The sequence below is a fragment of the Balearica regulorum genome, chromosome 26 (genome assembly GCF_011004875.1).
Source record: "Balearica regulorum gibbericeps isolate bBalReg1 chromosome 26, bBalReg1.pri, whole genome shotgun sequence".
Lineage (NCBI taxonomy): Eukaryota > Metazoa > Chordata > Aves > Gruiformes > Gruidae > Balearica > Balearica regulorum.
In genome coordinates this window covers 2,492,566-2,607,423 of record NC_046209.1, presented here as the reverse complement: position 1 = coordinate 2,607,423, position 114,858 = coordinate 2,492,566, and the positions used below count along the sequence as shown (strand labels likewise).

Below are 114,858 nucleotides of genomic sequence, written 5' to 3'. Positions count from 1 at the left end.
GGAGTGATAGAGCGGCTCTGGTGGGCACCTGGCCCTCAGCCAGGGTCAACCCACCACACCGTGTTAGGGTGTGGGTGATGGGTGCCCTGTGTTGGGTGACGGGTGAGCTGTGGGTGTGGGGCGGGGTGCGGGGGCAGCTGGTGTCCCCGTGGGCCAGGCACGGAGCGGGGCACCCAGCCAGCCGGCGCTGCGGGGACAAGGGACCCATTGAGGCGGCTGCGTGCACCACGGCTGCTTTCGGCTGCTCCGGGCCCTGCAGCGGGCGACTCGAGTCTGGCACCGCGCTGCATGTGCAGCCGGCATGGCCCCCTCGCCCCCCACCCTCCCAGCGCCTTTGTCTCCCCACAGTCTCCTCTAAAATCGGGGCGCAGAGCTGGACGCAGCGGGGATGGTGCCATCCCGGATCAGGGATGGAGCCCGAGGATTAAATACCGCAGCCTCGTGCTCAAAAATGCCACCTCTGATTCCTTGCTTGAAATTGGTTGCAAATGATGCCCGGGAAGCTGGAGGCTGAGAAGAGCCCACCGGACCCCGCGGACAAAGCTCGGTGCTGGGTGCCCCCAGACCCGGCTGCCTTCCGCGGTGCAGGCAGGGAGGGCAGGGGTTGCCGGGCCCAGCCAAGAGGCGCGTTGGGGACAAAAAGCTGCCCAGCTGCTGGAGCCAGCTCCGAGCTTGCTGGGGGCAAAAAAAGGGCGACCGAGGAGGGAAGCGGCTGTGGGGACCTGCACCCCCAGCCTTCCCGTGGGACCTGGTTTGGCCTCTGTCCCTGTGCAGGGTCACAGCTGTGCCAGGGGTTGGGGCAAGGCAGAGGGTCCCCACACGGATCCTGCAGCCCCAGGAGCTCTCCGGCAGCACGATGTTTGCTAAGACATGTCAGGGCTGCGGTGCTGGGCAATTCAAGCTCCGGCAGAGCCTAAAAAGACAAAATTGGGGTTGTTTTTTCTGTGGCGAAGCAGAGCTCTGACAGAAACCTCCCAGGGCAGGGCAGGAAGGAGCTGGGATGGATTTCCCTGGCTCCACGCTGTGCCGGGGCGTTCAGCAGCTCAGCAGCCCCCGAGCAAACCCCGGTGCAGCTCCGCGATGCTGGGTCGGCCTCGGCCCCCAGCAGCTGTGCCAGCACTCTTGCAGAGCTGGGTTTTCCAGCAACAACCAAGCAAGTGGGTGTGAAGAGGCGCGTGCACGCACCCGGGAGGTGCCCGGTCCCCAGATTTCAGGGGCCGCATGTGCTAGAGAGTCCTAGAGTCAGAGTGGAGGTGAGAACCACCATTTTGTGTCTGCACATTGTCCTCCGCAGTGAGGGAAACCCCTCCGGGGCTTTAACTCCAGCCCAGCTGGGTTTGGGCTTTCCCAGGACGTCTGGCCGTGTCACTGCTCACCCACCGGGTTAATCCCTCGCCTGTGCGGGGCAGCAGCCCCGGGGGTGACCGACCGCTCTTGTCCCCGGATCCCGCCGCAGCCTGGCTCCCGGCCGGCGCTGGGTGCTGCCGCACGGTGACTCACCGGCACACGGGCAAGCCCATGCAGCCAGCAGCAGCCCGCGAGCATGGAGCCAGGGCACGGCTCCGGTTCAGAGGTGCCTTCCTTTGGGCTGCCCTGTGTGGATGCACAGAGCCTGGAGGAGGTTGATGGGAAGCTTCCCTCCTCCTCCTCCTCCTCCTCCTCCTCCTCCTCCTCCTCCTCCTCCCGGCGCCCTGCCCAGCCTGGCAGCGATCCCCTGCGGGAGCAGGATCCCAGGGCTGCGGGGCCCTTAATCCTGGGAGTGCGGATCTGCCGAAGGCAGTGGAAAAGGGAAAGCTTGGTGGGGTTGCTGCAGTCGGAGGGGACGGGGACCGGGGAGACAGCTGGGACACAGCTGGGACACGGGGTTCGCTTGCAGCCAGGGCGGCGCATGGGGAAGGGCAGCAGGAGGGGACGGGCTCGGTGATACCCTGGCGCATGCAGGGGACGCGGCGTTTGCCATGGGGAGGGGAGAGCTGGGAGAGGGCTGCATCCTGTCAGCCCCAGTGCTGGGGACCCCCAGCCCATACTGGTTCCCAACGGGGAAACTCCTGGCCGGCCCTGCAACCCTCTGCGCCCCCCGGGCCAAAAAGTGCCGAGGCAGCCGCAGCACCCATGGGGATAGACAGTGGGTGCCCTACAGCCCCAGCAGCGGGGACGCCAGGGACAGGCACCGCAGCCCCCGTGGGGTGTGTGGCCAGTGCAGCAAGGGCAATGCAGCTCTGCAGGGCGCTGTGCACCCGGCCGCGCTGGAGATGTGATCACTTTGGGCTTGTTCCGGTGCAAACACCCCTGTTAAGTTCGGTGGGGTTTGGGTCTGGCCCAGGGGGCTGAGCAGAGCCGGCGGTTTGGCCAGCATGGGCCGTGCCTGGTGCGGCAGCAGGCTGACAGTCCCTGGCTGTTTGCATCTTGTTCCCCAGCGCATTTGGGGTTCTGGCTCCAGCAGTGGCAGCCACCTCTCAGCGGGGAGAAAAGCTCCAAAACTGAGCTCAGACCAGTTTCCAGGACCAGACTGGGGACATTCATGACCAAAAGGGGCTTTATCCCACCTGGACCTTTGCCGACACCAGCGCGGCCACGGCACCTCTCGCCCGTCCCAGCGCCCAGCATTAACGCTGCTCCTGTATCCCGAGAGGGAACTGTTGCATCATTTCGTTGTTGTGGCAACTGCAGCCGAAGCATCCCTGGAGAGATTTGGCCCAGGGAGCTGCTGGGACAGATGGAAAGGACAGATGCTGCTCTGTCATGTGGAAGGGAACTCCTCGGCGCGACGCAGGATTGACCCTGGGAAATTAAAATGGGGCTTGGAAAATTGCACGTGGGCCATTTTGCAAGGAGGGGAAGGGAAGCTCCGAGCAGCCGGGCTTGCGTTCGTGTCGTGAAACTTCCTGCCTTATTGCACGGGTCCGTCCAAAGGCTAATGGGGGACCGAGACGTGGAATTCCAGCTGGGGTTAAACAGCTTAACTGCTCCGTGAAATGAGCTGTGCAACAGGAGCCATTTGCAGAGCCCGAGTTTTATTGGTCCTACCATGAAACAGTGAACAGAGCTTGGCCGCACTCCAGGCTTCAGGGGGAGAGAAGGAAAAACCACGTACCACAAAGGGCACTAGTAACCCCGTCCCAGGGGAGCTCGAATTAGAAATAAACAGAAAGTTGTGGGCACTCAGGATGAGGGGAGGCTTTTGCAGGGCTGGGCCATCAGAGCGTGGAACCGGCATCACAGCGGGGAGCTGATCCCATCCCCTGGGGCTCTGGACCACCAGCGTCCTGCCCCACCGTTACGGGGGCAAATGCGCAGGGCTCCGGTTGGAATATTTAATCTGATGGGAAGAGACCTGCCCGCATTAACCCGCCTTGTGATCTAACTCGTTATTGTCAACTGAATTGGGTCAATACTTGAGATGAGGCACTGCTGAAAAGGCAAGTTTCTGGAGGAGCCAACGTGCACCTCAAGCCCCCGCGCACACCCCAGCTCCCACCCTGCGGGCAAGCACTTGCCCCGCCAGCGCCGTGCCGGCCGCGAGGCTGGATGCACCCACGAGCACGGCAGCTGCCGCTGCGGGGAGCCGATCCCGCAGCCCCGAGGGGAATAACGCCAGCGTGAGAAGGAGCTCAGGAGGTGCCTTTGCACGTGGCTTGTGCAGGGTGCGCTCGGAGCATCGCTTGTGCAAGATGCCCTCGGTGCATCAATGCCCTCCCCGCATCCCCCCGTGCCCGCAGGGGCCAGGACTCCCGTTCTGCTCGCTGCCTGCCCCCGGGAGGGACCCCGGCCGGGGCCCAGACTGCTGCGTGGGAGCAGAGGTGGGAAGCGGGAGCGGTGGGGAAGGAGGTGCTGCTGGCGGGCTGCCGTCAGCCTCCGCAGGGCCGGGCGCCCGCCACATGCTGTACCTGGCTCCTGCCACCGAAACCTCCCTTCTTCAGCGCCCCAGAACCGCGTCCGCCTGCGGGGAGCTGCGCAGAGCTTCCCCATTCCTCCTGCAGTCAAACCTGGTTTACCTGGTGGTGACCAAAAAAAAAAAAAAAAAATTCAGCTCTGAATCGTGCCAGGACGGAGCCGGGAGCTGCAGCCCGCAGGGATGCAGCAGGGGCAGCAAACCAAGGGAGGAGACAGACACCTCTCCCCCCGCCAACCCCCGCACCAGCAAAATCCAACAGCGGCTGAATTTGAAGCCGGTCTTGTGACTCCGGAGCGGGCGACGCTGCGGGTCACTGCCTGATGCCCATGATAAATCATTGACCTGCGGAGCCCCGGCAGCACCCGACGGGTCCCGCCGCAACACAGAACCGAGCTGCGGGCAAGCATGGGGATGAGCAGGCAAAGAAAACCCAAAAAAAGCAAAATTTCAGAGCTGTCGAAGGGTGCAGAGCGACTCCCACCTCTCAGGGGCCAGTTCAGCTCACTGAACTGGCAGAAAACAACCCCTTGCCTTTGCTCGCTTCCCTCTCTTTACCCGGATTGAAAAACTCAGGGAAATCAGTGAAAAAAAAAAAAAAAGATCTCCTGCTTAGGGCAGGCGTTTCAGAAATGACCTGCCGTCCGCTACCTGCCAGCAGACATCGGCGCTGGCGCTGAAGCACCGTACGGCAGCCGGATGGCCGGGCACGGGCTGGGTCAGCCGGGACACCCTCGTAGCTTCGATCACCCTTTATTAGCAGCCCAGGAGCCTGCCTGGGCCACACAAGGCCTTTGACTACGAACTGATTAAAGACCAACCTAACGAACTCAAAGAGAATTCTTTAAACGGAGCCTGCTGTGCCTCGGAGAACTCCTGCCATGTCTATTTATTTAAATTTAATGGAATTTTTGTGGTAAGCTAATTAAATATGAATTGATTATTTAAGAGGCAGTCAGAACAGTTTAAGCACTGCTGACTTGATGATTTTAGTGTTTTCTTTAGAAAAGCGTTCCTAGTTATGTAGCTTTCCGCACCTACGGACATTTAAGCGGGAAAAAAGGGATACAAAGAGAAGAGCGGCCGAGTTTGGACCTGGCCTCAGAGGCGTTTCTGGGTGAGGGACCAAGGTGCTGTGGGGACAGGAGCAGGGCATGTCCCAGCCCGAGGCCTCCGTCGCAGGGCCGTGCACCCGCCTCCGGCAAGCGGCTGCTCGTCTCAGCTGAAGGCAGTGACCTGTCAAGAAATACAGGTGCTAAATAATGCACAAAATACCTCGCCAGGAAATATCTCGCTCTGGTACGCGGTGGCTCGGGGACGTGTTTCAGGCACGGTGCATCCCCCGCCCTCCCACGCCGGGCTGTCGGGGCGATGGGAGCGGGAGCACGACAGCCGCAGGCTGGGACCCCAGCCACGACGCCGGTTTTCAGCCCAAATATCGGACATCCCTGCGCATTGCCGAGGCGGGGGGTGGGGGAGCAGGATCCCGAAGGATTTTGCAGATGACTGCCGAACGCGGTGGCCTCGCCTGGCCCCGGAGCCGCGGCCCAGCGCAGGAGGGGAGCAGATGTGATCGCACCGAAGCAGGGACACCGCGGGCTGGTGCCGAGCCCCACTCTGTGGCAGGTGGCCCCCCAACCTCCCCAGCATGTTTGTGGCTGACCCACATCCTCTCTGTCAGGATAAAAGGAAGATGAGATTAATCTGCTGGGGGATAACAGCCAGAAGAGCCAGATGGCAAAAGCATCCTGACACGAGCCGTGTTTACCTGTCTTTGGCTGAGAAAGTGAGAAACCAAGCGGGGGTGTTGCCGGCCCCGCGCCTGCACGGCAGGGCAGCAGCTCCCAGCACAACTTCCCCCACCACTTTGCTGGGAAAAGGCTGCTCCCGGCTGCAGGTCGGGCTGTGCTGCGGTGCCCGGGCTCGCTGCTGCCCGACGGGGCTGCGGGCACCTCCCGGGGACGCTCCTGGCCCGCAGGGACGCTCGGCCCCAGCGGAGACGGGTTCACTGCCGCTCTTCCAGCCCTCAAAATGGAAACCAGCCCCCGGTGCGGCGTGGCTGCGCCCCGGCCCCATCCGGCAGTGGGATGTGAGTGGAGGCGGGTGGCGAGGGTGTGGGTGCTGCAGCGGCACTGGGTGCTCTTCCCTCGGGGCGGCTCGCTGCCGAGCTGGGAGCCCCGATGCACTGGGTGTTGCAGCCTGGTCGTGTGCTGGTGTCCCACGGGCTGAAAACCACTTAAAAATCACCTGCTGCGTAGAAACCGGCTGCTTTTGAGGGTGACAGAGGTGCAAGCGGCTGCAGGGCTCCGAACCGATTGGAGGGTGCAGGTGTTTCACCGGCAAGAGCTCTGGGCGCACCGACACCGCCCGGCTGGAAACGCTCCTTCCCCAGAGCAAGGACCAGCTCAAGCCGTCACGATGTGGCGGTGGCAGGTTCCTCGGTCCTGCTCCGACCTTCGGCGTGGACCCCGCCTTTCGGGGACGAGTGTTCTCAGAGGGGTTCTCTCGCGTGCACCCCAGAGGGCCCCGCGGGGCTCTGCGGGCAGGCACACGCCTGCGAGGCGTCTCCGCGGAGGGCGGCCGAGCCATCGGTGGGTGCTGGGGTGCGCCGTCCCTTTGCCAAGGTGCGAGCGTGGGGTGAGGTGACCCCCCGCGTCACCGGCGGGTGGGATCCCCGCATCATCTGCCGCGGCTGCGCCTGCACGTGTTTCTAGCCCTGCCGGGCTTGCAAGCCGTAGCTAATTTGGGGGAGCTGCATGCGGCACTGGCAGCGCTTCCTCCCGTCTGAATTTTCTCATCCCCGCAAGCGGAGCAGCCCCGGGAGCAGGAGGCCCCTCGGTCTCAGCCGCCGTGGGGCCGGTTATTCCGGGCTCTGCCAGCAGCAGGAGGGAGCCAGCACCCACAGCCCAGGGCAGGGTGGCAGAGCACCCAGATGTCCTTGCACCCCAGGGCACTGGCATGTCACAGGCAATTAGCACCCAAAGGCCTGATTTTATCACTGGGCACCTATAGACATGCAAAATGGTATGGCTCTGCTCCTGGCTACTGCTGGGCACCTACAGAGATGCAAAGTGATGTCAGTCAGCTCCCAGCCATCACATGGAGATGCAGGAATGTGACTCAGCTCCCGGCCACCCCCGGGCAGGGACGGGATGGACGGTGGACACCAGCCCCCACCCAGGGCGCTTCCCCGGCTCCCTCCGTGCCCATCGGCGGGTGCAGAGCACTGGGGGTGCTGGGGCGCGCTTAGTCCTGCTACCAGGTTACACTGCGTTGTGAGGTGGTTAGCCGCTGGCGCAGCAGCTCCCTACCCCCCGTCGCTCCTCTCTGCGCCCAGGGCAGCAGGTGACGCCATCCACCCGTCCCGGCCGGAGGATGCGCCGGTGCACGCACAGGGGTGACGCCTTGGCACGAGGCCGCGGTTCGGCTTTGCCAGGGGCTCCCAATCCCCCATCCCCGTAAAGCTCCTACTCGGAAACACGCACGGAGCTGCTCACCCCAGCCCGGCACGCTCGTCCACGCGCAGCGGGGAGCCCCTGGCTGTGTCACCCCCCCAACACGCACGCGTCGCGCTGCGACCTTGGGGCACCACGCGCAGTTCACGCTTGCGTGCAGACTTTGCGCCACGTGGCACGCGGGCTCGTTCCATCGCTTTAGCGAACCGTGCACGCGCGTCGCGGCTGGAGTCACGCGCTTCACTTGTGAGAGAGGAGCAACAACGCTACTGACGTACAACAGGGAGGTAACGCGGTTGGGTGGCGTAACGATGCGATGGCAGGGTACGCTGGATTATTTACTGCACAGAGGACGGGGCAGAGCAAACTGTCGGGGAGACCCTCCCGTGGAGTCAGGAGGTTCAGAGAGGACCCCCCTGACTCTTAAACCCTTCTCAGAGAGGGGTCTGGGTGCAGCTGGATCCAGTCCTAGTCCCAGACTTGATCAGCAGTTCACGTCTAAAGGATTACATATGCGCAATCAATCCTTTCTATCGCCGCGCTAGGATTTCGGAGTGTAGCGTGCCGTTAGTCACTTCCCAAGGATCTGTCGGGGCCAGGAGTCCCTCAGCCTGGAGGAGTAACCCTGAGAGGTCCCTGCTCAAGGGGAGACCCTGGTGTGCAGCCCGCTGCCGGGCAGGAGAGCTCCCGGGGCCCTGAGCTGGCCGCTAGCGACAGTGAGACCATCCACTTAGCGTCATATTTACACACCAGCGAGGTCGCCGTTCCTGGCAGCCCTCGGCTACCGCGGGGCCATCTGTCTGTCCCCCAAAGCCCAGCGTAAGCTGGATGCGGCCGTCACGACCCCGCTGGTGGTCATGGCTTTGGGTGTGGGGGGGGGGGAGCAGCCCCCACACCACGTTTTGCTGCCGCACGCACCGTTCCAGCTTTGCACGATCGCCTCAACGCCGCGCGCCGGCCCCGCGCCTCCACACGGGGTGCTCCCGCCTCGCACGTCCCGGCCCCCCCCCCCCCCGCCCGCCGCGAGCGCTGCCCGCCAGCTCCGCGCCCTTGCACGCGCGTGGCACCGCCGCCTCGTGCCGCCGCCCGGGTGCGACGCGCCGGCCCGGCCCCGCCCGCCTCGCGCCCTCCCGCGCTCGGCCCCGGCCCCGCGCACCGCCCCGCACGCGCTCCCGCGCTCTCTCTCCCCCCCCCCCCCCCCCGCCCCCAACTCCCGCCCCCCGCCGGCGCGCGGCGCGGACGCGCGCGGAGGCGGTGGCGAGCGCGCGCGCGCGCGGGGAGGGGGGGCGCGCGCGGGGAGGGCAGCTGAGGACAGGGGGAGGGAGCGCGAGGCCGCGCCCGCCTCCGCCCCCCGCGTCTGGCGCGTCGGTCGGGCCCGGCCCGGCCCGGCGCCTCATTGTGCTTCGCCTCACGCCGGCCCAAGATGGCGGCGGCGCCGGAGAGCCCCGCGAGCCGCTAACGACAATAGAGGGAGGCGAGGGGAGCGGGCGCCCCCGCCGGCACCGGCCTCCCCTCCCCGCCTCTCCCGCCACCCCCCCCTCCCTCCCCTTTACCCCCCTCCCCCCCCCCCCCCCCCCCCGCCGCCGCTGCACCTCGCACACGCCCCCGGCCGGGCCCGGCCGCCACACCCCACCCCGGCCGGCCCCTCTAGCATGGTGCGGGGCCGCCGCCGCCTCCTTCTCCGGCTGCCGACATGGGCGAGAGGCTGGAGCTCCGGCTGAAGTCGCCCGTGGGAGCCGAGCCCGCCGTCTACCCCTGGCCGCTGCCCGTCTACGTGAGTATGGCCCCGGCCCGGCACCTGCCCCGCGCCCTGTCAGCGCCGGCCGCTCCCCGGGCCCGGCCACCCGCCGCGGCCCCGCTCAGCCCCGCGGGCCCCCGGCCCCAGCCCGCCTCCCCCGGTCCCTTCCCTTCCTCAGCCCGCCGTGGCTCCCCGCCGAGCGCTTTCTGTCACTTGTTAATCAATCTGTTAATGTGTGTCCTTCCTGGGAGCGGGAGTCATTTGCCTTATTTATCCGGTAGCGCTTCCCATGCGGGAGCACCCCCCGGAGCCGCGGGCGTGAGGGTGAGGGGCTGCCGGGCTCCCCAGCCCCGGGGTGCTGCCGCTCTCCTGGAAGTCAAATCCCCAATTTCTTTTTATAATTGGTTGACTAAACTTAAGGGCGGGGAGGAGGAGGACTGGTTAATGAAAAGTTTTCGTGTTTTCCTGAGCTCGGCTCGTGTAACTGGTTAATAACCGGAGCTGCTTCGAGCGGGGTGAAATCGAGAGGGCTTTCTGGCTGATAAATATCGTCTAAATTATCGATTGCTTCGGGGGACCCCCCCCCAAAAAAAAGAAAAACCAAACCCAAACCAGTCGAAGGGGTGGAAATAGATAGAGGAGAAGCGTTAATTGCGGGCAGGGGAGAAGGGCTTCGCCTTGGGTAGTGTTAGTGGGGTTGGTGCTGTTGCCTGCGTTTCCCTCAAACGAGTGCCCTTGTAGCTTCTCTTTTATTTAGTCTGAACAGAATTCAAGTCAGGTTTGTCAGTTGATGGCAGCCGTAATCCGCATGCTTTCAAATAAAATGTCACTTGTCCCTGTTTAGTTACGTGAGTGGCGGTTTTTCTTCTAACTTGCCTGACTTTTTCCTGCCTCTCCTGAGCCCCGAGTGAGAGATGGGTGACCTTGATAACAATGTCCGTGTTCGAATTGGGGAAAATCTCATGAGAGGCGAAAGGCTTGAGGATTTCTGTGTGTGTGTGTCTCGGGTTTGTACCAATCCTTAAACAATTTTTCACCCTGTTTGTAGCGCCTTTAAGAGCAGTTTATAAAGGGAGAAAAAAAATCTATATATTTTACTTGGCCTGAGTACTGCTGATTATTCCTTGCGTTTCAGGCTTTGCTCTTCTATGTGTGCTGTTTTGGGGGAGAACACGCTGGGACTCACCGGCTGGGGTGGCTGATATTTTCGATATTGTTGCTCGTTTGGCAATCCTACCACGCTTGTGCGTGAATGATTAGAAGTATATCGCTTGTGGCAGGGGAGATGACTGTGTATTTCTATCTGCTGCCTGCCTTTTGGTGCTGCTGCTCTATCTGTGGTTTCCAAAACATCCTCCATGTATGCTGGCGTGCTATTTTCATCTGCTGCTCCCAGAGCTGGAGCCTCCAGCACACACTGGTTAATGCAGCCTTTCCTGTTTGGGCAGCTCTGTCATTCGTGTGTGTGTTCGCGGGCGCGCGCGCTTTGCTTAAATTGTCAGAAACTGAAAGTATAACGATGACCAGTTCAGTTTTCTTCATGTCGCCAAATATTAACTTGCGTCTCCAAGTGGGTTGCGCGAAGTATACGTTAAAGATTACATAGTTTAGGGATTAATCTGGAAGGAAGGAATGGTTTTATGTATATTCACGAAACTTCCTACGGGCTTAAAGAAAAAAGCAAACCCCAACACTCCCCCCCCCCCCCCCCCCCCGCAATGTATTTTAACAATGTGTTTTAATGTTGTTTGCAGCATAAGAAATAAGGATTTAGTTAATTTAGGAAAACTGGAGCAGCCGGTTCTGAAAGATGGCAGAGTACATAGATTTTTCTTTCCCGGTTAATCACGAATGCAACGGGCAGGGGAGCTTATCCACATGTGCTATCTGTGTGTGTTAGGAAATACCGCAAAACCCGAACATCCTGCCATTAAACCGGCCTCTATGCGTTGCAAATTTTTCCACAGTAATACAGAAGTGGATGGTTCATCTGGAGCCGGTCAATATTCTGTCCTGCAGTTTTGGTGAAAAGATCACACCGCATATTACAGAAGCGTGCGCTTGCGTGCGTGGGCACGCATGCATACACACACGCTCACCGCTTGCAGCAGCAGATGAACTCTGGAGCTTCAGAAATAAATCCTCCTCTCTGTACATGGCAGTGTTTGGCCTGCTAACATTGTACTCTGCTGAACTGTAGACTTTCTTTCCCTCGTTGGCTCAGCCTTGAGTTGGCAGCAGGGTATATGTACCGTTGTGGTTTTAGAGCTCAGCTCTGTTTGACGTAAGCAGAACATTTCTCAGTTTCACCACTCTTTTTGCTGCTTGGTTCCTAGGAAGCAAGGTGGGATACCTGGCGGGGGGGGGGAGATACACTTCAAGTAGTTTTATTTAGCAGCATTGTTGCTGCTTCCTGTTGTATGCCGTGAGATGTATTTTCCAAAGAGAGCTGGAGAGAAAGGGGAGGGGAAGCTCGCAGTCCTTGCTAATTATTTTTGGTGAGAGTGCCAAGAATGGCAGGGAATCATCTTTCCCAACATCAGAGGCAGAGTGGTATTGTAGACCTGCTGCTTGATGAGCACCGCTGCGTGACGTAACCCCGCGTTGAGTAACTTGGCTATTTTTATGCTCTTACTACATCTTAAATTAGCTGCGTTGGTATTGCTGCGTAGAAGGCTAAGGGTCTGATCTCTCGTATTAATGGGTGCCCGGATTAATAATGTGTCTGTTTATTGCAGAACTGCTGCTTATTTCATGTATAATGGGAAAAGTGGGGTCTCTTCAGATTGCTGAGTTTGCATAATAGCTCAGCTGACAAACTGATGCTTGTTGGGATGCTAAAAGAGCCTGGGAGGGTGATGTGAAACATGTATTTCCCTACAAGTCTAATTAGGGCTGTGGGAGGAGAGAGCATTGGTGTTGCAGATATAGCCTCCCACTGGCTTACATACAAAACTGAAAGTATGACTCTTTCCCCCGCCTTCTGCTTTTCTCAAAGGAAAGGCCACGGTTTCCTAATGAATACATGGTGAGCAGTTCTGTCCGTAGCACACTGTGATGAGTAAGTTGAATAGTGCATGGTGAGTAATCTCTCCTCATGACTCACAAAATATTTTCTGATGTTGACCTCTGTTTTTATGAGTGCCCTGCTTAATCAGAGCCGAAGTAAGTTTATTCTTTTGTGTGCCGTGTAACTCCTTGACTCCCACATACCTGCCCCATTTTTTCCTTGTGTTAAGTTGTCAGAGACCGGTGAGAACTGCGTTAAAAAATTTTAATTTTGATATCGGGTGAGATAAAGGAAGTACGTTACGCGCTCAGATGGCTGAGTGAGCAGAGTTAATGGATCTAGGTGGTTTTAAATAGGCTGATGCCGATACGGGATGGCATTTGTAGTCGTACTTCAAGTACTGATATGCACGACTTGGTACTTACTACTTAGATCTGATGGATACAAGGGGTGAAGTCCCCTTGTAGTTCTAAGACTTGCAGGCGTTTAGGTTTATTCCAGAGAATTGTCCTTCAACTGGCATTCTCTTGTCACTGACTTTTACTGTAGTTAAATCTGAATATTTATTAGGTTTGAACATGGAGATTTTTCATACCATAAGTTCATAATCAGTGAGGTATCTGAGGTTGTACTTTGAACTCCTCTTGACAACAGTTCCTGCTTAAGGAGTCCCAGCCTACTCTGTGTGTGTGTGTAAAAATTGGTGTGTGGGGTGGGTTTTGTTGTGGAACTGATCCAGATTTCAAACAAACAAACAATCTGATCTGGCACTGTTCTGCTGATACATCTCTGGCACCAGTGAGGGATTGCTTGCATACCGAACTGAGCAACAGGAGGCTTCAGAGCTGCTGAAGCTGACTATTGTCACCAAATCGATGTTTGCCGAGCTGCACCCCATTGCGATGAGTTTATGAATGTGGAAAAGCCTGTTTTCTGGTAGCACGTGCATCAATAAGAGGACACCGTGGTTCATTTATCTGCTCTCCTTTAGGCTTGCACTGAACGGGTTCGCAGTGTGATCAAAGTACGTGTCGTGCTGACAAAGGGGGGGCCGGGGAGGCCCAGCCAGGTGATGAGGGGAGGGTGGGACTGGTGTTGACTTTGAGTGGCTTACACTGTCGTGGCACTGCATCCTTCACCCGGATGGCTGCAAATGACTCGCTGCCTGTCATGTTAAATAGTGTGCAAGTCCTTTCAAGTTTCAGAATTAGACATCTGCCTGTCTTGCCTTGCTCTTTTCGCCTGGTAGGCCTTCCCGTTGTTCGCCTGCTGAATAGCATTCCCCCAAAAGATAATGGCAAACCTCTGTGTGTGTCATGTTTTTGTGTGTCGTGTTTTCCCCCTTCCCTGTTTGACTTGTAAGGACTAGGCAGTCGTGTTTGTGATAGTGCCCGGGAACTCCTCCTGCAGCCCAGGCCGCTGACGGGCAAGCCACTGTGGATCCCAGTAGGGTTACGCTCTGGGTATCTTCTACCAATTTTGCTCCCATTTTCCATCCTGGAAATCTCAGGGCCTCAACTCTGTCCCAGGAGGGGACAGTCCTGGCTGTGCCATTGTGCAGATCTTACCAGGGTGAGGTACCTCTGCTGTGAGCTGCTGAAGCTTAAGCCTCCAAATTAGCAACTGTAATGATAAGTCTGGCTTGAATAATTCATTGATTTGTCTGCATTCCTCCTCTTTGCTGCTGACTTTCCACACAGCTGTAATGGCAAAAAATTCCCATTGGCTAATTGAGTGTTGTGAGAGCACCACCCTGCAGCTGTTGGAGAGGTGAACGTGTGTCTGTTACTGAGGAGTAATGAGATACCAGCTTGATGATACTGGACTTTGTGCAGGTGGAAGGGTGCAGAGGGTGTGTGTGGGGTGGGATGTTCCCCTCCCACCCCCTCTCCACTGGTGGGTGATACAGCTGATACCATTCTGTCACCAACGGAATGTGCTCGGGGGCAGGCAGTGATAATGAAAATCACGGCCCAGCAGGGAGCGTCACCTTTGAAATTAAAGATCAACGGTAGAGATGAATAACAAACCTTGTTTAAGAATGTAATGCTTTTTTTTTTTTTTTTTTTCCTGTCTGTCACTCAACTTTACCGGAATAGTTTTTCTGATGATTAGCTTTGAGTTCTGAGACAGCAAAGTAGGTATATGGGACCAGTTACTGAAGTTGAGTGCCATTGTGTAGTACGGTAAGATCAGTTTAGGAAGCTCCCAAATTGGTCCCTTTGGTGTTGCACCTAACCTGATGCTGAGGGGTGGTCCCGTGGCTCCTTTCCCCCAGCCGCTTGCTCTTGCTGTTTCCCCTGCGCAGCTCCAGCCCTTCCTTACTACACGCTCCGTTACACTCTGGCAGGACGAGCTGATGGAAAACAGTTTCACGTTTTGCACGTGCATGCGGTTTTTCCCGTGGATCAGTTTGTGCTGGAGGGAGAAGGTGGGGTGCCGGGGGGGGGGGGGGGCAGGGTGAGGCTGTCCCTTCGCCGCTGTCTGCAGTTCCTAAGCGTGGAGGCAGCCCCTCCGGTGTGCTGCTGTGAAGCTGTGTGTGGGGTGGCTCTGTGAACTGGATCGCTGAAAATATCTGGGCTGGAAAAAAATGTTCCAGTGTTTTCATAGCTGGCGCCCCCCCTCCGCCCTGATCTGTAATCTGACTCATGCTGCCTTCCTAGGGCAGCGGTGCCGGCGGTACAAAGGAGGGGGTGGCAAGTGGGGGAAACTGTTGAGCTGGTTTTGCCAGGCAAAACCTCCTCACACCCTGAGTAATCACCCAGAAATTCGGCGGTGGTGGCAGAGGTTAGGGGATTTTCTCTGATTTAATAGATGCTGTCAATGCAGCTTGTTGGGAAATGTTTGTGAGGATGACTAATTACTTATAGAAACTTCTCTAGTGAAGAAAAGGTTTGAAAACTTTAGCAGACTTCCGATTTCTCAACACCCCTCTGCCCTCCCCAGTTCTCAAGAAAACGTGGAGTGGGGAGAGTGCATAGTGTAAAGCTGGGAAATAATTGACTCGGTCATTTCAAAAGTACTTGGGTTTCCCTGCTGCCCAGCAAATAAACAGAAGCAAATGACAGAGTTGGCACAGTTGCATCATTTTTCTGTACTTTTCAGCTCCCGCAAATGCCAAAGGGAACCCAGCAATATGCTCTTGGGAGGTGAGGTGGCCTCACAAGGCGAGGAAGACTGTAACCGTACAGCGTTTAATTGCGCAGCACGTGGTTATTACAGAATAGCAGTTTTCTTCTGGGCTTTACCCTTTGAAGTACAACTTGCCATGAGTGACAATTGGTACTTGTTCAGTTTTCAGACTGGCTTTTGTTCAAAGCCCTGACCTGTTGGACACAATATACATCATGAGTTCAGTTAACGTACGCTTTTTTCCATAGTATTTCTGTATGAAAAGTAAAAGTTGTTCTTTTGTAGTGGATCTTAAGACCACAGTACTCTTTATTTTTCATATAACTGAATTATCTGAAAGGTAAGTGTTGAAAGACAGAGTAGCTGTTCAAGATTGCTTTTTTTTCTATCAGCAGATGAGTAAGGATTAATGTTCCTGTCCTGGCTGGAGTTCCAGCTCAGGCAATTCAAATTTATCTACCTAAAATTCACCCATCAGTTACAGTTGGACACAGTATTGAAAGCTTTTAGTGTGCCAAGGGAAATCCATGCCACCACATGCAACTCCAGCTCTTGTCCTTCATGGCAGCCTTAATATATATGGAGATGATTATCCTTTCAAGTCTCAGATATGTGACTGAATTGTGTTTCTCCTGGGAATTTAGGCAAAATATCTTACCTCTTGGTATGCAAGATTTATGGGAAATTTAATCACCCTTCTCCCCAGACATCCATATGTCTAGTTTTGTACTCTTCCTTCTTTCTTTTTCCCCTTTCATACTGCTTTGCTTTTTTTCTTCCTGCTTTGAGTTAACCTTTGACTATCTGATTAAAGCTTTTTACCCTGATGATCAAGACAAGGACCAGAGGTGGGCTGTTGTTTGTTTGGGTTTTTTTTCCCCCCTCCTTACAGTGTATTTATCACAGATTGATAATCATAGTGTCAAAACATATTTAAAATATTTTTGCTTAATTTATTTTCTCCTTCCTAACAGAAGGATCCACACAACCATGAGAAGTACAGATTAGGAATCCGTGAATGTAATATATTTACTTTTGTAGTAATTAATAAAGACAAAAGTAACTGTGAGGAGGAACAAGAAATAAAACTGAACATACAATGGTATTTGCCACATGCTGCTGCTATAGATATCAAATTGAGTAGGTACTATTTTTAGAGCATAGGAAGAGGGTAAATATATTTTACAGCAGGAAATGATGGCTTCATAGATATGAACAGATCTATGAATAACGAAAAAGTTCCTGTTCTGAGTATTTTGGTTTGTTTCATTTCATGAGTGAATGAGAGTTTCCTAAAAATCTACACTGAAAGAACTTTTTAGTGTTAAATGAAAAAATCTAAAGGATAACTGAAGACAGCGAAATGAAGCACTGGAAACTTTAAAAAACCCAAAATACTACAGAAAGTTCTGAATAAGTTTTTTTTTTTAGTAAAAATTAATGAATTTTAATACTGTTTCTGTGATTGGGAAACTTTCTGATATTTTCTGTGTAGTGTGAAGGGCAATTTCTTGAGGTTTTGGCATTAGTCATTTGCTTCTTGGAGCTCGGCAACATTATTAGTGTTTGACAGTATATACTTCTGAAATTCCAAAAAGTTGGAACTTTTAAGACTGCTTTTTCCTTCCTCAGCTGGATTTCCGATGGGTCGCAGGTGATTCCCTCTTGTTTGCATATCCGTTGGCAACAAAGCCTTTGGTACCAAGAGGTCAGGTGCTGGCGTGGGGCGGCCTCTGAGGATGGGGATTGGAGTCTGCCTTGATCTCACTTTGGCTTCCTCCCTCCTCATTAGAAGAAATGGCAATTTGCAACGTGGGAAGAATACATTGTAATATTGTAGGGTCATTCACCTTTCTTTAAAATGGAAGCTTTTAAAAATGGTTGGCACTGAGAAGTTCACATTCAAAATCTGTATTGGGTGTAGCTTGTGTCACTGCTCTGCAGCGCAAGTTGAAGCTTACAAGGGGGAAAGCCATAACCATTCATATTTTTCTTTTGTATCTCACAAACCATCTGTCTTTAGGAGCTCAGTGGGCTTCAGAAAGAGTGCAAGGTTTTATTGCTAATTTCTGTTATGTAGAATATTTATGTGTGTTAAGCAGAGCAGAATTCCTGAGCTGTCCAAGATTGAGTATCTTTACAGAATGTAAAATGCTTGTTTAAGGCGGCATTGTCCTACCAGCAGCCTGCAGGATGCTTCCCGTTGGCCTGCCAGTTTTCCACGCAGGAGGCGGGAATCGGCTGTTCAGACAGCAAATGCTGTGCAATGAGCTTCCTCCCAGCACCCACCGAGGATGGGGGAGGACTGTGGGCCTGAGAAAAAAGGTGGTAGCTGCTTTTGAAACTGGTGTGTCTGCAAGTAGAAACAACGCTTGCCATCTCTGTCCACTTGCTGTGGTGTCTAAGCTGCCCTCACCCTTATAACAGTGTTCGTACACTGGGGTGGTGAACTGGTCTGCTTGAAAGGTAACTAAGCCAAAACACCATACAGTTTTAGCTTAGGCCTTCCCTGACTTTGCTCTGTGCGTGCACAGACACTGCTGGCCCAAAGAGTTGGCTGTGTTGGTTTAAACTGTTTGCGGAACGATGGTGGGGCCGCCTCTCTTGTTGACTCGCGTGAAATCCCAGCAGTCCGCTCTGTCCCAGAATAAGCAAACACATAGTGCTTCTTCAGCTGCTGGGATAGCTACAGCATCCGCGTGCTCCCTCCAGCTGTCGTATTGTGGGAAGTTTATAATTGCCTAACACTTACATGTAAAAGCAGTAGGATATACCAGTGCAAGGTACTGTTTTACCAAAATAGTTGCATTCCCCTATATATTCTGATGTAAACATTTTGGATTTTTTTTTTTAACTAGTCTGTCTTTTTGCATAATAGAACTACTTCTTACTTATGTCTGGGCTATGTCTGATTTACACAGACTAAAGGCGGTAGGTCATCCTGCTGTAACTGTCCCATGTGGATGTTGCCTTAGACACTCCTGCGGAATGATTGCATGTTAATATATTTATACAGCCCCTCCTACACACTATCATGGGAACCATTCCCTCTTGCATTTGTGCAGTGTCCGTAGCAACAGTTGGAATTGCTACGTTGAAAGGCAAACCAGTTTTATTGTGGTTTAGGTAGCTGCGATGAAAGTGTGAGTCCCTGTTGCATCCAGATCCACAATTGACTTGTCTACAAATTCTGGATCACCTGTGCTCATGCTATATGAGGATCACCTGGAGCAGTTTGAATCTTCTTATATAATGCCTATTTCCTTTGTTAACTCGGTAGTTTTAGTATATTCTGGATCTTGGACCAAACTTGTTTCTTGAAAAGTCCTTAAGTGGCCATTAGGGAAGCCATAATGCCCTCCGTGTTTTCCATTTAGTTTGTGTGACAGTAAACTTACTAACTCCTGAAACTACATCAAACTTGTCCGCTCTCTTGCTGTGTGGGAGACGCGTTTCAAAAATGCAGTCTTGGTAGCTCTTGCTTCCCTCACTGCTTCTCTGAACTTGGGAGGAAAAGAACGGACACAAGCTGTTCACTGCAGGAGATCTCTTTTTATATGTACTGATATATACGTGTACTTGTGAATGTCCTTATACTTTCTCGATGTAAGGGAACAACAGCAACTGGATGCTCCGAAGACGGTCCTTGTCTCACTTGGTAAGAAGACACGAGCTTTGGCTGTCACTGTGGAAACTAAATGACACAATCTTGGTTTGGGATAAAGTCTGATAATATTAAATGAAGTCTAGCTATGCAATATGAAATATTGCAAGGGGCAGACTTTCCCTTTTCATTACTCAAAGTGTAATTGGCATTTGAGCACAAGGTGAAGACCTTACAATGCGAAGTGATTGAAGACACTAGCTGACAGGACTGCGGAGCTTGATCTTTCCTGTTGTTTGGCTGGCCCGCAGGCCAGCTCTTCGCCACTGTAGCAGCTGGAAGGACTTTGGTTTTGGCTTTTTCTAGGCTCTTGTCAACCACTGTTTGCAGGTGTACTGAATATGGACATGCTCTGGACATAGAAGCTGTACTGGTGAATATTTCTAGACAGGGTGTAAGTGGAGTTAAACCCCAGGAGGAGGAGGAACGCAAACTTCTGACAGGCTGAAGGCAGTGGTTTTGAGAGAGCATCCGTGTGCCATGCAGAGTGCTGGATGCTTTCCTGGTTCCTGTGGGGAAGCTGCAGCTGCAGTAGCACACATTGCCTTTCTTGGTGTCTAGAGAAATGCTTATCATCCTCCACAGATGGAGGAAACCTAGGGGACATTAAAGAGGCGCTTGTCCCACTAGTCTTCTGCAAGATTGATTGGCTTTTCCTAATCCATCTTTTTGATCTCTGCTAACCATCTTGTCTCCAGCTGTAACATCCTCTTGTTTGGATTTATGGACCACTGCCTGGGGAGAGAGCTGCCACTACAGGCAACCAAGCTGTTCTTTGAAACCAGAGGCTAGTGAGATTGACCTCTTTTGTTTTGCAAGTTAAATAGATCGTTCGCAGATCAGAATTTGGCAGATTGACTTCTGGTAAAACATGAGTCAATGTTTAGTACTTGGGGAGCCAGTATTACATGGTTGAGGTGTTGGAAGTTGAATGGCATCTAAGGACAATCATTAAAAAGTACGAGTGTTGCCATTGATTTATTTGTAACTGGGTTGTTTCAGGTTCAGTTTTCTCTGAATTGTTTGGATTCATCCGGTGGACAGTGAAAAGCTTGTAGGAGATCTCTTCCTCCTGCTTTGCAAATACTTGACCACAGGTTGTTTGCACATTTCTGAAGAGCTGCTTTGGTCACCTAGCCTGTTTTTGGGGGAGGAAGTGTGATCTAGTGAGTCAAACACCAAACTAGCTCTGCAAAGGTAAGAATTGCTTTTGTGGTGGGATAGTTTAGTCATGGGCAAAGCTATGTGCAAAAATGTTCCTATCTATGAAGAGAAGATAAGGGGTCTTAAAGTGGTGCTTTGAGAGCTACTGATCGAAGGCACATGAGCTATATTTCCTTTTTTTTTTTCCCCTCCAAGATGTCACCCAGATTTTCAAACCATTTGTTCTCTTCTGCGGTTTGCAGATTTGGGCTTTTTGCTACCTTTACTGTGTAGCATGGCGCAGCCTGATCAGATCTCACAAGGATCTCACTTTGCATGTGGGGAAATGAAATTTAGAAAAATAGTGTTCACCCCCCAAGCCCCAACTTACGCTTATCCCCAAGGCTAAGCATAATTTCATAAGAAGGACCGAAATAGATGATGATATGAATTTGGAACATCACTAGGGTGTTGTTCCTTGCTTCAGGCAATGATGGCGGCCCAATTTAATTGAATGTGTTCTTTGTGTTTGAGGGAAAAAACACAAAATGTTTAAATCTGTTGCTCTAGGTTGGAGACTCACTTTAGAGTACGAATTGTTGCACTGCGAGATAACTAGTCCTGTACAAATACAGCTGAGAGTCTAGGATACAGTACTGGATTACAGAATTATATCAAAACAATGCCATTAAGATATCCTAAGGGATGTTAACCTGAAAAAATAATGTAACCAAAACAGTCACACCGGTGGCAGTGTGTGTAGTGCTTTATATTCGGTGTGAATTACAAGTCTTCATAACAGCTAACTTGTGGCAAAAATGTAACAAATTGTAATTTTCACTTTACCTTGCTCTTGTAGAATGTTCTGCAAAAACTTCTGAGTCAACCGTTTTTATTAGAAATTTGGTGTTTCGTTGAACAAAGTTATGTATAGGTAGCTGAAATGTGTCTGGTACCGTTCCTATGATGCATAGTATGATTGGGACTCTGTTAGTTTTCTCTTGTAGGCGTTAGTGTAATAGCTGTGATTACCACTGAGAACTTACGAGTTCTGGTCATATTGATGATTTTTAAAAAAATTTGGGTTAACAAGCAAAGAGTGTGTGATCGTAGAAAATAATTGCACAGAAATACATATTTGGAAAGAGCTTTCGGACGCTGTATTATTTGGCGTTTTAAACCACGTATAGAGCTTCTCATATCTGCAAGATACAAAATGTCTTGTACAAAGAGGACTGGCTGACTTGAGCATTGAAGCACGCAGAAACATTCATTATCCTTTTTTTTTTTTTTTTTTTTCTCCTTTCTTTCCCCCCGCCCCGTGGTCAGAGAGCTGAGCCTAAACTGTAGGCAAAGGTCCTAACTGAGAACAGCCAGGATGGGAAATTTTGGAGAAGAGGTGAAGGGAAAGATCGAATTCTTAAAAATTGCTCTATGGCCTAATCTCCGTGTCCTAAAGGGCAAAGCCGCTACTGCGGCTGGCTGATTTCTGTCGGAGGACTCTGCTTGGCACGGTGTGTAAGCAGGAGTCGTGCATGCTGGTAGGGCTTCTGGGCACTACTGTACTAAAAGTAATAGCAGTGGGTGTGTTTCTGGCTCCAAACTCTTAACTCCTGTGATCAGAGTTGTAGTAACATGTGGATGGAGAAATCTGTTGTAAGAATCTGAACTGTGAAGCTGTTCGGTTGTGCTGGTTGAAACTGTTCTTCACTGTTTTCCATAGAAAATTGAATTCTCTTATAAGTGATTTTTGAAAAAGTGTCTGCTTTCTTTCTGTTATTTTTCAATGAAATGTCTTGGCAAAAGCTATTGAATTCTCTTTGGGAGCTCACGTTTCAGTTTTAAATCGTATGCTTAAGTTGAAAATAAGAACTTTTTATTACAAAGTTCAGCTGGAGAGAATAAACCGCAATAACTAACTTTTAATGGGTGTTTAGGTTTTTTTTTTTAATAAACTTGTTATGAATAGCTTTGGGCATTCTCAATTACTATAGATTGCAACTTTTTACTTTAAATACTTAGTGCACAGACCACATTAAAGAGGTAAGGTCTTGTCTCATGAAATAGCTTCCATTTATGTCGCTCAGAAGATTCCGAGGGCCCCTCAAACTACATAAATATAAGATCATTGCAGAAGTACAGCCAGGCCAACAAACAGCACGTAGTATGCTTCACATCAGTGTGTAGGGGAGGAGGGAGGGAGAACAGCTTGAGGCAGAGTCGGAGGATGAATGGAACTCCTCTTTGTGACAGAGAGCACCATGGCATCATCTCGTGACTGCAGACAGAACAGATAGGCTTCTTGAGATTTGTCCAAAAGGCTTCTGCACAGTGTATTTTGTGATTGATAGCCAGTCTGCTTGTAGGAGGCTCTTTACCAGCATATTTTACTGTGAGTACAGATGCAGATGCAATGTAAAACTGTGCACTCACAGGTGACTGCCAAAGTATAACAGGACGTGCTTGTATAATGTGCCTATAGTAGAGGTGTAGCTGGCATGCTGATGTTGGTCATGGGTCACTTTTTTATACTGAAAAAAGTATAAAAATAAAGAATAGGTGTCTGAATTCAAGAAGCTTCAGGCCATCTTTGGATGTCCTGAGTTGAGTGTTGGCTGAGTCAGGTGTAAATTTGTCAGCCTGCTGTGATTGCAGCAGAGCCGTCAGGAATTGCTGTCGGTCCGTCCCAACCTGCAGGTTTCAGTGCTCATCCCCTGGGTCTGCAAAAGGATCCGGGTTAAAGCTGCCGCACCAAGCTCAGTTGTGCGTTTGGCCAAAACCAGTGCATCTGCTTGAGAGGGTGATGGGCAGAGGCTGATGCTGGTTGCAGTGGAGTCTGTGGTTTTGGTGAGGTTTCTATTTGGCTTGCCTTTTGAGTTGTTGAAGACTCTCTATCAGTGCCATAAACAGTTGCATGAATACAGATGTGATGACTGGTGCTGTTTAATGTCTATTCTTATTAAGTCTTACAACTGTAATGTTGAAATGGGACTAAAAGCATTCTCTAAAGAAAGGGAAACTGATCTGTATTTCCTTTAGATCTGTCCCCCCCTTCCCTCCTCCGTTTTCCATGGCCGCCTGCACTTTGAAGAGATGATAGGAGATTGTCTCTGATTTTGTTTGCAAGACTTGCATGAGATCTTGGGAGCTTGTCTACTTGGACAGAGTATGTTAGTTCTAGAGTAGAGTAAACTTGGTAAGTGTTTCAACGTGAGAAGTTTAGCAGCAGTAAATGTGGAACTGGTTTCAACTTCATTATTCCCAGACAATGACACAAACTAAACTCAAAAGGGCCCCTTCTGGCTGGAGTTTCCACATCAGGTTGTGTTAGTAAAACCACTTGCTTAAATTGGATGATCTGTAGTTGTAGATGTGCATTGTGATTTTTTTTTTTTTTTTAAATTTATTTTTCACTTTTTAACCCAAATCAAAGGAATCTGTTAAGCAGTTTTGGTCATTTATAGGGGCGTTTTCATGAAGACCTATAGGACAAGGGGTTTCTCTGTGTGTTCTGTAAGCACTGAAACTGTCCAAAACCATCAGTGAAGAATAGAACTTCTTCAGAGAAAACGGTTATGCCAGAATAAGCATGAATTCACTTTTCCGGTATAATGTGCTTATGTTGATAAAGCATATTCTTACTATAGAGGGACACAGTTTACTGGAAGAGCTAGATCAGCCCAGGGGGTTTCTGCTGTGATAATTCTGTGTGTAGCGAAAGGTGAAAATTTATAGGGGATGTTTATGGATGAGCTGACTGTCTTGGGTTATTCTTATACTTTGCAGATAAGAAATGAAAAGAAAGAAAAGTCCTCCTCCTGTACACTTTTTCTTCTTTTATATGAGCATCGAGAATCAGGATCAGATCTTAGTTTGGTTGTTTCCCTGTTTTCTAGGCCAAGATTTATCAGTAGAGTCACTTACCTGACATCTCTGAACTTAGATTGGGTGTGCCTGTTTATTGGTGCTGTTGTTTTTTGTTGGGTTTGGGCTGTCCCAATGCCGTAGGCTGGAGGAAGCACAACCCCAGATCTGTTCTGCGTGGCTTACAATGTTCAGGGTGTTTGTATAGCATTGGCATATTGTTATGAGACATGACCAAGGTAATGCTCTGCTTCTAGCCCACTGTGTATTCAATCCCAAATGTTCTGACTACTACTATGTTGGCTGTTTCTCCTTTTTGATATTGCAACTGGGATTTTTTGTTTTTCTTTGATTAGTCTCTCTGTGATTCCTAGATATAGGATTAACTGTTTGCATTCTGAACATAAGAGCATTTCCTAATCCAATAGGATTAGGATTGGATTCCTTCGTTCCTTTACTGTAACAGACTTAAGAAATGTTTGCCTTTCTTCCTATCCCTCTCAGTCATGAGACTTTTATCCAGGTATCTAAAGGGCTGTGTGCAAGTTTCTAGGAATGAAAACTTCTACAAGACTGGCTGATCCTAAGTATATAAACTGGTTATACAAGGGGAAATCTGTTTCTTTGTGCAAATATGAAAGCTGTGATACTGATGGAAAAAGCTTCTATTTAATTTATGTCCTTCCATGCCTTGAAGAAATAAAATTAAACCCAGCTGTTTTCTGTCATCTGTCCATTAGTGTTTCTCTTCTTCCATTCCCTCCCTTCCCCTGCCCCCAATCCTCTGCTTTCTGTGGCCTGTCCCTACCCTTTGGTATAGAATTTCCCCCCTGCTAAGTCTATAGAAAGGACACTTCTGCAGCAGAAGACAAGGGAAAGTATTTGAGAGTGAGTGAGCCTTTACACTTCCAACTCTGGAAGGTCCTTAGATACTAGACTCCTAATTAAAAGGTCAAAGCCACTTCAAGAAACAAATGTCTAAATATAACCTCGTGTGCAGATGGACTCTGGTAACTAAGGCTTCACAAGATGGTTACAATGATATATATAGGAACTCCTCTAACTTCCCTAAAATAGAACTTTTTGTAGCGTGGTGCATATACATGCAGCTCCAAGGGCTTTATTAGCATGAATTTGGAATGGCTTGCTAAACTCGCTTGTGCTTCTGGTGCTGCTGAGTAAACTCCCGAATTAAAGTCAACAACCATCTGTGCCTCATAGTCTAGTGTATACTTGCAAAGCACAAGTTCTAATGTGTTTTGTGCATGTGTGGTTATGGTTTTAGTTCATGAAAAGGCCTGCATATTCAGGCCTTTGGTTTTTTTGTGTGTTCTGTGAGATTTTTCTTTTTCTACGCTGCTATCCGCTCCTACAGTTTAGTTGATACTTTATTTTAGAAAGTCATTCACTGTGCTAGAATCTTACTGCCCATACGGAGATGTGAGCGTGTACCAGATGCTAGGTCAATGAAATCAGCTGTTCATTGTGGAACTTGCAGTCAATTACCTACTGCATACCAATAATCCCCAAGGGTATCAGCTACACAATTCCTGATTTCAGGAAATGACAAAGTAGTAAGTAGAATGACAGTTTCTTCATGTAAATCTTCTGCTAGTCCATAAAACTTGAAAAATGTATTTCCTTAGGTGTGGGTTTTGTTGGTTTTTTGTTGGGTTTGTTTTTTTTTTTTTTAGAGGGCTCATTTTGATGGTTTTAATGGCCTGGGTGGCAATCAAAGACTCCTTTCCTAGTATGGTTGCCATCTATATTCTTAAAAAGATTGTGATTCCTGTAATTTTCTGAAAAACAGCACACCTGATGTCTCTTTGAAAGCATTTCTTCTTTTCTTTTTATTTCAGGACAAACACCATGATGCTGCTCATGAAATTATTGAGACAATTCGGTAAGTGTTCAATGCAGACAATGCTAGAAACCCTTTCCTGTGTCTTACTGCACCTCACTGGATGTCTTGAGACAAAATCTAAAGGAAGGCAGCAGTTATAATTAGCAGCTCCAAACTATTTTCTAAGCGGAATTGATATTGTTGCAATACAAATCTCCCTGTCAAACAGACTTTATTTCAACTTACCATATTCTGTTGTCTTTTGAACAGAATTAAAAATGAATAGTGATATTAAACTTCTGGTGCTTATGGCAATCTTTAGAAAAGCAAGGTTAAGTGTGTTAAGTTCTGGTCTTGCATATCCTCTTCCCCACCCTCTGCCTTTCCCCTTGTTGCTGTGATGTTGCAGCATTGCTAGCATTTGCATTATTTGGGAATGATGTCCCTACTAGCATTCCTCTTAATTCTGCTGGTAGAATTGGACCAATGTGGGGAAAATAGGAGGATAAAGGTGAAAGACAAATGCAAGGAGTAGGAAGTCTGAGCATTTCCCAATACAGACGGTGGTTATGACATGGTTTGGTGTTATTTCAGCAGGATTAGGGGGTGACTTGCTGTAGAACAACTTTTATTAAATGCTAACAGAAACTCCCCAAACACCCGAGGGATATTAATGTGTTATCTGCATTAGATTGTTTAAAAGCTGTTCTTGTTAACTGTTTTAGATCCTTACCATACAGGCTTCCCTTGTCTGAGGGCTGTATCTGCAGCCAGTTTTAATGGTTGGATGGTGCAGATACAGGTGAGGTACAGAGAAGGATGTTTTCTCTGCATAGCCACCTGAGCTGAAATGTGGTCAGTCACACATGACCTAGGAAAAGGTAGTGAGCTTTGTTTGCTCCCAGCAAAACCTAAATGCTTGCATGTGTATGTGTTGATAATATCACTTATATGCGTGAAATCATAGCATTTTCCCATGGCCTGTGGTGGGAGAGAATGTGTAATGAGGGGCTAAAGCTGAGAATTTTTCTTCTAAACAAATTTCTGTTTTGAACTACAAACCTTGATACAAGATGCACTGCCACTGCTATTTCCAGTTCACTTGTCCTGCTGTTGATGAGGTTCTGTGCCTTGGGAACTTGTGGCATCATTTGTCAGTATGACTATTGAGAAGACCCTTTCTGAAGGGATTTAAACAGACGTGGTGCTGAAAGTGATTGTGAGAGTTATCAGTGCTAGTGCTTTCTATGCTACACTAGCTGAAGGCAAGGGGAAAACTGTGTTAGAAAGCAGTTGGGCCAAAGTAATGTTTCACAACTGTGTTCTAAGCATGATTGCAGTGGATACAGTATTAGAAGGCTTTCATGCTGCCTTGTGCAAACTAACCGCAATGTGGTTATGAAAGTGGTGGGTAAAAGGATGCAAAGAAGCATTTATTTCTTCAGACCGGTGGTAAACAGCTGTTGACTGTCCGTTTCCCTAATCTAAGAGAAAACAAATGGCAGAGTTCTAACGTTTTTAGGGAGAAGGGAGATATTAGTCAGCCGTATATGTAGAAGTTCTGGTTTTTACGTGCCTATATATTTATTTGATAAGGGTGAATCGGCCAGAAGGAACCAGAACTATTGAATCTCCAGTAATTTTTTCTCCTACCACTTTAAAAGTCAAGCATGCATCAAGGTACACGAAGAAAAAACTCTGCCATTCCTGTTGGAATTCATCCTGTGACGTGCTCTGAGGTTTTCTGGTGATGATAGTGCTTTCCCATTTTGATGCTTTTGGAGGAAAGAGCGTGCAAAGCTTATGTGGCTTTCAAGATGTCTTTGAAAGGAATTAATCTTCCTGTGTTCCAAAAGTGAAGATCTACCGTGAGATGCCATTGTGGGTGCGCGCTTTCCATTTCTAACGACAACAACACACGGGGCTTTGTTAACTGAGCGTGTAAAAGGGATCTTTTATCAAAATAACTTTTGAAAGTCTGTTTTGGGTTGCGTTGTGTAAGAGTGGTTTAGAGCACTAGACAGAGGAGACTATCCTGGCAATGAATGGTTGATGCCATTGTTTTGGGGTGCTGAAGGAAATGTCTTCACATTCAGCTTTGTCAAAGCTTGTTACAGCATCAGAATTCTTTGGAAATATGGCACTTCTGCATCACAATTTATGTTACATTAGCATCAGCCATGGCTTTGAGTATTTTTAGATGCATTGAATACATTTATCACCTTGTTTTGAAGTTGTGCCATTTCAAGAGTGTTATACTACTGCTAATGTCTATGGGCACCTTGCTGTTTATTCAATACAAACGCGAACTATTGCAGCTTTCCAATTAGCATCTTGTGATGTCTGCCTTGCTTCTAATAATATTGTGATCTTTCAGGTCTGCTGCAGTATTCTGTCTTAATATACAGCAATGCCAGTCTAGAATTGAGACAGATGGCCTTATTATACTTAATTGGAGACATTTTTATTTATTATTTCTTCTCTTGTTCCAGGTGGGTCTGTGAAGAAATCCCAGATCTCAAGCTTGCTATGGAAAACTATGTTTTAATTGACTATGATACAAAAAGGTGAGAAGAATAATTTTTTTCCCACCAGGAGGACAGGCCAGCACAGTTTATAGTGAATCAGTTTGTAACTGGTTATTCTTAGACACTATGAACTGAAGTTTTCTTTTAGAACTGGCTTCAGACTCGGCAGAGTTATTTTGGTAGGAAATGTGTAACAGAAATATTGGCAAAGGCTGTTGGATTAAGGACATAATTGGAAACTCCATGCAGCAAAAAGTTGAGCTCTGGTGTACGTTGGAATTACTCACTCCGAAACAATGATCGGTATCTGTGCTGTTGGACTGCGTCCAGTGTTAGGAATCTGAATGGCACTGAGGTTTCTACTTTTGTAGTAACTAAGAATTCCTGTTTAGAAAGTGGCATGCCAGAGCTGTATGTCAGCGCTGTGTCCTCTGCCTGCCGTGACTGTGGGAGGTTAACCTTCCCCATCCCTCCGCTGGTTAGGATTCAGTGCAGGTGGAATGCTGTTTGCGTGGGGGGCTAAATTAAAAGGCAAGCTACTCATACTGCTCTTCTGGGCAGGTTAAAAGTAATTTTAAGATGCCTGTAGTTACATGCGAATACCTGTTACACAAACAGCTTAAAGCAAATGTACAGTAAGTATGTGGCATTCACCTTGAGGTTGGGAGAGGCTGATTCTGACCTGCGGTATATCTGTGGAGAGGTCTGAGGTTCTGTGTATTGACTTGGCTGTACTGAGACTGGAAAAAGAGATGACCCTCAAGCTGCAGTTTACAAAAACCTCCTTAGTTGCTTTCGTGGGAAAGACTGAATTTGTTCAAGTCCACAGCATGACTAAACTTTCAGAATGAGGTTTGCAGATGAAACTGCATTGCTTTAATCCCTGACTATTGTACTGAGCACCAGATACTGGTATGATGATCTGCTTAAGGTATTGCTTCCTCCTCTCACTTTCATTTTGTTTCATTGCAAGACTTGTTAGTCCCTCTCTTCCTCCTGAAAAAATCAGAAGGAGAAATCAGGGTTGAGCATCCCTTGTCATCGAATCCATTAATTTGGGTTTGTGGATCACTGCAGTCACTCTGAGTTCTGTAACTTTTGTAGTTCTGGCATCCTCGCTGGCCATGTTTAATTGGGCAGCATCAGTGTGGTCGGAAGCAATACCGAATAAAAGAGAAACCCATCTGTCCCCAAAAGTCACGCCCCACTTACCTGTCTGCAGCTTTTCAAGGGAGTCATAGACCTGTAATTTTGGTAATGGTTTTAGTCTTTTTATTTCCTTTGAAAAAAATTTATCAGAAAAATTACTCGCAGCAGATAGACTGACACATGGAGGTGAGTGAAAAGCAGCAGGCTATGGAAACACACGCACTGTGCAGACAAAAACCCATTTCAGCCTCTTTGTCTTAACGTGGAATTAAACATGGGCAGTTGAAAGCTTGAAGTGGAAGTCAGCAGTCCTCCTCAGAGAGCTGTCCTAGCCAACGTAGTGGTAATCAGGATCACAAGAGACTGAAGAGCCATTTTCTTCTGATGTCCCCTGCTCCCTTCCTGATTTGTGGATGGCCATGATTTACTTATCTTACTCCTGTAACTCCTTGGATTGTGTTTTTTTGCTGCTGCTTTGTGGGTCTGATTACATAACAGATGATGTTCCTAGTAATATCTTTTCTTCCCTGACCTGAGATGAATTTATTTAATCCTCTCAGCTTCTGTCATTAAGGCATCTGCCTGAAATGACTGTAATCCTGACCAACCCATGAAGCAATCAGTATGCTTTTCTGATGGGTGAAATTTTACGTTGTGTCCTGGGTCTGTCTGCATTTTCAGTCTCAGTGTTAATTTCTAGAAAAGTATCTACTTATCTCAGGACTGATTATTGTGGAGAGATGATGGGACAAAGATGAAAAATTTACAAATGTCTTAAATTCCTGTGCAGCTGAGAATGTGGAAAAGTAGTAATGGACTATGAGAATACAAAACTTTCTAAGAAGTCACTTTGAGTTCAGTCCTTTTTCTGTTAATTAAAGAAACTAGTATTATTTGTCATGTACTCCTTGTCTACTGGAGCATTGTTTTAAGGGAAATTGGCTACAAATTCTACAGCTATCTACCTAATTACACGTTCTGCAAGAAACAAACCCTAAATAGCCACCTACTTAGAGTGCGTATTACAAAACCGCACAAGGTTGTACCTTCAAATCATTCTGTTTTAAAGTGACCCTGTGTTCTTTCTCCCCACGTAGCTTTGAAAGCATGCAGAGGCTTTGTGACAAGTACAACCGAGCCATTGATAGCATTCATCAGTTGGTATGTATTTACCTTTGTTATGTGCCATGATGTTTATCTAGCTGGTTTGAAATTGCATATTGTGAATAATATCCAGAAAGCGGTGACTGACTTAGCGCTGTATTGTATGTGTTAGTCTAGTTGCATCACCAGTATTCAGCACTTCCATTCTTTTGGGGAGTTGATAAGTCTGATATTAAACCTTATTTTCTTGATCACACCTGGGCAGTCAAGGAGTTAGTATTGGAGGGACATTCTAAAAAAAAAAAAAAAATCCCCCCCCCGCAGATTTGTAAGCTATATTACTTTTTAGTGTGCACTTTGAGCATCATTGTTTTGGCACTTTGAAATAGCTGAGTTACCTTTAGGGGGAAGAAAAGATTTCTTTGCATTTAGCTTGTAGATGTTTCACAGGGATTTATCATATAGATTTACTTTTGCGTGGGGAAATCTATGGCTTATGAGTACTTAATTAATCCATATGATCTCTCCTGTGTATTGTGGAAGTGATCCACGGCTTAGGAATTTCCTTGCTTACCACTCAGTTCAACTGCTCTGTTCTGGGGCATTGCTCTGGCAAAACTAGAATTTAATCTCTTTTCAGACCAATTTAACAAGCTTTTTGGTTTTCTTACCCCTATAAAAGGTTGAATTGGAGGAAGCAAAACATGAACAATGAATGAACGTTACTATTCTGTTTAATTTTGAAAGTATAGGTGGATTTTTTTTCTCTGCAGTGCTTGTGGGAATTATTTGAAGTGTGCAGTATTGTGGCAACAAGCCTATTTTTGCCAGGCTTTGCTTCACTTTGTGGGCCTACAACTCCATAAAACTTGTACTTGTTTGGATTCGGGTGTCTTCATGTGTATGCTGGTTAATAGAGAAGGATTTGAAGCTATTCAGCACTTGCAATTGCTGTCTGAAATGGCAAGCCTGATTGGTTTCATTTTCTTCTTGCCATCTGAATCTCAAACAGAGGAATTTTTAGGAGAGATCCTGGAGTTATCCTTTTTTGTTTGTTTGTTTTTCCTTATCAAAGGGAGAGGTAAACATTTTTAAAATGTAACTTTTATGTTTAGGACAGGGTTTTTTCTGAAGAAGAAAGGAAGCTTGATTTCCATCTCTTTCCTGCCACTCCCTGTTTGAGTACATACGATCCCTCCCATCCTACAGTTCCCGAAAGAAAATAAAACTGCTGTTATGTTGACAGTACGGTCAACATCAGTTGAGTGCTGATCAGTAAATAAAAAATGAGTAAACGAGCTCTTACGCCTACTCCAACTATACTTGGTATAAAGCTTTACATTGCCTAGTGATTTTTACAACTCTTTAATTTCCCCTTTACCACCTATTTCCAGCATAGTTAAAATTACCTATTAGTTGAGGTGAGACAAAGTATAGAGCAATCGGTGTTGTGTAATTTCTTTAGTATCATTTTTATCTTTACAGAGCCCTGCAGACCAGCTTGTGAGAGAGGGGATGGGAGGGAATTTCTCCTTTCTACATTATGCCAATGCAGCCTTGTTCTGGCGACGTTTACTTGTCCTAGCGTTGGGTTCATATCTTCTTCCTGCTCTTTACCTTTAGTGGAAAGGAACCACCCAACCGATGAAACTGAACACTCGTCCCTCCAACGGGCTCCTCCGGCACATCCTGCAGCAAGTGTATAACCACTCAGTGACTGATCCAGAGAAACTTAACAACTATGAGCCCTTTTCCCCAGAGGTTTACGGAGAAACTTCCTTTGACTTAGTGGCCCAAATGATAGATGAAATTAAAATGACAGAGGACGACTTGTTTGTTGACTTGGGCAGTGGTAAGTGACCAATAACTTAAGTGGATTTTCTTTTTCTCTTTTTGCTTGCTGTTTTTTCCTTTCTTTAAAAAAAAAATAGTGAAATTCATATTTGGAAAGTAAGCCAGGACTAAGGATTGTGTTACAGGGTAAGTACCTTTTCTGGATAATCCCCAATGATGCTCCTGCTTTTTATGACAAGATTAAATAGACCAAACAGACATCCCAGATGTTCTTCCCTGTGGTGTTAGCGAAATGTCGGCCTACAAATGCAATAACCCCTTGTTACAGAAAACTCTTGGTTTCTGTTGCTATGGGTGGATATACTTGTAAAGAAGAAACAGTATTAAAAATGATGCTTGAAAGATAACAATAGCAGTTCCATTTCTAAGGATTCATCTGTTTTCAGTGGATTCAGTTTACGCCCTTCATATCTGAAAATGTGATTTCTTGACCCTTCTCATGCTAGTGTGAAACACTCGGTGTGGAATCTGAGAATTAAGCAGGGTTTTTTTCCTCTGACATGCTTTTCAGTGTGTCAAGAAAGACTTTATAGTTAGCTTTAACAGCTGCCTTGAGACCCCACAAAATCTAGCTTACAACCTACAACTGCATCTCATGAACAGGTTAGAGTTTTAAAAGGAAATAGATGTTTATAGTTGGTAAAGAAACCAATTATGACCCAAACACATGTGGAAGAGATGTACTGAGTAAGAAGATGATCTTCTTTTTGTTGCTAAAATCTGGTTCAGAGATGGGTTGTAAAGTTTTAAATGAAGCGTGGTTTTGGTTTTGTTGCTGGTATGATACAAGACTTCTGTGGAAAAATATTTTAAAGTACATTCAGTTGTTAAAAAGCAAACCTAATTTAAATACATCAAGACTGCCATTTTCCCCCAAAACTTAATACATCTCCAGTCTGGGATCTTCAGTGTTTTGTTTTGTTTTTATTTTTAACCCCCTGCCTCCTCCCTCAGTGGGACTTATGTCTGAAATTTCCTGTTTCAATGACTTATGTTCAGAGGAGACATTTAGAAAGGCATCAGATCTGACAAACTATTTTCCATCTGGTAGAAAAAAATGGCCATAGATGCTCGCAATTGTTTGTTCAGGAAGGTTAGAGAAGATTGTATCTGAAGTCCTGCAGTGCTGCCGATTATGTAACGTGCTCAAATGTTAGATGCTTTTACCTGCTGTCATCAGAAATAAAATCAGGTATTTATTGCTAACCTCCCCACTTTAATCTTGGAGATTGACGAACAGGATAAAAATTCACAGTCTAAGAAGCCTGTCTGAAAGGAATGTTTTAAATTCAGAAGCCTTTGACTTTTAACATTTGGAACACTGAAACAATTAAAACCAGAACATAGTTGTTCAGTTTGTACTGAAGGAGTGAACTTTTGTAAATTGTAATCAATGCAGTATTGAGTTCAGTGGAAATGAAAACACTGTCAGAGCATATTATTTCTACCAGTAAATTTAATGTTGGGCCAGTAACTACACGCATACAGCCGTGGCTGAGCAGCAGGGCAAAACCCCCACCAGGATGCTGTGGCTGTTCTTGGTAGCTTTGTGTGCGATGCCAGGAATGCGTGGCTCGTGGCAGGAGTTTATGGAGGTATGCACCGTCATTAGGCAAACTGAAATCACAATACAGTTAAGTTCTTGCAAAGAGAAAAGCCAAAGAAAGATAAGATTAATAGCTACTTATGCCGCATCATGTGATATCTGACAATGCAGCGTGTTCTTCATCATCCCTTTCGTCTTTGTCCTCCTTGCTCTTCATAAATAAGAAACAGTGAAACAATTCTCCCTCAAATCATTGGTTGTCCATGTTCTCCGCCCTGCAGAAATTTGTACATCCATATTTGCATGTGTATGAAATATGCATGTGTATGCAAAATGGAAATTGGCAAAAAACCCCCCCAACCCAACCAAAAAACCCCAACAACAAAATCCCCTGTCAGCACTGCAGTTCTCATTGTGCCAGCCAACATTATAGTGGTAATGGTTTAAATGCAGGAGTTCCACCCCTTCAATTACCAGTGCTGCTTCCTGCCGGCAGCCAATGAAATGGAAAACAGCAATATGTTTTCTGTGCAAATGGGCTATCCTCTTAGATTCGCTCGTGTTTCCCATGTGGTCCTCTGCAGAATGATTAAGTGCGCTGGTGAGACAAGAATGCGTTTTGTCACAGACAGAAAGTCATGCATCAATGTACTACTGATGAATATCGGATGTTTTAAGGAAATTGTAAGTGACTGTCGTAACAAATGTGGAATGACGTTGCTCCAGTGTGTGCAAAATGTGGGTCACACATACAGAGAGAAATCTAACAAATATATTTTCTTTTGTCCTTTTAACACAAGCTGAGGTGGGAGAGAGGGAATGCATTCAGGCAAGGTGTAGAAATGGCAGCTAATTACTGCTGGTAGCATCTGATGCAAGTAGAATTTGGAGTGATGGGAAGTTCATGCATTTTTAAGTCATACTTAGTCTTGCCAGTGTAGTGGGTGCCTCTGAAATTTTGAGTGTTGAGCCCTATGATATTTTCTAAAGTAGCTCATATATGAATGAGCTTTACATGTTTTCAGACTTAATCTAGCAATATTTATACTGGTTTTCACCATGAAATGCAGTACAATGACAAACGTTTTAGCCAATCTTTAAATTAATGGCATAGGTATGTGACCAACAGGTATTTGTTTTGGGATGTGGTAGGGTTTGTCTAACTGTTTAATTAATTAAATAGTGAATTACAATGTAAACCCTGTAGATTTGATGCAATGCATATAAAATTTGTGGACAAAAGTCAAATGGAGTCATTCTGAAACCTGTGTGAATTTGTAAAAATGTGCCTGTAATATTTCATAAAAGTAGCCATTAATAGTTATCAATACAAACACTGCTGTAAGTGTTGTAGTCTTAGGCTTTATCGTAAAAGGTGCTCAATGTAGCGAAAAATATAAACCTGAAAACTATACACTATAAATGCTTTTCTGTAAGAAAAGTGAAATTGCACTGCTTACTTTCTAGTTAGGATGTAAACTCTTTTTACTGAAAATTTCCAGTTGAGAGATAGGTGGAGTTCATATGGGAACAGTGAGACACAACTGGGAGTTGAAATTGTACCCTGAGGCCTCGTCCCACAGATTACCTATGTTTTTCCTCTTGCCTTTTGCTCTAAAAGATCTTGTCTCCCCTTGCAGTGGTTTTCTACTGAAACTTGTTCTCAGGTTTGTTTTTCCATTCCTGCAGGTGTGGGTCAGGTGGTGCTTCAAGTGGCTGCAGCCACAAACTGCAAACATCACTATGGTGTGGAGAAAGCTGATATTCCAGCCAAATATGCTGAGGTGAGTTTTCTTGAAGCGAGTTGTGTGTGAACACCTTATTTGAAGGCTGAGCGGTTCAGGGTTACTGTTAAGTGCTGTGCAGGAAGAAAAGCAAGAGTTGCAGTCCTAGTTGCTTTTGCTTCTCAGGTCAGTATGACCTGGAGCATGGCATGCTTGGGGAAAGAAGTGTGTATGGAGTTGTTAGCTAGTGGTGCTTGTGGAGTGCACAGGAGAGCATTAGCATGTTTCTGAAGTGATTTCAGGACCAGGAGATGTAAAGCTGTTTTAAAGGCAATGGTGTAAGACCTATTCAAAAGGAAGCGTAGCATAAGCTTCACCTAAATACCTGTACCATCCTGGATCTGAAATGGCTCTCATACAGGGCTTCCAGAGACCATACCATTAAGCAAATCTGGGAATGAATTGACCAAACAAAAGGGTTCCTAAAGGTTTTAAAGGCTGTGTTTCTGCTTATGGTAGTAATGCCTCTTTTTGGTGTCCTGAAGCTCAAGTTCTGCTTAGTTATTAAACTGTTGCAGTCTAATTGAGAAGGCCTGTGTTGGGTATCTGGTTAATAACTGCTTAGTAGGCATTTAGATGAAGTCTTATAATAAGAAAACCGTGATGTTTAGGCAGGCAGGTTTTTTCACACTTCTAATTCTGTGCCACTGGGAACACACAAAGATAATCAGTTCCAAGGCAAACCTGGAAGGCAAATGAGCTACAAGCAAATAATGAAGGTTAGTCATGCCTTACCATAAGAAGTTTACTTTCTTCAGTAGACTGAACAGAAACTTATTCCTCCATATTGTTAAAACAAGCTGACTCAGCCTGTACAAGCTAGAAAATTATACCTTATGAAGGGAGTGGGGGAAGAAAATACCCTTGATCCTCCTTTTTAGTGGTGTGGGCAAAAATGCATAAACATAGTGGTGAAGAGGATCAGACAAGGATCTAAAAATCCATTTGGTTTCCCCTGCTATGACCCAGTGGAAATTTCCAACTGGAGTGCTCTTTGCAGTCCCTCTGCGTGAGCGTTCTGGTTTCATTAGGGAGTCACTTGCAAGGCCTGGACTCCCATCTGTGATGATTAGTAAGCTTAAAGATCAGTGTTGAAGAGAGAAAGTTAAATTCTCACTTTCATTAATATCCCTTCATGTCATTGTGCAAACACAAGGCTTTAGCGAAAATGGTTAGCAAACAAAAAACCTACCCACAAATTGAATATTAGGAGTATTTAACTCATGGGGTACCTTCAGTTTCAGAAGTACACCAGTATTTCATAAGGTTACTGGATGAACAAAATGTACTGCGTTATTTTTCTGGTTACAGACAATGTCCTGTCAGATTTAACAGCTGAACAGCTGCTGCAGTGTCAGAATGTGTGAAGCTGCCTCTGTGCAGCTAATCTGCCTGGTGCTGTGTGTAATGGACTGGTTTTCCTCCTCATCTCTGACAAACATTTGTGGAAGGGATTGGATTAAGTTTCTAGTTAAGATTGGCTGTGGCAACGCATCTCTGGTTACTATGATAATTAATGCAGATGACTGTGAAACGCTTCAGCTGAAGAGGAAGAATGTTATGAATTTGTCTTAGTGAAGTTGTCTTAAAAAAAATAATAACCATGCAGCACATGAAAATACTGAAGATTTTTGTGAGTTGTCCTACTGCACTTTAGAGTGCTTGTGAATTGTAAAGAATTTTAAGACGCATCTGTCGACGCACGCTGTTTTACTGACCTGCTGATGGAGGGCTTCACCATTTCCAGGCTGTCAGTGAAGTCAGAATTCCCACTATGTTTCTCTCCCTTATCTCCTTTCTCTGCTACCTCCAAATTTGGGCCCCCCCCATATGTGGAGTCAAATCCTAAAGATCAGGAGTGGGTTTTTTCCAGTCTTCCAAGACATTTGAGTTTCATTTCCAAATACATCGTATAGGTGTAGCTGGACCTCCACTGCCACGCTAAAGTACTGATCTGTGCTGCGTGTTGTCATTTTATATAGATGGGGACAAGATTTTGCAACTGTGGAGATGCGTATTTGTAAGGCACCAAGCTATCTTGATGTATGGGGGTTTTTGGTTCCTTTCTCTCATATTTTGGCAGTGGAAAACCAGTGCCAGCTATCTGGTTGGGTAGTAGCAGTCTTCCATCCTCTGCAGCCCTAGTCTGTTTAGATGTAGTTTGAAGCCGCCTTCTTGGTTGCTCTGTCAAGTGCGACATTCCTTCCGTTTGCTGTTACAGTTGCTTTGCATGCCACTTTCTGCTTTCTCATTCACCCTAGCAGACCTGTCTTCATCCTGTTTGTTCCTTTGCTATCTGGGCTTAGACTGGGGCTGCATTCGGTGCCTCCTCCTTGCTGTGGGATTGTGTGCTACAACACGGTAGCTACTTAAGGTTGCACCATTTTTAGTGCTGAGCAGTGTCAACTCAGATTTCCTTGCTTATAACATGTAACTTCGATGGAAGAGGATCCCAGCTTTTTTGCCCTGGTAGAGCAAAGGCTTTCTTGAGGAAACAAAACTACAGTAGTTGTCTGCCTGCCTATCCTTTGAGTGTTAATGGCAAAAACCCCCAAACCAAACAAAAAAAAAAAGCCTTGGGGGTCAATGAACACTGTCAGAGCTGCTTCTCCTTTTACTGCAATGTAACTGTTAACATGAGTTGTCTTAACTGGTGGTTTTGTTTTTCTTCCCTCTTCTAGACGATGGACAGAGAGTTCAGAAAGTGGATGAAATGGTATGGGAAAAAACATGCAGAATACACAGTGAGTGAAATTCAGGTGAAAAACTTTGTGATCCTTGCTGATGTACAGAATTTGCAAAGTCCTCTTCAGCCTTTCGCCAGCCATGCGACAGCATGAGTCATACCTGCTACCTGGCTTTTTACTTGATCCTGAGGATGGTGTTTTCCAAGACATCCTCCCATGGCCCTCTCTTTGCCTTGCTTGACATGTGGTATGGTGTTGTTGGGAGCACTTTCAGGTCTTTTCAGAAGCTCTTGGAAGCTTTATTCTTCTAAAACATTGTCGTTTTAACTGGGGCTGCCATGTGTCTTCTGTTTGTATTGAAACTTCTTTTGCCTTTTTTTTTTTTTTTCTTTTCCCCTTCTCTCTCCATGGTGTGGGGTTTTTTTTCTGGGTAAACTCTTGAAAATGACAGCTCCTCCTTGGGTTTCTGAAATCTCTTGCTAGAAACAAAAGCTGAAGGTTTGGTTCTGCAGGCAGGTAAAGGTGGGGTCACCTGGGACAGGTGGTTGAGGGGATGGGATGGCAGGGGCTTGAATGTTGGGAAGCATGGGGTTGAAGTTCTGGATGAATGCCGGCACTGCGAGATTAGAGCAGAAAACTCCAGGACCAATAGATGGTTTGTAGCTGAAGGTAAGGGGGGGTTGTGGGCTCAGGAGGGATGGTGGGTGGTTAGTTCTGATTTGGAAAGGATTGGAATTAGATGCTCTGAGGGTGGAGTTAGAGCAGGAGGAGTAAATGGGTCATCACAGGGCATGTATCTACTCAGGGCTAGGGACACATGATGAAGTAGCTTTCCCCTTCCTCGGAATGTTGGATTGTGGATGTGTTTACCGCTCTGTAATGACAGTGTGAGGCATGTGCAGAGTCCTACACTCTCTTGTGTCATTCCTTCCCTTTTCCTTTTCTCCCCCTTCATAATTGTCATTAAGAAAATCTGCTCCCTTGTTAACCGCTTTCCAGTGAGGAAATGTATGTAATCATAGTACAAGAGGAAGCGACTGGGAGTTTTGAAAATACTTGTATTTCTGCTTCTCTGACCACTGGAGAATGGATCAGGGTTGTTCCCTAATTGCCCAGAGAAGTTGGGTCAGTCTTTCCTGCTCATGAGTTGCAGCTAGCAATGCGTACTGCAGTTGAAGTGCAAGCGTTTGGGGAACTACTACTTCATTTTCCTTTTGTACAGAGCCACTACTGCTGTATTACTGGAATGGTTTGAAACACGTGGCTTTCAGCGTTCCAGCAGTGTGGGATCAAATGGCAGGTCGTAGATGGCCAGCCTTTATTTCCCAATTTTCTGTGTCTACTGGGATCCCTGGTGCTCTTTAGAGGGCTTATCTTTTAAGGAAGGATGCTACAGCTCTCCCTTTGGGAAGCAGGCTGGAGACGGTGACAGTGCCACCTGCCTCTGTGCACTTTCGTCCTGAAATGCCTTTCCTGTATAGCACGATTTTCTTCAGAGGGATGCTGGGCCTGCTGTGGGACTAGTTTGTTGCAGGATTGATATCAGGCTGCTAACTCTTTCCTGCTGTGGAAACACTGTGAATGCTTTACTTTTCATGAAGTGGCCATATGGCATTTTTCCATTGTGTCACCCAGCTGGCATTACATGAAAGGAACTGTTACTGAAGATACTCTGCTTATGAGCTGTGTAATTTAAAGAATAGGGTAGGAACTTGGACTAAAATATTGAAAGCATATTGATTGCCGTAGGCAGCGAGCATTTCCATATTGTGCATTCCAAGTGACAGAGTCTGGTACTATATTGAAAAAAAAGCTACTTATTTTTTGCTAGGTTCTTTGGCTTTTATAACTCTTCAGAAAAGTGTTTAAAATTTCTTTCTTGAGTCTGCTGTCTGCATTTCTGGGAAGAGCTGAGCACTTAGAGCACTTCTTGTCTTAAGGAAAGTTGGTTTCCTATCACCTTGTCATAGTGATGCTTGAAAATAGATTTTGGTCTTTTACATGTAGACATACAGGGCAGATTTTATTTAGTTTTTATTGCTTCATCAAACATCCTAGGCTTACATTTGCTTTTTCTTGCCAAGCAGTATGTTTTCTTTAGTAACTCCTTAGCATCTTCAATAGGTGACTATCGTTAAGCAGAGAGCAAACTTGTCTCATAATGCAGCTAGAAGACACTGGAAGGCACAGGATTAAAAGCCTGCTATCTTTTATCTTTCTGGAAAACAACTTTGTCCCTGCAAAATGCTTAGTGATGTCCCAGAATTCCAAATGCTGGAGATAAAATAAGCACAAATTGAAACGGTCTGTCATCAGCAGAGCTTAACTTGTGAATTCCACTCTAATGTTTTAGGCAGTCATATGAAAAATAAATATTTTGAGAAGAAGAAAGTGTTGGAGGAGGGAAGCTTGGCAGAATTTCAGTGGGAAGAATTCTCAGATCCCACCTGCAGTTTTGTCGGAGTAATGTGGACAGTGGTTTTGACTTCATGCACGTAACAGCTGCCTTGCTGTAAAAGTAAAAACTGTGGTACATAAGGCAGCAATAAATCCTGGAGTTGGGCCTGCAGAGTTGCTGCTTTTTTTTTTTTAACAGCCAAGAGCCTAGTACAAGTATAGGTTTCCAATACAAATGAGTTTTTGATTTCTCACTGAAAAGGGATCTGCTGCTTAAGTCTTGTCTTCTAGCTAGCACTGTTTTGGTGAGGCAACTTACCAGATCTGCAACCATCAGATTCACTTCCTCGCCTTTCCCACTGGAGTATTCTTACTGCTGCTGGAACTTCTGAGCTTGGACATGTGAATTCTGATGAGCAAGGTCCAGTGACAATATTTAAAATAAACCCTGATTGTCCAGGTATGTTTCCATTCTATTTTGTCCACAATTGTAGAAAAAAGTCTCTTTTGAGAAATGGTTCCATACTAAATACACAGTCACATATATGCAGATCTTTTCAGTAAAGAAATCAAAACATTGTTGCATAGTCACTTTGAGATGATAATTGCACATTAAACTTCTCCAGTAGCTAGTGGCGAAGTGTCCTGACACTGCCAGTAATGGGTCATTGCTGCAGCTTTAGAGTGGGAAGATCCATTTGGAGCATGAGAAGAGTGGCAGAAAGGTTACTCCTCTTATGATGGCTTCTAAGTCTCCCGATCTCCAGCTATGGTAGGTAATCATATCTCGTAATCCTGTTAAATGAACTGAGTTTCATTTTAAATGACAGACTGTTCAATCTCATGATTCTAATTGGGGAAAAAAAAAAAAAGCCCGGGGGAGTAACACTTTCTGCTAAGAATCTTCCTCAGTTTTTACATTCAATTGATACGTTTCAACTTGCAATATTTACATCCCTGTGCTATTGTTTAGCTTCAGTTGCTCCTCAACGTCCTTGATTTCTTAATTCCTGATCGGTTAGGGATAATCATGTTCTTTGCTAGTCTCCTCTGTTGTATTCGGAGGGAATGCGTCGTACTTTTTTCATCAGCTGCTTGAGCTTTTTGGACTAGAATGTCCCACTTCCAACACATCTCACTTTGTTTCAGCTCCTTTTATCTTCTCACTTCTCTTCCCATGGAACTCGGAAGTCTCCAAGCTTAGCCATACCCCATTCTTTTTGAGAAAACTGTTGTCTGAAGGAAACGGGAGACTTCTAAGGTCATTAGGCCTAGATAATTAGAGAGTCTTTCTTGGGGAATTTCTGCACATGTGCAGTCATCAAATTAAAAAGCAGTATTGCTATTAAGAGGCAGATGGGATTGCATGGTTTCTAACTGTAAATATCCCCGTGTGGCCTCAAAATCGGAGCCATCTCCAGGTATCTAGGGCACAATGCTGAGATTGCCATGTAGCAGAAAGTGCTTAAGTGTTCTTCCCAGGGTACCCTTGAAGAAAGTTTTCAGTGTGTCCTCAGTGCCTGCTACCTGTTGTACTCTTCTGCTAGGGGAAGGTATTCTTCCGGTCAGAGCTTAGAGTAGGTCTCTGCAAGCAAAGTTGGCGGTAGCTGCAGTTGCACATTGGACTTGTGCTGAAGACAAGGATTTGTTTTGGTTTTGTTTACTCAGGGTTGTTATAACAGAATACCTTCCCCTGTTCCATAAAAGCTTGTTTTAGAAGTAGGTGGAAATTGTGTACAAATCTTCAAAGTGCAGGAAAACACAGGTCAGCGTTGTTAAAGGCTGAGTGGACATCTCTGACACGGGTGCTGTCTGCTCAGAGGAAACCCCAGTAGCTTCTAATTGCTGAAGATGCTCTGTGGTTCAGCCCCGCAGATTAGAGGTGATTTTTGTTGTGCATAAATCAGTGGAAGCCTGGCATCAGTAAGCTTGCAGGCTTGTCTCTGCATTTGGGGTGCCCTGTCTGGCTTATTTTCCTGGAAATCTCTGTTCTGAGCAAAAGCAGAGCAATTTGTGTCGGAGTTCTGTTGTCTCTTGTCTGATACCAGCTGCTGGTTTGTGGGGATAACTGACATCACCTGTACTTAAAAACTTCCATTGCTTAACAGTACACTGCAGCTGAGGAAAGGGCAAGATATCTGTTTGTCCCAGATATTTTTGAATGCCCTATTTCAGCGGGAAACTTGATGTTTTGGTATTTGAAAAGCCCTCCAAACGTCCCCAGTGGCTTTGAAATGATGCCACATTTTGGAGGTTTGGATTCATGCCTCCAGTTATTTTTGAAAAGAACAGGAACCTAAAAATAACCATGTGTACTTTTCCAGGCAGAAACGACTGGTTTTTGCGAGCCAAGTGTTTGCATGGAGGCTGCTGGAATGAGGCATTCTCTGTGTGAATTTATGGCTTTGTGTAGCCGGTCAGACAGAGCGTTACCAGAGAGACTCCCAGCCCAGCGCTGGGGCGAGAATGGAGCCCTCCTCCGCAGCACAGGGGCTTGACCTTCATAAACTGTTGCTCTGCTACGTGATGAATGCAAACCCGCTGGAGTGTACCTCTTGTTGCTTCCCCCGGGCGCTGACCTGCTGGGTTTTCTTTGAGTTACAGGCAGAGTTACAGGAATCAGATGCCGTTGAGCGTATTTCTGCAGTCTCCGTAGAGCAAATTTATCTGTTTGAAAAACCTGAATAAAAACCTGTTTTTGCTTCTAAACTTAGAAGCAATGCAGGCTGGCAGCTCTCTGAAGCGGATTTCACTGAGCTAATTATCCTTTTAGATAAAGCACGTCTCCTGCATTGTCTAATCAGATGAAAATATCTGCATTACAGATGGTCCATCTTCCATTCATTATTCACTAAGGAGATTAAGTTTCGCAGAGAGAGGAGGAACACGATGGGGGTGGGGACAGTGGTGGGAATAGATTGAGTGCATCCCCAAAGCTGCCATTGCCGCTGTGCCCGGGCATGCCACCTTCTCGCTACGTGACTGTAATGGACCTTGTTCTTCTACTGGTTTAGCTACTGCAGCCCTTGGCCAGGAGTTGGCTAGCTGGAGTTTCCTTACTGGTTCTTGTTTTGCTCTCAAAATTATTGTAAACCCCAGAATTGACTGGGATTTTGGGTGGATTTTGTTGGATTCCCTGTGTCACTTGATGGCGAAGGCCCTATTAGCCTTATTTTAGGCCATCATTTCTTGATCATTGCTCCCCAAGTACAGTAGGTGAAGAAACTGGTCGTTAAGAGTAGTCAATCGGGTAGCTCTTGTGCTCTGTTCTGAAACCACTCATCCAGGAATCACTGTCTTGCTTCCAGAGGGGAAAAAATAACCCAATTTTCTCCCAACCACTGTTGACCATCTGGGTATTTCCGTACTCCAGTATTTTTCCTGGTGAGATTTTCCCTCAGCTATTGGCTAAGTATGAGCTAGGGTACCATTACAATACAAAAATAGACAGGTTTAAACAGGGCTGCGGTTCATTTGAATTGTAACGTGGCTGTATCTTGCAAAAGTAGACGGGGGGGGGGAAAGCATTCAGCCTCCATTGTGCTGTTATATCGGGTTAAGCCATGGAGATCTTGGTTATAACTGCACTCTTCCTGACCACATAGGCATGGCAAATGTATAGTGTAACTGGATCCAAATAAATTATAACGGCCACTTGGGTTAGATTTCAAGACCTTTATATGAAGCTTAGTATTCCAAAACGCTTTCATGCTACACTGGTTCTTTGTTCTCTTGCTAGACTATGGCTTTATAATCATGCTTCCTTATTTCTCAGATGTTTTTTCTTTCTCCTCTTAGTGTATGAAAACCTCATGTAGACATTAGAAACTGATTGTGTGGCATGGGGGACTGCAATATAGAAGCTGACTTGCAAAAATTGTTCTAAAATAAATATAGTTGCCTTGCATGTGGGTTTTCTTCTGCTGTGTCTTGGTTACTCAACGATGAAACTACAAGAACAGAAAAGACTTTGAGACAAAATTATCTCTTAAAAATAACGTAGAGATGGTCTCCATTCACAAACAGAGCATATAGAGCCCCAGGAAAAAAAATGTTTCAGTGTATCAGGTGAGAAAAACTCAATACTCTTTAAAACTGTTCTGATGTTGCATTGAGTTTCTGCTTTAGAGTTTGAAAATATCTAGTAGTATGTTGTTAGGTTGGATCGCTCAGAGTTCAGTCTCCAGCATACGCTTTGTTTTTACTATTGTGGGGATATCAAAACATACATCCCCTCCCAGCAGGTGTGAGAGAACAGGTAGCAATTCTGGTTTGAAATCTTATTTCAGCCTAGCTGTTTGACGGAACAGATAATTCTAACTTCAGTTACTCTAACCTGCTGATTTCAGCATGTTTAGTTTATGATACTTAAGGCTCTTTGCAAAGTTCTTGATCTTTTGCCCAAGAACCCTTGATGCTCCCCCCTCAGCCACAGTGTGTAGCAGCAGGGATTTGGACTTCTTTATTGGTGTTTTGGGTTTTTTTTTTCTTTTTTTTTTCTCTTTTCTTCCTAAGAAGCACACCCATTCCTGTTGGCAATTGTGACTTTGTCCTTCACAGTGGCTCAGGCGGGTTTATGTCCGTTTGCCATCCCTTCTGTGGCTCTGGGTGGTGTGAGGCTGCCCTGTTGGGAAGAGAAGGCTATGGTGGAAGGCACCAGGCTCCGGTGCTTCACCGAGACAGACATCCTGGCTTAGTGAGCGAGGTTTGGAAGTAGCTTGAGTGTGTCTGCATTGCAGTGCAGGCACTTCTGTTTGAGTTGTCACTAAACGAGAATAAGTGCTGGCATGTGAAATGCTCTTTTATTTCCATACAAAGGAATATATGCAGAAAAAGGATGCTAAGCAGTCACTGTCATTGCTTTGATGTTCCTGAGGTTCTGATATAAGCCATCATCCTACTTGCCCTTCAAAGTGTGTCATCATCATCATTAATTATATAGTTGCATATTATTTTTTCTCTCTTCCTCCCCCAACCCTCCTTCTGCCTTACTGGTGGCACAGCAAAACAGCATGGCCCATAGGTTTCTCTCTCATTTCAAAAGCATGACTGAGAAAATGTTAATCTGTGGAAAAGCTATGGAGTTGTGGGTGTTAGCCTGGGACTGGATGTGGTTTCATCAGAAAAGTACTACATAAGCCACTCAAGTCATAACTATACTATTTTCAAATAAGGCCTCTATGTTCCGTGATTTCCAACTTCAAAGTGTTATAAGCATTCAAGATCTATATTTAGTACCACTGAAAAATCAGATGCTTGTCTGTCGCTACAAGAGCCTGAATTACGAGCCAGTGTTTCCAGCCAGTGCTGTGCTGAATTTCTTTGCCCTGGTTCCCCTCTGCTGAGAGGGGCTGACTGAACCATGGGGGTCAGTGGGGACTTGAGGAGGCATTTGCTGATCGTTTCTGGTTTGGGTGCTGTACGGCATTACTGGCTTCTCCATGGAGCACAGCCTTCATAGGCATCGGTCACACTTGGGGAGCCTTCCCCATTCATCCAGTGGTGGGAGCAGAGAGAGGGGCACCTCCGGGAGCAGGGCATGGGCAGAGCCAGCTGGTGACCTCTGGGTGCTTCATCTCCTGGGTATTCCTCAAGACTTCGTGGGTGGTGCAGTACATTTGGCCTTCTCAGAAGGAAAAGGGATATGGAGCAGAAAGGAACAATGTTAACTCCTGTGTGTGTGTTTTTGTGTTCTTTGTCTTTTTTTAAGCTGGAAAGAGGTGACTTCCTCTCAGAAGAATGGAGAGAGAGAATTGCAAACACAAGGTACAGTACAGCAATTGAATGTTGCTTTATGAACTGAATATTTGGGAGTTTGTATAATGGAAATTGGGAGGCTGGCCAGCTATAGAATTTCCATAGCAAATACCAAAAGCCTGCCTGCCAACTTATACTGGCCTCTTTTCTGACAAGAAGAATGGGTTTAAGTGCATGTCCCATGATATTACATACAAGGGTGTATCCAAGATAAATTCTGGTTATACAGAGGTATAAACCTCTGTTCTGCATATCCTTGTAGTTTGTGTCAGTGATTCTGGCAAAACACTAGTTATTTTGGCTATTGGTGTACTCAGCTAGGCTCGCTTTGCATTTAAAAAAAGCAAAAGATCCAAGTGAGTCTGTTCCAACTTAAATTGGGAATTCATTTAAGCTGTTTGTCTTGAAGATTTATTTCTGTGAAGATCTGTACAGAGGGTTAGATTCCTTTTTGATGGTAGCAAAGAGGGAGTAAATTTGTTAAAAGCAATAAAATATTCTGTATTTTTAAAGGCTTTGCATTCTTTCAGCCTTATGGAGAGAAAAAAAGTCTGTATTTTGTATGACCTTCTGGGCCACCCTGTTATGTGGGGGAGTGGAAGGCAGTTGTCAGAGGGCTCTCTGAAAGTCTTCAGTGTTGTGGCAATTTATGGATTCCTTCCAAGTCACTGTTTTAAGAGTACTCCATCAAGAAAGCATGTGCCAGGTTGCTGACTTTTGCATTATTATGTACCTCAGTTAAACTTCTGGAGGTGCCTTGTAATTTGTGGACAGACTTGTCCACAGCATAGCGGGGTTTTGCTTTGTTGCTTGCTATTCCAAATGCATGCTCCTCTGTTGTTTGTGCAACTTTCCTTGGAACAAATTTATTTTTTTTTTTTAAACTGAAGTACCTCTAACTGCATGCAGAAATGCTGGTAGATATTTATTTTGTATGGTATGCAGCTAATTGTATGCTGACTGATCCACAGCCACTTTGCTCTGATACAGAAATTCAAAAAGAAGCAGCTTTTTGCTCACAACCGTTAGTTGTTTGTTCTGAGCGTGCCAACTGTTCAGCGTCTGCTCTCTCTAATGAGACTGCAGATTGGCTGATGATTTCACCTTGGAGCCATCCGGTCTTAGCGAGTAAGTTGAAGTGTCACCCTTCCCGTGAGCTCCCAGGCTCTGGAGGGAGGGGTGGGTTTGTACCAGAACAGGGTTCTACGTGCTCGAGTGCTGACATGTCAGCGAGCTGTGCAGCACGCAGTATTCCCGTTAATAGCTGTACTTGTGGCTCTGCAATACGTGCTGAGAAGGCTGAAGTCAAGGTGGACTGGGGGCTTCTGTGCTTCGGTCACGTGCGTGCAAAATATTGTGCCAAAATGAACACTAAAAAAAATATATATCTGGCGAGCTATGTCTTTTTCCTTTCCTTTCCTGGATGTTTTCTAGTCCCATTAATATGCTTGGCTCTTTTGCAAGGCCTCTTTTTTGGCACATGGGGAGGAGGAGGAAGAAACCCCTGCTAGCCTTACTTGCCAGACAGGGTTTCCCAAATTTCTAAGAGCAAGGCATAGCAAGAATAACTTTTTTTTCCTCCTTGGTGTATAAACATTTTTTTTTCATCCATGAGTTTTAATAGCTTTGGCTGCTGCTCTTAAACTCAGTGTCCTTGTTGAACACGTTTAATGTGCGGAGGCACTAGGAGGGGAGTTTTCAAACAGATCTCTTGCAAAGAAATCAGTTCTCCATGTCAATACAACATGCCAGGCTGGCCTTCACAGTTTGTGTGTGCAGGGTGCTCGATGGCTCCTGGGAGATGTTGAGGACTCTTGTTACGAGCTGGTAGGAAACAGGCACCAGGGACAGTTAGACCAGGCCCAGGCTCTTAAAAATAAAGGGCTATTTCTTTTTTAATCTGTGTTCTGTTTCTTTCCCAAATATTTTTGTCATTTGTGTGATTCTACCTGTGTGCAGGTTTCTTTCTTTCCATCTGACTGTTGTTTTTTCAGCAATAAACCCCCCTCATTTGGTTTCCTAACCCAGAAAGAAAGATGCAAACCCTCCGTTGTGGGTTAGGGTGAAGTGCTGGGTTCTGGACAGGGAAAACGTGCTGAGAGATGTCAACTGCCTTTTTGTGTTACAGGGAAATTTAGAGCTAGAAGAGAAAATATATTTTGGTATTTTGCTACAATATTTTTAAATGCTCGTGAAGAAGTAATGGGACGTGAAATGTGTGTGCCGGAGTATTGTTTTTCATGTGTGGATTAACTACTGTGTGTTGGTAGTTGCTGTGTTGGTGTTTGATCTCACCATGGCAGGGGGGTGAAAACATTTTGCGCATTGTTTTTATGTTGAAACTTCAGGCGTAAAACTCAGCTGTATGCTGAGAGCAACTGCCAGAGCAGGACACCTTTTAAAATTATTTAAATGTAATTCTGTGGGCAGTGTCTGTGAATGCTAAAGTAAGGTAATGTTTTGTGTCACTATGCAAGAAGAAGGCGTTTTGTTAGATGGAAGTAGCTGTATAGTCAGGGGCAAGCGGTGTTTTTCAGTTTCACAAGTGGCTGGAAAGGCTGTTAAGTGACTGTGAGTTGTGGGGGTAGTTGTGTTTACTTGGGTGCCATTTGCCTGTCCCTCTTGATTAACTAGTCCATTATCTTGCAGTGTTATTTTTGTGAATAACTTTGCCTTTGGTCCTGAGGTGGATCACCAACTGAAGGAGCGATTTGCGAACATGAAGGAAGGTAACAAATCGAACTTAAAACCTTTTTCCATTGGTTTCCTGCTTACTGAGGGAGCTGGTGGTGTTAAGGGCTTAGCAACAGCCGTCAGAAGCCAGGTTGGTGGGTTTGGTTCTGTGCCTTCCAGGCAAGCGCCTGCACCGCAGTGGTTATTTCCTGGGCTTTTTACTTCCCTTCTTAACATCTACTCTGACCTACCTGATTACTTGGAGGTAGGTCTGTGTGTGAACACTCTCTGTGGGGTAGGAGGAACTACTAATTTCTTACCTGGTATGGGAGCTGACAAAACATGCAACGGCCAAGACTGGAAAGCTTCCTGGCTGCATAGGCATGGCTTTGTATATCCAGTTTCTGTAACCACATGCTGAATTCAGTTACTGGATTCTCCTATGTAAAGTTGGAACGTTTAGTACTGGATATTGACTAATAAGTATTAAAATGGGGATGCTGTCACTGGACATCTTGTGTGCTTCTTGAGAAGTCGCATTGCAGACGCTAGTGACTGGGGATGTCCTGTGCCCGCTGTGGCCCTTGCATTGCCCGAGATGTCTTTGTCTTTCCTCTTAACCACTTGGATAAGTGACGATTTTATTTGGTTATGGTAGAAATTACAAAAATAAGTATTTCTGAAAAGAAAAATGTGTGGAATGAACAAAGAAGCTGTGGCTTCCCATTGTACAGCTTTGTGCTGAATAATGTGACTTTTGGGCTCTGATGCAAACCGTAAAACCGCCAAATTTAAACTGTCGTCTTTAATTTTAGTGGTTGATTTTTTTTTTTTTAATCTTGTGTTTAGTGGTGGCTTGAGAGAAGTGGCAAGGTAGGAATGAAGAAACCAGAGTTCCTTTCCCAGAAGGTGCTCAGGCTCTGTGCCTGGGGCTAAATGACCACAAATAGCTGTGGAGATTAGTGTCTTTGTAAATAAAAGGGTTTTGGGGGCTTGTGTATAAAAGATACTAACTAGGAATGATGAGATAGTGGTGTTCCTAATTTAAAATTCTATAGATTGCCACTGAAAATTAATGTGCTCTTTTTTAAAGTGTTTTAAGATCTATCATTTTAAAGTGATCCTTGAGGTGTCACCTCATAGCTAGTGGGATGAATATATTGGCTTTCTTGGATGCTGTCAGAATAAACTTTGTAAAGTAATTTTTTGTTTTGGTAATGATATACAAGTGATAGTGTTCGTTAGGGCTGCTCTTTAGGGTTCTGTACTGGGTTATATTTAATAAGTAGTCATTTCTAGAAGAAACAGTGGTAGCTGATTTTGCTTTTTTTTTTTTTCTTTCTTTTTTCCAGGTGGGAGAATTGTGTCCTCAAAACCTTTTGCACCTCTAAATTTTAGAATTAACAGTCGAAACTTGAGTGGTATGATTGCCCTTTTCATTGCTTATTACAATTATGATGTATGCATTATCTAAACAAGTCTGTAGTGGAGTTTTGTTGCTCTTCAAAGAGTTGTGTAAATAACTAGAAAAATGCTGTTATATTATTCTAGCATACATGCCAAACTGACATGTATTTAAAATCAAACAAAGCAAAAAACTCCACCCAGCACTGGAACAAGCAGACACTCTTTTCATGGGGTTCATCCTGCTGTGTTTAGATGTCTATAATGTCAGTGTTTCCCTGACTGGGCATCTTTGAGTTGAAGAGAAGTCAGGTGTTTCAAGGACGTGATTAATTTCTTCAACTACAAGGAGCTGCAGTGACTAACTTGTGTGCAGGTTCCTTATATCATAGCTGTCTAAATTTGGACAGGTAAATCCTACCAGTCATGATTTGTAAGGCTTAGAAGCTGAAATATTCAACTTTGCCTAGTCTTCTGGACTGTAAATTGATCAGACAGACCCATCCCATAAATGTCCAGTTGCTGTGTCTGTTTTCTTGCCAACAAAATTTTGTGGTTTTCTTCTCTTGTGAACATCATAGACTTGTATTTGCCAGTGTTGTTCTTTGCAAGTGTGGGAACTGCAGTTTAATGAGGTTTTGAGATTGCTAATTGTTGAATTTTTTCAAGCAAAAGAATGATCCAAGCTGGGTTTTACATGTATTTATGGTGTCCAGTGCAAAACACTCCCTAAATTTAAAAACCACCTTACTCCCCTCTCCTCATGCTAACATGGCAAGTAACGTACTGAGTTACAAATCTCAAGCTGTGTTTTCTATTTTTGACCTGATACTCATGGTAAACTGCTTTTCAAGAACAGTAATTTGAAGACTGTCATTAAGGCATTTCACTGAAATAGTACCATTGCAAGTTATTTTTACTAAGCTTGAATTGTTGTCAATGTCCTGCGCATCGGACACCCAAACGTGCTGTTTTCCTTCCTGTTTGATATTCTTTTCTGTGGCCTCTGATTATTTGGAACCTTATTAACCGTTGGGTCCTGGTTCGCCAATCCTTTCTAGACATGTACGTGAAAATAAAAGGGGAAAAAAAAAAAGCAGAATGGTACTCCTGGAAATTCTCAAACCTCCAGACAGCTGAGATCAGTCTGTCAGTTTGCTAATAAGACAAAGAGCACCTAAGTAAAGCCTACTTACAGCACGCTAGAACTAGATGAAATACAAGAAGGCGCTTCTGAGGTTTCAATTAGGAGACTTCCCTATGTAAATAATTTTTTTTTGGCCTCTCAAGCCTTTTCTTTCCTGGCTTCTGACCATTTCGTTATCTCTGTTTGCTAGGTTTGGGAGACTGCAGTTATTGAAAAAGTGATGGGGAGGCAAAGGGCCCCCCCTACATTTTTCCCCTCATGAAAGCCCTGATTCTGACTATCAGTTGAGCCAGTTCTTTATCCTGTTTCAGCCTTCACACCAGCATGGATTCAGTGGGAATAGTTTTCTGCAATGCCGAAGTTTTCTATATCAACTGTTATTTAATGCTTAAGGCAAATATTCATGTTAAAGTTACATAGAGATAGCTAATTAAGATTTGGGTGAATGAGATTGCTTAGCATAAGAATAGATAATAGCTTCCACTAATAGGAAACTCTTCCAGGGATTCAGATAAGAGGTCCTGAAAGAAAATTACCTTTGTACGCTACAGACAGTGAGGGAAAACTGTGGAAGTCCCATTCTATGACCATACTGTATTTGGGAAATACCAGTATCAAATGATCATGCATGGGACGTGCTAGGCCTGGGGCTTGTTCTGGTCTTAATGGCCCATTCTAAGCAACACTTCCAGGGAAATGTCATCCACTTAGAGCTCATGGCATCAAATGTGGCCAGTCTCCTTTATGCTGCTGCCCTACAAGGTTTTTCATAATCCTTTTATTCTGCAGGTTTTGATTTTTTTTTGGGGGGGTGCCTGAGTATGATTTGAGTCACGTGGCATGCCTGTCTATCTAATGTTTTGATCTCAAGTATGAACAGTTAAATAATTTAAAAAAATAGAGTGGAAAAGATAAAGCTTTTAGAAGGAGGTGACTTTTTCTCAATACCATTTTTGTCCTTAGTAGTGCCGTCTGAAAAAAGAAATGGAAATGTGGAAAGAGTTGAGACAAATTAAGACAAGTATTAAAATGTGGTTAAAATGGTGGTTGAAGTTGCTGAATCCTAAACCTTGCTTTTTGACTCTTCTGGGTAATTTTTTATTTAATTAGAACTGTGCCATAATTTCATCTGCAGTCATCCCACTCAGTGTTCAGTGGTTATGGAAATGCTCAGACACATCCCATACCTATTAATTCTAGGGAACAAAACAAATATAGGCAAGAAAGCAAATACAACACATGTTTGTCCCCAGTCCAGATATAGTGCAGTTACAGTTTACCCGGGTTGGATCTAATGACGTTCTGTTACTGGTTCTGTCTAATTAAATCCTGCCTGTTACTGCAGATGTGTTGTCACTGGGTTCCTCATAAAAGTTGTCTGAGACACAGGAAAGTCCCGTTTGTTAAAAACTTGCACTAGCATGTTATTTTACTTTAGAATGGCTGACTATCTCTGAAGAAATGAAAGGTAGATCTTTCACATTTTTTAAGTTTTCTGTAGGGTGCATGTAGCAAGAGAACAAGAAATTGCTTTTTAACCTCACTGCAGTGCTTTCTTCTAGGATGTTGCTATCGGAATACAAAATTTATCATCTTGTTTTGAATGTGCCTTTACTGTTGCGTGGCCAGTTTCAGCCGGGTAGAACTGAGTGGCAAGCTGAGTGAGCTTTGGTTCCCTAACTTGACTTTCTTCCTTTAGATATTGGCACTATAATGAGAGTTGTGGAGCTATCACCACTGAAAGGGTCTGTGTCATGGACCGGGAAACCAGTTTCTTACTACCTGCATACTATTGACCGAACCATAGTGAGTATAAATACAGTAAATCGCTGGTCGCTTTACCTTCGGAACTTCAGTTCCTTGGTCTTGGGAATTGTTTTCTTGTTTGTTTGCATGTTACAGACCCGTAGCACAGCTAATCAGAATGGGTGCGCTTCCCCCGTTACCTGCTGGGTCTAGCTGAATGTGCGGATCGTACTGCATGGCTTAGCCACTGGCTGCTTCAGGGCAGCATCTCACACAAACTGTAATTATGGACAGCACTGTGGCAGTCTGTTAATTCGTTGAAGGTGCCTAGATTTACAAGTATAATTCCTTCTCATACTCCAGGATATGCAACTGTGCAGAATGATGGTCTTGTGCTATAGCTTCCACACTGACTAAAGACTCTGTGGGTCTTTAATTCTTCAGTTTGCTTTGTGGGGTACACACCATTTCATTCGATCCTATTCAAGCAGTAAATCTCCATTTTAGTTGAACTTTCAGTTGCTGTAGAACCAGCCAAAGCTCCATAACAATGCTGATGTATTCACTGTTGGTTTTTTTTCTTCCAGCTAAAGAAAACAGAAACAACCCTGTAGAAATGTAAACTTTTGTGGAGAAATAGTTTATTCCCACACTGAGTTTTTTGCAATATGATAGTAAGACTATTTTTCTAAGACTGCTGTAGTCTAATAATGCTTTTGTTAAAGAATATGCTAGAGTGCAGATAAATATTTTAGTGGAGTACAAGACTGAAGTAGCTTCATTGAAAATAACCTTCTGCTGAGTAGAGATATATGGCACAAAGCTTTAAAACAAGGATAGGCAGTGGTGAAGGTGATAAAACCTTGTTGAGGCTTGGATTAGGTCCTGCTACACAACGTGTCTGTGTAGCTAAAAAGAATGAATGTAAATGGCTTCTTGATGTAGCTTATCAGAAGAAAACCAGTCAGAATTTCTGCAGTTCCACGTTTGTCTTAAGCTAGTATTTTGTTCTGATGTATTCATCTACTGTGACTTTGAAAATGACTATCTTATCTTTCTATTTTCAGCTTGAAAACTATTTTTCTAGTCTCAAAAATCCAAAACTCAGGGTAAGTTTCAGTCATTTTCTGTAGAAAATCCAAAATAATGGAGCAGCCACTATAAGGAATTTAGTCACTTGTTAAAGATGTACAAAACTGATAGAAAATCAAATGTTCTTAATAAGCAGGGCACATGGGTGTGGAGCTAATTGAAGTGAAGCATGATATGCCATCAAGCACTAATACAATCATGTTCAAGAGCTTTGTAATAAGAGAATTAATGGGGCAGCCACAAGGTGTTTTTCCCTTTCATTGGATGTCTGTAAAGGGCTATTCGTTCAGTAAAGAACTGCAGCTAAAGGAGGAGATGATAGTTTGAATCTGTCCCGGTGTTCAGCTGCAGGAAAATGAAGCTGAAGAGCGCTCTGAGATGTTACTTTTGGGACATGCTATTTGAGACATGAAATGTGTTGTCAGTTGCTGCAGTCTGTGCTATCACATGTGGAATTAAAATGCCAGAGGATTTCTGAGACTGTGCTGGGCTGTATTAATCTGAAACAACTGATGGGACTGGTATTCCCAGTAAGAGAATTAAGTGAGGCTACTTAATTTAAAACTTGAGGTGAATGTTAGTCTTCAGAGTGACTTGCTTAGTAAGTGTTGAAAACAGACTAATGGTAGCTTTTGAGGTTGGGTTCTTTCGGACTGCTGAATTCAAGCTTGGGAGAAAAAAGACTTCTCAGAGTCAAAAGAAAAAAAAGCAGGGTGGTATCCAAGTATTTCTCTGCTTTTAATGATAAGACTATTTAAATCTGCCATTTATAGGATCTAGTTGATAACTTGCTTAAATTGAAGAGGTGTTGGAATTGCCAGAATTCTTGTGCAAATTAAACCTCACCTGGCAGGTACAAGAAAGGCTTTGAGTGAGGACTTTGAAATTTCCTGTCCTACCTGCCTAGTAGAAAACCAAGCTTAAAAATTGCTTTTTTGTTTTTTAGTCTCCTCTACAGACTTGGCTAAAGTTGAATTAGATGATGATTAATGGCTTTGCCATTTCAAGTCATGTAAGATTTTGAGTGATGTAGCACACATTAAATGTTGAGGGTATAGGTAAAGCTATTGCAATATTTAATAATTATTTTTTTATTTAAAAAAAAAAAGCCCAAACCTGTAACACCAGTGTGTGATCTAGGGGGTGAGATTGGGAGGGGCAGAATAAGGGAAGAACTTGAAACTTAATCTCCTTTGCCCCGTGGCTGCGTGTTTGAAACCCATTATAGTAGGTAATGCAGTAAAAAAGGGTGGCTTGTACTTTATCTTCCTTTTCCCACTGAGTGTTGCCTGAGGCAGGGTAAGTTTTTTCCCTAGCTGCTGACAAAAGGGGTTTTTTATTTTTAATTAGGCGTTGTATGATAAGAGCACTTACACCTAGTGCTTGTGGAAGACTAAGCTGGGAAACACAGTGGTCTGTATTAAAAAATGATAAATATATGAGTAAATTAAGTCTTTTAAAACATTTGTCCAGGAGGAACAAGAGGCAGCTAGACGTCGTCAACAAAGAGAAAATAAGAGCAACACAACTACTCCAACGAAGGTTCAAGAAAACAAGGTGAACATCCTGCATTTTCGTAGAGTAAATGTGTTTTCTCTTCAGCTGTGCAGAAACTCCTACTCTGTGTCAGGCAAAGCCTGATGCTGTGGGAGGGGTGACTGTGTGTGTTTCTGAAAACGTAAACTGGTATAGCTGTTACTGTGGGCAAAAATATGATGGAGTGACTTAAAAACTGCACTTGAGAATTGCATTGCTAATTCTGGAAAAAAAGATACTGCGAGATGAATAGAATAGTTGGTTGTCCACCCTCGCTTACCTTCAGCACCAGCTTGCAGAGCTTTCCCTGACTCATAATCCATTGAATGGAGTTCAAAGTGTGCCGAGTCTCTTTTGCGAAGACTCATTTCCTTTCTCATTCCATTGCATAATACTGCTAGAAGTGCAGTGCACAAAAATATACAGTATTGAATGTACTTTGACTTTTTAATGAAATTCATTTGAAGAATATAGTCAATACAGGGTGAATAATCAGCTTTTCTTAGACAGCAGTCGCATATTTCCTTTTCTGTAATGAGCAAGTCCAGAAGAGAATAAGCACAACTCCTTAGGTGTTGGGGACAGCTCTTATCCCAAGTCTACTTCACTGGCAAGTTATTTAACTACAATGCATCAGTTTCCTTCCATAAAATTATTAATGTCTGCTAAAAGGGATGCTGCATATGTAGGTAGAAATGACTGAAGAGCTTTTGGCTTTTAAAAATCTCTTAGGATTCTGGTGCTGAAGAAGAAAAGGCTGCGGCAAATTCTGTTAAAAAGCCATCTCCCTCCAAAGCACGGAAGAAGAAGCTAAGTAAAAAAGGAAGGAAAATGGCAGGCAGGAAACGAGGACGCCCCAAGAAAATGAACACTGCAAATACAGAGCGCAAGACCAAGAAGAACCAAACTGCACTAGAACTTCTGCATGCTCAAACTGTTTCACAGACATCTTCATCCTCTCCTCAGGGTGAGTTCAAGGCTGGCAGTGGAAGAAGCTTCCCCCTGCCACATGAGCCTAGATAAGTATCTGGGGCTCTGAATGCACGCTTCGAGGTCATTCTTCCTTTATTGCTAGGCTTAGTTCAGTTTTGTGTCATAACTTCTCCCTTGCTGCCAAAGCAAAGCTCCCCTTGAGATGGTGGTTGAATCTGTAGGTGCTTGGCCAGAAGCTGGGGCCGAGCTGTGGCTGATAGCTTGTTGCTGCTGTTTGAAGGATAAATTGTAGATGTCCTTCCAAACGATGTGTTGCAGTGTGTTGATCTAGCTAAATTACTAGATCTCACATTGTAAATGACGTGCTTTCCAATGGTAAAGCTACTGTACTTTCCAGAATCACTAACTTTCATAATCTGAAAGGTGATCTTTGTTTCTCTCTTTAGATGCGTACAAGTCACCTCATAGTCCATATTACCAACTACCTCCTAAAGTGCAACGGCATTCATCTAACCAGCTACTGGTGACACCTACCCCACCTGCACTACAGAAGCTGCTAGGTAAGGCTGTAACGTTGTCTCTGGGTTTGGCCTGGGAACCTCTGCTTTGAGGTTTCTGAACAAATGGTAAATCAAAGGGCTACTAATAAACAGCTGCTGTGGAAAGCTGGATATTGAACGGGAGAGGGGGATAGCTTTTTCGCCATCTTCCCCCGCCTGCCCCACTTCTATGGCATCGCCACGAGGTCTCTTCTCTTGCTGCTGAAGTTGTCGTCTTGGTCTGCATTTGTTTTTTGACATTGTTTCAGCTCTCGTTTGGCACAAAAGGAAATAAGCTTGGGTTTAGCAGGAATCCAGAAGAACTTTAAATAGAAATGGCTAGTCAGAAATAACTTTTTAAATGAAACCATTCTCTTATTCTGAAATGATAGAGTCTCGGGAAATACCACTCCATTTTCTCTTCAAAACTTAGAGCAAAGTAAACGAGATGCTGCCTGAGTTTTTGAGGCCGCAAAGGTGGTGTGGTTGGAGAATATGCTCCATGTGCAAGAGGTGATGAAGGAAAAACTTGGAGGTTGTTTTTTTTGGGTCTTCTGGTTCCTTCCCCCATCCCTATTTCTGGCCTTTGGCATTGGGCATGAGCCAGTTTAGGATCATCTGGGAATCTGATGTAACGTTCCTGTCTATGTAGAACCAAGGGCATCTGTGATGTCCTTATCTCCCGCTCTCTTGCTGTGGTGTCTTACAGTTGTGACTGATTTCTTACTGTAGAGAAAAAAAAGAGAAAAAGAGTGAGTCAGAGGCATGTTTCATGTCGGAGGTGTGGTGGGTGGAATGACACTTGTCTGGAGTAAACCTTGCTGCAAAAGTCCGTATACCTTCTATTATGTGTTTTGGCTGCCTGTGGTTGCAGCAGACTGGACTTAATCATGTGGTTGGCTTTATGAGGAAAGGGCTCCAGCCAGCGGTGAGGGCTGGGGAGGAGGAAGGTTCCTTGCGTAATGGGAGACTGGAGATGGAAAGACAATGAGAAGCAAGTGCTCCTTGGAGGGTAGAGTAAATGTGGGTGTAGAGCTTGTCATCTGCACGGAGGTAGGAGGAGCACAGCAAGCCATGTCTTGTGAGCTGGGAGAATGAGTGCTCTGAGCTTAGGGCTGACTTTGGCTGTTACAGCTAATCTCTTCTATTATTTCTACTTACAGTGCATGAAAAGCTGTTCAACTCCTCTTTCATCAGGCAAATGCACCATTAGCACCCGTCATTCTTCTCTGTGTTTTTGAAGGCGTTGTCATGACTTCCATTGGGATACCTAATTTAACTAGCTGATGGATCCAAGAGTTCAGCTTGCATCAGAAGATGCATTTTGAACGTGCTCTAAATTGATCTTTAATGGTTTGGTCTGACTTAGTCCAAATACAAAGCAAGAGAAGAGCAAAGAGGGAAGAGGTGTCAGGGGAGCAAATAGGGGTAAACAGGAGCATTGCACTTTGCAATTTCTCTCACTTGCAATATATCATTTCCTTATTTATTTTGCAGACTCTTTTAAGATCCAGTACATGCAGTTCATGGCATACATGAAAACTCCACAGTATAAAGCAAGTCTGCAACAGTTACTGGAGCAGGAAAAGGTAGGTCTTGTTTTTAACATTTCTAAACACAATTGCCAGGCTACCAGACACCTTAGATGTAGGGGAAAAAATGCTGACGATGAGAATTGTGTACACTTACCACCAGTGCTGCACCAGGTGAATTATAAAGACTCTATCAGAGTAATTCGGCTGAATGACTGTACCTGGGGATTTTATTGCTAACTTGGTCAGTCTTTGTGTGCTTAAATTTCCCATCCACAAACTGGAAGAGATGCACCTCCTCTCTTCCCTCTGGTGCCCCTCCACCTGGTAAGCCTTACCTCAGTATTTCTGGTTTTTCCTCTATATTGACATGAAGCTGTGTGTACCAGGGCAGGAAGCTGATGTCTTGAAGCCTGTCCTTTTCTCCCATTTGGGATTGGCAGCTACTTTTCTTCTCTAAATGTCTCATGGGTCACAGGAGCAAGAGGTGGTGGTCAGCCTCTCCAGCAGTAGGTACTGCCCAAAAACATTCCTGCCCTCCACTTAGAGGGGGCTCCCCGCACAGATGCGAGCTGCTAGTCTAACTGCTTTTAGATAACTAAATTGTGCTTAATCTAGCTAAAGATTGTAGCAATTTTGAATGAGGACTCTTGAAAAACACACAGATGCTAATTCCGTGGAGCTGAATTTTCTGGTTTTTGATATTCTATACTTCCTCCCACTGTAGGAAAGCCTAAAGAAATTGAGTACTCTAGCATCAGGATGGCTCACTAAACTTGTACCAAATTGAAGTACGGGATTAAAAAACCTAACTGTCATCACTGACTTAAGAGACCTAATGAAGCATCCTTAGTCTTGATAATCTGATGTGTTAAGGTTACACTGGTGGGCAAAGTGTGAATTTACCAAATCGTGGGTTGAAATACATAGAAAGGTGAAGAAGATCCTGCAGCTGTGGTGTGGCATTTTTCTCTGCTATGGACCCATCTCCCCAGCAGAGGGAGAACATTTACCGGCCAAACACCTTTTCTTTTTGTATTGCTTTACCTCAATTATGAATAATTTAATGGCTTTATAAGTTAGTCTTGATGAGAGAGACTGTGCTTGCTACTTCTGTGGAGGGAGCTTTTCCTATAGGACTCAACAATAATCTTTAACTTCTGGCCAGTTCCAGCTTTTGGTAGCCCCCATGGAAGCTTTTTCCCTTTGCTCTGTGGCCTTAGTGTCAGCATAAAGCCGTAGTATTGTTTCATGGGGTTTTCCATAATGGGAACTCTTTTTTCCAGATGAGAGAGGCTAACTTGTGCCACCCTGCTTGTTACTGAGAATCAGTTGATGCTGATGTGGTGTTCACACAAACCTTTTTTCTACGGTTGTTTCCATTTGTTTTCACAGTCAAACAGCACTTTGAATTTTCAACTTTTTCCTGAAGCAGCATATTTTTCTGCTTGTTCTGTACTTGTCAGGAAAGTCAGCATAAAGTTACCGTATCTCCTTGCACAGAAAATAGCATGAAAAATGATAGTGTGCAAGTATTATGCTGTGCACTGAAAGTATAAATTGAGAGTGTGGAATAGTAATCACTTTGTGTTGTTGTCTGACAGCTGTTTCGTACTTTAAGACATTAAAATGAGGAATTTGGTATGAAAATAGTTTTTTAATGAAGTGTTATGCTGAGAGCAGTAACACAAAAGCAGCAGCAGAACTTTGCTGGATGAGGTGCTATTGTATAGTCTATTTAATAACTCCTTTTTACATGAAGGTTTTTCAAGTACAAGAAAAATGTTTCTGGAATAAGATTTTAAAATAAACAAGATGCTGGGAGCTGCTAGTTCACCAGATTACCCTTAGATGGAGCTGTCAGCTCCTCCACAGCTTGTAAAGGCTGAATGAAATGACTGATGTTGAAAGCATAAATGATATTTTCAACATCACCTATGGCAGTCCTTTTAGCATTGCAGTGACTCAACTGTTTTCTCAAGCTGTTGGCGTGAGAGCCCACAAGAGCCGTGTGCCAGGTCCTGTGTTTTCTCACACACGAGGAACTTGTGAGTGCTGCTGCTTCACTTCACAAATGGATTTCTTGGAAGATCAAGGTGCTTTTCGCCCTTGTCTCCACTTTTTCTGGGGTGGTGGGTCAGTTTCTGCACAATTCCTGTTTGACCTCAGCAGCAAAAGTTGCAGAAAAGCATCATCTCCAGAGCGCACTCTTCTTGCTGTGCTCGTCTTTCAGTTGGGAACTGAATAAATGGGATTCTTTGGCCAGTCCTATCCTTGCCCTTTGCTCACATAGTGCACGACCACAAAATGAGTAAGCGCTATCTAGTTAAGGAGTGTTATGGGCAGGAAACGTTCTGCGAGCGGAAGGGTCGGGTGGCCCACCGAAGTAATTTTGGCAATAGAAATACAAGTGGTTTGGCTTATCTATGACTTTCTTCCTACCTCCCCCACAGTGTATTTTCATTTACTGTGTGTCTTCCATAAGTGTTGTGTAGGAAAACTCTGAATTGAGACTCTGGAGATTTAGATTCTGCTCCCAGTTTAGTAACAAATTTAATACAGATAATCTTTTCCAGTTCCATTTCTGCTCTGTAGGATGTGATTATTATTACTTCTTTACAATGCACTAGTGGAAAAAAAACCTAATTTTTAAGACTGTCCTGGTTATATTTTAGCATATAGCAGAAAAAATCCCTACTTAAAAGCTCTTTTCAGCTTACTTGTCTTCGTCAAGTGTTGAACCCTAACAAATACAGACTCCCAGAAGTCTGAGACAGAGCTGGAGTAGTTCATACATCTCCCCTCCGAGCTCACGTTCCCTCCCACCTTGCTATACAAACTAGTTGTAAACATCTCGCTAAGATGGACTGTGCTGCAGTTAGTGCTAAAAGTGTGTTTTCTCACTCTTCCCTCTTCCAGGAAAAGAATGCTCAGTTACTGGGCACAGCACAGCAGTTATTCACCCACTGCCAGGCACAGAAAGAGGAAATCAAACGGCTTTTTCAGCAGAAACTTGATGAGGTAGCCCTGATCTGGTGGAAGCGGATGCTTGTTAGTTGTCTGCATGCAAACATTTTTGATAAAAATAAGCAAGACCAGAGTAGTCTCAGGTCTTCAGCCTCTGTTTTGCAGTAGATCATGCTAAATAATGTGGAATCTGTATTGCTCTTTGGTTATGTTTTATCTTCTTTGTTGAGATTGTTGCATGCCACTCTGTGTCCAAGGGAAGGGGGTGACAGACCACGGACACTGGTATTTTAGTAAAGGGCACATCCCCTGCTGGTCGAACAAACTCTGTGTTGCCAATGCAAGTTCAGAAGTGTAGAGGGAAATGTGGCGGCTCTCTACAAAAATAGTTTTCTTCTGGCTGACAAGAAATTAAATGCCAGTTTTAAAGTTGAAATGCTGGAAGAGCAGCTCCACGTGAGGTATTTCTGACCTTCCTCGCTATCCCCTAGCAATGACAAAGCGTCTTGGAGAATGCTGGGGGACTTCCTGTGAGCTGCCTAAGTTCTGCGGATCTCCTCAGTGTCACTTTTGAGCGTGACAGTCGTCTGCAATTGGGGTGTCAAGACCTTATTGAGTGATCTCTTTTGTTCTTGCTCTTCATCTTGTAGTTGGGAGTTAAAGCTCTAACGTACAATGACCTGATTCAGGCTCAGAAGGAAATCTCTGCTCACAATCAGCAACTGAAAGAACAGACGAAACAGCTGGAGAAGGATAACAGTGAACTCAGGAACCAGAGCTTACAGCTGGTGTGTACAACGCTTGTGTCTCAGTAGCGGGGTGATGCTCCCATTTATGTAAGGAGGACAGGTCATGAGCCGAGGGCTGCCCCTGTCTTTAAGGCATCTTAACAAATGAAAAATCATTGAGCTGCTATAGCTGCTCTGTAACAGAGAAGAATGATGGGGGAAAGGGTGCAGGTGATCCTTTTCTTGGTGACCTGTATGTACCTCTAACCAAATGCCGAGGTAACAGTTGGGTCTGGCCTCAGCTGCATCCTGTAAACAGCTTTGCACCTATACGTGCACTTGTCACTGAATCTGGACCTGCCACGTTATGTGGGGACCACAGGACCATTTTGGCTTAAGCTGAGAGGAGTTTTCAATGGGCTGAGAAGCTTCTTGCATCTATCTGGCTGGAAGGTGCATGGCTTTCAGCTTGCACCTCGGGTGAAGTGGTGAAAGTTCTCTTTTCATCTGTTTATCCCATGTCTTTGCAGCTTAAGGCACGGTGTGAAGAACTGAAGCTGGATTGGTCAACACTGTCACTGGAGAACTTGCTGAAAGAGAAGCAGGCGTTGAAGAATCAGATTTCTGAGAAACAAAAGCACTGTTTGGAATTGCAGGTAGAGGGCAAGAAACAAATCTGGAGTTGCCAACTTGGGGTACCTCTTGGGCAATTGGCCTAAGGGTATTTGACTACATATGGTGTTAAAGGATAAGCTAGGTGGCTGCTTTTCTTTTTCTTTCTTTTTCTTTTTTCTTCTTTTTTTTTCCTTACTTTTTCCGCCCCCTCCAGAGATTAGTCTTTCTCGTAGAGGGTTTTAATAAACCTAAAGAATAAGGATGTGGGTAACTCGTAAAGGAAGTAGATGCTATGACCTACTTCCTTGGTAATGCTGTGGAAAAAGGAATCATGGTTTACCATTAAATGTAATTAGAAAGCATGATCTGATGAAAAGAAAGGTCCTGCTTGTTTGCATGTGTGCTCTGACATCTCAATTCAGGAATCAGTTCCCACAGAATGTCACTTGCAATAGTGAAAAGAAATTAAACTCCTGTGACTGAAGAACTTTGCTCTCCTTGTGAGATCAGCTCTAAAGCTAATCCAGCCTTCTGCTGGATGCCTTGACACACAGTGACTGTTTCCTTCGATGACTAGCAGTATTGAGTTACTCCGTACTCTATATAAGTTGGAGATACACTATTGCTTTTAAGATCTGAAAAGTGCTTTCTAAGAGTCTGAGCCATTCGCCTTACCTGTGCCTTTTGGTCTCAAGCTCAGAGCAGCATGTTGAAATTTGTTTCTCAAATTTTGGGTCAATTGTTCTGCATTGTTCCCAGAAATGGGGCCGCTTTTCCTGAGAAGCCTATCGAGGCAAAACTCCATCATGTGATAGAATTGTTAAGTGTGGTCTTTAATCATTGTCCTCCTCTTCCATTTAAAGATCAGCATTGTGGAACTTGAGAAAAGTCAAAGACAGCAGGAGCTCATGCAGCTGAAATCGTACACGCCGTCTGATGAGTCACTGTCAGTACAGCTACGCAATAAAAACCATTTGAGCCGTGATCCTGAGGCTGATCACGGCAGGTTCCAACTGGAGCTTGAATGCTCTAAGTTTCCTATGCCCCACATCAATGGCATGAGCCCTGAACTGTCCATGAACGGCCATGCTACTCCCTATGAAATCCATAACGCCTTTAGCAGGCCCTCTTCCAAGCAGAACACCCCGCAGTACACGACCTCTCACCTGGACCAAGAAATAGTTCCGTGTACCCCAAACCACAGCAGCAGACAGAAGGCAGACAAGACGACAAGCTTGTCCTTACCTGATTATACCAGGTTTTCCCCAGCTAAAATAGCACTAAGGAGACACTTGAATCAAGACCATGCAGTCAATGGAAAAGCAACAACTAATGAGATACAGAGGTGAGAGTGATCATTTCCTAGTCTGGGAAAGGAGGGGTAATACTATTGCTTGTTTTAATAACGGTGGTTTATTTGGATTGTGGAAAAATATTTTTAAAAGTGGAATTTTATACACTTTAAAAAGTTTTGTTTCAAGAAAACCAGCAGTGGCAGCTGATTGGGTAAATAAGCTGGTACAGTGCCTTGAGTTTGGAACAGGAATTCCTTGCTAAAGAAAAGTCATTAGCTTTTGTATTCTAACGATTGTACCTCTATGTTCCAGAGCTGACCATGTCAAAGAGAATGGCCTTACATATCCAAGCCCCGGTATTTCAAATGGCATAAAGCTGAGTCCTCAGGAAACTCGGCCCTCTTCCCCAGCGGCCTTACCAATTGCAGGCGAGAAGGTAAGAGATCTGCTCGTGCTGGTAGAACAAAGAAAAAGTTTGCCAAACTAGGAAATGCAGGCATGCTCCTTTCTGTGGTCAGCTTGGCATGGAAAACAACACGAAATACAGCTGGTGTGATACAATAAAAAAGAGCTGGCTAGGGGAAGAGAATACTGTGCTCGTGAAAGACATGCTTACCTCTTACGGTTTGTATATGAACTGCACCAGCAAGGCAGCAGGACTTCTTTTTGGTCTGGTGCGTGTCTACTTGAACTTGAAAAGTAGACTCTCATAGCTAAAAATAACAAAAAATTGTCCATATAACTGGCCCAGCCATGAATCATACTGGTGCTTATTTCAGAGCAAGCAGGTGCCCTCCAATAGGAGGTTACCATGGAAATACTTCTGGCTACTACATCTTCTGTGTGCAAAGGGCCTCAAGATACGAATTCTGGCAGATGAGTGCTTTTCAGAGGGCTCTAACAAAGACACTAGGAAATGAGCTTGTCTAAGGCATCCTTTTCCTTACGCTTGGGGCCACAGTACCTTTGATTTTCATATTTCTATGCTGTTGGATATGGTTTCCCAGTAGAGTGGTGTTGGTAGCAAAGCTGCTCCATACATGCCCTGTCTTTGTTATGTAGTCATCACTCTTTATTGTGTAATTAAAAAAAAAAAAAAAGAGGGAGAGTGATGGTGACCACGAAATATAAATGAGCAGGCTACTATTAGTTTAAAAAGTCTTTTCAGTACTAGCATGCAGTTAGGAACATTATTTTCTCTTTTGCCTTTACAGGTTTTGAGAGAGAGAACTTCTGTGAGTAATGGAGAAACTATCACCAGCCTACCTATCAGTATTCCTCTCAGCACAGTGCAGCCCAATAAACTCCCTGTTAGTATCCCTCTGGCCAGCGTAGTCCTACCTAGCCGTGTTGAGAAGGTGGTGAGTAAGGGATTGTCAACACTTTCCGTCCCTAACTAAATTCACACTGGGCAGTAATGGGTGCTGTGCACCAGAATCCTTTGTGGGCTGCTAATATCGAATGTCTGATGCTTCGGGGGAGGCTGCTGTTGGGATGCATCCTCTTGGCTCTTAGTTGTTCTGTAGATGTTTCCTCTCCAGTGTCTGTGGGGTGGTGGCATTTCAGCCAGGAAGAAAAGTAAAATATATGCCTCGAGATCCTAGTCTTAAATGCCTGGCTGGGTGGAAAAGGCACCGAGTCTGAGAGTTTGTGGCAGTAAAAGCAGAGAATCACACATGTCAGTTTGTTCTTACCCTGTGCCTTCTTACATGGCCTTGGGAGATAAATTCTTCTGCCTCAGTTTGGTCATCTCAAAATCATCTATCTTTATCATATACATGTGTAGGATGAACTTGAATAGTGCCTTGAGGCTGTAGTCCCTAATGTGCGAGAGAGCAACTAGAGGAGTTCCGGGGCCATGTCCTTTTGAAACCCTGATAAGTCTGTGCTACTCTCAGTGGCAGAGGAGTTTAGAAAAGCCTGGTCCGGTTCCTCACAAAAGTTTGTCACAGAAGTGTAACGGTAGAGAACTGAGAAGCATTTGCTGCTTTTACATGAGAGCTGTGAATTTAGAATCCATCCACAAATGGCTGCCCTACAATCCCATATTTCATAGTTGTTTCATAGTATTGAATCCCATTATCTTTTTCTACCTGTAGACTTCTAGTTGTAGCAGAACTACAGTCTGTCCAGCTCTGAGCAGTTGTATGTCCTCGGGATGCTCTGGATGGCATCTCTCACCTCAGCACGTTGTTTATTCAGGCTACCATTACAGGGTTGTTTTGCTTGCTTTAGGAAATCACCACTTGCTGATCATACCCTCGGATAGTGTACCGGAGAACAAAGCCTAATGCATTTCATGTTCAGTTTGGGGTTGTTTGGGGGAACTTCAAGTGCACAGGCTTGGGGATGTGATACAACCATTTGTTGCCTTTCTGGCTGCCTGTGAAACAGCGGACTAAGGCATTCATTCTCTGATTGCAGTGCTGTCCTGAGTTTAAACTTTCTGGGACAATGAGCCTGTTCTCCCTCTATCTGTATGGTATCTGTTGTGTGCTGGATACTATGGCAGTATAATTAATCACGGTATTTTTGTCCCATAATGTGCTGATCTATGTTTTTCTCAAAACAAGCAAAATCTAGGACATTTAGGAAGTAGAGCCACTTTTCTTGGTAGATCTACTAATGCATGTGAATTTTGTTGAAACTTTAGAGTATACTTCCTGTACTAAAATGCCTGTTTCTCTCCCCCCAGAGAAGCACACCTAGCCCAGTTCATCAGAGTAGAGACTCATCGACACTTGAAAAGCAGATTGGTGCTAGTTCTCATAATGGCATAAGCAATGCTGCTGGAAACAAGCCACTGGCTTTGGCTACCTCAGGTAACAGCCTCATCTACGCGAAGGTGCCCTGTCTTGTCATGACAGCACCCCCAAGTGCACGCGTCGGAGTTTTCCGAGCACTTCTTGTCAGGTCATTCATGCAGTAGAGTGTTGGATAAATGTGTGTTTTGTAACGAGGCCAAAGAATCGTGGATGATGATGTTTTGAGACAGTGTGTGCCTACAGCTTGGATGCATTCTGGCATAAAGTATTGGTTTGATGTGCTTTACCTGAACTGCAGCACCTTGCAGTGTAAATAAATAATTGTTTTTGTAATCCACATAGAAGAATTTAAGAGATTCCTACCTTTACAATGTGTCAAACTAGCAAAGTGTTGCATAACTGTGCAATGAGCTGATGATCTGGCTTTAAAGTTTTATTTTACAGGGTGATGGAGGTTTTTTAATAGCAAAATTAATTTCTTGATGCAGGTCACAATGGTGCCTCATGAACAGTTGTAAAGGCACAAGTACCTGGGTAGGAAGAAATGTCAAATGGGAGAGGGTAGGGACACCTTGAAGTGCAGACATCGCTTCCAAACTCACTCATCTGTTGAAAATTGTGGCCTTTAGCTGTTCAGGATATGGGAATGTTGTGGACCAGGAAAAGTAGGTTCTAGCCTACAGGAACTGTTCTATGGCTGTTCCCTCATCAGGGAGTGCATTTGTTCTTAATGTTTACCACCTCGAGGGGCTTGTGTTGTTTCTAGCATCTGTTTTGCAAAGAAGGGCTTGGCTGCAGTTTTCTTTAAACCAATGAAGTATTTAAAAAATCTTGTTGTAAAACAATACCATGTTCCCTTTCATTTAGACAGCCCAGAGACAAGGCCTTACTAGAGCACTAAACCCGTTTCTGGTACGCCATGACAAATACCTAATTCCCTTTCCAAGCTTCCTCCCATGTGGCATTCTTCTGCCACAGTTTCTTTGAAGGTCCCCTGTCACTCCCTAAGCCACAGCTTTTTGTTTAATTTTGAGAAGGAGGTGGGCTGCATGGATGACAAAGTCCCTTCTTTTTTGGGGGGAAGGAAATGGACTGAATTTGGCCATCTATTTCCTTGAACCCTGATTTCAAAAGGCATGGTAGCTCAAAAGAAACTTACACTTGAATTCCATTTAAAAACTGGGTAGAGCAGAGGATATCTCTGTATAACGCATGAATTTTCCTGAACTGGCAAAAGAGTAGCAAAAATCATTAACCCCTAACTGAAACTGTCAGCACTCAGAGCCACGTTCTCCACTGCACCGTGCAGTTTCCCGTGTAATACACGGCAGGTAGAGCTGAAACCACTCCCAGTCATCCCAGAAATCTAGCACTGTGCACTATCACTCAGCAGAAGCAATGATGTATACTTTCCCTTTCAACAGGTTTTTCTTACTCTTCTGGCTCCGTGGCAGTCAATGGAAATCTTACAAACAGCCCAGCCCATCTTAACCATAGTGTTGATCAGGCAGCTCTGGACGACTCTGGGAGTCTGTTTAACTCAGTAGGGTCTCGGAGTTCCACTCCACAACATCCTTTGCTAATGATGCAGTCAAGGAACTCTGGGCAAAACTCCCCTGCTCACCAGCACTCAACAAGCCCCAGGTTAAATGGCACCTCCCAGAGCCTGGTAGGGGTATTGCAATATGCAGATGCTCAGAAGATGTTTGCCGAAGGAACAAAGGGGGATCTTCAGTCTGATGCAGCGTTTTCAGATCCTGAGAACGAGGCCAAGAGAAGAATCATCTTTACAATCTCTCCTAATACAGGACATGTAAAACAATCCCCTTCCAACAAGCACAGTCCTCTGCCCACGAGCGCTCGGCTGGACTGTGGCCAAGCACACGTGCAGGATGGGAAGAAGCGAGGCCGGCGGAAGAGATCCTCTACTGGGAATCTCAGCGGGAACTCCGGGGTCTCCCCTAAACGCAAATCCTTACCTACTGTGTCTGGACTCTTTACGCAACCATCAGGTTCACCGCTCAATATCAACTCCATGGTAAGGGCAAAAATGAAGAGCTCTAGCAAGAGCGAAGGGCCTGGGAAAGCTCTTTGAATTAGAAATGAGATTCAACTGTTAGAATTAGAAATAAGATTCTTTAGCTGTTTAATTCTTTAACTCTCAGGCTGTTAGAGTGCTAGCAGCTAGAATTGGTATGAAGACCCTTTCTGAAAATGGCCCCTCTGAGAGGCAGAGAATTGCTGAAAAGTTGGTGAACTGTTTCTGTATAGGAAGAACATATTCAAAGAGTTCTTTGCTGTCAGAGCATTAAAAATTTAAAAATAATCTCTTGCCTTATGACAAAGACCTTGTTTCTGCAGAGAAGTTGATTTTTAGGCTGTAGGTTAAATATTTTGAAAATAGTTTAAACTAAGATTGACTAAATAGCGTAAGAGTGCCAGAAGCATATGGCATTCTTGCATAATTAAGCCAGCTATACAAGTTGTGTTCATGTGATCCTGCAATGGTAGTTTGGAGGGGAAAAAAAAAAGTGATGATCCTATGTCTTAATTTCTGTATTTAAACATTAAATTGAAGAGCAAAACCTAGATATTTTTCAAATTATATTAAAGCTTTCATCTCGGGCTCTAATGCAGGATGGTGGAGTATAACAACGGCAGTTCTAAAGAAGCAGCCGTTGGCATTCCTAAAGCTGGGCAAGTTAAGCCTGCTTTTAATATCCTTAACAAGATGCCTTGTTTCTAAAGGGATACTCTCATCTGTAACTGCTTTCTTTCCTTCTTGCCCAGGTCAATAACATTAACCAGCCTTTAGAAATAACAGCCATTTCCTCTCCTGAAAACTCCCTGAAGAACTCTCCTGTTCCTTACCAGGACAATGACCAGCCCCCGGTACTGAAAAAGGAAAAGCCCCTCATTCAGACCAACGGCGTTCATTACTCTCCTCTAACATCAGATGAAGAGCAGGGATCTGAAGACGAGCACAACAGCAGCAGGTGAATACACAGACATGGGTTTCAGGATGAGATTTCTCTGAGAGCTGATAATGGTGCTCTAACTGAGAGATGTGTTAAGCTTTCTTTGTTCCCTTTGCTTGGAGATGGTTCCATTATACGGAGCCTCTTTACGTGGCTGAAATTGTGAATAGGGAAGGTATTTAGGCAGTGGTACTTGAATGTGGGAACCTACTGTTGCTGTGTTTGCAAGGCTGACAGTGTCTGGCCTCTGAAAGAATTAGTGTAGAAATGATTTTATTTTTTTTTTTTTTTACTACGTTGCTTTGTAGAAGTACTGAGACTGCCTGTGTAATCTTAACTAAGAATCTGTCTTCTGCTCTCTCCCAGTTTCAACTTGATTCAAAATTCTTCACTTCTTGCCCCAAACTGTTGATGTGTTGCTCTGAAAATTGAGTGCTTGCCACCCTTTGCCTGCCTGTAGGGTGCAATTTTTTTTTCTTGTTTAAGGTGCTGGAAAAGTAACCACTATAGAAATGTGAGCGAGAGCCTACTTCTTGTTGTGAAAGAAAAGCAACAATGAAGTCCTCTGAAAGTGCACTAATCTTGGCAAAGAGCAATAATTCTGTAACAGCTTCTACTTAAAGTTTGTGGTAGATTTTTTTTTTTATGCTTTTAAGTTCAGTAACATACAGCTGTCTAGCTGACTTGGCTTTGTATACTCCAGTCAACTGTTAAAACGTGAGCATGAGGAAGATAGGTTATGAGGGTAAATGTGCAACAAGAGATCTGCAACGAGTGCTATAGCCTTTTTATTTTCCCACTAGAATCGAGAGGAAAATTGCAACAATATCATTGGAAAGCAAATCTCCACAGAAGACTGTTGAAAATGGTAAGTGCAAGGAATGTTAATTATTTATTGTAATGGTTGGACTTGGGAACGGGTGTCTGCCACTGACTGAAGTTGTTAGTACGCAGCAGGCTTTTCTGTGCTCCTGAGCAAAGGGCAGTTCTGCCAGGGCTTTTCATAATCATAATAAAGACAGGTGGCTGATAATTACAGATTTGGGGTCAGTTCTTTCTGTAGTCACAGGTCACCAAAGATCTGACGAGGTTTTTTGTTGACTCAGAGTCTGGGGAGGGATCTGTGGTACAAAGAGTAGATCAACACGCTCAGGCTTTCAGAGCATTAAACTAAATTTGAAGGACTTTTAGGTGACTTCACAAATATTTCTGCCTTTGGATCAAAACCAGAATTGCAGACAGATAAAACATGAGTGTTGAAAGATAAAACTCGGTTCTTAATGAGCAGATTCAGCAAATGCTGTTTTTTGACACTTAGAAATTTTCTTCCAAACCAGGTGGCAGCTTATCTGGGAGGAAGCAAGCACAAAGCAACGAGAACATGAATAGCAGTAAATGGAAATCTACTTTTTCACCAATATCTGACATCAACCTGACCAAAACTACAGATAGTCCTTTGCAGTCATCTCTGAGCCAGAATTCGCTGTTTGCCTTCAGGCCGTCCTCCGAGGATAGCCTTGCCATTGACGCCAAGATCACAGCACACACGAGGAAAAGCATTGCCATGCCCTCCTCTGGGGCAGATGGGCTCAGCCCTGGTACAAATTCCACTAACGGATTCGCCTACAATGGTGGACTGTCAACTGACATTGGTTTACACAGCTTTATTGATGGTGCTTCTCTTCCGCATAAGGCTTCAGACATGACGACTTCCAACTGCTCCCTGGGTTTCCAGTCGCAGCGAAGCAAAGATGTGGGGGTATCGGAAACGAATCCTTTTTTGAACAAGAGGCAACTCGAAGGCCTCAGCGGTACGAAAGGAGAAGACTTAAATCGGTCAGGGGTCAAAGGCAAAGAGATCAGCGAAATAAGCATTCGTACTGGGGGTTCTTCAGAAAAAAACTCTTTGCAGCATAATGGAAAGGTTGGCAAAGGAAGGGACCGAGATGTGGAGTTTAAAAACGGCCACAACCTTTTCATTTCTGCTGCTGTTTCATCTGGTGGCCTTCTGAATGGTAAAAGCCTTTCTACTGCTGTTTCTTCAGCAGGCAACCCAGCATCTTCTGTTCAGACGCACCATCCTTTCCTAAACACTTTGACCACTGGATCGCAGTTTCCCCTCGGCCCCATGGCCTTGCAAGCAAACCTCAACTCGGTGACAAATTCCTCAGTATTGCAGTCCTTATTTAATTCAATGCCAGCTGCTGCCAGTCTGGTCCACGTGTCATCAGCTGCAACCAGACTGACTAATTCTCACACTATGGGGAACTTCTCTCCTGGGGTTACAGGTGGAACAGTTGGAGGTAGGCAGAACTCTTTCTCTGGTATAAGACAGGGCCTAAAGGAAAGTCTGACACTGCCTCTCCAGGGGTGAAACCCTTTCATTTCTGCAGGATGTGAAGCAAATCTGTCCCACATAACCAGTCTCCTCTCTCTCTTGGAAATGCTAGGATGAGTTCAGTTCCCCACAGTGAAATCTCATGAGCTTTGTCTACTAGATGAGCTTGTTCTGTCACCTTAATGAAAGAATACACCCAGACTTTGTGATTTCATAATGTATGCTTGTTCAGATGTTGCTGTGTTGGAACCAACTTAGGTCCGCCTGCAGGTAAAAGATTTAACTTGTCCTGGTACCGAGTTAAGGATCTCTAACTTGTCAACTTGAGTAAAGGTTGAGATTAGGCCTTGAATGGATTTAGCATGATCCGGGAAGAGCAAAACATGAGTGCCTCTTCAGAGGAGATGGTGTTGGGAATTGCGTAGCATTCTGGCTCTTGAATGGACACGAAGAGTGTTTCTTTGCCAGGAAGGGCAATGCCATATGCACCTTGCACTTCTGGGATTCTGCACAGGCTTGGCTTCTGTGGCCCAAACCGGAGACAAGCTGGCAGGATTAGAAGATAGTCTGAACCTGCCGTCACTAAGTATCCAAGGCAGTTTTTCTTACCTGTCCATAATCATTCAGGCACCATGTCGGGAAATCCTAACTCTCACATCTCTCAGCACATAGATTTGCTGGAAATACAATCTCCCCTCTGCTGCCCTGTAAGTGGGAAAGCAGGAGGGTGGGGAGGGAAGAGCAGCAGTTTGAGTCTTCAGATAAACAACTCTAGAGACCACGTAATCTCATCAAAAGTCTACCTGTGTGGTATAGAACTGACAGTTCTTGGGTCTGACCATTTTTCCTCGTGGCATTTAGAGGTTGGCAGTAGGAAAGGTAAGTGAAATCTTTTGTACCTCCTGGCCTGCACCATTATCTCTCATTGCTTGCTGCCTTCTCATGCTGCATATTTTTGTATGGGGCTGTGACTATTATAATTTTGCTTTTTTCTTTTTTTTTTTTTGGTTTTGTTTCTCTTGTCACTTGAGACTGTACAAAGCCCATCTGTTGAAGCTGAGTTTTTCTCTCCTGTTTGCAGGTATTTTTAACCATGCGGTGCCTTCTGCCTCCTCTCCTCATCAATTTGGAGCCAGTTTCAGCAGCAGTGCTGTCTCTAGCAGCACAGTGCTAAGCTTAAACCCTCTGCAGGCTGTTGCCAGCACCTCATCCTCATCCTTCCCACCCCCCTCCTCTAATTTAGTAACATCTAGTGAGACTAGATCTGCTCAGCACCTCAACAGAGCACCAGTGCAATCTGTTTTCCATTCCCCTCCGCCCCCTCCTAACGTTTCGTTGCCCCCACCTCCTCCATTACTTGCTTCTAACTCCGAGCCTGCGCTTCTGCAGAACCTGCCATCCATCCCACCTGGCGAAGCTTTTTTGCCATCCTCTTCTGCTGCTTCTGTCCAATCTGTTAATGCTTCTTTGTCTATTAAGCTAGCTTCTCTCCAGCACAAAACCTCCCGCCCCTCCTTTACAGTCCATCACCCGCCTCTGCCCCGTTTGGCGCTGGCACAGTCCGCGCCCATGATCACGCAGTCCAACGCAGCTGGCACGTCCGCTATGTGGGTTACACTTGGCATGCAGTCTCCTTATGCTTCGCACCTTTCTGGGGTTAAGCCACGATAAAGAGCTTGCTTAGCTAACAGTTCTTATTTTGTAAGGTAAGGCTAGAGAAAAAAAAAGAGGGGTTTTGTACAAGATGCTGAATGATGCTTCTTCCTTTGCAGAGATAGGTTGGGGATGGGCTCTGTCAAACAGAGAAACCTCTAAAATGCGGGAAGCAAATAATCTGATGGCAAAGGATGGAGAGTCTTAATGCTCTCTGTTCTGGGAGTCAGGATTTCTCGACAAGGCGTGCTCACAATGGTAACTCTGGTCTGTCTCGTCAGACATTAGGATTATGTTCAGGTTGGGATCACTTCATGGAAATGTTTATTTCAGTAACCAGGAGGAAACGTCTATTTTTAAGTATGGTTTTACAGAGTTATTGGAAGTGGTGGTTGCCGTCTTTTATTCCCCCCTCCCCTTTTCTTGCCCTCCGACACAGACTGTTGCATCTCCACCAGTCCATGTTCACATAGCGTTAGGATGCGTAATGGTGCCGCTTTGTGACTGTATGTGGCAATGTGGTCTTGGTTTTACTGTCAGTCAACAACAGCTGCTCTAAATAATCACAAAGTTAAAAATCTCTAGGTTACAAGCTGCAGCTCTGTCTTGGAGAGCAAATGCCCTGGTCTTGCATTGCAGTTAATGTGCCCCCTGCATCACTGGAAAACACAACCACAGGTAGCAAAGAAAGGTTGTGATTTATCTGTGCGCTGCGGCTTTATTGGACTTGCCTGCTAGGGCTAACAGTAACAGACTCCATCAGATGCTGTATTTATGCTCACTTGGCAATTGCTGGCTTACTGGGTAGACTGTGAATGGGAACAGAGGATATCTGCAGGGTTAACTCTGGTCCGTGCTTCGTAAAGGCTGGGGCCACGGAGGAGAGGAGGGTTTCCGGAGACTGTATGCATTTTTTACTAAAGCAGGTATTTAAATGTCTTTAGAGCGACTCCAGAATAAAGTGTACCACCACAGAGTTGGGTACTGTTGTTAATGAAAATACTCTGTGGCATCCTGATGTAACGACTTGTGCTTGCAAAGTGAAATCGGTATGTTAGGCCCCAGAGCTTGCTCCGTGCTTTTCTTGTAGGTCTTTAATGTTGTTGCTGTTCACTGATACCAAAGCTACATACAATATATGGTTGAATACTCTTTGCCGCTTATAAAACATATGACTCAATTACAATATACCTGAGAGATTCTTTTGACTGTGCATTGTGTATAGCGTCTTCATCAAATTGCTCCACAGACACGAACAAATCCTCGTTAGGCTTTTGTGAGGCACGTAAGTATTACCTCCGTCCTTCTGTACAAGAAAGCGAGGCTGAGGAAGAATTTTGAGTAACGTGGTCCCACCAACAGCCTGGTGTGGTTACGAAACGGGCTTGAAAACCCTGAATAGAAACAAGATGGGGTGGGAGAAGGGGCGAGGAGGGTTAGGTTCGGGGGTTTCTGTATGTGAGTGACTTGAGTGAGAACAGTGCGAAAGCCTTCTGCTGAAGCAGTTGCCTTACCTGGGTCTGAGGTCGTATTGGGCCAGACTCGGTAGCATCGGATGCGATGGTCCCTGTTACAGAAAGGTTCTGAGCAAAATAGGCGAGGCGCAGTTGGGACGTATGGAGAAAGGTAGCTGGATGGCAAAGCTGGACTGTGGAGCAAAGGAGCAGAAATAATGCTGCCGGGAGACGGTGTATGACAGACGTACCGTAGTTGTGGTTACGCTCCGTGTGACTCTTGAACATAGGTTAAATCTCTGAGCAGTTTCATTGACTTTGGTGTGAATACGTGTGCTCAGAGTCCTTGATGAACCAAGGTTGAAATATGGAATCGGGGGCTGAAATAATCTGCTTTGCTTCTCATAATTTTTCTCCCCCAGGGTAATAAAAAATTCAAAGCAGATTAGTGTGTGCTAGAAAAAGGTGAAGTACTGAGTGGGAGAATACGTTTTTCCCCCTCACTCAAGGTCAGTCACAGGAGGACAGAGTTCGATATGGTTGCACTGTCAGAAAGCTTTGAAAACTGAAAAAAAACCCCTCTTGGAGGCATCCATCTTTTCTGTCTAATTGCGGTCGCATCAAGAGTTGCTGCTCCTTTGCTGGCTAACGAGGTCTTGGAGCAATGAAGCATTGATTGACGCATCTAACGCAGCAGATTTTTTGTCTTTTATTTAGATGAGTCTCTTCCTCTCCTCCTGTTGTGCAGGTAACTAGGATTTCTACCTCAACCCAATGTGACCTATGCAAGGACAACGTGGACCAACTTCACTCGGCTTCCACTGAAAGGTGCTCACCTGGCCTGTGCAGGGGTTTCTACTCTCTTACTACTGGACAAAATAAAACCATAAAAAGACCTAAACAACAGAGAAAAGAATATTTACTGTGAATCTGAGTAAAAAAAGAAAAAAAGAAAAAAAAAGGCAAAAGAAATGCTTAAAGCTCCAGTTTGTATTGTTGATAGTTTAGATAAAGTATTTATCTTTTTTTTAAGTGAAAACAATTTTGACTTATTTTATTCCACCTAGAATCATAAATACAACTTATTATTAAATTCTCTGAATAATAAAGGACTGGCACACCAGCAGAGATGTAAAGAGCCTCCTCTCGGTGCTATTTCATCCGTCAGAACTGTGCCTCTCGTTTGAATCCTTGGTGCTGAATTTGGAGGGTTGACCAATGCCAAACCCAGTTCTCAGAAAGGTCTGCAGTTTATTTATTCAACTTACTCTGTTCATATACCAAAACCCACTCGGTTTGCAGCAGTGTGAGCTACAGAGAAAGGCAGTCTTCTATCCAACGTTTTGTTTTCATTTAAACTGAGCCAGGCGCTCTGTTAACTGGGTGGTTTTTAATCGTGTTCGTTAGGAACGAACTCATCGCTCCCCTCTGGAGTGGCAGCTAGAGCACCTGGGGCGGCCCCGGCGAGCTCAGCCAACGCAGGCACAGTTTGAGCAGAAGAAATTCAAGTCCTGCCCCATTCGAACTGCTTCACCGGGCCGTTTGCAGTCGCTGGTGGCACTCGAGTCACTGTGAATTTTTGGTAGCTAGTCTGGTAACTTGTTTTGGGATGTCGTTGGCATATGAACAGGGTGCGTAATCACTGGTATTGGTCAGGCCCTTCTTCCCGGCGTTGGGAAGACTGAACGTAGTGCTTCTGTACTGGTGCAGGTAGCAGATTTTCTCAGCTCGTTGTTTTTGTTCCAAGTACAATGTATTTTGTTAGTAGGGTTTGATACTTGATTCGGAAATGGCTTAGCCGTGTACATTAATTGACGAAGTGCATTTTGCTTTTGTATTTCTTTGCTTTAAGTAGGTCTAAATGGTAGTTCACAAAAACACCACAATCTAGCTTACCGTGCTGCCACGCTATCAAACTGGTGCAGTTAATCGTATTGTGACTTGGTGTTCTGTGTACAGAAAGTGCCGCTCCGAGCAGCGGCTGTATTTTATAGAGATGTGATGAAAAATTATAAATTTCATATACTTTATTTCATTTATTTTTAGATTGTACAATGCACAGTAAACTTGTAAAAAGTTATTTATTCGAGTGCACAAAGTGAGGAGAAGGATGATCCATTAAGTAGAAATCACGCTGGTCTGTAGCTCAGACTGGACCAAGCACCAATAAATGAAACTACAGTAAAAAGAAGGGGAATTGCAACAGCAAAATGACTAGAAGAAAAACACATTTAGGCTTTGGGAAACATCTGCCTGCTAGCCCCGGTGCTAGCATTGACTGCTCTGCGTCGGAGGCACTCACTGTCCTGAAATCCCTTACGGATCGCTGGTGCTCCCTAATGAGTCTCCCACCTCCAGCAATGGGGCATTCACCTCAGACTCGAGCCCTGCCTTCCCAGGGACCTGACGGAGCATCCCGCAGTCACAAAAAGCCGGGCTGAACGCGTTGGCTGCTCAACTCCTGCCTCCGTGTTCGAAGGAGGCGAGGTACCTCTGCCCTCGGTGCTCTCTCCTGCCGCCTGCCTCGGGGAGGAAGGGTTGCGAGCGCCGTGCTGGCCGTGCTCAAGAGCAGCGGGGGTGAGGTTGCCGTAGGCCCTTTTCTCCGTACCTCATCCCCGGCAATCTTAGTAGAGATTAAGGACAAAGTGCAGTTATTTTGTTAATCCCTAAAGCGTGTCTTCCACAGGCAGCCTTTGTGCGCAGAAACCGTTGATCTAACTTTGCCTTCTTATTCGCTGGAAAGGGAAGGGATTGATAGCCCTGGAAATTAGGGGTGTTTTAGAACTGTTTTCTGCTTTGCGTGTGGGAGAGGACTTGACAGCGGTGCGCCCTGCTGAGTTATTAACAGCAAGATGAAAACCTGGAAAAGGGCAGAAATGCTCAGAGGGTGGTAGCTGAGAAACATCCAGTAGCTTCTAGTAGAAGCCGTACACAGTGTATGTCCTGGAATCCAGGAAGACAATGTAACCCAGATGTTCTGCAGCTGGGAGCTGGGCAGCTCCGAGCTTCTTCCAGATCCTGGGGTAACTGGAAGTTGCAGAGCTGCCTTAGCATCCTTCCCAGCGAACGGCAGAGTGCTCAGGTCTCTGAAGGCTTTAAATTGGTAGGCTGTGCCTGAGCAGTTGCTGGAGGGGCAGCAGCCTTAATTACATCTCCCCCCCAATCACTTAAATTCCCAATGAGAGATGAGGAAATACAAGTAGAAGCTTTTAATCACTCTGCTTTTATCGGATCCCTTTCTGAAAGGGATACAGTGCTGCTTGGGCCTCGTGCCCCCCGTCATCTCAACCCGCAGAAGACATCCAGCTCGCTTGTTCTGTACGGGGAGGTTGGCTTGTGCTCATGCCCGAGGCGTCACGGGATGCTAGCAGAGATGCCTGTTTGGAGAAGGAACCGACTCGTGGAGCTCTGTTGAACCTGCTGTGCCTTCCAACACCTGCTTGGGGCCCGTGTCACCCAGCTGGCTCCCAGCACCCCTCGGGTGAAGACCCTTGTTGCGGGAATGACTTGCTTTGCCCTGAGGTTCACAGAATTTCAGGAATTGGCGTCTGGGGAGCAAGACAGAACTGTCAGACGTAGCTTAGTGGCGGACTTGGCAGCTTTAGGTTTACAATTGGACTCGATGGTCTTAAAGGTGTTTTCCAACCTGAATGATTCCATGATTCTGTGGCCCTTTGGAGCAAAGGCCCCGGGCAAGGAGTTTGTCATCTGCTCTGCAGTGGGTGTTGTAGAAAAGCAAACCCCCCTCTGTCCCTCAGTGTCACCTGCGGTAGCGGGTGCTTTGGTGATCGGTAGTCACCCGGCGTCTGTTGCAGGACTTGCTCACAAGCAGCCATCGGAGATCGGCAGCACAAGCCCGCTCGCTGTAGCTGAGCACACACGCGCTGTCGAGACATTTTCACTTACCCGGCATTTTGGACTCTGACTCTCCAGCTGTCATCTGGGAAGGCCAAAGGAAACCGGACGCTGACCCAGGAATAACTGCGTAGTTGGGACGTACTGGAAAGGGACTCAGTCTGTCAGCCAGCCTGCTGAGCATCTGCTTCAGCCTCCTGGGGTCTGCTGGGACCGGGCTTTCATCTGCCTCTGCGTCACCTCAGTGCTGTCATTCCCTGCCACCCGGTGTTTCCATCTTGGCAGCCCACGCTGCAGGACTCTGGAGCTGCTCTGGCCTTGCCGGAGTCGTCCACCCACGCCGGGTACCGTTGGCACCTTCACCTTGCGATGCATGGCGTAATTGCGATGTGTTTCACTTGTGCAGCAGCTTTAATCTAAATCTTCGTAGTAATCCTGAGATGCCCTTCCAGGAAGGTGCCTGGTAAGGTGACGCTCGTAGGGAGCAGTGTGAGGTGCGAAGCCGGGCGAGTGCGGGTTTTGGACTGATGTTTTAATATCGTGTTAGCTGGGAGATGATGATGATGCCTAGAGATTTGTTTTGTTCTCTTCCCCACTCCCTGATAATCTTGGGCAAATTCAACTTGTTTCTTCTGTGACTGCAAAATGGGGAGAGCGTTTTACCTTGCTGTAGGGTTGCTGAAGGAATAGCTTTGGGACGTTAAGATCTGAATCCGTATGGCCACAAGAACAAGACCCTCGTGACCCTACCGTAGGAGTGCTGTGCCAGAGGTCTGAAACCTGTTTTCAATAATTGCAGATACTTTTGAGTAATCGAAGCCAAACAGCCAGTTCCAGAAAGGAATTCCTTCTGTGTTACCACATCCTGCCGGGTCCCATCGTTTCGTGGCTGTCACACATGTTCCTTCTCCTCCACGCCGCTGCTGCCAGCGAGGGACTCGTCAGGAAGCTAAAATCCATCTCGTAGCACATACGTTGCCAAAAAAAATTAAACTTCCGGAGCATTGTGCTGAGCAAAACCTGTGCCCCACTGCTAAATGTCAGCCTTGGGGAAGAAGCCTTGCACGCTTTTCCTTTTTTGGCCATTTTCTACCTCTGGCTCGTGCTTGCCGGGTTCAGTCCGCTGAGACCCACCGTGCTGGGAAGCTGGGAGCGCTCCAAAAGCGCTAAACCTAAACTCGCAATTTGCTGCAGATTAGTCATTCAGCAACAATTTTTCTATTAGCCAGGGGTGTGCGGGGCACCCAGCGGTCAGATTTTTCTCTGCTTTTCATGAAGCTGAAGGAGAAAGTGGGAAAACATCGCTGGAGGACACAGAGGCTGGTGTGCAGGATGGCGGGGAAGTCGGGCTGTGCCTGCGTCGCCTCTTGGTTCGGTGCAAATGAGGCCGTTTCCTTCGGGAAGGTGCGGATCGGTCTGGACAGCCATCGTCACGGGGCAGCATCTTCGTTCTCTCAGTTCAGGGTGCGGATGCAGTGGGAGAGGCGAAGGGGAAGCTGCTTTTTGGGGAAGCTGCCGACAACAGGGAGCGCAGCGCATCCTCGATGTATGTGACATTGAGACGCAGCACCGTCTCCAACTAGTTTCTCCTAATAGGAACTTGTGTCTCCTTGGTTAGGCAAACACAGAAATATTTTCTTGTTCTCCCATCTCATTTCCTTCCTTCCTCGTGGCGATAGCTGTGTTATATTTTAGCACATGATTTGTGCTCGCTGCGCTGTTGGCCGGGGTTTGGCTCAGCCCAGGTTATGAAGCCTGAATTCCCCAGTGGCGGGGCTCGCTGGTGGGATGGGCACGTGGGAGTGAAGGGTCTGAATCTGTCGCTGAAGGCAGGAAGGGATCTGCTACTCACTGGTTTTGGGACTCAAGAGCTTTCAAATCCCCAAGACTTGACGCTCCTCAGCCTGAAACACACCCGGCTGCTGGCCACGCTTAGTTACTTAATCTCAAGTCGGAGCGTTGAGTAGCTTTTTTCTTTCTTGAGTCAAACTTCTTAATACGCAAGTAACTTCTTCCTTTGGAATCTGCTGAGCAGATGGGTTTCAGGCTCGGTAAGCTCTTCCGTTGCATCTGAACAACGTTTCAAAACGGAGCACTGCTTCAGTACTGCTTGGCCATCGTTGCTGGCCGGGGCTGACCGCGTGGCTGCGTGTAGGTGCTTGCTGTCACCCTGCTGGGGACAGGAGTTCCTGTCTGAGAGGCTGCGGTGGCTCTTCTCTCTACAGACGTGTCCGGGAGAGTCGTTTTGCCTCAGAAAATAGATGGGAGGGGTGTGAGTGGGAAGGAGATGGGTGTAGGGCGGATCTGCCTCGCCCACTGTTACTGCAGCGCAGATTCAGACCGAATGCAGAGGGGCTACAATAGCATGTCTGGGTCGGGTGCTCCGCGCCACGCTGGATTTACTCCCCGTGGTGCTCGGGTTCTGTCTCATCGCAGCCTGCCCTGCAGAGGAGGCTGCATCTTCCCGTCCTGTACTGCTGGGCTTCCCCTTCCAGGAGAAGGTCTTTCATTCTGGAGAAACGAGGCCACAGACTGGCAGCTTGGGGTTGTCTCCAGGGACCCGTGTGGTGTGATTCTTGCTAGGATTGTGTATTTAGAAAGCAGCATCTGCTCCCCCCACCCATTATTTTTCCACTTGAAAGAGAGTCCAAGCAGAGGAGAGGCTGAGCGATTGCACGGCAGGGGAGAGCATCAGCGGATGCAGAGCTGATCTCTGCAGCGGGGTAGACTCGCCTCTTGTTCAGGTGATTGTTTTTGGTGGGACACAGAGGCACTGTCAGCAGTTGGAGGGCCAGCATGCGCTTTCATCCCCTCCGAGTTTATTCAGAGAGCCCACCTCTTTGTGACTTCCGTGGCCACGGCAGCGGCCCTCGCACGAGGACCCGTGGGACCCGTGCCCTCGTGATGCTCCTGCAGCGGGGACTCACTGGCACAAGGTGATCCCCGACAGCGGTGTCGCTGGAGGCAGCGGGATGGCTCTGCGGAACAAAGCACGTGTCCAGGCCCAGCCCTGCAGATGGGAGAGGGTTGCAGGATGGAGCCTTTCCATCGCAAAAAGCTGCCGCATCAGCCCCGCTCGAGGTTTTGCCGCATTGCTGGAAGAGGAGACTTCCAGCCCTGGGAGCATCTTTTCAAGTTGCTGATCGGAGACTCCCCTCCCGGCTCGGACTTCCCCGTGACCCCTCCTTCCCCGGCCGGCTGTGGAGTTGGTGCTAATCACCTCCGAGCATGAGTAACAAACACTTGCCAGAGCCGGTCCCTCGCTGGAGCCGGCTGGTGCTGAAGAGCTGTTCGTTAGGACTCGGTGATTTTGTCCTAGTGCTGACGTAAGGCAGCCGTGGCTGATCGAGCCCTGTGTACGACCCCTTTGCTTTCCCTCTTGAAATTGGTCATTTTAATACAGGGTATGGAAACCTGAAGGTGATGGATATTTTTTTTTTTTTTTTCTTGGAGGGAGTTATCCCAACTCATGCAGGTGGCTGGCTTGAAAAATTCTGCTTTTGTTGTTTTGCCTGAGCCAAAAGCATAAAGAGGTTTAAGCATTGGGAGCTCCAAACGATGATTTCTTCAGTTAAGGAATGGATGTTGTACAGTGGACTGCAAACCAACAATAATGTGTTTTAAAAAAATCAGTTTGGGGAGAAGAAACTAGACAGTGTTTTTGTGAACTATCTTTGCAGCACTGAGGAAAAATCACAAGAATTGGATTTTGTTTGGAAGCACAGCTGTGTAGTCAGTGTACAAGTATTTGAAGTTTTATGGCTGTTAAAGATTTTTTTTTTTCCCCCTCCAACATTTCCATAGCTTGCATATCAGGTTTTCACTAAAAGATGGATTACCAGTTTTAAAAATGTTGTTGTGCCATATTTTATTTATCCTTATGCATTAGAAATAAATAAATATCTATTTAGACTGAATATTGCAATAAAAGATGCTATTATTGTGAACTTCAGGGTTTAAACTTGAGACAAAAAAATGGGAAATACTGCTCCAGTGCATCTGCTGTTTGCGACCCTCTTTCTGAAGAGGTTATTTAAGGTTTTATAGGTTAAAAACAAAATCCCATCTTAAAATTCACAGTTGTGCGATGCTAACCCTGAAGTTCTCAAGTTTGTGATCCTTTGGGTTTTATTTTGAGGTTGCTTTTCTGGTGCAGTCACATCATTCTTTAGAGAGGTCGAGTTTCTGGAGTTACTGAGGAAAAGGTGGAATGGGTTGATCCATCCTGCTTGGCTTTTTTAACCTATTAATCTTTTAAGCGATCGATTTCAAATTAAAAACCAACTTTTTAGGTCTCTGTTCTACTTAAACTTTTTAGGAGTGAGAGCCTGCCCTCGCTGAGTGCGACTTTGATGGGGAAAGCAGTAGATTATGAGGTTGCTGTTGCTCAGGAATTGATTAGTAAACTTTTAACTACTAATAAAAATCCATTTTTCAATGGATTTTTTGAAAAACCCATTTTCTTAGAACAGTGATATGGGATGTTTCCTAGTGAATAGGAATTAGTTTATATAATTTAGCCTATTAAACTGAATTATTTAAAATTCAAACTTCCCCTAATTTATCTTTTTTTGTTGGATTTTTTTTTTTATACTGGTAAGTTGTCCTGTCATTCCTTTCATTCTTCCATAGAAGTAGCGTGAATTCTTCTGGTGTGTATATATGTATGTATAATATATATATTTCCACCCTGCCTTTCTAATTCTCCACAATGTAAGAGTTAGTTTTTTCTCCCCTCCCTCCACTTAATTTCTTGTGTCTTTACCTTGATTTGTAATTGAAACAATGCTTTGAAGTTTTGTCTTTATATTAAAGTGTATGTATTTTAATACACCGTACTGTTGTGGAGTTTCACTGCTTCAGCAGGACAGGCGTCCCCCGAGGACACGAGATGTTCTGGACCACGTCCTGAATTAGGCGGCGTGCTTAGCTCTGGCAAAGCTGAGCCTAAGCTCTCGGGGTTTAGCAGGGGAGTGACTCGACGACCCCACCCTAGTGATGTTTCCTATTTACCCTTTTGGCCAGTTATTTCACCACTGGAATGAAACTCAAGTCAGCCAGGCAACGTATTTGAATTTCAGAAGTGACGGCCGTAACGCTTTCTAAGCTAATTCGCTGTAGGATTCCTAAACTGCGATGAAAGCCCGGCTTCACCCGATGCTTGCACCTAGGTAGGTTTGTGGGTGTTGGGCTGCAGCAGCAGCCTGACCCAGCTCATCTTCCTCAAGACGTTTGTCACTCGAGCTACGGCCAAGCACTCTGTTAGCAGAAGGCCTCTAAAAAGCACATGGCAGAGAGGTGCCTTCCCCCAGCGCCCCGCTGCTCCGTCTCGGGGGACTGAAGGCACCCTCTCTTCGGTGCGTCTGCCACCGCTCCTCCATCGGTGAGCCCTGCTGTGTCACCTCCTCTCGTGCGGTGCTGCTGGTGGCCTACAGCCACCTGCTCCCTCCTGGGCTGGGCCCTGAGCTCGCTACGGCCACCCCTCCCCAGCCACCGTTTGTGGTTCTTAGACAGCTCTGACTGCCACAAAGATAAAAACAAGCTTTTATTAGAAATGTTCCCTGTACAACAGATAAATGGCTTCAGTTATGCCTTCAGGGAGCCTGTACACAGCGCTCACTGGAACAGGCCACTGAAACACAAAAAAGCAGAGTGACCAGAGTACGAAAAATGAACAATTGTCTGTAAATCACCAGCGGTTGATGCAGATCTCAGTGTGTAGAAGTACCATCTGCCCTTACTTCTGAAACCTAACCCAGTGTCCTAGCACTAGTCTATGAGTTGATCTAAGTTACTGGGCCTGCGCCCATGTAACCCTTCACAGCATTTGTCTTTTACATTCAGTTACGAAATGTCCTTGTTACCTCTTAAATAAGTGTTGGGATTATCTCCCGCTCACCCAACCGTTCCCCATAACATCAGAACAAAATGCCCGTTTTATGTACAGTGGGGTGGTGGGTGCTGGCTCTACCTTCTGAAAGGCGCGTAAGGAGGACGCTAGCGATGGTCCTGGAAGGCAGAGGGTTGAGAACCGTTGGCTGCTGAAGGTGGCTGGCAGAAACCGGGAGCCTCGCTGTAGCATTAGAATTTTGTTTGCTAGAAATGACTGAATGTTGGCGGAATTCCCAGGGGCTTGCGTATATATGGGCTGACTTTGCATATTGAAGAATTCACGGATGCTGAACCTTGGGGAACTGAGTTTGGATGCGGCCGTTCTGCCTCTGAAACCAGCCGGCGGGAGCTGGTAAGCTGATGCTAGAGCCAGAGCGCTGCGTGACCTGCAGCGGGGGAACCCACAACCGCTCAGCTCAGCCCGTGCTGCAGCAGAAGCAGTAGCGGCAGCGCAGCTTGGGTTATCCTGCTGCTGCGCCTGGAGCGCATCCGTCCTCTATTGAGTGACCTGACAGACGAGTCTTTTTCACACTAAGTAAAGCTGCTGCATGTCAGGAACGTGTCCCTGCACTGATGTAAAGCAGAGTAGGCTTGTGAGGATTAAAATGCACTTTAAAGTCATCTGAGGACACTAAGTTCCTAAAGCGCAAGCTCTCGTGTGTTCCTGCTTTTAATCCCTCGCTGCTGCTTCCACTAGAGTTGCCATCTGTCTTCAGAACTGCCCTATTTTCTGCTCCCACCCTGCCATGCCCTCAGCTTATTATGCAGGACAGCTGCCCTGCTGCTTATTTTGGTAATTTCTGGAGCAAGCACCTGAACTGTTGAAGGGAAACGGAGTATCTGGGGAGGGAAAGGAAAAATCTTGGCTTTGAGGTTAAAAATAAAGTATCAGTGACATCTGCCACTATTGGTACCCAGCAACATGAGGTAAAGAGGGAAGGCCACGCCACTAAAGCTTGTGATATGGGCTCTTGTTTCGGAATGTGCTCCCAGCCAAAGAGGAAGAGACCCAAAACTTCCCTTCAGGCCCAGAGCACACGCTGCTCTAACCCCTCTCGCTCGCCCTGTGCGGGGTAGCTGCGGCGCAGCCTTCCTGCCAACCGGGTGGAACAAAGCCCAGAGCTGCGGCCACCTAAAGCTCAGGCCAAGCCCTTGTGCTGCATTTACCTGTCCCAGCCCCTCCTGTCATCAACAGCCTGACAGCGTTACCTGGGATCTTCCTAGGAGCTTTTCCTGGAGCTTCTCCTGGGCTAGTTCCAGGGGAGCTGCTCCAGCCAGCTGTGGCCCTGCGAGCGCTGGGAAACTGGGTCACCCCGAGCCCTGGGTGCAGGTAGGGGGAGTGGCTTTCATCCCTCATCCCTGCACAGTTTTCCTTCCTTCAGCCAGAGCAGGAGGTGCAGAACAAGGAGAGACGATGTTCCTTAATGCTTATCTTATCTCTCTGCTACAGGTGCCCCAGGAAGGCAGCCCTTGTTCCCTGGCAGCTTGCTGTGACCTTGGCACAGTGTTCTGGTCTTGCCCTTTGGGTGCTCACAAAGGGGAGAAAAGCTGCAGCAAAGGCTCAGGGAAGGAAGGTTAATGCCCAGCTCTCACATGCTCCCCAGGCTTAACTTCTGCATGCCCCAAAGCTCCAACATTCAGCCAAAGTGGAGCAGTTCCGGTCTTTACCAACCTCCCCATGTGGCTTCCCCCTCTGTACCGCTTAGCCTGGCTCACAGCACTGCAGAGGGAGGCAGGATCAGGACCCAGCCCTGTCTGCGCTCCCCTGTTCTCTAACACGTTAGTGAGAGTGCTCGGATGGCTGTGGTGTGGGCTGCATCGAGCCTCGAGAGATCAGCACCACCTGCCTGCAGAAAGGAAAAGGCAGCACAGCCGCTGCTGCCTTCACCCAGGGGAGGGGACACCCCCTCCCCGTCAGCTGGAGCTGAGCTCTCTTTCCCCCTCCTCCTCACTCAACTGCCCAGCCATCAGCCTCTGCTAGCAGGTCTCGGACACAGAACTGGCTTTGCAATGAAGAGAGGGCACGACGGGGTTAACCCTGCGAGCACAGAAATGAAATCCGTTGGCGCATCCTCTTACAGCACTTCATGGCTCCCTTGGAGACCGCAGGAACATCCTGAGCCAGATAAGCTGATTAGCTCCCTGCAGGAGGGGGAGGAAGAGGAGGGCTAGAGCTGGCTCAGGGCCTGTCCCAAAAGCTCCAGGCCAGAGGGCTGCAGCCTGTGCTGGAGGGGCGCAGGTGCTGGGAGCTCTGTTCAGTCCCTGCCTCCTCCACTCTTGCTAGGAGCCAGCAGGGTTTCACTCCCGGTGCCGCACCAGCGCGGTGTCAGGTCAAGGGCATGGTCTGCAGGGAGCAGTTAAGACTGGCTGCCCCCACAGCTGGGGCAAGTGGGAATGTGCAATGAATTCCCTTTAAAAAAAATCCTACAAAATAATTTGGCTAATAAATTAAAAAGTCACTTGGTCACCGCTGTGGGGAACTGCTGCTGTTCTTCCTGGGGGGTGCTTGGGGGTGACCTGGGGCCAGAAGCCAGTTCAGCCAGGTGAGGGGATCATTGCTTGTGTGTTCCCAGCTGGAAGCGGGCTTCCTCGGAGATCCCGTACTGCTCCAGGGGGTCCTGCAGAACAGCACACAGAAGGCACCAGTGAGACGCTGACAAGGACGGGGCCAGCAGGACTGTCCCTCAACCAGTCTGCGGTCTGGGGCTGGGCACCCAGTCCAGTCGTGTGCTGGATTTACCCCTGTCCAGCCCCTGGCTGCTGTTTCTGGTGCAGAAAGTCAAGGAGCCCTCAGGGAGGGCACAGAGGGCAGCCAAGGTTCATGGGCTGTACTCGGTCCCCTCCAGCGCAGGAGTGTGTGAGGAGCTGCAGGCACCTCCATCACCTCGAGCACGGATGCTCTGAGGCACCCGGCAGAGCTATGAGCAGCGTCTTGACCCGCATACACCCTGATCTCGCCAGCGCTGCTGCAAACTCTGCCAGAGGAGGAGTTCAGGCTGGCCCAGGCCAGACCTGTCTGGCTACAAACGTGGGGCCGCTCTGCTGCTGGAAGAGCATGTGTGTCAAAGCTGAGCACGGCAGACAAAGACTCAGGTCTAGCTGTTGAGACCACGGCTTGAGGAACTGGCATACCGCGGGAGCTCTTCCGTAGACACGGCAGCAAATAGCTGCGTGCAGGACAGTTGGCAGCAACACCTGGATCGCTGGCCCCAGCTCCAGTCCAAACCCTTGGGTCGCCGCCCAACAAGCTGCCTTCAAGGGACTCACCTTCCCTGTCATTTTCTGGATCTCATTCCGGTAGAAAATCAAGCTCCTCCTCATGAACTCGTAGCTGTAAGACAGGAACAGACCATGCAGCAGGCTGAGCAGAAAAGGATGTGGAGAAGTTTCCGATGCTATTTAGAGCTGAAGGGAAGCTCGCTCGGGAGGAGACAACCACTTTCCTCCCGGGGTTCACCACAACCTGATCCCAGAACACAAACAGCACAGAGCACACGACGCAGACCTCGCACTAGCGGCTCAGCCTACCTGGCTCGCTTGAGTGCCTCAATCCACTCCTGACACTGCTCTTTGCTGTCACATTCGAAGCAGTATTTCCTCTCCGGCTCCTCAACGAAACCTGCCAGGGATAAGGAAAGGGCTTAAGGCAGGTCCTGGCACCACTGTTTCCCTCCCCAGCAAGAGCCAGACTTTGCCAGGCCACAGTCAGCGCCTCTGTTCAGCTAAGATCTAGAACCAGCTAGTAATGCAGGTCTGTGGCCCCTCTCCCTCAGCCTGGATGGCTCCTGGCTGCCTGCAGTGTTTGTCAGCTTACAGCAGCCAAAGACTTCGGAGATGAAAGAGCAACTTCTCAAACCGAGAGCAACAGCTCAGAACCACCAGACCACTGTGGCCAGATTCAGGACTGAAACTCCCTGAGCCTCCTTGCAAGCGGTCACCAGAGATTTAGTAATCAAAGTGGAAAATGGCCCTGAGGAAGTGATGGTGATACATGCAGGTGTTAAATTGCACTCAGAGAAGGCACTGACCTGTCTTTGCTCGAGGCTTTTGGGAATTTGGTACGGTGCACAGTAGAAACCAAGTCCCCATGCAACTCCAGTTCTTTACCAAGACAGAATCAGGACATCTAATTAATTACACTGTCCCCAGAGCTCTGCTCTTCAGTACACAGTCCATAGAGATCTAGGCTGCTGCTGGGAAATAACTGGGTCAGACCACATCAAACACAACCTGACACCAACTGCCATCAGTTTTAACGCTTTTCTCAGGAATCCTCAATCCACCAGAGCTCCCAACAGTCCTAAACCCCCAGAAATTCGGAATGTGGTGCTTGCTTAGACAGATCAGAATGCTCAGGCTCGAGGGTCCTTTGGAGACGGCGAGATCACCACCTCTCCCAGTGAAAGGAGGAGACAAGGCTCTGCACAGAGAAGCAGCTGCGCCCGACAACCAGGCCAAAAGATACGGGGATGGCCTTGGAGAAACATCCTGTTATTTTTGCCACATACCTCTCACACAATGATTAGTTGTTGGATGAAAGGCTGCTTACAAAGGACGACACAGTGCGAGCCAGCTGGAGCCGTGGCTATCAACACAAGGACAAACAGTGTGGCGGGAGGACTGGTGCTAGATTAGCCCGACAGATGGTTTATCTGAGGCTTGCTTTTTTTTTTTTTTTTCTGGATAAAATGCAATAGCACAGAAGCAGCAATCTGTCAATATCAACCCCTCCCAGAGAGGGATTTCCACAAGTACTAAGCCATGGTCTGTCTCCTCTTCCTCCTTCTTTCCTCATATGTGCTGTGCAAATCGCACAGATTTCAGCCAGCAACGAAACACCGCTGTCCTGGGGACGGGCGCAGCAATGCCAGAGTAACAACCCGCAGCTGAGGAGGAGGAGGAAGGCTGAGCAGCACTAACCCTACTGTTACCAGAGAAACAGAGGGAAAAGCAGGAACTAAGCAGCAAAACGTTTCCTTTTACATAGTGCTATTTGCCCAAAGGGAACGCGTATGCGGAACTCACTGATGGAGAAGACGTTCTCCTCCTCTTTGGTGATCCTGCAGTGCTCCAGCAGCAGAGCTCCAATGGGCTGGAAAAGACCCGGAGAAAGGGTTTAACCTGCATCGTCCGCCAGTGCCAAAGCGGCCTGAACCCCCAGTTTGCCCAGTGCCTTTAAGCAATTTCATAACCTGGTGCTACTTTTAAAGTAATTCAGTCTAATTGCATAAAAGTTCCACGTTCTTTTAATTGATCTTTTTGTGTCCGCAGACATGCTTCGTTGTGCTAGTCTTCCCTGTAACACTCTGATACGTTAATTAGGTGTAAACATTTCTACTCGCTCGGATTCCACCGGGGCTTTAGCATTCGTTTCGGCGGTGCAAAGACAGCGAAGAAGTTCACTTCCTCGCTCAGTAACTCAGAGATGAAATATTTAACACAACACACAGAACAACTCGCGCTGTACTTCTAAGGGCAGCCCTGAAGTATTGCAAGAGGTTGAGAACAGCGTGTTGAGGAAGTAGAACAGCTTGGGATAAACAGATAAACAGCAGGTACTATTTGCCAGCCAGTGCACGCTGAACAAGGACACGGGAACCAAAGGGTGATACCAGCCATAAACAAACACAACCCACGGGCAAATTCTTTTGTCCAAGTAAAGAAAAAGTGAGAGGCAAGTAAGGCAACAGGGAAGATACTGAAACACCTGGTTCACTCTGTATTTCTGGCACAACGGTTCTACGCTAGCACCCTCCGCCCACCTGCTGAACTATTTTTGGTCCATTCAAGAACATTCTCTCCCCTGAATCAGAACGCACACAGGTGCTTACAAATAACCGCCAGAGAAGATGACAGCAGGGAAGGAGACTGCGAAGGAGACGGGCCGTGTCCTCAGAGCCTTGTCCCGCACCAGCGCGGGAGCCACAGCTGCGTCTTTACACACAGAGACGTGCCAGAGCGACTGCTCGGCGTCTCGGCCCTACCCAGGGAACTGCGACTGCAGCTCTAGCGAAGCGGCGATCAGCAACTGCGCTTCGGCAGAAAGCAGGAAAGAGCAGTTCTGAAAGCAGGAGCTCAGCCACGATCCGGGTAAAATATTTATGATGGACTGAGGCTAAAAATGCCACTAAAAGCTTTGCAGTTCCTTTGTAGCACCAGCATGCACGCAGCACCTTTCTTCACACGCGTTATTAAGATTGCTTTTATATTCATTTTCCAACAAGAGAATCTGCAGCAACAGTTAGCAAGGGATTCATTAAAAATCACCAGATCTCAGCAGTGGCAAAGCCAGAAACAGAACCCAAAGGTCTCATCCCTCATTTCTTTTTCCCTAGACCTAAGGAGAGTTTCTGCATGCTCAAAATATCAATGTTGACAGGGTACGGCCACGAAAGTTTCCCGGTATTGTACGCAAGTAAAATTCCTGGCATTGAAAAGAAGAAACAATGCAGGGAGAACAAAATGTAATACAAATTTCCTTGGGAGAGCAAAATCTAAGCTTCCCCTCACAGTTTGGCACGACAAGGCGCAGTCCTACAAACAAAGAGCACGGACTCGACCTTTTGCAGTTTTGGGGCAACGTTTAAATGATTCGTTCCAAGCTCGCAGGAGAAGCACCTGGGTGTGGGCAGATGGCAGCGCTGCTTCTCACCCCCCAGTTTTTGCTGAGCTGCTAGAAGAGGAAACGCGGGTGCTCTGTCCTGGCTCTGGCAGCCTCCTACTGACCATTTTACAAAGCCCACACAATCAATTCACAGAAAAAGAAGAGAGAGGGAGGAAAACAACAACAACAAGCAATTTCCATACCTCTGCTTCGTCCGTCCGGAAGTAGAAGAGAAAGTTGACAACAAGCTTCACGAGGCGTTTCTTTAACACTGCAAAGAAAAAGAGCGTTGAAGCGGGCGGAGGGAAGCCCCTTCCACCCCGCAGCGCCCAGCACGGCGTCGACTCAACCAAATCCACGGGGAAGCACCAGTACAGTTTAGACTTTTGCTCCTGGAGGAGCTTGTGACAGCCCACCGTCCGCACCGACCGCACCAGGCTGCCCTTGGCTGAACCGCAGCCACGGGGTGACAAAAGTCACTTTGCAGCTTCTCGAGCGGCTTCTGGGCAGACAGAGCCCACGGCACCGCGTCACCAACGCGCACACAAGGCGGCCGCCCGGCTGATGAGAGCTCGGCCACGGAGTGCTCCAAACCCCGGGGGTCCCAGCCCGGGGCTGTCGGCACAGGTGTCACCGCGAAGGGACAAAGTCCACCAGAACGCTGCAGGTCCTAGGGCGGAGGAAAGGTGCGGCACAAGGGAGAGAGTTTAAGTCTCGTATTCCAGTGCTGGTTTGCAAGGAAATTTGCTGGGAGATTTCAGGAAAGAGCCTCTTCCTCCGATCCCCTGGCCCCTCCCAGCCACGCTGCCCCCAGCCGTGCCCCACCCCTCCGCTCCAGCCCCCCCTGATCCTGTACCCCGGCTTTAGATGCCGCCGCTCGTGCTCCCCAGTCCTACACACCAGTCCTCCCAGTCCTGCCTCCCAGTACCCCCAGTCCTAACCTCCCCCTCACCCCGCCCAGGTCCTGCCCTGGTCCTACCCCCAGTTTCCCAGTCCTTCCCCCGCCCAGGGCGCCCAGTTCTCCCAGTCCCCCTCTAGCCCTGTCCCCCACTTACCCCGCTCCTTCCCCTCAGGCCTCCCCAGCCCGACCCCCTCCCAGTCCCGCCCCGCTTGTCCCCGTCCCCGTCCCCTCTCACCGCTCCCTTTCTTGGGCACACGCATCAAGATCTCGGCCGCCTTCTCTGCGGGCTGCCGGGCCAGGGACAGCAGCTCCCGCTCGTTGTACCTCATGACGAGCCCCCACCGCCGACCTACGGCCGCTCCATCATCCCGGAACCGCTCCCGCCCGTCCCGGAAGCGCTCGAGCCGGAAGCAGGAAGTCGCGTACTGGTTGGGGCAGCGCGCATGCGCGGCGCGGGAGTGAGGAGCGGGGCTGCGCGTGCCGGTACGGGCCCGGGGGGGGCTGAGGGGCCCGATCCGGGCTGGGGGGGGCTGGGGGGGGCTGAGGGGCCTTGGCTCTCCCTGAGGGCTCGGGGGGGGGTCACCCTTGCTGAGGGGGGTTTGGGGGATGTTTGGAGGCGGCTTCGGCCCTCGCTGAGGGCTTGGGGTGCCTGGGGGGGGGGTCTGATCCCTGGCTGGGGGTGTTTGGAGGCGGCTTCGGCCCTCGCCGAGGGGCGTTTGAGGGGGGTTGGCCCTCGCTGAGGGGCTGGGGGTTGTTTGAGGGGGGTTGATCCTTGCTGGGGGGCGTTTGAGGGGGACTTCTCCTATTGCTGAGGGGCTGGGGGTTTCTGTGGCCTTCCTGCAGTGGGGGGGGTTCATGTATGTGTGTGGGGAGGTGGGGGGGGACCCTGGCCCCTGCTGGGGAAGGGGGGGCTCTGGCACCTCACTGGGGGGGGTTGGGGACAGTGTGCAGAGCCCTGACCTTGCTGGGGGGGTTGCGGGGGGAACTGTGTCCCTCGCAGAGGGTTTGGGGCAGCCTGGGGGTGGTTTGGGGCCTTGGGGGGGCATTGGTGTGGTGGGGCAGCACCAAGCCTTGGTGGTGGAGAGGGGCTTCGGCTCGCGGCAGGTTCTGGGGCTGTTCGCTGTCAAGGTGGAGGGTTGGGGTCTCCTGGGGAGGCTCCTGTTTGGGGGGGTGTCACTGGTGTAGCTGTTGCGCCTCGCTGGGCCCTGCTGAGCCTGTGGGGGAGGAATACATCTCTGTGTAGAAGCAGCGGTTGAGGAGATGGGAAGGGCTCTGGGGCTCGTTATTTTGGATCATTTCACTTCTGCTCAACTCACCGAGTGGTACAAGACTCGGTGAAACTGTGTTACGTGGGGAGTGCCCAGGGCACGACTTGTGCTTGTCTCGAGCCCTTACTGATGGGTCTAAACAGTGGTGTGAACTCCGGGTTAGGAAAAGCCTTTGTTATCGCTCACGTTACTTTTCCTCACTTTTCCAGACTCCATCTTTCTCCATAAGTAGCTGAAGCACAGAAATCCCTATCATGGATTTCCAGCATCGTCCTGGAGGCAAAACCGGGAGCGGAGGCGTAGCCTCTGCCTCGGAAAGTAACCGAGACCGCAGGGAGCGGCTCCGGCAGCTGGCTTTGGAAACCATCGACATCAACAAGGTGAGCCTTGGCCCCTGCCTGCGCAGGAAAGAAAAGACTCACAGCTCCCATCCTGCAGACTTTTGTGGGGATAAGTACAGAGCTTTGCCCGAGTGAAACAGCTCGGAGGGCGAGAGATTTAGTGGAGAGATGTGGATTTGAATTAAATACTTCTTTTTCTGGTAATGTGGGCGTTGAGCGAGAAACATTTGTGGCAGGGCTGACCAGAGAGATGCCAGCACTTGCATATTCAAGTAGCTGTTACTGCATTATTTTTGATGTTCTTGGGGCTGGTTTATATTTTGGTGTTTCTTGCCTGCAGTTGGGTATGCTGTCACCAATTAACAAAGCTGCTGTTGTTTCTCTCTGGTTTTACAGTCCTAAAGCAGTGCTGTGCTATTAATTTAAATCTACGAACTCAGTTCTTCCAGTGCAGCAGAAGTTCATTATTAAGTCTTTTGATTATTCTGTTTTGCTGTGTATTTTGCTTGTAACTTTTTAATAATTCTCTTCCTAGGACCCATATTTTATGAAAAATCACTTGGGCTCTTATGAATGCAAGCTTTGCCTAACGCTGCACAACAACGAGGTGAGTTGAAGAGCTGTCTGTCTCCATCTTGGCAGCAGGTATTTTAGAATAATAGTAGCTTCAAGTGCAAGAACCTGGGACGTACCAGGTGACTGACTGCTGAGGAGATGATGGGTGGGTAGCGGCTTGTACATGTCAAGCCTGACAGTTTATGACAGTTCAGCAGTTGAGAGCAATCTGCAATTTTTGAGTAAGATTCCTCTTTGCTAAGGATTAAAATATCCTTGTCAACGTGTGATATAGTCTCTCTCTGACAAGGCACTGTAGGAACAGTCCTGTCTTCATTTAACTTTCTCCTGCCTTGTTTTGTATTTCAGGGAAGTTACTTAGCACATACCCAGGGGAAGAAGCATCAGACCAATTTGTAAGTCATTCTCCATTGTAACTTTAGTCTCTGTTACTTAAGCACTTTAAAATGATGGTTGTGTGTATCTATAAATCTTGACCTCCATTATATAGTAGCACACCATGCTTGAATGTTCTTTGATTGTCTTTGTTTCCTAGTGAGCAGCCTGGCACTAGTCAGGATGTACGGACTAGATCTGCTCCAAAAAATTGGTGCTGATAAGCTCCATTTCAAGCTCAAGTTCAAAGCCATTTGTGGGATTTCTGAAGGAAGGGGGAGAAAGAGTTTTAAAAGGCAAACTGTCAAGTCTGGTTAGAAGGATCCGTCGTTGTGCATACAGGTTGGGAGATGTTTGTAAGTTTTGTTTTAGGAAATCCAGTTTGCTTTGGTTTAGATGAGGAGCTTGTGGGGTTTTTTCTTTTTTATTTCAAGAACTCTCAAATCCATCTGTGGATCATCTTGGAGGTGGATGAGATAATTGAGATGACATCTTTAGTCAAGGGAAGGCATGTACACCACTGGCCTGTAGTGGTGCACGTGGAAGAGAAATAGCAGGTTTTCCTGCCGTGCTTTCTGTGAAGCACTGAGTATTCCATGGTGAGGGATTCACGCTGCTCCTAGTTTATCCTTTAGAAACAAGCGTGGCTAACCTTTTAAATTTGGCACGTTTCAAATTAATCCAGAGCCCGTCGAGCTGCCAAGGAAGCAAAGGAAGCCCCTGCCCAGCCCGCACCAGAAAAAGTCAAAGTGGAAGTGAAGAAATTTGTGAAAATTGGACGACCGGGTTATAAAGGTATGTCAGGGGTGTCTGTCGTAGGAGATACCTGTTGCCTGCTGGAGCTTACCTCAAGTGCAGTGCTGTGGATGTGAATTATTAATTAGTCTTTTTTAGCAGATCTGTCCATGAATAAGATACGGGCTTATCTCCTGATGTCCTTTATTGTTTTAATTACCCATGGAATATCTCTTTATTGCTGACAGTTGAGTGAGAACCGTTTTAATAATAGATTTTTGTGTCTCAGTCTTTCAGCTCTTAGTAGTAGTCATGCAGGAGATGATGACATTTTAGTCTCTCTTATTTTTATTGTGCTGCACCATCTTTCACTAATGCTCATAAATCTCTCATAGCATGTATAGCTCATGTTTTTTTCTGTGAACTCCTCATTGTTTTGACCTTCGGGCCAAAACTTGGCTCCTTTATCTCCCAGCTTTGTTCTGCACAGTGTCTTTGCCCCACTGAATTTTGGTAGAGACCCGTAGTAGAATCATTGACGTTGGAAAAGACCTTTAAGATCATTGAGTCCAACCGTTAACCCAACACTACCAAGCCCACCACTAAACCATGTCCCTGTGCAGCACATCTACGTGTCTTTTAAATATCTCCAGGGATGGTGACTCCACCGCTTCCCTGGGCAGCGTGTTCCAGGGACTGACAACCCTTTGGGTGAAGAAATTTTTCCTAATCTCCAATCTAAACCTCCCCTGGCACAACTTGAGGCCGTTTCCTTTTGTCCTATCGTTTGTTACTTGGGAGAAGAGACCCACCCCACCTGGCTACAGCCTCCTTTCAGGTAGTTGTAGAGAGCCATCAGGCCTCCCCTCAGCCTCCTTTTCTCTAGGCTAAACAACCTCGGTTCCCTCAGCCGCTCCTCATCAGACTTGTGCTCCAGACCCTTCCCCACTTCGTTGCCCTTCTCTGGACACACTCCAGCACCTCAATGTCCTTCTTGTAGTGAGGGGCCCGAAACTGAACACAGTAGTAGCTTTGGTTAAAGACAATGTGGCGTTTTGTTTGATAAATGGGAGAAAAATCTTGTAAGATTTTGTTGTTGAAAGCTTTGTGTGTTTCCTAGGGAAGAAATAATGTTGCTTTAACCCTGCTGTGTGATGTACTGAGCTTTCTTATTTTCTTTACAGTGACCAAACAGAGAGATCCAGAAACAGGCCAGCAGAGCCTTCTCTTCCAAGTAAGGGCACTGTTAAAATTCTTGGTGTCTGGGTTATCCAAGTAAAAGTGCTGCTAAATGAGCAGTTCTTTGCAGGATTTGTGAAATAAATAATCATTAGAAAAAAGACTTTACCTTCCTAGCCCTCTGCTGCTGATTGTATCGAGCAAATCATGATCGTAGTTGTCGAGCCGTTTCCTTTGGTGGCACTGAGTTTTCTGTTTGGAACTGATCTCTCGATACACTTCGTAGTTGAGGGATTTGTTTTGTACAAAGGGGGAGTGAAAAGGATTAAGGATGTTGTCCTTAATGCTGCAATAACTCCCCAACAGATCGATTATCCGGAGATTGCAGAAAGTATCATGCCTCGTCATCGGTTCATGTCAGCCTATGAGCAAAGGATTGAGCCCCCTGATAGACGCTGGCAATACCTTCTGATGGCAGCAGAGCCCTACGAAACCATAGCTTTCAAGGTAAGACTTGGGACTGACGGTTGGGAAAGTTCCCTTCCCATATTTTCCAAGATGTTAATTCCCAGTGAACATTATTACAGACTTCTGTTCTAGCCCTCAGGGGGTTAATGAAGTGGAAAGGGGGGCTCAAGAAGACGTGGCTGGAAGTCATTAAACCCTACTGAGAATTAGTGGAGGACTCTGGCATGAAAACTAGGCTGTGTGCTGAGCCCTGGGGAGCCATTGAATTTTTGGTGTCTGGCACAGAAAGGAGCCTCCTAGGCTTTGCTCCTCAGCCTTTGTGCAGATGTTAAGAGGGTTTTTTGCCAGCGCACTTGTCCTTGACTGATAGGGAAGTAACTTGATTCTTTCCTGCCCCCATCTCTGTCTAATAACATCCGAGACTAGTGCATCTCATGAAGGTCTGGAATAACTGTTCTTATCTTGCATGCTCTGGTGCTAAAAAGGGCCTTTGAGCTAATAATAGCTCCTTATTCCGTTTTGTTGCAGGTGCCAAGCAGAGAAATCGACAAAGCAGAAGGAAAGTTTTGGACCCACTGGAACAGGGAAACCAAACAGGTAGCTGGAGCACTGCGACGTTACGGAGGGTTAAAGGGGGGAGCGGGAGGGCAGAGCAGCTTGGGGGGAAAGGCAGTGCAGGTGGAGCGTGCACCAGTGATACCCGTGCTGGCTTTGATGCTAAAATCTTTATTCCTTCAATGCTATTGTCCAGTGACTCCTCCTGCCAGAAAGATCTCCCTGTGTGTGATCTTTGTGAGAATTTAACCCGGGAGGTAGAGTCCTTGGCTGCCAGCAGCAGCGGAACGGTGCATAGAGGTGTGGCAGCGTGGCCTTGCCCTCTCTGTGGCTCCTCGCTGCGGGTTTCCTGCACGCAGCTGCCTGGTGAGCCCGTGACGTGGAGCTACTCGCTGGGTATCGCACGTGAGCGCAGGGGACGGATGCATAGTGGGGGATAGTGGCCCCGTCACAGATAGCTTAGCGCTTAGAACTGGTTTCAGAGGAGTTAAAGTACTGGCCAAGACTGGTGCGAGTCGTGAATGCTGCCAGGGGAGAGAGACAGCCGTGGTCTGTGGAGGGAACGGGTCAGGAGAGCCGAGCTGTGCCTGGAGGCAGAGAGCACGGACGGAGCAGCTGTGTTGTGGGATGCACAAAGTTCTCTGAGGATTGATTGTTCCCTTCTCTTTGCTTTTCTCCCCTCCCCAGTTCTTCCTGCAATTCCACTTCAAGATGGAGAAGCCCCCAGCTCCCCCAAACCTCCCTCCGGGGCCCCCAACTGTGAAGCGGCCTCCTCCACCCCCGCTGATGAACGGCTTGCCCCCAAGGCCACCTCTGCCCGACTCCATGCCGCCACCTCCTCCCGGAGGCATGACTCTGCCTCCGATGCCTCCCTCGGGACCAGTGCCACCACCTCCAGTGCCACCCCAGTTGCCACCAGCACCCGGTGTACCCCCCCCGGCTCCTCTGCCACCCATGATGAGACCTCCTCTCCCCACGGAGGGGCCCGGCACTATCCCCCCTCCACCTCCCTCCAACTGAAGCCCCTCCTGGACTCAGTCCTGCTGGACTCCTCTAGCTCCTATCTTTTTATATGCAGATCACAACAGATTCAGAGAAATATTTCTGTTTTGTATGCCTGCGAATTTGCATCCTGTAGGTTCATTAAAAGGTTTTCAATTTTCCTTTCTCTATGTATTCCTGTGTCTTGGTTAAAAATGTTGCCATGTGTTCAACTTTCTTTGGCCCTTAAATGTGTAAAACATTCCTAGTTTGGTTACATTTTGGAATTCTCCGTAGAGCAGGCAAAGGATTGGAAATCTCCAGGCACCTCACCTCCCTCTAACTGAGTAGCTACAACAACCTCAGCTCAGCTGCGTTGGCTTTACGTGTTACCCCCCTCTTAGACTGCTGCTCGTGTGTCCCATCAATTACCAGCCAGTTAATCAGCTGCTGTTCAACTGAAATCCTTGACGGAGCTGTTCATTCAGTGAGGGGGAGACTTGTGATAGACACACAGAAGGGATTCTGGTACTGCATCCCCAGTAATCACAGCGGCGGGCAGAACGGAGGGCAAGCAGAATTTTCTAAATCCAGTTTTCTCTGTCTTCCTGCTGAATTACGATTGCAATCAGAAGAGCATCCACGGCTCCTGCTGCGTTCGGAAATTTCTCCCAGTGCCCGAGTGCTGTTCCGTAGCTCGGGTGTTGCCAGCTAAAAGCATTGCCTGTACTGAGGAGACGGGCTGCACCGCTTCTCGGCAGTCCTTCAGAAGTGCCAGGCAAGATTTCATTGACAATTTAAGAAAGAATCATCCTTCCCCGGTACGCAGCTGCCCAGCTCCTACCCGCCGCTCGTTAGACTGTTTATGCCAAACATGGGTTCACAAACAAAGCGCCGGTGCTCTCCTCTGTGGCGGTGGCAGGGATCTCTGGGAATGTTTAGTCAAAAGAAGTTACCGAAGCTGCAGTGATATTAAATCTTAGTTTATTGTTACAATTCATTAAATGTTGTCTGTACTGTTACGAAGCACCTGCTGCCGTGTATGATTTTTATTGTATACATCCTCCCACTAGTAGATTAGTTTTGGCAAGCTTCTAGTCCTCTGTGGTTTTATTTATACTAAACGTTTCCTTCAAACAATCATTTCGTTCCCATTAAAAAATAGAAGTTCTGAGGTTTCTCCTCTCTCTCCTTTCCAGGATTCATTTAACTGACCTGGGGCGTCTCAGCGTGGGACACCAGGGCTGCCTGCCCCCACCTTGCTCCTGGCCAGCGCCCTCGCTGGCTTTCCCAGGAGCGCTTTGGCTCCGGCTGAGCTGGCCCGATGCCCGAATCGGCTTGTGTGGGTCTCCCCTTGCCAGGTGCGTGTCCTGTGTCACGGCTCCTGCGGCAGAGAGATCGGCCTTTGCAGCTCTTTGGTGTGGTGCCCGTTGTCCCACCCCAGTTCGGATGTGCAGCCTGTTTATGATGTTCCATAGCCAGATCTTGAGCTCCGAGCTGCAAAGTCTTGGAAAGCCAGAGAAGGGTCTGAGCGTGCATCGGAACTTTTTTTGCAGGTGCCGTTCCCCTTGCCCTCTGTTGCCAAAAAAAGGAGATACCTTGGCGGGGGGGAGGTTTCTCTGGGGTGGATTAGGTGGGTGGCACTGGTAATTCCAAGTGTTACAGCGAGTGTTGGCATCTCATAGAGGGAAAAGTCCTTATGGTACGTGTGTTGTGAGACTTCAAAGTCAAGTTTACAAGGGCAGGGAGTGACAGGCCAAGGGGAATGGCCTGAAGCTGCAGGAGGGGAGATGGAGATGGGATGGGAGGCAGCAATCCTTCCCTGGGAGGGTGCTGAGGCCCTGGCACAGGGTGCCCAGAGAAGCTGTGGCTGCCCCTGGCTCCCTGGCAGTGGTCAAGGCCAGGTTGGATGGGGCTTTGGGCAACCTGGGCTAGTGGAGGGTGTCCCTGCCCATGGCAGGGGTGGGACTGGATGGGCTGGGAGGTCCCTGCCCTCCCAAACCAGTCTGTGAGTCTATGATTCTATGAAGTCTTAGCTGTTCAAAGTCACCAGGCTGCTGCTGCACCCCGTGAGTTTCTCCTTCGCAGGGTTGAGCAGCCTGGAGCCCGGGAGCTGCGTTAACAGCCCCTGCAAGGCGGCATCTCCACACTGCAGCGTACGCGGTGCCAGCCAAGGCAGGAGGTTTGCCAGTGAAGAGAGGAGAATGCTTTCCGTACGTTTACTTAGTTTCTGCCCATTATCTGTCTCTATCCCCCTCCTCCCAGTCTGGCTAATTCTTCCCTCCTGTGTTTCACTGTTGATGGGAATAGTATGTGCCAGTCCCCGTGAAGATCCAAGTCTAGACGTCCATCCTCCTTTAGAAAACATCTGAAGTCAAGGACGTGCGTCCCTAAGAGTAAGAGAAACAGCTTTAACTTTTTAATGTTTCCAATACTAGATGCAAACCCAAAAATAGAACAAAAAAGTTTCTTTGAAACATCCCTCCCTCCTCTCCAGCATGACAGCCTTTGAGTTTCTCAAGGGAGGTGTGTTGTGCATTGTCAACTCAAGGCCACCGGTTTTTAAAAGGGAGACGCTGTCCTCCCCTTCCGCCCAAGGGTTCTGAGATGCGTGTGAGCGGCTCGAACGACTGCGTTGGGAGCAGCTGAAGTGGGAACATGAAGGCTGCTCTTAGGGTGCTTTTGCTGTGCCTGGTGCTGTCGCTCCCCTCTGCAGCGCTTCCGAGAAAGGGGGACGCGGAGGAAAGGATTTCCCCAAGTAACCGGCTGGAGCTGAGCCTGCCGGAGGAGCTGGGACTTGAAGCACAGGAGAGAAAAAGAGAAAATGCAAGTTTACAGGAAAAAGTGAGACCCAGCTCCGCAGCAAGATCAAGGGTGACGGCTGCTGCTCGCCTCTTCTCTAAGCCTGACCCAGGAGCAAGATGCCTCCAGGGGATGGCTGAGGGTGGGGGCATCGGCTGGTCCGGCTCCAGCCTGCACCCCTGGCCGCTGGGGGGGCTGGAAGGGCCCGTGTGCAGGGTGAAAATGGACCAGGACGGGCTGACCCCCAGGCACCTGGAAGTTGTGGGTGTCCTCACCCACTATGAAAGCAACTTCATCAAGCTGTTGAGACAACGCACCAGCTGGGATGAAAGTTATCTCGAGACCTTCGGGCTCTGCCCAGCCGGGGAGGTGGGTGCCACTCTCCATCCCCTGAAGCACATCCACGCGCACGTGGTGGAGCCAGGGCAGGACCGCTTCCTCGTGCTGCATCTGGAGGAAGGTTGGTGTGAAATCCCTGCTCTGAGGCTGAGCAGAGGGGGGGCGAGCACAGGGCTCAGGGAGGCCGAGGCTGTTTTCTTGCCCTAAATCAGAGATTCCTCCCCTCCCCGGTTTTGGATTTTCAGCTGAACTTGCCAGTGCCGGGCAGATGGGGAAGTGGCTCTTCCTCAGGCAGTGCTGTGGCTGTGATGCAAGGGCCACGATGTCCCTGAGCCACCAGAGCAGCTGCCATGGGAGAAGGGATTTCTATGGGGATCTGACCATGAAAATTTACCAGAGCCACTCTGGGAGTGAGGCAGCCACCTCCCTGCAAACGGGGAAGGGGATTTGCCATATCCCTCCACCCTGTCGGCTCCCGCCCCAGATGCTCTGGTCGCTGCGTCAGACGGGTGCTCGGCCCCGAAGCCCCTTCCTCACCCACCATCCCCCCAGGAGCCCCGCAGCCGCCGGAGGGGCGATTCACCCGCTCTGTCCTCTCCTTTCCAGTGAAGTGGGAAGCCCAGGCGAAGCTGTGGTTCAAGCTGGTTTTCCAGGCAGAGGTGGGCCGGTCGCTGGGAGAGCTGCGCTTCGCCTTGCTGCTCTTCTACCTGGGCAGCCGCGCCGGGCCCAGAGAGGAGCTGCTGGCCACCGGCACGGGGCTGGCGTGGGAGCAGGTGGGTGGCCGTGGCTGGGGGGGTCCGGTCCTGGGTGCTGGGAAGGTGGGAGGGCGTGCCTTGGCTCTGCTGGCCCGGCACCCTGGCCATCCCCTCCCAGTCCCTTTCCCATCCCCTCCCAGTCCCTTTCCCATCCCCTCCCAGCACCCCTGCCCTGTCGCGCCCTGTCGCACCCTCCCGCCGGGGCCGAGCCGTGCCTGAAGATGGTGCTGTTACCCTGTCCCCAGCTGCTGGCAGGGCCCGAGGGCCGGCCGGGGTACCCAGCCCGGCCGGGGGTCGTGGCTCCCCCCGCCGCCCCGGGGCTCTCCAGCCCGGCCGGGGGCAGCAGCCGGGAGAGGCGGGTCTGGGGCCAGGCTCGCTCGGGGCCCCTCTGCCCACCCGCGGGTCCCGTGGGGCTCCCTGCACCCCACGGCTCCCCGAGCAGCTCTGGAGCTGGGTGGGTCCCGGCGGTCCCGACCCTCCCGTTTCGCCGCGGAGCGGGTGACCCGGAGGCAGCGGGGACCAGAGCGGGAGGCTCATCTGAGTGCCCCCCCCGTGATGCCTCACCCACGCCCCCGGTGCTCCTGTGCCTTTTCCCTCCGTGCAGAGGCTCTGCCTCGCCAGGGCCACCCAGTACCTCGTCCTGGGAGCCGCCGTGGCGTCCGTCACCCGCACCAGCGAGCAGCTCAGCTTCGAGGCTTCCCTGGCCATCAGGCAGCGCCGAGAGCCAGGTAGGGACGTGGGAAGCCCGCGGCGGCAGGGGACACCGGTGTCTGTGGCCTCTGTGTCCTGACTCGGACATTTAGGGCGTCTGTAATGAGGGGCTGTGGGAACGGGTGGGAGACCCTGGACCACTGTCCTCACTGCCCCTCTCCCCACCAGGTGCCCCCTTGTCCCCCACGGAGACCCAGCAGCTCCTTTTTGGCTCCGATGAGAAGTGCTTCACCAGGATGACCCCCGTGCTGCTCCTGCTGGCCAAGTCGCGGCAGGAGGAGGAGGAGGAGGTGGCTTTGGCCCCTTCTTCCTACCTCTCTGCCGATGGGGTGGTGGACACGGCTCCGTACCCACAGCTCAGGTGTGGCCCTCGCTGCAGCCATGGGAAAGCACAGGGGCTGGGAGTCTGGGGGGAGAGGGACAGCCCCAGCTCTTCTGCTGTGGGACCACGGTGGGACGATGTGGGGCAGGGCCTGGTGAGACCCCTGGGGTACAAGGGGACCCCATGACCCTCCCTGTGTTCTCCTCACAGCCCCGCCCAGGCCGGGACCAAGGAGCTGCCATTCCCCACCACCCCGAGCCAAGCCAACACCTCATCCCTGGCACCCGGCGGCAGCAGCCAGTTCCTGGGCATCCTGACCCGGTTCATCCGCCAGGTCCTGACCCCCTCCAGCGAGCCGCCCACCCAGCCCAGCTCCCACCACTGGCTGGACTTCCAGGTGATGGAGACCCTCCCTCACCAGCTGCTCAACCTGTCGGAGGAGGCGGCGCTGGAGCGGCTGGTGCAGTCGGAGGAGCCCTCGGTGCTGCTTTTCCCCCAGGACAGCGGAGCCGTGCTGGAGCAGCACTTGGGGGACTGGCAGCCAGAGGGGACCGTGCTGCAGCTGCTGATGGGCAAGCTGCAGGCGGTGATCCAGGAGCTGAGGGACATCCCAGCTTTCCAAGCCAACATGGGGCTTTTCCAGCATCTCCTGAGCTTCTGCTACTACCCGCCAGGGCTGGGTGAGGGTCAAGCCAGCGAGCGGCCACCTGGCTCGGGGAAGCTGCACACGCTGCTGCTGCTGAAGGCGTTGCAGACGGTGCGGGTGCGTTGGCAGGAGCGGAGGAAGGTGCTGCGGCAGAACCGCAGCGCGCGGCACCAGGCCCACTGCCGCCTGCAGGAGCTGACCATCGACCTGCACGACCGCAAGTTCATCGTCATGCCCACCGTCTATGCGGCCAACAACTGCGAGGGTCCCTGCAAGCTGCCCCTCTCCACTCGCGTCCCCAGCTACTACTCGCACACGGTGCTGCTGCTGGGCATGCAGGAGCGGGGCTCGCCCCTCCAGCGGGCTCCCTGCTGCGTGCCCGTCCGCTACTCGGACCAGCTCATCATCAGCCTCTCCACGGAGGGGCTGGAGGTCCGCAAGTTCCCCAACATGGTGGCAGAGGAGTGTGGCTGTCGGTAGAGGTGCCCACCCGCCTCCCTGCTTGCCCTCATCCTGTTCCCTCCCCCGGCCCCCCCCCGCCCCGAGTTTGCCCTCGCAGCTCGGGAGCTGGTGCTTCTCGCCGAGACGGGAGCTCCCCGCGTGTCCTTTCCCCACGGTTTGGCTCGTTAGCGTCGCTCTGCTTCTGGGTTTGTCTGTAGCTGTGCCAGTCCCTGGGGGCTGCTCTGCAGCCCCGCGTTGCCCCACGCCCACTCCTGATGCTGGGGACGCCCGAGGTACCCACGGGGCCACGCTGCAGTGCGGCTCTGACCCCGCAGCGGGGTTTGGGCTGGATACGGGTGCTGCGGGGCCATCGTGGGAGGGCAAGGCTTGGCAGATCCCGCCAGGACTACACTTATTTATCCCTTGCCTTCTGTTCCTGTAGCAGCTGGGCAGGGCAGTTGTTGCTTCCTCCCCCCCCACTGCAGCATCCTCTGGCCGTTTCCCAGCCCACAGCCGGTAACTCGGCCCCCACCAGCCGCACGGCTCCACCTGCGAAAGCAGAACAAGAGGCACAATCCCACCCGCAGGAACCAGCCTTCACTTGGGGACCTGTCCCCGTGTGAGGAGAGCCGCTGGCAGTGGCTTGGGACTCCCTGCCGGGTCACGTCTGCATCGCCCCGCACTGACCCCGCTCCCGGGACGCTGCCAGAGCCGGGGGGCGAGGGGAGGGAGGGCTGAGCCAGGGGAGCGATCCCATTACACGCCATTAATAGGAGCGGGCGCAAACTGCTGCCAAAGCACCTGCTCCGCGTCCCTGCCGGCGTCGGCACAGGGAGCCCCGCTGCCTCCAGATCATCTTCCCACCTCAGCCTGGCCTTCAGCGAGACCCGCCGGGGCTGCCGCAGGGTCCAAACCCCCAGAAAGCAGCTCCAGGGCTCGTCCTGGCTGCAGCCCACCCGGTGCTGGGACCAGCCCTCGGCTTTGCAGTGTCCCCACAGGGCTGGCGGGGGCACGGCCGGAGGCTGGCACATCCCGGCCCTGTCCCGCAGGGACCCGGGTTAGCCCTGAGCCCCTGCACATCGGGGATGAGGGGGCACAGAAAACACACAAACATAACAGGGACAAGATATTTTCTCATGGGTTTGGTTTTTTTGGTGGTGTTTTTTTTTTTTAAACATTCAATTTAATACCTTTTTAAAAATGAAAATAGTTTATTTTAATCTCTATTGATTTAGCAAAAACTTAAACCTGCCGTGGGTTGGGGGCTGTGAACGTCTCCTGTAGTTGCTACAGCGCTGCATGATATTGCACTTGTGTTTCGTTCCTAAAAGCGACTCTGTGAAGGCAAGGCCCGAAGGGATCCCTGGGTGATGGGCTCTCCAGCCCTGTTTTGTCACCAGCAAGCTTCGCGCCACCCGCCAGTGACGGCACCGGGGCCCAGCGCGGTTGTTCCCCTGACGTGCCTCCGAGGATGGCTGCACCCTGGCTTCGTTAACCCAGAATACACTTCTCCCTTGATTTCCTTTGAATAAAACCATTAAGTGAAGAGCTAGACAGTCTGGAGACAAACTCTGTTCACTGGGATCCCTGTGCCCACAACTGAAAATGAACTGCAAGAGAGATTTCGGGTGGGGATGGAGAAATAGCGCGAAGCCCAGATGAAGAGAAGCTCCTTCCCCCGGTCCTTTCGGGTTGCCTTTGTGCATCTAATCCAGGGGGGCCCAAAGTCCCTGGGGAGGCTCGTGCCAGGCTCCCAGGCTGTTCGGCTGCTGCTCGGTGATCCTGGAGCGCTGCCCGCGCTGCCCGCGCTGCCGGCCCGGGGATGTCTCTGGAGAGCAGGCAGGGAGCGGCAGGGTGCCCCTGCCGGGGGCGGTGCTGGGGTTGGCCCCCCCTGGATTCAGCATCATCAAGCCCCTCGGTCGCCCCAACCTCAGTCGCGCCTCTTGCCCTCCCTGGGCCTGGCCGTGCCGTCCTTCCCCGGCGCGGCTGCCGGCTCCCAGGGCTTCCTGCCCTTCTGCTGCCGCCAGTCCCGCTTCGGGCTCTCCTCGCCGCTGTCAGCCCTGCTGGGACGGCCCTTCCACCCCTCTTTCCTGGGCTCGTCCCGCTCCCGCCGGTTCTCTTTCCCCTCCCGGCCCCGCTTCCTCTGGGGCTGCTGCTCCGGTTCCCGGGGGGCCCTGGGGGCTCTGCCAGGCTTGTCCCCCGGCGCCCTGTCCTTGGCTCGCGCCTCCCTCCGGCTGCTCCGCTCCACCTGGGCAGCACGGCCCTCCCGGGCCTTCTCCTCCTTCTTCTCCAGCTTCTTCTCCCGGCTCTTCTTCACCTCGGCTGCAGCTGGCGGCACCTCAGGAATATCTGTGGGCTCTTCATCCCCGTCCTCTGGTGCTGAGCGGCCAAACCACTTCTTGAAGATCCAGGGCTCTGCCTGGAGGGGGACGGAGGGGACCAGGGGCTGGTGATGAGCCCAAGAGACCGGGACCCGTCTCTATCCCTCCCCCCGGGGACGAGATGCTCCCCCCCCATGGGAGGTGCCCTGAGGATGCTGTTTCTCCCTCCACCCCAGACCCGTACCAAGTTGCTGTCAGCATTGCTGTCATCATCATCGTCACCATCGTCATCGCCATCATTGTCCTCTAACAGGCTGCTCTCGGGCTGGGCAGGCTGGGCAGTCACCATTTCTTGGACCTCCTCCTCCTCGGCGCTGACCACCTCTGGGACGGGAGAGGGACAGGCCACCGTCAGCAGGGGCTGAGGCTGTCCGGGTGTCATGTCCCAGACACGGGGTCCCAGGGCCACCCTACCCTCAGGGCCCCGTCTCAGGCTGGATCCAGGGGATCAGGACAGCCCGGAGCATCCGAACCCACCGTGAAAGGGAGGTGGTGGAGCATCCTGCCGGCCGGGGCTGACTCCCTCCCTGGAGCACGGCGCTGGAAGACAGGAGGAGAGAGGAGGCAGGAGGTGGCAGCAGGGTCTGGCCACCCCGTCCCTCTCTGATCCAGCTCCCGGCTCACCTTGGAGCACCTGGAAGGTGACGCTGAGCAGGGCGACGACGGAGGCCACCAGGATGCACTTGTTGAGGGTGAGCCCTTCCCAGAGGAGCGGCTCCTCCGCAGGGTCCAGGCTGTGGGGCTCCACCTTCCTCTGCACAGGGAGGCTCTTGGGGACTGGGGACCCCCAAGGAAAACAGCGTTACTGGGGGAGCTGGGAAGTGGCAAAGGGCTCTGAGCTGGGGCTAACATCCTCCTGCACAGCCCGTCCGAGGCAGGGGCAGGGGCAGGAGCTGTCTGCCCTGCTACTGCCAGTGGAGAAGGTGTTTGCACTGCAGGAGTGGGGAAAAGAGTGTCAGGGGGGCTGAGTCCGTGGCGTTTGGGCTGCGATGGCGTTACAGCATCCTGGGGCTCAAGTGGGGAAAACCTCTGCCCGTGCTCCTGACTCTGCTGCTCCCCCCCCCAGCAGCAGATCTGGGCCGGGCAGAGAGGAGGAGGAGGAGGAGGAGGAGGAGCAGGATTTGGCGGGTGGATGAGAATCACATCTCCATGTCTCTGAGCTCTCAGGGGACTGTGGAGAGCAGAGCTTGTCCCATCACTGCTCTGTGGCCGGGACACAGGACAGGGTCCGTGCTTCTGTGGCCACCTGGGGCCAGGCTGGCCGTTTTGGGGCAGAGAAGGGCTTTCCTGCACACCCACCTGGAGGCCCAGCAGTGCTGCCTTTGGCTCCCACCTTCTCCACCCGTTTCTTCTCCACTGTTTTCTTGTCCACGCCGAGTGGCGCCGGCTCTGGCATGCTCAGCTCAGGCTTGTCTGGATCCTGCTCAGAGACACCAAGCTGGGTCCTCGTCTCCTCTAGCCCCTGCGGGGAGGGGAGCGCGCGTGGCTGGGGGTGTGACAGCACCGCATGGTCCCACGGGGAAAGCAAGCAGCATGGCTGGGCAGGATGGGGGACAATGGTGCACGTCTGTGCCCCCTCCCAGAACAAGGGGTGCTCAGCACAGCCGTGGAGGGACCTGGTCCCTGCGCTCTGCAGCCTGTGCTCATGCTCCCCAGGTCCCCCAGGGCTGAGCTGATGCTCACACCGGCCCCGAGCTTGTCACCGGCTCCTCAAGCACCTAATCCCAGTGCGTGTATTAACATTAGCAGCCTTAAAAACACATCGGGGTATTTTTTTTTGTCAGCTAAGGTGGATTTAGCCACTAGCTGGCTCCACGCCGCAGAGCGCACGGGTGGGCTGGTGGCTGCTGAGCCCCAGGCTGCGGGTCAGCGAGCCCACCCCAGAGAAGCCCTCGGGGCTGGATTCGCCCCCAGCACAGACGAGCAGGGTTTCACACATCCACTGAGGGCAGCGGGTCGGATCCAGGGCGTGCCAGCAGGCTCAGTGCACCAGGACTTGGGGGACCGCACGACACGTTGGGGTCTGGGCTTGGTGCTGCAGGGGGTTTGGTGGCCGGGCTGGCTGCTGGCTTGTGTCAGCGGCACCGGATCGGTGCCACAAAAGAGAGCTGCCCACCGGCACGGATCAGTGACAGTGACAGCTGAAGGACGCAGCCTTCGGCTCCCCCGGGACGGACGTGCTGTAACTCCCCAGAGAGCCCCTCCCTGGGCTGAACGCTGCTGTGGGGCAGCACCCTGCTCAGCCCCCAGCCCCGGCACAGGGACCCCCCGCCAGCAGACGCCCAGCCCCGGGATGCTGTGCACTTACATGAGCTCTACTGCTCTCCCTGTCGCTGCTCACCGGCACGTCGGCATCTGTCAAGGGCAAGCACAGCCCATTACGTGGTGAATTTAGGGACGTGAGAATTGCCAGGGGCTGGGGGCGTGTGGTCCTCCCGCTGCCACCCACCAGCCCGCAGAACGGGGACATTGTCGCCATGTACAAACACCCTGAAAACACGTGGCTGGAGGCTGTAGCCTAGACAGCAGGACAAGCTCTGGGTACCGTGGAGCAACCAGACCTCAAAGAAGACTTCAAGCCACCCAAGAGGACCATGAATCTCAGGGATGACTCTCGGGGCTTTTCCCAGATGTAAAGTGGGAGAGAAAACTGGAGGGTCCCCAGGGCTCTGCAGCAGTTCAACACAATGAAGGACTGGGGAGCATGCTGGGCTCCTCGGGCTCCCTGGGGGCTTCTCTGCCCCTGGGTCTGGGGTGAGCTACGGTTGAGGATGCACCAACAAGGTCCCAACGCAGTGCGGCCTCAGCCCTCTCTGCACCTCGGAGCATGGCCCTCACTCTGCTGGGATCTGGATGCCACATCCTTGTAAGCCCCCACCAGAAGGAGGAATTTTTGCCCCCTTAAAGCCTCCTTTGATGCTGAGATAAAATACCAGTTCCCAGAGGAAATCTAAGACACGATATTGGAAACAAAAAAAATAAATAAGAGAAAACCTTTTGGCTGGGGGAACCATGGCCTGAAAGGTCTTTGCTTTCAAGAGGGAATAAAAAAAAAACAAACAACTTTGGTTTCATTTTAGTGATGGTGAGTCTGGTCCTTTCTCTACTGGGAAGTGAAGGAGCTGCCCCAGGACTCTCGCGTTGGCTGGGGGGGGTCCCAGCCTGGGGGGTGGCAGCCCCAAGGAAAGCACAAATATGGACAATTTTTCCTTAAAGAGTTTTTCCCCCCAAGTGCTCATCATGTGTCTGAGGTTGCCCTGTGATTTCACGGCACTGCAAAGAGCCATCATCTCTGCCGGGCTGAGCCCTCTCCTGCAGGACCGGAAGCACCACCGCAGAGGCACTGGCATGGCCACGGCTGGCACGTCCTGGCCACCGGCTCGTGGCGAGGACCAGGTACCTTTCCCCGTTCTTCCTTGGCTGCCTCTGAGCGCTCCCCATGTGCCCGAGCAGCTCATCGGTAGCGTTGGGGCATCCCAACTCTTGCTCCAACACCTCACAGGGACCTGCTGCCGTGTCACTTTGAGGGACTCTCACTAAACCGAGAGGGATAAAAACAAACGCCGGGCAGTCAGCGGGCAACAGTGCCCTGTAGCATGTGGCTGTCCTGCCACATCCTCGCTGCAGTCCCAGGTCCCTGGCTGTTCCCATGCCTCCATCCCTTGGGCTTCACCCAGACGGAGGAGCCCAAACCGCCTCCAGCCCCCGGGCGCGTTTCCAGGATTTGCCACGACGGCTGCAGGGCTCTGCGACAGCCGCGCCGTGGCCGGGCAGGCAGCCATCCTCCCCCGGCACCCAGCGCCCCGCGGGTGTTAACTTGGTCCCAGAGCTGACCGGCTCCATGTCTGGCCTGTTCCCCTGTGGACAGGAGATGGGGTCTGTGCCCCAGTGGGAGGCAGATGCATTTCAGGGCTCTACAGCCTGCGTGGGATCCTCATCCCCAAGCAGGACGGGTGGTGTCACCCGCAGGACCTGGTTTCCTGGGGCTGGTTCCTATCGGACCAGCTCCAGCACCTGTGTACCAAGCAAATGGCCACTGCCCAGGCCAAGCAGGGCAGGGATGGCCACCGATGCCAGGGATGGCCACCAATACCAGGGATGGCCACCAATGCCAGGGATGGCTTGCCCGTGGCAGGGCTGGTCACCCGGAGCCCCAGAGCCCAGGCTCCCGCACAGGAGCCCTCCGGTATGACTGCTCCACACATCCATCCCGTGCCCAGCACTGCCCATGCTCCCACTCCCTCGAACGCACACCCTGCACGCCACATCTTCTCTTAAACGCACAAAACTACGGACGCTCAACGAATAATCGGCTCCGCTCTGCTGCGGCTGGGACTTTTCCCGCACGAACTCCCGAGGCTGCCTCTACTGCTGACTCACATCAAAGAAACTTCCAAAAATAGTCCCCTTGCCTGCCCTGCTCTCCCTGTGCACGCTCACATGGCAGCGCCGGAACGGGCCCCCGCGGCCCCCGATCTGCCGCCGGCCAGCAGTGGACTGAGCGCTGCCTTGGGGCTGTGCCCGTGGGCCGCCCCCCCGCCGAGTGAAAGGGTTAAAAGCCACAGAAAGTCGTACCTGGGGCTCGACCACCGCCGCCTTGCCTCCAGCCCCTCGGCTGGCTCCGGCTCTCCGGGGTAATATACAGCAACAGCTGCCGAACTGTGCCGGAGCAAAATAGCACCCAATCACCGGGAGCCGGAGCACCCGCGCTTCAGCCCCAGAAAAGGCAGTTTAGCCCCAGGCATCGAAAGCAGGGGCTGCTGCAAGCAAGGCGGACGGGGGGGGGGGATGTGGCTCTCAAGGGCACGTGGGACGTGGCTTGTCCCTCTGTCCCCCGCAGAGCACGAAGACGGATGGACACGGGTGCTGGGGGTGCAGAGAGGCAGATCAGGAACCTCCCGGGTTAAGAAGGTGCTGCAGGAGAGAGGAGGAGCAGCACCTGGGACCAGCAGTGCTTAGACAGCCCTGACGAAAACTGTTTTTTGCCAGTGTTTAGAGCAGGTCCTTTGCCCTCTGACCCCTCTGATTTCCCTGCGGTATCTGTTCCTGCAGCCAGGTCCCCAGGAGCCCTGCCGCAGCCACAGCCACTTCTTGGGGAGGGATGTGGTCCTCCCCGCAGCTTCCCACTCACAGGAGGCAGCGAGGAGATGAAGCATCTCTCATTTGGGGAGCTGAAAAGGACCATCGGGCTCTGGCCCTGCCTGTGCAAGGCTACCCAGAGCCCGCAGCTCAGCAGGGGCAGGTACAGCCTCGGGCAGAAGCGCCTGTCCCAGGGGACGTGGTGCAGCCGTGGCTGGTACCAGCCTGGCACATCTAGGAGGCATCCTGCTTTGAGGACATCTCTCTTATGGAGAGCTGCTTCTGAAAGGCTTCAGGTTTAAGAAAAGTACCCTGAAACTGTGACGTTCCACATCTGCAGTATTGACATTTTTCTTTAGCAGAGGTGTGAAATGTCTTTGATTGCAAGATCTAAAGGAGGAATAAATTGGGCATTGGCATCCCAGAGGGGACTTAGCCTTCCTCCAGGGCTCCGGACACCTGGTGAGCCTGGGCCATGGTCCTGCTGTAGGACCATGAAGCAAATGAACTTAGGAGCAGTCGTCTGCTTTCCAGGGCAGGGATTTCCCCTCTTTGGCAGACACAGGACTGAGCATGCTGTGAACCCTGCTGTGGTATAAATAACGCACCGCAGAAGCTGAACGCAGATGGAGGAAGGGATGGAGCTGTAAACACGGCCCCCCACACCAAGCCAGGGCTGCGGGCGCACGTGCCAAGGGTAGTTTTCTCAGTTCTGTTCCCACTCCAGTACGGTCAGGTCAACTGGCAAGGCATGTTTGCTTTATAGGGATGTAATGAAAGCAGAAAATCATAAACAGGCCAAATAAAAATCTCTTCTGCTCCCAGCTAATCATGTTTCCCGTGGTGCTTGCGGGTTCGAAAGCCTGCTCCTGCCTTCCGTGGGCGAGCTGGTCCTCCCAGGAAAGAACCCAGGGGTTGAGCGGGTAACGTCTGCATGCAGAGAGCTCAGGCAAAACGTCCTCCCACTTTGTCCCTGCGTGGGACCACGGGACAGAGAGCTCTCCTCACTCTTTCCAGGACCTTTCAACACCCAGCTCCTGCAGCGGGGAGGGACCAGGAGCGTTTTTGCCTCCATATGTTTAGCTCTGAGCAGTTCCCTGCCGAGCTGCAAAGCCTCCGTCTCCATCAGACAATTTATCCCAGGCAGATGGAGGAAAGAGATTCCAAGAGGCAAATTCTTTCCTAATCCCTTGAACCCCCCCAAATCCTGGCTTCTCCCTTGCCCTGAGACTGATAAAAGTGTCTCTGGGACGGGGTTAGCTCAGAGAGGGGGAAACACGATCCGGCTGTGAGATCAGGCAGAGCGAGAGCCACTAGTGGAAGAGCTCGGGAAGGCAATCAAGTGCCGTGGTGGATGGGGGCCTGGCTGCACATAAGCTGCTCTCCATGTCCAGGCTAAATATTGACTCTCTGGCTTTGACTTGATAACACAACTCTATCTTCTCGGACCTCCCAGGCTCTCAGCTTGCCTCGGATTCACGCGGGTGCATCTGTGCCCGCAGTGTGCCGGCCGCCCCCGAGGATCTGCCGTGGCTTCATGGTTTGTGGTCCAGATGGACCAAGTTGTGCTGCAGCATCCCCTCGCTTCTATGGCAACATTCATTTATCCTCCCACCAGGACGTAATCTTCTTTCTCCCCATCTTTAATAACTCGCAGTTAAAAGGCAATCATAAAGACATAAAATTAGTCACTGATTATTTTTGGCACAG

General features: G+C 48.4%; 5 protein-coding genes across 15 annotated transcripts; 3 read left to right on the top strand and 2 right to left on the bottom strand.

The window, feature by feature from the left end:
- The first annotated feature begins 8,928 nt into the window (after nt 1-8,928).
- On the top strand, nt 8,929-77,078 carry DOT1L (DOT1 like histone lysine methyltransferase). 11 transcript variants are annotated; one of them, XM_075776562.1, is made up of 28 exons: nt 8,929-9,121; nt 25,758-25,801; nt 28,234-28,308; nt 30,516-30,579; nt 32,146-32,374; nt 35,612-35,706; nt 38,388-38,465; nt 46,501-46,556; nt 49,197-49,276; nt 50,573-50,641; nt 53,471-53,577; nt 54,585-54,626; nt 56,083-56,166; nt 56,878-57,112; nt 57,525-57,638; nt 59,115-59,206; nt 62,069-62,170; nt 62,767-62,904; nt 63,375-63,500; nt 64,323-64,804; nt 65,067-65,190; nt 65,969-66,115; nt 67,450-67,576; nt 69,328-69,557; nt 70,310-70,515; nt 71,301-71,365; nt 71,835-72,800; nt 76,691-77,078. In XM_075776562.1, exons 1-28 carry the CDS (start codon nt 9,041-9,043, stop codon nt 76,696-76,698), a joined length of 4,266 nt encoding a protein of 1,421 aa, XP_075632677.1. In that variant the 5' UTR covers nt 8,929-9,040; the 3' UTR covers nt 76,699-77,078. The 11 variants fall into 11 exon arrangements, with proteins under 11 accessions (XP_075632677.1, XP_075632674.1, XP_075632667.1 ...); XM_075776559.1 differs by having other exon boundaries at nt 68,944-69,557; nt 76,691-76,903; XM_075776552.1 differs by lacking the exon at nt 76,691-77,078 and adding an exon at nt 73,917-74,653 and having other exon boundaries at nt 38,388-38,450; nt 68,944-69,557.
- Nucleotides 77,079-85,325: 8,247 nt separating this feature from the next.
- Nucleotides 85,326-93,561, bottom strand: PLEKHJ1 (pleckstrin homology domain containing J1). The gene is made up of 6 exons (XM_075776550.1): nt 93,430-93,561; nt 92,497-92,564; nt 90,715-90,781; nt 89,218-89,308; nt 88,957-89,020; nt 85,326-88,307 (listed from the first exon to the last, which is right to left on the bottom strand). The coding sequence occupies exons 1-6, from the start codon at nt 93,521-93,523 to the stop codon at nt 88,242-88,244; spliced, it is 450 nt and encodes a 149-aa protein (XP_075632665.1). The 5' UTR covers nt 93,524-93,561; the 3' UTR covers nt 85,326-88,241.
- SF3A2 (splicing factor 3a subunit 2) lies at nt 93,546-99,859 on the top strand. The gene is made up of 9 exons (XM_075776549.1): nt 93,546-93,677; nt 94,672-94,842; nt 95,339-95,410; nt 95,728-95,774; nt 96,440-96,549; nt 97,674-97,723; nt 98,035-98,175; nt 98,665-98,733; nt 99,379-99,859. Exons 2-9 carry the CDS (start codon nt 94,717-94,719, stop codon nt 99,709-99,711), a joined length of 948 nt encoding a protein of 315 aa, XP_075632664.1. The 5' UTR covers nt 93,546-93,677; nt 94,672-94,716; the 3' UTR covers nt 99,712-99,859.
- A 2,320-nt stretch (nt 99,860-102,179) lies between these two features.
- Nucleotides 102,180-105,926, top strand: AMH (anti-Mullerian hormone). Its single transcript, XM_075776545.1, has 5 exons — nt 102,180-102,934; nt 103,420-103,586; nt 104,173-104,296; nt 104,448-104,640; nt 104,812-105,926. Exons 1-5 carry the CDS (start codon nt 102,331-102,333, stop codon nt 105,725-105,727), a joined length of 2,004 nt encoding a protein of 667 aa, XP_075632660.1. The 5' UTR covers nt 102,180-102,330; the 3' UTR covers nt 105,728-105,926.
- A 953-nt stretch (nt 105,927-106,879) lies between these two features.
- JSRP1 (junctional sarcoplasmic reticulum protein 1) lies at nt 106,880-112,742 on the bottom strand. The gene is made up of 7 exons (XM_075776598.1): nt 112,645-112,742; nt 110,378-110,424; nt 109,369-109,531; nt 108,694-108,846; nt 108,547-108,609; nt 108,254-108,393; nt 106,880-108,107 (listed from the first exon to the last, which is right to left on the bottom strand). Exons 3-7 carry the CDS (start codon nt 109,463-109,465, stop codon nt 107,619-107,621), a joined length of 942 nt encoding a protein of 313 aa, XP_075632713.1. The 5' UTR covers nt 109,466-109,531; nt 110,378-110,424; nt 112,645-112,742; the 3' UTR covers nt 106,880-107,618.
- Nucleotides 112,743-114,858: the final 2,116 nt, after the last annotated feature.

What these genes read in the sequence shown, in the direction of transcription:
- DOT1L (XM_075776551.1), top strand. Translation starts at nt 9,041, where the DNA reads ATGGGCGAGAGGCTGGAGCTCCGGCTGAAGTCGCCCGTGGGAGCCGAG. An exon ending in GAAATTATTGAGACAATTCG is followed by an intron (nt 25,802 to 28,233) that starts GTAAGTGTTCAA and finishes CTCTTGTTCCAG; the next exon opens with GTGGGTCTGTGAAGAAATCC. An exon ending in CGAAGGTTCAAGAAAACAAG is followed by an intron (nt 56,167 to 56,877) that starts GTGAACATCCTG and finishes AAAATCTCTTAG; the next exon opens with GATTCTGGTGCTGAAGAAGA.
- PLEKHJ1 (XM_075776550.1), bottom strand. Translation starts at nt 93,523, where the DNA reads ATGAGGTACAACGAGCGGGAGCTGCTGTCCCTGGCCCGGCAGCCCGCA. An exon ending in GGAGAACGTCTTCTCCATCA is followed by an intron (nt 89,309 to 90,714) that starts GTGAGTTCCGCA and finishes TATCCCTGGCAG; the next exon opens with GTTTCGTTGAGGAGCCGGAG. An exon ending in TCCAGAAAATGACAGGGAAG is followed by an intron (nt 88,308 to 88,956) that starts GTGAGTCCCTTG and finishes GCTGTTCTGCAG; the next exon opens with GACCCCCTGGAGCAGTACGG.
- SF3A2 (XM_075776549.1), top strand. Translation starts at nt 94,717, where the DNA reads ATGGATTTCCAGCATCGTCCTGGAGGCAAAACCGGGAGCGGAGGCGTA. An exon ending in TGGACGACCGGGTTATAAAG is followed by an intron (nt 96,550 to 97,673) that starts GTATGTCAGGGG and finishes TTTTCTTTACAG; the next exon opens with TGACCAAACAGAGAGATCCA. An exon ending in AGCAGAGCCTTCTCTTCCAA is followed by an intron (nt 97,724 to 98,034) that starts GTAAGGGCACTG and finishes ACTCCCCAACAG; the next exon opens with ATCGATTATCCGGAGATTGC.
- AMH (XM_075776545.1), top strand. Translation starts at nt 102,331, where the DNA reads ATGAAGGCTGCTCTTAGGGTGCTTTTGCTGTGCCTGGTGCTGTCGCTC. An exon ending in CGGGGCTGGCGTGGGAGCAG is followed by an intron (nt 103,587 to 104,172) that starts GTGGGTGGCCGT and finishes CCCTCCGTGCAG; the next exon opens with AGGCTCTGCCTCGCCAGGGC. An exon ending in GCTCCGTACCCACAGCTCAG is followed by an intron (nt 104,641 to 104,811) that starts GTGTGGCCCTCG and finishes TTCTCCTCACAG; the next exon opens with CCCCGCCCAGGCCGGGACCA.
- JSRP1 (XM_075776598.1), bottom strand. Translation starts at nt 109,465, where the DNA reads ATGCCAGAGCCGGCGCCACTCGGCGTGGACAAGAAAACAGTGGAGAAG. An exon ending in CAGCACTGCTGGGCCTCCAG is followed by an intron (nt 108,847 to 109,368) that starts GTGGGTGTGCAG and finishes GGGGGTCCCCAG; the next exon opens with TCCCCAAGAGCCTCCCTGTG. An exon ending in CACCTTCCAGGTGCTCCAAG is followed by an intron (nt 108,610 to 108,693) that starts GTGAGCCGGGAG and finishes CCTGTCTTCCAG; the next exon opens with CGCCGTGCTCCAGGGAGGGA.